The sequence below is a fragment of the Glycine soja genome, chromosome 8, assembly GCF_004193775.1.
Source record: "Glycine soja cultivar W05 chromosome 8, ASM419377v2, whole genome shotgun sequence".
In the NCBI taxonomy this organism is placed as follows: domain Eukaryota; kingdom Viridiplantae; phylum Streptophyta; class Magnoliopsida; order Fabales; family Fabaceae; genus Glycine; species Glycine soja.
In genome coordinates this window covers 45,166,555-45,310,733 of record NC_041009.1, presented here as the reverse complement: position 1 = coordinate 45,310,733, position 144,179 = coordinate 45,166,555, and the positions used below count along the sequence as shown (strand labels likewise).

General features: G+C 31.2%; 12 protein-coding genes, 1 long non-coding RNA gene and 2 pseudogenes across 24 annotated transcripts in view; 4 read left to right on the top strand and 11 right to left on the bottom strand.

Annotated features, from left to right (window-relative positions):
* LOC114423563 overlaps positions 1-1,523 on the top strand; it is a 3,651-nt gene extending 2,128 nt beyond the window's left edge. Inside the window, exon 3 of the mRNA XM_028390375.1 lies at positions 1,018-1,523. Within this exon, the coding sequence (XP_028246176.1) occupies positions 1,018-1,267 (250 nt within the window). The 3' untranslated portion in view covers positions 1,268-1,523. The remainder of the gene's footprint in view (positions 1-1,017) is intronic.
* A 25,065-nt stretch (positions 1,524-26,588) lies between these two features.
* On the bottom strand, positions 26,589-34,015 carry LOC114423560 (uridine kinase-like protein 3). 4 transcript variants are annotated; one of them, XM_028390369.1, is made up of 15 exons: positions 33,860-34,010; positions 33,061-33,221; positions 32,509-32,600; positions 31,901-31,970; positions 31,472-31,587; positions 31,110-31,206; positions 29,754-29,833; positions 29,020-29,214; positions 28,834-28,917; positions 28,676-28,736; positions 27,905-27,965; positions 27,525-27,618; positions 27,368-27,440; positions 27,126-27,208; positions 26,589-26,994 (listed from the first exon to the last, which is right to left on the bottom strand). In XM_028390369.1, exons 2-15 carry the CDS (start codon positions 33,209-33,211, stop codon positions 26,818-26,820), a joined length of 1,434 nt encoding a protein of 477 aa, XP_028246170.1. In that variant the 5' UTR covers positions 33,212-33,221; positions 33,860-34,010; the 3' UTR covers positions 26,589-26,817. The 4 variants fall into 4 exon arrangements, with proteins under 4 accessions (XP_028246170.1, XP_028246168.1, XP_028246167.1 ...); XM_028390367.1 differs by having other exon boundaries at positions 27,368-27,618; positions 33,893-34,015; XM_028390366.1 differs by having other exon boundaries at positions 27,368-27,618.
* Positions 34,016-47,776: 13,761 nt separating this feature from the next.
* Positions 47,777-58,107, top strand: LOC114423559 (kinesin-like protein KIN-14F). The gene is made up of 18 exons (XM_028390365.1): positions 47,777-47,996; positions 48,273-48,445; positions 50,832-50,995; positions 51,377-51,520; positions 52,290-52,649; positions 52,963-53,031; positions 53,163-53,387; positions 53,495-53,576; positions 53,682-53,777; positions 53,860-54,039; positions 54,447-54,553; positions 54,746-54,924; positions 55,051-55,215; positions 55,293-55,546; positions 55,814-55,977; positions 56,055-56,246; positions 56,371-57,095; positions 57,647-58,107. The coding sequence occupies exons 2-18, from the start codon at positions 48,289-48,291 to the stop codon at positions 57,804-57,806; spliced, it is 3,423 nt and encodes a 1,140-aa protein (XP_028246166.1). The 5' UTR covers positions 47,777-47,996; positions 48,273-48,288; the 3' UTR covers positions 57,807-58,107.
* Positions 58,108-63,045: 4,938 nt separating this feature from the next.
* Positions 63,046-67,073, bottom strand: LOC114423558 (LRR receptor-like serine/threonine-protein kinase). Its single transcript, XM_028390364.1, has 2 exons — positions 64,104-67,073; positions 63,046-63,737 (listed from the first exon to the last, which is right to left on the bottom strand). Exons 1-2 carry the CDS (start codon positions 66,922-66,924, stop codon positions 63,280-63,282), a joined length of 3,279 nt encoding a protein of 1,092 aa, XP_028246165.1. The 5' UTR covers positions 66,925-67,073; the 3' UTR covers positions 63,046-63,279.
* Positions 67,074-78,433: 11,360 nt separating this feature from the next.
* LOC114423554 (protein transport protein SFT2-like) lies at positions 78,434-84,539 on the bottom strand. Its single transcript, XM_028390357.1, has 5 exons — positions 84,411-84,539; positions 84,087-84,319; positions 79,475-79,742; positions 79,194-79,298; positions 78,434-78,817 (listed from the first exon to the last, which is right to left on the bottom strand). The coding sequence occupies exons 2-5, from the start codon at positions 84,263-84,265 to the stop codon at positions 78,707-78,709; spliced, it is 663 nt and encodes a 220-aa protein (XP_028246158.1). The 5' UTR covers positions 84,266-84,319; positions 84,411-84,539; the 3' UTR covers positions 78,434-78,706.
* A 1,138-nt stretch (positions 84,540-85,677) lies between these two features.
* On the bottom strand, positions 85,678-89,202 carry LOC114423555 (peptidyl-prolyl cis-trans isomerase FKBP16-1, chloroplastic-like). 5 transcript variants are annotated; one of them, XM_028390358.1, is made up of 7 exons: positions 89,008-89,199; positions 88,453-88,637; positions 88,099-88,278; positions 87,686-87,742; positions 86,731-86,780; positions 86,056-86,126; positions 85,678-85,963 (listed from the first exon to the last, which is right to left on the bottom strand). In XM_028390358.1, the coding sequence occupies exons 3-7, from the start codon at positions 88,272-88,274 to the stop codon at positions 85,856-85,858; spliced, it is 462 nt and encodes a 153-aa protein (XP_028246159.1). In that variant the 5' UTR covers positions 88,275-88,278; positions 88,453-88,637; positions 89,008-89,199; the 3' UTR covers positions 85,678-85,855. The 5 variants fall into 5 exon arrangements, with proteins under 5 accessions (XP_028246159.1, XP_028246160.1, XP_028246161.1 ...); XM_028390359.1 differs by having other exon boundaries at positions 88,453-88,631; XM_028390360.1 differs by lacking the exon at positions 88,453-88,637 and having other exon boundaries at positions 89,008-89,202.
* A 1,151-nt stretch (positions 89,203-90,353) lies between these two features.
* LOC114423553 (heat shock cognate protein 80-like) lies at positions 90,354-93,453 on the top strand. The gene is made up of 3 exons (XM_028390356.1): positions 90,354-90,681; positions 91,176-91,317; positions 91,405-93,453. Exons 1-3 carry the CDS (start codon positions 90,559-90,561, stop codon positions 93,237-93,239), a joined length of 2,100 nt encoding a protein of 699 aa, XP_028246157.1. The 5' UTR covers positions 90,354-90,558; the 3' UTR covers positions 93,240-93,453.
* Positions 93,454-94,108: 655 nt separating this feature from the next.
* Positions 94,109-98,505, bottom strand: LOC114423552 (calcineurin B-like protein 3). 2 transcript variants are annotated; one of them, XM_028390354.1, is made up of 10 exons: positions 98,306-98,505; positions 97,353-97,399; positions 97,115-97,269; positions 96,708-96,790; positions 96,423-96,482; positions 95,642-95,750; positions 95,435-95,487; positions 95,271-95,351; positions 95,031-95,143; positions 94,109-94,475 (listed from the first exon to the last, which is right to left on the bottom strand). In XM_028390354.1, exons 3-10 carry the CDS (start codon positions 97,236-97,238, stop codon positions 94,418-94,420), a joined length of 681 nt encoding a protein of 226 aa, XP_028246155.1. In that variant the 5' UTR covers positions 97,239-97,269; positions 97,353-97,399; positions 98,306-98,505; the 3' UTR covers positions 94,109-94,417. The 2 variants fall into 2 exon arrangements, with proteins under 2 accessions (XP_028246155.1, XP_028246156.1); XM_028390355.1 differs by having other exon boundaries at positions 97,115-97,399.
* A 5,149-nt stretch (positions 98,506-103,654) lies between these two features.
* Positions 103,655-110,894, top strand: LOC114423551. 3 transcript variants are annotated; one of them, XM_028390351.1, is made up of 11 exons: positions 103,655-103,851; positions 104,742-104,834; positions 105,373-105,491; positions 106,482-107,233; positions 107,357-108,420; positions 108,546-108,758; positions 109,222-109,301; positions 109,416-109,508; positions 109,585-109,658; positions 109,740-109,872; positions 110,332-110,894. In XM_028390351.1, the coding sequence occupies exons 1-11, from the start codon at positions 103,764-103,766 to the stop codon at positions 110,413-110,415; spliced, it is 2,793 nt and encodes a 930-aa protein (XP_028246152.1). In that variant the 5' UTR covers positions 103,655-103,763; the 3' UTR covers positions 110,416-110,894. The 3 variants fall into 3 exon arrangements, with proteins under 3 accessions (XP_028246152.1, XP_028246154.1, XP_028246153.1); XM_028390353.1 differs by having other exon boundaries at positions 103,798-103,851; positions 104,742-105,085; XM_028390352.1 differs by having other exon boundaries at positions 103,798-103,851; positions 104,742-105,110.
* A 1,417-nt stretch (positions 110,895-112,311) lies between these two features.
* Positions 112,312-116,061, bottom strand: LOC114423550 (protein FERTILITY RESTORER RF2, mitochondrial-like). Its single transcript, XM_028390349.1, has 5 exons — positions 115,871-116,061; positions 114,504-114,571; positions 113,829-113,995; positions 113,222-113,291; positions 112,312-112,893 (listed from the first exon to the last, which is right to left on the bottom strand). Exons 2-5 carry the CDS (start codon positions 114,547-114,549, stop codon positions 112,697-112,699), a joined length of 480 nt encoding a protein of 159 aa, XP_028246150.1. The 5' UTR covers positions 114,550-114,571; positions 115,871-116,061; the 3' UTR covers positions 112,312-112,696.
* Positions 116,062-117,244: 1,183 nt separating this feature from the next.
* LOC114424487 (anthocyanidin 3-O-glucoside 2''-O-glucosyltransferase-like) lies at positions 117,245-118,645 on the bottom strand. The gene has a single exon (XM_028391343.1). It carries the CDS (start codon positions 118,643-118,645, stop codon positions 117,245-117,247), a length of 1,401 nt encoding a protein of 466 aa, XP_028247144.1.
* A 1,091-nt stretch (positions 118,646-119,736) lies between these two features.
* Positions 119,737-121,593, bottom strand: LOC114422131. The gene is made up of 2 exons (XR_003668629.1): positions 121,466-121,593; positions 119,737-120,346 (listed from the first exon to the last, which is right to left on the bottom strand). It is a non-coding gene; the product is annotated as an uncharacterized LOC114422131 (long non-coding RNA).
* Positions 121,594-122,954: 1,361 nt separating this feature from the next.
* On the bottom strand, positions 122,955-126,882 carry LOC114423549 (annotated as a pseudogene). Its single transcript, XR_003668857.1, has 3 exons — positions 125,568-126,882; positions 123,990-124,380; positions 122,955-123,420 (listed from the first exon to the last, which is right to left on the bottom strand). The product of XR_003668857.1 is annotated as an E3 ubiquitin-protein ligase At4g11680-like (transcript).
* Positions 126,883-132,686: 5,804 nt separating this feature from the next.
* On the bottom strand, positions 132,687-136,066 carry LOC114423545. The gene is made up of 2 exons (XM_028390347.1): positions 133,995-136,066; positions 132,687-133,350 (listed from the first exon to the last, which is right to left on the bottom strand). The coding sequence occupies exons 1-2, from the start codon at positions 135,849-135,851 to the stop codon at positions 133,240-133,242; spliced, it is 1,968 nt and encodes a 655-aa protein (XP_028246148.1). The 5' UTR covers positions 135,852-136,066; the 3' UTR covers positions 132,687-133,239.
* Positions 136,067-139,260: 3,194 nt separating this feature from the next.
* LOC114424228 lies at positions 139,261-142,984 on the bottom strand (annotated as a pseudogene).
* Between the last annotated feature and the right edge of the window lie 1,195 nt (positions 142,985-144,179).

Here is a 144,179-nt window from a genome sequence, read left to right as displayed (position 1 = left end):
GTTGAATTGCCTCACGAAAAATAGATGTTTTCTATAGAAAAAAATCACTTTTAACTTAGCTTTTGATCACTTTTTTGTATACAGATTGTTATTTCATGACTATTCAAATGATTTCTTCATATACTTACCTAACAAAATGATTTATTGATTAACAGAGTATCATTAATACATTTTTAACACTTATTATATTATTGCTTGAAATTATTAAAAATGAAAATTTAGTGTAAAATTAAGAGAGAATAAAAAAATAAGAAGTGAGATCTAAAAGATTTTTAATCAGTGATTTTCAATAAATTAAATTTCTAAATAAAAATATAAATAGTGTCTTAAAAATAACGTGTAACTAATATTTCTCGTTATAAAGTGACTAATGTAAATTTAGTCGTAATTCGTAATTATTTGGTTAAAATATACTACTACCGTAGTATTTTACTTCCTGTTCCTTGTGGTTAAAATGAATGTTAATTACTGAGATGAGAAAAAAAAAATGTGTTTTTAACTTTTGTTGTGCGTCTAATAAGATGTATTGGAATTGTGTTTGGTAACTTTTTCGAAGATATCACTCTGGATTGCGCGAGCATATTCTTCTGGGAAGATGGATTTCTGGGAAGATGGATTTTATTTTAATTTTATTTTTGGCTTGGATGATATTACCATAAATCCATAATGAAGAAAAAGATAAAAAAAGATATCGCTTTTTTGTCCAATTGAATATTGATAGTTGAGTCTGTGGTGTAGTTTAACTACACCACTGGTTCATGAGCAAGATCTATCGTCTCCAGCACGTGATATCCACGTGCATGACGAGGATGATCCAACACGTAACCTAGTTGACTTTGACTTTTCCGCATATACGTACCAGGAGGAAAGTTACTAAGTAAGGCACATAAAAAAGAGATCTTTTTTAACTAATTGAATCTTGTAGTTGTAGCTTGCGATTTCAAGTTAATGAACATGTGATAGTTAGTTGGTTGTGTAATTGACAATTTGGTTTGTGGTTTGAACTTTTGAACACAGAGCGGAAGAGTTGTTCAAGAGAGCGATAGAGGTGGAGCCACCAGACGCAGAGGCATATAATAAATACGCCAAGTTTCTATGGAAAGTGAAGAACGATTTGTGGGCTGCAGAAGAAACCTATTTGGAGGCTATTTCAGCTGATCCTGATAACGCATTCTATGCTGCTGACTATGCTCATTTTTTATGGAACACTGGTGGTGAAGACACATGCTTCCCTTTATCCTCCCCAGACAACTCCAAAGAAGTTTAATCAACAAAAACAAAATCAAATTGTAGAAAAAATATAGAGAAGAAAAGAAAAGAAAAGAAGAAAATTTTGTAGCTTATATTTTTTTTTTCATGTTACATTTTTTCATTGGGGTGGATGAGATGAAGAGCCACGAAGGGGGATTGGGAATGTAATCAATATGATTATTGTATCACTTTTGTAATTATAAGTGTACATATAAGTCTTAAAATGGCTTCTTCTTAGTTTAATGGGCACATGCATGTTCATCTTAGAGTGAGTCTTGAATTAGCTATGATTAGTTACAATAATTATAATAAAACTATATGTGAGTCATGAATGAATAGTATTATTGGGAGTTGAGGTGAGAAGCGAAGAAAGAATGCGCATTGCTTGGCAAGTTGGCAATAAACGGGAGTGTGAATGTGGAAATGGACCAAAGACTTTTGGTCATGAGTCAATATGACGACGGGTTAAGGAAGCAGGATCAGGATTTGCTTTTGCACATATTATTAGTTTTATTACCATCCTTATTTTCTTCTTCTTTCTTTCTTTCCATATTAGAATCACATGGTAATATGTAATTTTATCTTTATTGTGAATATCATGCCTTCTTATGCTTTATGAAAAATTTAAAATGCTTTATGAATTGGCGACTTGGGGGCTAGTGGCTTATTATTCACGTGGGATTTAAATAATTTATTCTGTAGTTCTGTTTCCTATATTTATTGAAATGATCTCATTTGCTTATGTAAGCAGTTTTGTTGGATTCTCGACACTGGTCAGTGGTTACGGTCTTTTCCTGCCCCAGAGAATCACTAATGATGAAGAGAAAGAAAGCATATGGCTGGAAAACAAAGGAAAGCATATTTTTGAGGTTCAGAAAATAATTGTTATTGTTTAATTATTTTCATTTTGTTGTGATTTCCTTTTCCTTCTTCCAATTCAAGTTTCAGAAAGGAGTATATGGTAATATGGTATCAATAGTGGAATCGATTTATTCCTTTTCTACTTTTCTATTATTAGAAAAAACAATAAAGAAGGCTAATGCAGAAAAAATGGCAAGACAGCTTAAAAGAAGAAAAGATGATAACATAATCGAACAATATTATTCATTGCTGATTTATGTTCTTTTACAAATTTTTGTTTTCTAATAGACTCAATAAATATATTATGGTTTGCAAGCTATAGGATAATACTGAAATAGGGTCGTAACTCGTAAGTCTTAATTATAATCAATGGTGCAAAGAAAAGTGGACTGTACCTTATAAATGCAATCATATATCTATAATGGAATCTAAGAAAAATGTTTTGATAGAAATTCACTCAGAAAAATGTTTAGACACTACTGAAGAATCTTAGATACGTACAAATATACAGTAATGTACAATATATATATATATATATATATATATATATATATATATTTACAGAATGTACAATGTTCAATTAAGAAAATGAATATTCTCACATAAATAATTCATATAATAAGGTTATATATGTAAAAAAAATACTTGCCTATTTGTAAATAAATATTGAGTAAATGATTTTTTTTAATATTTGCAAGAATGAGAAATAACACTCAGGCCTGGAAAGAAGGAGAAAAGGTTTGTGCCAGGGATACGTGCACGATGCACTCAAGTCAGGAAGCATGGAGAAAAGACCATAGGTTTGAAATAGATGAGTAATCATATATAACAAAATTAATATTTAAGTGGTATGGAATTAAGAATGAGAAATTCTCAAGTCACTTTTATTTTTGAAAAGCTATTTTACAAAAATTGTAAATTTTCTCTTTGAGCACACTTTAAGTTGTCAAGGTAGTTTATTGTTTTTTTGTGCATTAGGCGACTTTGCTTTCAACCATATTGAAAGAAAAAAGGGGATGAAACAAAAGAACACTAAAAGTAGATGAATAATTGATGGATCTAGCATTCATATGATGCACATTAAATTGTAGGGATGAGTTTTCTACTATTAGGTGTTATTAGGTTCAGACTAGTGTTCACCACCCATATGTCTCCATCCACTGCCCCATCACTCTTGCATCTAAATTCGCCACTTGTCCATATGTCATACCTTCTTCTTCTTCTTCTCGTTAAAATCAAAGAAGAGCAAACCAATGAATTTGTTTTTAATTCTTAGTATTATTCACTCATTTATTCTGCTTGTGTACATAAAAATAGATCCAGTATATGAATAGAAATGGAAAAGAGAAAGACCAATTAAAGTGCAGGATAAATATATAAATACATGGCAAGATGGGGTCAAGAACAGGTAGAAAAAAAATCATGGATTTGATCTTCTTATTAAAAAAAAACTAACAATTAGTATTGTAGATAAAATAAACACGACTACAAGAGAAAATTGAAAATTCAAGTCAGGACAGAATATTTGTGAATTAATCCCAAGTTAATACCAACCATCAGTGCCAGATCAACCCTTGACCTTACTGCCGGATTGCACCAGTAGTTTTAAAATATTACATGTAGATGTAATGAATGTCATATTTTACTCCCTCTAATATATTTGAACGCTTCGTTCCTAATTTGACTTTTTTGAAATAATAATTATCAATTTTATTTCTTAAATTTTGATTGTTCCCTCTAACCTAGGTCGTAATTTCACCACTGCCATTCATATATTCTCATTTATTTCAAACTACCATATATATATATATATATATATATATATATATATTACATGATAAATTAAACTTTTTTTTAATAATAGCTACCGTAAATGTTAGATTATTTAATTTATTATAATTTTTTATTGATTAATTTTATATTACACTAAAAGTTCATAGATATTAACCTTTTGAGTAATATAACATCTTAAAAATTTATTTTCCTTACTTATGAAGAAAATATTAAATAAAATAGCAGATTTATTTAATGTCTTGAGAATATAAATCCTACTAAATATTTACCAAATAAAGAAAGTAGGAGAATTAGTAGAAATGAATTATCAAGGAGGATTTATAATTATTCTAAACAGTTCAACTAAAACTAATCTCACAGAGCAGTTTGGATTTTAATGTTATTGAAGACAAAAATACATTTTTTTCCTAAGCTAGTGGTTTTCTTATAAGTATAATATATTTTCCAATCAAACTAGTTATAAGTAATTACTTAAGCTATTTAAATTAATTTATAGATTGCTTTCTTATTTATTTATTCAATTTTTGATTGAGTAATGGGATGATTCATTTTGATTCGGAGTAATAGTTACGCCAAATCCCATCTTAAATGACAATATCACATTAATTATTGAATTGCAAGTAATGTTTTTTTAAAGATCATTCTTTATTATTATCATGATATACTTGACCAGCGAAATCTGAATTGTAGATATTCTTGAAAGGTGAAAAAAGATAGCCACACAAGATTAAACCAATAGGATCCCCCACTTTTAGGAGATAGCCGATGAAGATGAGAGTATATCTGTATGTCATATATAATGTACTAGAATTAAATATAAAAAAAACAAGTTAGTTTAAATAAGTAATTTTTATGATTTTTTTTCTTTTATTTAACCATCTTAACATTAATGTGTTGTCAATTTAATATTTGAAATGAATGTTGCATGTGTTTATATTTTATTTTAATTTTACACAGTTATGAATAATTTGAACATAATCTTAACATATGATAAAATTTATTATTTTAGTTATTGATTTTAATAATTGACTATCATACCATTATTATTCAATTAAAGATATAAAAGATTTAAATAAACAGATGAAAGAGTAAGTGGAAGCACAAATACATATTATTTGCTAACACAAGGTTACAAGATGGAGTCTTAAAGATGACAAACTTTTAATTAGACCGTCTAATACTACTCATGAATGTGTAAAAAGTAAGGTATATATATAGCAAGGCACTGGTGAAACAAACGATCATGAAAAAAACAAAACTATTATTCATCACTTGTGTATCAACGCAGAGTGTTCGAGGATTTCAATGAATGGGAGATATAGATTGATGGTGATATAAATAATAAAGATTAAGAGTGAGGGAGAGTAGATAAAAAGATACTTTTTTTGCAATTTAGAAGAATTAGTGACTAAATAAATGTATAACTTAACTCTCAAATTTGATCAACACACTCATGATGGCTGCATTATGGCAAAAAAAAAAAGGATACATTGTTCAAAAAATTATAATGTCACAAACTTCTTATGGATACAGATTACTGAACAATTGTCACAAACGTTTGCTTACATATTTGTGCATGAAAATTTTGTGATTACAATAGCTAATGTGCCTAGCATTCATGAGTTATGTTTGCAACTAACAGCATTTCTGTTGTCATTTTTTCATACTTAACTAACAACAAGATGTATTTTGTCCTTCAAAATTGCATATGCAATGCTGCTTGCCCATGAAACTTCAATATCTATACATGTGCTCTTTACACTACTCTTATGGTAGACTTCATAACGAAGATCAAGAAAAAAGACTAGCTTTTATATATTAAGTTAGCAATACCATCCCTAAAAATGAAGTTAGCAATACCATAAGAAGGAATTGTAAAACAAGTGAGTGCACAAAAATAATTCTGATTACATGTCAATTCTATGTTTTATCATTAGTTATATTGTTGTAAATGAAAACTATCAATTACTAACTCTATCCCTACTTCAATTACATTCATGTACCACAACATTAGTCCAACTAGAAAAGCACTATATATTTCATCCACCAACAACTACTGTAGCCCCACTTCACTCTTCCTTACATTTTATCACACAACCTCTAACCAAAATAAATAGTTATCATAAGAAAGTTCAAACATGAACAAACAAACACACTTTTTAGTTAATTTCAGGATAAGAAGGGCAAGTGACGACTACATGGAGACAGATACACAAGCTTTTAATTCTGCATGACACATTAGAAACCTCTTGAGGAGGATTCTGGGGAAGTTAAAACTGTGTTGACCAGCATGATAATGCAGACAAGAGAGCAAAATTGGTGGAATTTTAACAAACATACAAACTGCATGTCATACAATTTCCTACGCACTACAAAAAGAACAATTTAAGCCATAATTCACATGATAACATAGTAACTTACCTATATTTGTTCAAGATAGATAGAAATAAAATAACATGAAAGCAAAGCTAAGAGAAACATTATACCTCCCTCATGTTACTGCCGAATTTTTAAGAAGTGGTAATTCATATTTCTAATACACAGACTCCTACCATTTACTACCTTTGTTGCAAGGTAGATGATAGAATTTACTGACAAATGTATCATCATCACACTTATCATATACTTGGGAAATCAACAACGCATGAACACACTACCTGTTAGTATCTAGTAAAATATGAGAATTAAGTTTTATAATAGGAGTACGAGATAGTGGTGTGAGATTTATTAAACTCGGATTCTTCAATTGGAATGCCTAACTTTTATAGTCTGATTCTTCCAAGATTTTAATAAATTGACATCAAACCTTTTGGTCATGTCTCTTGTCTTCAAATCATAAGCAGCACGGGGCACTAACATGATTGTTAAAGTAATATACGTCTGAATGCAACAACATAATCGTATTCTGCGGCTTAAACAATTCTTAAGCTATAACCGGACACAATCTTTATTTATAGAAAGAAGAAAATAAAGTAAAATCCATAAATGCATAATCTAAGAATATTCTAAAACAATAGAACACAACCTATAAATATCCGGACAAAGCTTCTAGCAAGCTTCTAAAACAAAACTCAATAATCGATATTAAAATAACATCTACCTACTTGATCCCTCATTGTTTTTGTGGTTGAACTTGTTCTTCTTATATTCAAGGATCTGTTGTGCAATAAGATCCAACTCATTCTGGGGATGGAAACTATTAAAATTTCTATATTCATCCATTTGAGGAGATGAATCATGTAAGTTGAACTGCTGCATATGTTGTGCTCGTTGCATTTGGTGTGGCTGCACTGCAAAATTTGGAGGAGGTGGAACCAAATTATGTTGATCAATATGGGGAGTATGTGACTGCACTGCAAAATCTGGAGGAGTTGGAACCCAGTTATCTTGATCAACAAGAGGAGTATGTGGTGCAAAATTTGGAGGTGGTGAAACCCAGTTAAGTTGATCAATATGAGCACTACGTGGTTGCCCCGCAAAATTTGGAGGAGCAGGAGGAACCCAAGTATGTTGATCAATACGGGGAGTATGTGACTGCGCTATAAAATTTGGAGTTGGTGGAACCCAATTATGTTGATGAATACTGGGAGTATGTGGCTGCACTATAAAATTTGGAGTTGGTGGAACCCAATTAGGTTGATCAATGTGGGGAGTATGTGGCTGCACCGCAAAATTTGTAGGAAGTGGAACCCAGTTATGTTTATCAATATGGGAAGTATCAGTCATATGAATGTCTTCTAAAGTTATGTCATGGATGCTTCTTCTCTTCCTCTCTTTCATTGGGGTATTCTTGCGTTTGAAGTATTTTTGGGCATGACTGGCAACTTGTTTTAGAGTTTTTGATGGAACGTATTTCTCTGAAATCTGTTTCCATCCTTTCTCTTTCATTATCTCAAGCCCAAAGAGGAATGACTTATGTTCTTCTATTGTCCAATGTTCGTATTTCTTGTGATGGGATGAGTCACCGGACAACATGACATGATTGGACTCCATATTCTGCGGCAGCAAGGGGTGCGGGTGGCTGCTCGGCAATGTCTCCTCAGATGGAACCAGGTGAGGAGCAGGATCCGGAGCAGTGGCAGAAGAATGAACCATATGAGAAGTAGGAAGAGGAGGAGGATCAAGAACCTCATCGGCGGGAAGAATCTCATCCGCTGGAGGGGACGAATCTTGAGCGGCAAAATCGTTAAAGAAGTCATCAAAGACTGGCGCATCATTCTCCTTCAGCAACTCTTGCATCTCCTCCTCATTAAAGTAATAATCAGACATTCTTTTCTTCCTTTTTTCTCTCTGATTTCTATTAGTGATCACTGAATACTCAGTGAGTTAGGGCTGTTTCCCTTGTATAGAGGGTAAAAGATAGCATCAAATTTTTCAAAATTACCGCCAAATGTTAGTTAGTTAGTTACTTAAAGATTGATTCATTGTAATCCTTATGATAGATTTTGTCTTTGATCAGACTTAACAAATTGGAATTCGAATGTATATATTAAACTATCTATAAGGATATCTTATTAACTAATTTTGCAATTCTTTTTTATCTTTTTAAATATATTTTTTCAACTTGTTAATAGTGTACCAAAATATAATTTTTGTTTAAATTCATTAAGTTAAATAATTTTGGGACGGAACTAGGATAGAGAAATTAAAAAAAAAGAAGTAAAATTAGTAGGTTAATGAAAAAAATTTAAAATGTTACCATAATCATATTGATTGTATTCCCAATCCCCATTCGTGGCTCTTCATCTCATCCACCCCAATGAAAAAATGTAACATGAAAAAAAAAAATATAAGCTACAAAATTTTATTGTTTTCTTTTCTTCTCTATATTTTTCCTACAATTTGATTTTGTTTTTGTTGATTAAACTTCTTTGGAGTTGTCTGGGGAGGATAAAGGGAAGCATGTGTCTTCACCACCAGTGTTCCATAAAGAGTGAGCATGGTATCGTCGTGGTAAGATAAAAGTGATACAATATATAATATGAATTACAAAAGTGATACAATAATCATACTAAGACTTATATGTACACTTATATATGCCCATTATATATTGTAATACAGACCCAAATTGACAACCTTTTCAATTTATAATTTTATTTCAAAAATTCCTTAAAAATTTGAGAAAAAAATGTCCGTGTGAATTTTTGTGATAAAAAATATTTAGATAATAAAGTCTTAATAAATGTTCATTTTTAAAATAAATGAAAATTTAAATTTTATCTTTATATATTTTGTCTAAGGTAAATTTTTAGTAAAAAAAATAAAATTATGACAGTGGAAGTTGACTTTGATTCGGCATGCAAATATGCAAATATGTTAAATTTGTGTGTCATTGTATGAATCTATTTACTGCTAAAATTACTACTCCCTTATAATTTACAGTAATGTTGAAGGCTAACACTCAGCACCACATTTACATTGTTACAAACAAAACAAATAAATTTTGTATAGGATTATTGATCAAGTTCAATTATTAAAGTGTAAATATTTTATCTTAGGATTTACTTAAACTCACATTATAGTTAACTTATTTTAGGATTTACACAAAGAGAAATAGATAACACCCATTTTTACAAAATTGCCGGCAAATTGACAGTTAATAGTTACGTAAAGATATGAAGAAATTTTAATTTATAAATACTTACTAAAAGAGTTTGAGTGAGTTAGAATAGCCGGAATAAAAAAAATTGGGATGTATATGTACGTACTAAGCTATCAAGAATAAAATCAATACGGATATATTATTAACTAAATTTGCATTTCGTTTTATTTATTTTTTATCTTTTTAAATTGAAATGAACTGAATTTTATTTACCATTATAAATAGGTATTTTCAATTTTTTGATAGTGTGCCAAAATTTAAATTTAATAAGGTTACTAGGTTTTTGGACAAATTGGAATATTGAAAAATAAATAAAGTAAAATTAGTAGTTTAATTAATGATAAAAACCCAAAATGTTATTGTTCAATATGATAGTATCAAATTTATAATATAACACTGACTTAAGGAGTTTTTTTTTTTTAATAAATAGACCCAAAGAATTAACATGGTATGGTGATTTTTTAAATTTATAATTTTTTTGAGGTTTAAATATGTTTGAAATATCTAATAAATGATCAAAATTTGTTTTGTATTCTTAAAAAACAAAAAAAAAATTGCATTGGATTCTTGGGTTATTAAATTTTTTTTGTTATGAGTGTTTATCATCCTTGGACTCACTTTTTTCTTTTGAATGAAAAGAGCAAGATACAACCCGAAAAAATTTAAAAAATCTATAAAAAAATAAAAATAAAATCACAAACAAATTTCTATCTTTTAAATCATCTACAACCAACCAGCTAACAACAAAAAAATCAGTGGGAGGCCGAAGAATCATCCTATCCAATAAAAATAGGAAGGCACAGAGTGTCCTTGCAAAAAGTTAACATTCTTTTCTAACCAAATTTGAAAACCTTTCCATCAAACCTAACCAGCAAACTCCTTACCAAACCAAAGCAGTGGGGGCCAAAAGCCTTGAATGATACTTGCATGATCAGAACTAGAGTCCTAATATTTTCAGAATTTTACTAATAAGGTTATGATCCTTTCTTATGATTGTTAATGAATATTCTTAATCAATGCTTACAAGATTAGATACAATTTATGGTGTTTATATATATATATATATATATATATATATATATATTAATGGGGATGTAACACCTTCTTCCACTTGTTATATTAATAGGGCAATTGATTGCTAATGAAGATGTTCAAAACACAGATCTTTAATACATTCCTAACTGAGAGTTCAGCATAATTGTAGAAACATAGCCGAACCCGTTTTGTGCATCCAAAGATGCAATCTGCCAAATAAACCTATACGCTAATTTTATGCATAATAGGTTTGCACTATGTTCATAGGCAAGTATCCAGAAAAGAAATCAACACAGGTTTAAAGAAAAAATATGTATTGCAGTAAAAGGTAATATAAAATTTTCATAAACAAAAGGATAGCGTAATGGTATAATTTAACTCTCATATTAGATCAACGCACTCATGATGGCTGCATTATCGCACAAAAAAAAACAGGATACATTGTTCAAAAAATTATAAAGTCACAAACTTCTTATGAATACAGATTACTGAACAAATGTCACAAACGTTTGCTTCCATATTTGTGCATGAAAATTTTGTGATTACAACAGCGAATGTGCCTAGCATTCATGAGTTATGTTTGCACCTAACAGCATTTCCGTTGTCATTTCTTCATACTTAACCAACAAGAAGATGTATTTTTCCTTCAAAATTGCATATGCAATGTTGTTGGCCCATGAAACTTCAATATCTATGCCTGTGTTCTTTACACTGTAAAAAGAATTACGAGCGTACCTCCAGCCATTGCAAATTGAACGGGAAGCGGCGCACACACGAACCTGAAAGACAATTTTGTTCTTCCAGACCCTTACTCACTCTGAATAGATGATGTATTTTTTCTGAATAGAGAAGTGAGTTTGGTGATACAAAACTGAGAGCACCCCATCCTATTTATAGAGTCTGTCCATCACAGAGCTCTCAACTTGTTATCAGAACGTGAGATAGGAAGTTATCAGACGTGAGATAAGAAGTTATCAGTATGTGAGATAAATGATGGGTACGTGATTTGTTACTGAAGGTGGTTGCAAATATATTTGCAAAGATATGAGATGAATGTGGATGGAAAATGGACCAGATTCAAAATAACTAAATGTTTCAAAATAATAAAATAAAAAAAGGAACGTGGGACGTGAATGCAACGTGGGATTCCAACATTCTCCCACTTGGTCCATTTAACTCAACATCAACCATAACAAGAAACATAATATATGAGTCATGACGATAGGTCCTCTGATGATGAGTAGTATCTTCCATGTATCACAATATATCGAGTCTCTCAACACTAGCTCTCAACTTAATGAATAAACCATATGTTTATTCTATATCTAAACCGAATGATTTTTCTCGAAATAAATAAATATGTGCAAAAAATGATATGAGAAAATATCTAACTGAATAAGAGTTTCATTGAAAATAACAAATGTACGTACAATGAAATTACATAATGGAACCAAGTCCCATTCGTACTACATGATCCTTAAAATTCTTTGGTGGCATGCCTTTAGTTAAAGGATCAATAATCATTAACTCAGTGTTGACGTGTTCAATGACCACTTTCTTTTCTTTAACACGTTCTCTTATGGCTAAGTACTTGATGTCAATGTGTTTACTTCGACTTCCACTTTTGTTGTTTTTAGCCATAAACACTGCAGCAAAGTTGTCACAATACAACTTTAATGGCCTAGAAATAGAGTCCACAACTCTAAGGCCAGATATGAAACTTTTCAACCATACACCATGCGAGGTAGCCTCAAAACAAGAAACAAACTCAGCCTCCATAGTGGAAGTAGCAGTCAAGGTTTGTTTGGCACTTCTCCAAGATACAACTCCACTGGCTAACATAAAAATATAACCAGATGTTGATCTTCATGAATCAACGCAACCAGCAAAGTCTGAGTCGGAGTAGCCAATCACTTCTAGACAATCAGTTTGTCTGTACATGAGCATGTAATCCTTTGTTCCTTGAAGATATCTCATCACTTTCTTTGCAGCTTTCCAGTGGTCAATACCTGGATTACTTTGATATCTTCCCAAAACTCCAACAGCGAATGCAATATCAGGTCTAGTGCAAACCTGAGCATACATAAGGCTTCCAACTGCTGAAGCATATGGAATATTTTTCATGTGTTCCCGCTCAAAATCATTTTTGGGACATTGACTCAAAGCAAGTTTGTCACCCTTCACAATGGGAGCTACACTTGGTGAACAATCTTTCATATTAAATCTCTCTAAAACTTTGTTGATATAGGTTTCTTGAGACAAACCTAAAATGCCTCGAGATCTTTCTCTATGGATCTTTATGCCTATGACATAAGATGCCTCTCCCATATCCTTCATATCAAAGTTCTTTGAGAGAAATTGTTTCACCTCATATAGCATACCCTTATCATTAGTCGCAAGCAGAATGTCATCTACGTATAATACAAGGAAACAAATCTTACTCCCACTGACCTTCTGGTATATACAGTGATCCATGACATTCTCTTCAAAGCTAAATGAAGAAATGACCTCATGAAATTTTAAATACCATTGGTGGGAGACTTGTTTCAATCCATAGATGGACTTATTAAGCTTGCAGACTAAGTGCTCACCAACACTAGATAAGAATCCCTCAGGTTGTTTCATGTAAACCTCTTCTTCTAGATCACCATTCAGGAACGCTGTTTTTACATCCATTTGATGCAACTCAAGATCAAAATGAGCTACTAATGCCAAAATTACTCGAAGAAAGTCTTTCTTAGATACAGGGGAAAAGGTCTCTCTGTAATCGATTCCTTCTCTTTGAGTGAATCCTTTAGCAACAAGTCTTGCCTTATGTCTCTCAATGTTGCCTTCTGAGTCTTTCTTTGTTTTGAAGACCCATCTACATCCGATGGCTTTTACACCAACAGGCAACTCAACGAGATCCCAAACTTGGTTAGATGCCATAGAATTCATCTCATCCCTCATAGCATTATACCACAAATTTAATTCCTTAGAACTCATGGCTTGTGAAAACGTCTCAGGATCATTTTCGGCTCCAATGTTGTAGTCTGATTCTTGTAGGTACACTACATAATCACTAGGAATTGTTGTCTTTTTTACTCTAGTAGATCTTCTTAATGTTGTTTGGTCATCTTGCTGAGGAACTTGTTCAACTGGTTCTTCACCAGTTTGTTCAATATCATCATGTTGTTCCTCACAAACAACTTGATCTACATGATCACTTTCAACAGCTTGTGAAACTTCAATCACTGGTTGTCTAACACCCATTTTAACTTGAGGGGTGAGAATGACTACCAACCTATTACTTGTCCCAGAAGGTTCAGCTTCATAGTGATCCCTTTCAGAAGAAATATTCTGAAATTGATCACTCCCATTGATAAAGTCATTTTCAAGAAACTTTGCATTCCTTGATTCCACAATCCTAGTGTTGTGGGATGGACAATAGAACATATACCCTTTAGACCTTTCAGCATATCCAATGAAATACCCAGTAATAGTCTTAGGGTCTAGTTTCTTCTCTTGTGGATTATAAATTCTTACTTCAGACGGGCATCCCCAAACTCGTATATGTCGCAAACTTGGTTGAAACTCGGTTTAATATATACGCAGTCGTCTTAAGAGCATCAATCCACAAAAATTGAGGAAGCTTTACATTACTCCTCATGCTTCTCACCATGTCTAATAAGGTTCGATTTCTTCGTTCTGCCACACCATTCTGATCCGGAGAACTAGGCATAGTGTATTGGGCAACAATCTCATGTTCTTGAAGAAATTTCGCAAAAGAACCTGGTGCTTGTCCATCCTCTGTGTATCTACCATAGTACTCCCCACCTCTATCTGATCTCACGATCTTAATTTGTTTTCCACATTGTTTCTTAACTTCAGCCTTAAAAACTTTAAAGGCATCTAAAGCTTCATTCTTAGAATGAAGTAAGTAGAGATACATATATCGTGAATAATCATCTATAAAGGTTATGAAGTATTTCGGACTATTTGCATCCATGTCTGGACAACATATGTCTGTATGTATGATTTCTAATAAATTAGAACTCCTCTTTGCACCCTTTTTAGACTTGTTAGTTTGCTTACCCTTAATGCAATCTACACAAGTCTCAAAATCAGCGAAATCCAAAGTACTAAGTACTCCTTCATTTACTAATCGCTTGATTCTTTCAATAGAGATATGTCATAATCTCCGGTGCCACAACATAGAGGATTCTTCATTCACAATACATCGTTTTAACCCAACAGAAACGTGCATAGAAGTAGCGTCATTTTGCAATTCAATCGAATAAAGACTATCAACCAATTGACCACAACCAATAATTTCATATTTATTTAGTAAATTAAAACCAAAGTCTGTAAAATTAAAATAAAATCTCAAAGGTGCAAGTTTAGAAACAGAAATTAAGTTTTTACAGAAACTAGGAACATAAAAAACTTTCTCTAAATGTAATTTAAAGCCACTACTTAAAACTAAGACGCACGTTCCAATGGCCTCTACATGCGAGCTCATCCTACTCCCTGAGTAGATGCACTGCTCACTTCCCACTGGCTTCCTTAGGCTTTCCATACCCTGCAAGGTATTAGAAACATTGATTGTAGAACCAGAGTCAATCCACCATGTATTATGATTCACATTAATCATATTAAATTCATAACAAACGAAAGTCAATGGTGTACCTTTCTTCTCAAACCAACTTTTAAATTTGGGGCAGTCCTTCTTCATGTGTCTTTTCTTTTTACAGAAGAAACACTTTGACTCCTTTTTAATTGTTGGTTGAGTCGGAATCTTTCCTTTATTGGTGCCTATAGACTTCTTCCTATCCTTTCTAGAAGTAGAAGTAGTCAAATTTACCTTCTCACCCTCTTCCATTATCAATCTCTCCTCTTCTTGAACACACATGGTCATCAATTCATTAATAGACCATTTATCCTTATGTGTGTTGTAGGAGATTTAGAAGGGTGTATATTGTTGAGGTAGGGTGCACAAAATGAAATGTACCAGGAAGGACTCAGACATGGTAACTTCCAGGGTTTTCAACTGAGCCACTATGTCCCTTAAGCGCATGATATGTTCACGCACACCTCTCGTTCTAGTAAGCTTAATGGAAGAGAATTGCATAATGAGTGTGCTAGCAAGCGACTTCTCAGAGGTCGTAAACTGTTCATCAATGGCTTTCAACAGATCGTTGACCTTATCATGCTGGTCAACTGAACCCCGGATACTAGCGGATATGTTGGTTTTTATGAACATAACGAAGAGACGATTAGATCTCTCCCACTTTTCATAAAGATCAACAGCATCAGGTTCGCTAGTTTCAGTAATAGCCGGTGGCTCATCCTTCCTTATAGCATAGTCAATATCCATCCAGCCCAAATGAAGGAGAACTCTTTCCTTCCAAACCTTATAATTATCACCTTTCAAAATGGGAAGGTCACAAGAAATATTCATAGATTGTGAAACTGCAAACAAACACACATGCTCATTAAGAAAATTTGAGACTAAACAAATGTCATGTTTTGCCAATGCAAATCATGTCTCAATATATGAATCTAGTGACACAAAACTTGCCTGTGGGCTAAAGTCCTACTCAATTAGATTCATCATGCAACTTTATGATAAAACTATTAAATCATGTTCTTTTCCTTAATTCCTGTGGGTAAATTAAGAAATATAATTTAATATTTTATCCTAATTAATCATACAAATATAACAAAATTCCTGTGGGTAGATTTCATCACATTACATATGATTAATCACAATTAATATTTCTAATGTGATTATAAATTTAGCATATAATTTTACTCAATTAAAGATGTTGTGGTTATTCTCTAATTTAATAAAATTATATTAATCACTTAACATTCAAAAATAATCATTGCATAAACATACTTAATAATGCAAATGTGCTCAATATTGAATCATAAAAATTACATGTATACCAATAACATTGCACGTATATTCATTCAACATGTAATAAACTTTAAAGGATTAAATCCAATGCATACTAGTATTTAACATAATATTACATGTTCAACATAACTTAAGAGACACACAATTTTAAGCAGTTTGTGGTTCGAAACCAGCCCAAAATGTTTTCGCGTTCCTTTTAATTAATTAAAAAACGAAAACAAGGAAGAAAAAGCTTTCACTAAGATTCAAACCCATAACAGAGAGGTAATATACATCACATCTACCACTGGACCAGCTCGTGCTTTGTGTAATATTGTTAATTTAAAATGTACATTAACAATTCCAAGACAGTAAACAAAACCCGCAAGACTTCGTCTTCAACCTCCAGCGGGGGTAAAAAAAAATTATTACCTCAATTTCGAAAAACCCACATCATTATATGCATTTTAGACACCCAAAAATACGTTTTAAATCATAGAAAAATTAGAAAACTCATATCATTCCTAATTTTGATGTTATTTTGAATTAAGGAGGCTTAAAACATAACACCCATATACTCAAAAAATAAACTCCGCATAGGAACGACCGAATAAGCAAGACAGAGGTACATATAGGCTCTGATACCAAATGTAAAAATATACATATACTGATCTAAACATGCAAATAAATTTAAATAGCATATTTAGATCAAACAACGGAAATTAAAAAGAATTACGAGCGTACCTCCAGCCATTGCAAATTGAACGGGAAGCGGCGCACACATGAACCTGAAAGACAGTTTTGTTCTTCCAGACCCTTACTCACTCTGAATAGATGGTGTATTTTTTCTGAATAGAGAAGTGAGTTTGGTGATACAAAACTGAGAGCACCCCATCCTATTTATAGAGTCTGTCCATCACAGAGCTCTCAACTTGTTATCAGAACGTGAGAGATAGGAAGTTATCAGACGTGAGATAAGAAGTTATCAGTACGTGAGATAAATGATGGGTACGTGATGATTTGTTACTCAAGGTGGTTGCAAATATATTTGCAAAGATATGGGATGAATGTAGATGAAAAATGGATCAGATTCAAAATAAGTAAATGTTCCAAAATAATAAAATAAAAAAAGGAACGTGGGACGTGAATGCAATGTGGGATTCCAACATACACTACTTTCATGGTAGACTTCATAACGAAAATCAAGAACTCTCTTTATGGTTTCACCATCAACACACAAAATCGAAAACCCCTAAGCCACATATGTATAAGGGTCATGGGTTATGCAGACTTCACAAATAAAACTCCAAAATAAAACTCCAAAGTGAAATTTTGTAAATTTTAGATTTTAAAATATTTAAATAGTATCACAGCTCTTGTCTTCACTTCAAGGGTGTTGTGAGCTACATTTTCATTTTTGACGAATTTTGCAGCTCCTTTTAAGATATGAAGGATGACATATGATCCTCCAAGAAATCTCCATCAACCACACTTTGCATTCCTCTTTTCGATTTCCCTTCCCCATGTTCCAAATATAGTTCTTTGAATTTATTAGAATTTACATTCGAAAAAAAAAACATATTTTAATTTTATGAAAATGAAAAAATTACTCATAATTTTACAAAGACCTAATCCAAATATTTCTATGAAAATAAAAAACATTTCAACCTAGAAAAAAAGACTAGCTTCTATATATTAAGTTAGCATACCATCCCTAAAGATGAAGTTAGCAATACCATAAAAAAGGAATTGCAAAAATAATTCTGATTACATGTCAATATTATATTATGTGTTATCATTAGTCATCTCGTTGTACACATCCAGCTAAAAGTGCACCAAAAACTGCTATTAGGGTCGTTAGTGAATGAAAACTAGCAATAACTAACTCTAGCCCTACTTCAATTACATTCATGTACCACATAGTCCGGTTAGAAAAACATTAAGTGTAACCTTTTTTTCCAGCAACATCAACTCATTCTCAATTCTAATTGTCATATCAAAACAACCAATCAAACAACATTCTCGATCAGATGCACCAGATTATGTTACAACAAAGTCAATTAGGCCACCACCAGGCAACCTCCATTTCAAAGGACTAATCCAATCATATGATTTGCTGCAGTGCTGCCTCATATTCAGTCTTGTGCTCATCTTCTTTGGAGTTGCACCCTCGTCATTTTCCTAGGAATAAAGCCAAGAAACCCCTCCTTTGACATCCCAAGTACAAACAAATGCGGTGTAACTTCACCCACCTTGTAAACATCACCAACCCCAACAGGTAAGATTTTATGTGAGATATGAGTTTTTTGACATCTAGCTTTATTCTCATGATCATATCATAACAGTCCATTCAGCCCTTTACCCAGAGGAGAAGGGAGGGCAGGTTGGAGTCCTTCACTTCATATCCATCCAGCTTGTTGTTTTTTTGACTGAGGATCTTGGTGTGAGCCTTGAAGGAACAGGTTTAAGTACAATAGTACAATGTAAGAGGAGGAACCTTTAAAGTGAGAGTGAGTGTGGGATTCTTCCACTTGCCTGGTTGCATAGCAGATGCCAGGAGATGACTGCTCCACCAAGTGTCTTAGTAGATAGGAAGTGCATCACAAAGAGATGGAAAGTGAAGGGGTAGAATGTTTTACTTGTTTAATGTTTTTTTATGTTTTGAATTCTTATACAGCTATACCAGTGTGTAGAAGAAATTCTGAAAACTAGCTGATACACCAAAGTCAGTATGGTAAAAGAGGAAAAAATAGTAAGTTAGTCTAAAGTAATTATTATAAAACTCAGCAATCTAATTGTACATGTAACTTATTTATTATTGGACTACAGTGTAATTAAGTTTTAGTCAGTGAAATTGTAGATGAAGATAGAGAACATGTTTTGTTTTACTGGATTACTGTCTAACGTGGTATTGTGACATATTTCCACTTGAGCATTTTGCATTTTTTCCGCTTTTCCAGTTCAAACACGAACAAACAAACACACTTTTTAGTTAATATCAGAATAAGAATGGCAAGTGACGACTACAACATGATACACAAGCTTTTTAATTCAGCATGGCACATTAGAAACCTCTTGAGCATTCTGGGAAAGTTAAAACTGCCTTGATCAGCATGAGAGTGCAGACAATACAGGAGAGCAAAATTGGTGGAGTTTTAACAAACATACAAGCTGCATATCATACAATTCTCATGACATTTATATTCTGAACGAAAACTTTTGGTCATGTCTCTTGGCTTCAAATAATAAGCAGCACGGCGCACTAACATGATTGTTAAAATAATAGACCTCTGAATGCAACAATGAAACCGTATTCTGCAGCTTAAACAATTCTTAAGCTATAACCTGACACAATCTTTATATAAAGAAAGAGTAAAGTAAAGTAAAATCCATAAATGCATAATCTAAGAATATTCTAAAACAATAGAACACAACCTATAGATATCTGGACAAAGCTTCTAGCAAGCTTCTAAAACAAAACTCAATAATCGATATTAAAATAACATCTATCTACTTGGTCCCTCATTGTTTTTGTGGTTGAACTTGTTCTTCTTATATTCAAGGATCTGTTGTGCAATAAGATCCAACTCATTCTGGGGATGGCCACTATTAAAATTTCTATATTCATCCATTTGAGGAGATGAACTATGTAAGTTGAACTGCTGCATATGTTGTGCTCGTTGCATTTCATGTGGCTGCACTGCAAAATCTGGAGGAGTTGGAACCCAGTTATCTTGATCAATAAGGGAAGTATGTGGTGCAAAATTTGGAGGTGATGGAACCCAGTTATGTTGATCAATATGAGGAGTAGGTGGCTGCACTGCAAAATTTGGAGGTGATGGAACCAAGTTATGTTGATCAATATGAGGAGTAGGAGGCTGCACTGCAAAATTTGGAGGTGATGGAACCCAGTTATGTTGATCAATATGAGGAGTAGGTGGCTGCACTGCAAGATTTGAAGGAGGTGAAACCCAATTATCTTGATCAACATGAGGAGTACGTGGTTGCACTGCAAAATTTGGAGGAGGAGGAGGAACCCAATTATGTTGATGAGTGCTGAGAGTATGTGGCTGCACCATAAAATTTGGAGTTGATGGAACCCAATTATGTTGATCAATGCGGATTATATCCATGTCATCTAAAGTTGTGTCATGGATGCTTCTTCTCTTCCTCTCTTTCGATGGGGTATTCTTGCGTTTGATGTATTTTTGAGCATGGCTGGCAACTTGACTTGCAGTTTTTGATGGAACATATTTCTCTGAAATCTGTTTCCATCCTTTCTCTTTCATTATCTCAAGCCCAAAGAGGAATGACTTATGTTCTTCTATTGTCCAATGTTCGTATTTCTTGTGATGGGATGAGTCACCGGACAACATGACATGATTGGACTCCATATTCTGCGGCAGCAAGTGGTGCGGGTGGCTGCTCGGCAATGTCTCCTCAGATGGAACCAAGTGAGGAGCAGGATCCGGAGCAGTGGCAGAAGAATGAACCATATGAGAAGTAGGAACAAGAAGAGGATCAAGAACCTCATCGGCGGGAAGAATCTCATCCGCTGGAGGGGACGAATCTTGAGCGGCAAAATCGTTAAAGAAGTCATCAGAGACTGGCGCATCATTCTCCTTCAGCAACTCTTGTATCTCCTCCTCATCAAAGTAATAATCAGACATTCTTTTCTTTCTTTTTCCTCTCTGATTTCTATCGGTGATCACTGAATGCTGAGTGAGTTAGGGCTGTTTCCCTTGTATAGAGGGTAAAAGATAGCATCAAATTTTTCAAAATTACCGCCAAATGTTAGTTAGTTAGTTACTTAAAGATTGATTCATTGTAATCCTTATGATAGATTTTGTCTTTGTAAACTTGCGCGCCCAAATCATATCATTATTAAAACAGTTTTAGAGACTTATCATCAAATATAAAAGAGAGATATATTATAGCTGTATTATAGTTAGTTACTTAAGGATTATTTGCATTTGGTTTCTATCTTTTTAAATATATCTTTGTGTACCAAAATATAATTTTTGTTAGTTAAATCATTTTGGGACGGAACTAGGATAGAGAAATAAAAAAAAGTAAAATTAGTAGGTTAATGAAAAAAATTTAAAATGTTACAATAATCATATTGATTATATTCCGAATATATTCCCAATCCCCCTTTTGCCTCTTCATCTCATCCACCCCAATGAAAAAATGTAACATGAAAAAAAAAAATATAAGCTACAAAATTTTATTCTTTTCTTTTCTTCTCTATATTTTTTCTATAATTTGATTTTGTTTTTTGTTGATTAAACTTCTTTGGAGTTGTCTGGGGAGGATAAAGGGAAGCATGTGTCTTCACCACCAGTGTTCCATAAAGAGTGAGCATGGTATCGTCGTGGTAAGATAAAAGTGATACAATATATAATATGAATTACAAAAGTGATACAATAATCATACTAAGACTTATATGTACACTTATATATGCCCATTATATATTGTAATACAGACCCAAAATGACAACCTTTTCAATTTATAATTTTATTTCAAAAATTCCTTAAAAATTTGAGAAAAAAATGTCCGTGTGAATTTTTGTGATAAAAAATATTTAGATAATAAAGTCTTAATAAATGTTCATTTTTAAAATAAATGAATATTTAAATTTTATCTTTATATATTTTGTCTAAGGTAAATTTTTAGTAAAAAAAATAAAATTATGACAGTGGAAGTTGACTTTGATTCAGCATGCAAATATGCAAATATGTTAAATTTGTGTGTCATTGTATGAATCTATTTACTGCTAAAATTACTACTCCCTTATAATTTACAGTAATGTTGAAGGCTAACACTCAGCACCACATTTACATTGTTACAAACAAAACAAATAAATTTTGTATAGGATTATTGATCAAGTTCAATTATTAAAGTGTAAATATTTTATCTTAGGATTTACTTAAACTCACATTATAGTTAACTTATTTTAGGATTTACACAAAGAGAAATAGATAACACCCATTTTTACAAAATTGCCGGCAAATTGACAGTTAATAGTTACGTAAAGATATGAAGAAATTTTAATTTATAAATACTTACTAAAAGAGTTTGAGTGAGTTAGAATAGCCGGAATAAAAAAAATTGGGATGTATATGTACGTACTAAGCTATCAAGAATAAAATCAATACGGATATATTATTAACTAAATTTGCATTTCGTTTTCTTTATTTTTTATCTTTTTAAATTGAAATGAACTGAATTTTATTTACCATTATAAATAGGTATTTTCAATTTTTTGATAGTGTGCCAAAATTTAAATTTAATAAGGTTACTAGGTTTTTGGACAAATTGGAATATTGAAAAATAAATAAAGTAAAATTAGTAGTTTAATTAATGGGAAAAACTCAAAATGTTATTGTTCAATAGGATAGAATCAAATTTATAATATAACACTGACTTAAGGAGTTTTTTTTTAATAAATAGACCCAAAGAATTAACATGGTATCATGATTTTTTAACTTTATAATTTTTTTTTAGGTTTAAATATGTTTGAAACATCTAATAAATGATCAAAATTTGTTTTGTATTCTTAAAAAACAAAAAGAAATTGCATTGGATTCTTGGAATATTAATTTTTTTTGTTATGAGTGTTTATCATCCTTGGACTCACTTTTTTCTTTTGAATGAAAAGAGCAAAATACAACCAGAAAAAATTAAAAAAATCTATAAAAAATAAAAATAAAATCACAACCAAATTTCTATCTTTTAAACCATCTACAAACAATCAGCTAACAACAAAAAATCATTGGGAGGCCGAAGAACCATCCTATCCAATAGGAATAGGAAGGCACATAGTGCCCAAGTTAACATCCTTTTCTAACCAAAATTTGAAAACCTTTCCATTAAACCTAACCAGCAAACTCCTTACCAAAGCAGTGGGAGCCAAAAGCCTTGAATGATACTTGCATGATCAGAACTAGAGTCCTAATATTTTCAGAATTTTACTAATAAGGTTATGATCCTTTCTTATGATTGTTAATGAATATTCTTAATCAATGCTTACAAGATTAGATACAATTTATGGTGTTTATATATATATTAATGGGGATGTAACACCTTCTTCCACTTGTTATATTAATAGGGCAATTGATTGCTAATGAAGATGTTCAAAACACAGATCTTTAATACATTCCTAACTGAGAGTTCAGCATAATTGTAGAAACATAGCCGAACCAGTTTTGTGCATCCAAAGATGCAATCTGCCAAATAAACCTATACGCTAATTTTATGCATAATAGGTTTGCACTATGTTCATAGGCAAGTATCCAGAAAAGAAATCAACACAGGTTTAAAGAAAAAATATGTATTGCAGTAAAAGGTAATATAAAATTTTCATAAACAAAAGGATAGCGTAATGGTATAATTTAACTCTCATATTAGATCAACGCACTCATGATGGCTGCATTATCGCACAAAAAAAAACAGGATACATTGTTCAAAAAATTATAATGTCACAAACTTCTTATGAATACAGATTACTGAACAAATGTCACAAACGTTTGCTTCCATATTTGTGCATGAAAATTTTGTGATTACAACAGCTAATGTGCCTAGCATTCATGAGTTATGTTTGCACCTAACAGCATTTCCGTTGTCATTTCTTCATACTTAACCAACAACAAGATGTATTTTTCCTTCAAAATTGCATATGCAATGCTGCTGGCCCATGAAACTTCAATATCTATGCCTGTGTTCTTTACACTGTAAATACGAGCGTACCTCCAGCCATTGCAAATTGAACGGGAGGCGCACACACGAACCTGAAAGACAGTTTTGTTCTTCCAGACCCTTACTCACTCTGAATAGATGATGTATTTTTTCTGAATAGAGAAGTGGGTTTGGTGATACAAAACTGACAGCACCCCGTCCTACGTGAGATAAATGATGGGTACGTGATTTGTTACTGAAGGTGGTTGCAAATATATTTGTAAAGATATGGGATGAATGTGGATGGAAAATGGACCAGATTCAAAATAACTAAATGTTGCAAAATAATAAAATAAAAAAAGAACGTGGGACGTGAATGCAACGTGGGATTCCAACATTCTCCCACTTGTTCCATTTAACTCAACATCAACCATAACAAGAAAATAATATATGAATCATGGCGATAGGTCCACTGATGATGAGTAGTATCTTCCATGTATCACAATATATCGAGTCTCTCAACACTAGCTCTCAACTTAATGAATAAACCATATGTTTATTCTATATCTAAACCGAATGATTTTTCTCGAAATAAATAAATATTTGAGAGACTTATCATCAAATATAAAAGAGAGATATAGTATAGCTGTATTATAGTTAGTTACTTAAGGATTATTTGCATTTGGTTTCTATCTTTTTAAATATATCTTTGTGTACCAAAATATAATTTTTGTTAGTTAAATAATTTTGGGAGGGAACTAGGATAGAGAAATAAAAAAAAGTAAAATTAGTAGGTTAATGAAAAAAATTTAAAATGTTGCAATAATCATATTGATTATATTCCCAACCCCCTTCGTGGCTCTTCATCTCATCCACCCCAATGAAAAAATGTAACATGAAAAAAAAATATAAGTTACAAATTTTCATCTTTATATATTTTGTCGAAGGTAAATTTTTGGTAAAAAAATTATGGCAGTGGAAGTTGACTTTGGTAAAAATAAATTTTGGTAAAATTACTCCTCCCTTATAATTTACACAGTAATGTTGAAGGCAACACTCAGCACCACATTTACATTGTTACAAACAAAACAAATAAAGTTAATATAGGATTATTCATCAAGTTCAATTATTAAAGTGTAGATATTTTATCTTAGAATTTACTTAAACACGCATTATAGTTAACTTATTTTAGGATTTAGATAAAGAGAAATAGATAGCACCCATTTTTACAAAATTGCGGGCAAATTGACAGTTAGTAGTTAGTAAAGACATAAAGAAATTTTAATTTATAAATACTTATTAAAAGAGTTTGAGTGAGTTAGAATAGCCGGAATAAAAAAAATTAGGATGTATATGTATTAAGCTATCAAGAGTAAAATCAATACGGATTAATTAAATTTGCATTTCGTTTTATTTATTTTTTATCTTTTTAAATTGAAATGAATTGAATTTTATTTACCGTTATAAATAGGTATTTTCAATTTTTTGATAGTGTACCAAAATTTAAATTTAAATAAATTTAATAAGGTTACTAGGTTTTTGGACAAATTAGAATATTAAAAAATAAATAAAGTAAAATTAGTAGCTTAATTAATGATAAAAACCTAAAATGTTATTGTTCAATACTATAGACTCAAATTTATAATATAACACTAATTCAAGGAGTTTTTTTTTTAATAAATAGACCCAAAGAGTTAATATGGTATCGTAATTTTTTAAATTTATAATTTTTTTCAGGCTTAAATATGTTTAAAACATCTAATAAATGATCAAAGTTTACTTTGTACTCTTATAAAATAAAATAAAAATTGCATTAGATTCTTGGAATATTAAATTTTTTTGTTACTAGTGTTTATCATTCTTGGACTCACTTTTTTTTTTCAAATGAAAAGAGCAAAATACAACCAGAAAAAAATATTATCTATCAAAAAATTAAAAAAATCTATAAAAAAATAAAAATAACCATCTATCAGCAACCAACTAGCAACTAAATCATTGGGAGGCCAAAGAATCATCCTATCCAATAAAAACAGGAAGGCAGGGAGTGCCCTTGAAAAAATTAACATCCTTTTCTAACCAAATCTCAAAACCTTTTAATTAAACCTAACCAGCAAAATCTTTGCCAAAGTAGTGGGAGCCAAAAGCCTTGAATGATACTTGCATGGAAATGTTTTTAGAATTTTACTAATAAGGTTATCCTTTCTTATAATTATTAATGAATATTCTTAATCATGCTTACAAGATTAGATACAGTTCCTAGTGTTTATATATATATACACTATTGTGGATGATACGACTTTTCCACTTGTTATATTAATAGGGCAATTGATTGATTGCTGATGAAGATGTTCAAAACAGATATTTAGAGAGTTCAGCATAATTGTAGAAACATAGCCAAACCAGATTTGTACATCCAAAGATGCAACATGCATAGTAGGTTTGCACTATGTTCATAGACAAGTATATCAGAAAAGAAATCAACACAAGTTTAAAGAAAAAATATGTACTATAGTAAAAGGTAATATAAAATTTTCATAAACAAAAGGATAACGTAATGGTATTTCAAGGTCCAATAGAATCAAAATTGATTTAGAACTAAAATTCAGACCCCAACACGAAGTGATAAAACAAATTTAAACCTATTTTCGAGAGGAAGTCTCACTGGTAACGATGAACAACTGAAATTATTGTGGATTCTGCTTCTGCCCTACAATAACTACTGGGAAGAAACTACCACTTGCTCATCATCATCATCTGTTCCAAAGTACCGATCTCCAAACTCGCCCATGCCAGGTATGACACGGAAATCTTCATTCAAACCAATCTCAATCTCCGATGTCACTATCTTTATTCTTGGAAAACTTTTGCATACCACATGCACACCTTTAGGTGCCTGAAAAGGAGCAGCGATCAAATGAAAACCATTTAAACGACACAATAAAAAGAAAGAAGCAAGAGAGAATTAATCACAGTAAAAAGAAAATTAGCAAGAGATACAGAGGAACTAAGACATTAGTCACTTACAGATATGAGATTAAGGAATATAATGTTGGACTCAGGTACACCCTTTTTTATGAGTAAAGAAATTGCTTGAACAGCCGAATTCCCTAAGGATGAAAATGTTCCAAGGTTATTTCAAATGAAAACCAGCAAAACCAAGAATCAATTTCTTTCAAATCCAATCTTATTATTATTATGTGAGCTACTCAGTAACGGCAATTAGGTTGCACACACTTGCAACATCAATACAAAAGAGAATGACAAACCTGTGCCAAGTATAGGGTCCAACAGTAACACATGCCTATCTGAGATATCATTTGGCAACTTTTCATATATTAGCTGATCATTGATCAAAGCATAAGATATCAGTATCACCAAGTGAAACAGAGATTTGTACCAAACCATAGATGCAGATGAACTAACCTGCTGACCATTGTCACCTTCTCTGTGAATTAAAATTTTCCCAATCTTTATACCTTTACAGCATGCTCTCAAAGCATTCTCCATACTCTCCCCACTGAAATGAGCATATATTAAATTATTAATTATGATAACAGAAAATGAATTTCTTAACAATAAATTATAAACTGCAGAGAGACACACAAGGTTTCTTAGGGCATGCCACCAAATGCAATCTAATGCATTTGATATTTCTAAAACTCAAATCAACAAAAGATTTGTTTCTATATTTATTGAATTATTCGTGATTGATTAAGAAAAACATTTTAGTCAATTCTTTGAGGCAAGGATGAAAATATTCCATCAAATGCCCAACCAACTCCAGCTTTGGACTAGACTAATACCTTCTGATAACAGAGACACCACACAACCTTTTACAAAAATCAACACCAGTGTATACAGAACCTGCATTTGAGGACAAGAATCAATAGTTATCATAAGAAGGTTCAAACATAAACAAACTTTTTTTAGTAAATACAAGAAGATGACAACCACAAGGTAACATACACCAAAGCTTTTAATTCAGCATGACAATTGTTGCAATTAACATCATGGAAAACAGAATACACCTCTCAAGTACTACAAAATGACAAACATTTGCTTCACAGAAAGATTCCTTCACATGGAAGCCTCCTTTCAATATGAATTTGTATACTAGAATATCATGCCATGATTTCATATCACGTGAAGGCATGAAAAAGTGAAATCAATGGAGGATATATAAGAATGCTGACATTATTGGATCAACTTCAATAGCTATTAGTAGAACCTATACCAAGACTACAGTGTTTAACACCAAAAAAATAAGAAAAGAAAACCAAAACTATAGCCATAGATATTTGTAGAATACAGTTGAGAACTTGTAGTTTATGTTCTCCTCATTTGTGACAATATGGCAGCACATCAGAAACTAGGCATCCAATGTACATATTAACCACAATACTATCCGGTGAAAGGAGAAGAATTGAGCATCTGCAATGGTAGATACAATGCAAGCTAAGGTAGTAAACATATTCAGCTAAATCCTTTAGCTGCAAGGATCAAAAACGTAAAAAATAGCACATAAAACTAGTACATCACAATAATCTTACAAGAAAAGTATTGAAAAATGTTACCAGTGGGAGTGATTACTTGCTTTTCTGTAAATGGCAGATGCCCCAAACCATGTTCCACAACCTGGTCAAGTGCAGCAATTATGATCAGTAATAATTAAAAGAAACTTGCATGCTGGCACCAAGTTTAGAAACAAAAAAAAATAAACCTGTTTACTTACCAATCGAATCAAACGATCAGAGTAAAATATAAAATCATGCTTTGTTGTCTTGGCATCACGTATCAGGGTATGCATACCCCGTATCTGCATAGTAGCAACTATCAAGATGGTTTAACTGTAATGACAAAATCAAAAGTTTGGAGTTCTAAGTGAGATAATTGAAAAGGCCCATAAATTGCAGGGTACCTGAAAAGTTGACTGAATGACATACAAATTAGGATATATTTTACACAGGTCATGCTGACCAAGCTTTGTGCGGATATGCTGTACAATCAAATCAATGGCCACATGATTATCTCCTCCACGGGGTATAATTATATCAGCATACTTCTTTGTTGGAAGAATAAAGTCATCAAAAGCTGGCTTCACAAATTTTGAATACTGCAACAAGTATTACATAAGAATCAGCAACACAAATCCATTAAATGGTAGATATTAACCATCAAAATCTGATAAAGAAAATGATAGCTTGATTAAAATTACTATAAAAACAAAAAACAATCCTTAATGAATTAATTCCATAAAAAAATGAATGACCATACGTTTCAATATTAAGGACGGTGGTGGATCCGAGACCCTGAATCAGTGGAGGCAAGTTATAAAAAATAAGATCAGTGGGTTCAAATATATAAATATAGATGGAATAAAATACAAAAATATAAGATTTTATTTATAACTTTGCTGTTTTAAAAAAATTTTATTGGTGAATTTTAAAAAATGAGGGGCTACAGGTGCACCCCTAGCCACAATGTAGGTCTGCCAGTGATTAAGGAATTTGCATAGTAGCCAACCAATAACATGAAACTAAAATAACATTTCCCAAGTCTTGCAATGAAGTAAATATAACCAAGGTGAAAAAGAAGCATGAATAGTCAAAATATGCTAACAGTAGCACAAATGGTGTAGCAGAAATTTACTACCTGATCAAGAACTGCTCCAATATCCCGACCCTTCTCAGTAGTGTCCCGCCTAATTCTTCTTGCCAAACGAACATCAGCATCTGCACTGAACATTTTAAAATGTAAAGACAGCTTAACTTAACAATGACATATAGGTAACAAGTTGGCAAGTAGAAGTACAAATAATAACAATCTAAAATCAATTGAACAACAATTTAATAACAATATGAAACGAAAAGTTTATATACAGGCTTATAAAATAACTAAAAGATACTCATAGGTAACAACTTAAGAAAATAATCAAGAACCAACAAAAAAAGAAAAAAACAACAAATACAAAGATGGATCAAAGTGTAATAGACTTGTAGTCAAGGTTGTTAAACTCAAGTGTTGACTTGCAAAATCGTATGAGTTTACGAGCTCACACCTGCAAATTGAGTTGAATCGGTTGTGGAACCATTTCTGGGTGAACTCAATAAAACACAGGAGAGATCACTCAAAATTGTGAGTTTGTAGCTGAATCTACAAGTCTAACTCCACTCACAAATTTAGAGCAAAACAACATTGATTTGTGCAGGTCACTCACATGATTAGGGCTCACTTTTAGAGCTCATCTCTCTCATGTCCCCTCTTGCACATTCCCTGCCACTCGGTGGAGAAATCAGGGTCCAACAGTTTCTGTTCTTAGCTCTCTTGCCTCACATGATATAAAGCTTATTGCGGCCCATTCAACTCATCCATTCAGCATGTATGTTACTCCATTAAGCTTCCTTGTTTTCACTTTTCTGTGCGTAAAATATAATTTGGTTTTAAAATCCAGAAACGCACATAAGATATAATCTGCATTGTGTTATGTGAGTACTGAGTTGTAAATTATGATTAATCTTCTTTTTTTTAGGAAAAGAATTATGATATTATTTCTGTCTAATATTAATTATGATATAAATTATAAAATATGATGTGTTATGTGCATATGAAATCATATAATTATGATAGAATCTTTGTATGATATAATTTCTATAATTAATAGATTTTTAATATTAGTTTGTATAATTATATTAGGTAAAATCTTTCAAGTTTACAAGTCAACTCTACAAGTCAAGTTTACGGAGGCTCCACAATTTTATATAAACTCTCGAGTTTAACAACCTTGCTCATAGTATCCCATGCCCTACCCCTAACCCTCAAAAAATTCTTAAATGATATGGAACAATATGAAAAAACATGAATTTTCCTATATCATGCTGTGGATTATTGAGTATCAATTCCATGAGACGAAAGATGAACCATATCCCTTACAAACTAACAAATACAACTGAAAATTTACAATAAATAAATAAATTCTGAATTAAAGATGGAAAAACAATAATAAAGGACCTGTGTCAACAAATATCTTCATATTCATCAACTCCCGAACACGTGGGTCATGGAAAACAAGGATGCCTTCCAAAATTATAACATCTGAAGGGTTCACCTGAAAACACGATAAGGCAACACAAAATGAAATGAGAATGACAACAACTTTGTAAAACTAAAAATTATGCATTTGGACTATCATGTAAAATGTATTTTATGCTTGATTGCGCTATTGTATACTTGTTATTTACACTAAAGGAAGAAAGATTTTCTTTTGCAAGATATGTGCGACTTCAGAAGCAGTATGTCAATCTTAAGCTGTTTAGCATTTTAAGAAAGAGGGCTAAAACTGCTAATAAAATATGGAAGTTCCAGATATATACCCTTCTTAAAACATCATCACTCTTGTAACTCTTAAAATCATACTTTGGAATATCTACTGCTTCGCCATGCTTCAACTTGTCCATAACACGTAGTAATTGCTTAGTATCAAAAGCATCTGATTAAACATCACAACATAAGTACAAGAACGGCCACATATTTTCATTAAGAAAATTAAAATGTCATATATTTTTCCTTATCTTGCTACCCAATGAATTTTCAGAATTCCTTTAATTTACTTAAATGTAGCTTTAGATAATGAGCTCATAATTAGTTTACTAGTTTACTAGAATGACTAAAACATGAGAATGGATTAAGGTTTTGGAACCTCATTCTCAAAGTGCATTTTAATAAACACAGACAAGGCCATAGAATATTCCATCTTCTAATTCAATAATATTGACAGACAAAAGAAGTATAATAGTACTGACCAGGATGGTCAAAGTTGTAATCTTGTACTCTTGTAAGTTCCTCCTCCGTCAAGTTATTGTAAAAAGAATCCTGTCACAAATAGTTTATATATTAATCTTGATCTATCAATATAAGTACAATAAGAAACATTTAGCTAATTTTGAAACATGTCACTGAAAAAGAGAAAAACAAGACAAAAGGAAGAAAGGGACAATTAATAGAATAAGTAAATAAATAGAGATAATCAATGACATATCCAGAGTATATTTTGACTGTACTACCCAAATAATCACGTTTAATAATATCTTCATATTATTACATGTTGCAGTGAAGTTTAAGAAAAAAGAGGCATGTGATCTTAATACAAGAGAAGTTCAGGAAGAAGCTTAGAAGACTAAAACTAATAAAATAAACAGAGGGTAATGTATCATGTTGTTATAAATAAATTTACAATAATGATAACAAAAGCTTTCCTTAAAATTCTCTGAATATCCTGAGGAAAATAGAACCCAACGGGATTTAGGTAATCGAGAGAATAGGATGCATATGGGCCCCAAATCACAAATAGTAAATCTTAATGTAATTTTAACTTGATCATTGAGAAGTATACAAAGAAAGAATTGAATACCTGATTAACAAGTACAACTCGTTGATCATGAAGCTGCTGAATAATCATATCACAAACTGTTGTCTTGCCAGATGCTGCACCCCCAGCAACACCTGCATCATATGACAAAAAATAAGTGTTAGAATCATTAAGATAAAAGAAAAGTTGTAAGAATTGAAAACAAGGTATCCAAATTTAGGACCTCATCAAGTATGAAGTAAGCACTACTTTATTAATATAACATGCTATTTTAATTGGCATAATTTGCAAAGCGTGTAAAATTGAGATTAGGTGAAATGATATTTTGATGCTAGAACTCATATCCATACATAAGACATTATGTAATTTAATTTCATGTTAATTTTTAATAACTCAAGCAAGATGAATTTTTTATTTCTTTTCACATCAGACATGAATTTTGACCTGACACATATGTAGCACCCATGTGAAATTCTATTACTTCAACTAACACAAAATTGTGCTTTAACAGTAGTGATTTTATTCATGTACTCTGTAACACAACTTGAAGGTCTCATGTGAACTTATTTGGCAGTTTGTCATAAGAAAGCACACCTATGACAAAAGGTTGTTTATACATGTCAGTTTCTGAGGTTGTTGGTTGTTCTATGCTAGCCTTTCTTTGCTCAAAACCATCCATGTGAAATCCAGAAAAATGAACCTCTGAGGAAGACTCCATTAATTCTACAGCCGACTTAGCATCCATTGGCAAAGACCTGGAAAAGATAATAGTTAAAAATTACAGATAGAGAAATGAAAAGGTTTCTTTCTCAGACTTCCCTGGGAGCATTTTCTTAAATCTACCCAAAACCCTACAAATAGACGAAGCATCCCCAATTCCTCAAGTATAACACAGAATTATGCATCCCACTTTCATTTTGCCCTTGTCTATAATGGACAGATAAAAGTAAACAGTAAACAACAAAACGCATCATATCATATAAAACTCCCAGCATATGCATCTAACACACATTATGCTAATCCACTCAAGACAACCCTTTCAACAAAGTAGCCAACAGTGATTCAAGTTTCACTTACCAAGTTAACAAAACATTCAATACACAGAAATCAAACAAGGAAAAGCACCCTCCAATGCAAACTAGCCAGCCACCCACGAAAATAAAATAAAATAATGAATAAAATTAAAAAGGCTAACTTTATGCTCACCCACTTCACCACAGTGCAAAAAACACACACCCCAGTCAGTAACCACAGCCCAAATTCTCAACTGGGTTTTCCACAACCAAATCCAGATCCAAGAAAAATACTTAAATACAGGGCAAAGATTTCAGTGGCAGAGTTCATCAAAATTGAACCCCAAAAATAGAAACCAAGGAAGGAAGAAAAGTTGTACCAAATAGCCAAATGCTGATTCCAAAGCACACACCTGTTGAACAGAAGAATTTGACAAAAGGAGAAAGAGGTGCAGAGCAATGGTAGAAAGGTGAGAGTTATTTATTGCAAACAGACACAGCTGAGTACGCACCAAATGTTTTTGTGAAATCCCTTTGTTTTTGGTTTGGTTTGGTTTATACATAGTCGTTGTTGGTAAATGGACCCCATTTTTTCTACAAAATTACCACCTTCACCAACCATTTTTTTTTTATTGTTATTCTCATTCTGATTCCAATTCCCCAAGAAATTCAAAATTTTTAGAATTAAATATTCACTTTTTAATTCATCTTCGTCTTACCAAAATTAATTTGTCATTGTTGAGTGTTCACTTTTTTCAAAAGACAGAGTATATACGCACATTGGTGAAAAGTTTTTTTTTTCCTACGGATATGTGCTGAAACTTATCTAATCATCCTTTCCTGTTTTATCTTGGTCTATTTATTATAAATAAATGTTAAATATTTTTTATTTTCGGTATAACAAAACATTTTTTCAAGTTTCTGAAATATTTCTTTTATTATTATTATTATTATTATTATTGACATGCACTGAATGCTGAAACGTCATTGTACTGATTACTGACAGTGTGTGCCCCAAAGCTGATCAGATCTTTTAGCATCCACGTTGGCATTGAATCGGATGTGGGCTCCACTTGCATTATTATCAATTTTTCAAAGAGAAGTTATATTGAATATTTCATACTTTGTATATTTAGATTAAGAGAAGTTTTAAATCTAAGTTTAGATTAAACTTAATTTTGTAAATCGAATTTGAAAAACAATTTAATTTTTTTAATAAAATTGGGCTTTTAGACAAAACTTTAATATACAAACGTACTTTAAAATTTATTAAACATATCATTGAATTGAATTTACTCTCCAAAAATACATTCAGTGTCTAAAAATACTTTTTACATGATTAATCAAACATGTCCATAACAAATAATACAAATAAAAAACTATATATAAAAAAATAACATAACAAAGAAAATGAAAGTTAATACCCCTCTTTCCCTAAATATAATGCTTTTTAATTGATTTACACTCTTTTATAAATTAGTTTAATATAATTAATAATATTAAATATAAATAATATAATTATATAAATAAAATATCTCTTTTTTTTTTCAAACGCCACAATCAAGTCATTTTAGAAAGTTTTGTCTCACTATCCTTTAAAAGGATTCAACTGGGTCCACCTTTACCGACTACCATATTTTTTCAATGAGTAAGAAATAATAATAAAATGTCAAATCATCCTTGGGAATTATTAGAGAACAGATTATGATTTCCATTTTTACATCTATGTTTAAAAATATTCATTTCGAAAATATATTTATGTTAATAATATTTTCATGCTGATTCTCTTATCTCACACTTAAATAAATAAAATAATTATATTTAAACTTAGACTTAATAATTTTAATTACTTTTTGCATTAGTTGTTAAATAATCATTGTAGAATGTTTGATGTAAAAAAAAATAAAAATTGTAGTAGTGACCATTGCTATAGTATAATAGTAGTACACACATTTAAATGGAACCAAAGTTGCATACTAATAAATTAATTATAAATATAAATATATTATAAGAAGTTTAGTTGAAAATAAATGATATAATTTGCATACTTTAGTCTAATTCTATATTTGTATAATATATATTTTTAAACTCTATATAATATATTTCTAATTTAGCTTTTTCTAATATATTTTATTATATAGTATATAATATAAAATATAAAATATTTATATTTCTGTAAAGTCATACTAATATATACTATTTTTAATTTATTAAATTATTAATTTATTTATGGGAACAAAGTTATTGGAGGGCTTTCTAATTCTTTATGGAGCTGGATGATAAAACCAAGGCTTGCATTGACATTATTTAATAAGCTTAATTACAAATTTTATTACCCAACTATCATTATTTTGGAAACCTTATCATTTAAGTTTTTTAAAGCATTTTCTCATAATGTTTTCAATTTTATGTATTTTATCATCATAGTTTTGAATTTTTACATATTTTATGACACACACCTTATGAAGACAATTTATTTAACAAAAAATCTCATGTTGAATCTCGTTGTGTGTGGAAAGTGAAAACTCTTCATGTTAACAGCAATCACAATATCACAAGCAAGATTTATCTTTTTGACCCAATGAACTAAGAAATACTCATAGCATGACAAAAAAAAAATCACACTTGTGATTCTCACATTCTTCCCAAGTTTAACTCCCTTTTAGGGTTACTTACTCAAATTTACACGTAGGTTGAGACAATAAAATATTACAAAGGTCAATTTTATTTAAAAAAAATAGAAATGTATATGAACTAAAAAAAAAAAAACTTACATAAACTAATATTGAAAAATATAAATTTATTAAAAAAAAATTAAGTCTAAATTTTTTTTATCATTTTTTTCAATATTATACTCTCATTATAATGTATACAACTTCTAACTCATTGGAATCGTCCTAGAGAATTTGAATAATTTGCACAATGTGTTAAATTCAAATTTCATTACCAACGTTGTACACTTAAAAAGTTTATGACTTTTCGTCGGTTTCTTCGCAAAAAGAAAATTATATCTTTGTTTTTTCGTTTTCGAATCTAGAAAAAATTACAGTTGCAGTAATTATTGTTATAACAATAATTCAATTTAAAATGGTTGTACAATGTTTATTTTAATTAAAAAACTCATCATAAAAAATATAAAGCCAATGATTCTTTTTTCCTATATTTTTTCTATCACATCTGTGTTGTATATATACAAATAATAACATTATTAAAACCGATATTAAACTTTCTCTTATCTGCAACGTAGCAAAATTCGAAAGGTTTGTGTGGTCACGAAATTAGCATAATTTTGTATTTATCAAATAGAATATAAGAAAGTTTAGAGAGATATCAGATATGTTAGGATTTTTGTTGTGTTTGTGCAGAAAAATAATGGTGTACAGTGTGTGTCGTTTATTGATTTGGTCTCTCAATCTCAATGTACAGGTGAAGTCGTGAAGCAGATGATAAAAACTGTTTGTTTCGATAAACCAAATTCAGTTCAGAACTGAATTTCTTTGATTTGACCATCGATCACTTCAATAAATGAAGAAAGATTTATAACATTATTTTCTTACAAAATATTAAAATTATGAAGACAAATTATCGATGAATGTGGTAGGAAAGTAAATAAACAAAATAATAGATAAAAAATAATGACCATAGATATCAAAGATGTCAAAAATTTTATAAGGCCCGAAGAGTGTCAGTATTCAGCAAAAAAGCTACTTCTAGCAATTTTTAATATATTTAATGTTATTAAATATTACATGTAAAATAATTAAGTTTATAAGTTACATGTAATTTATTAAATTAAATTCGCTTATAATTTATTTAATACTACTACTTTGTTTAAAAATATTAACAAGAATATTTTTTTTTGTTAATTAAAAGAATACGTTTTTGATGTTCCTATTCAGAGCATTGGTCAAAAAAATAAAGCAAATAACTAATTGGACCAATGCAATCATCAATGTTCCCAAGCAGCTTATTTATTGGGTGAGCAAAAACGAAAATGTCCACCACCCACCTCCCAAGCAGAAAAGAAACGTAGACTAGAGATGTTGTTCAAATTTAGGATAAAATTAAAGATGAATACTATCATATTTATTTGAATTGTTTTTGTTTCTAAGTTTTTTTTTAAAAAAAAAATAACAAATCCAAAATAAACTGACTGAAATCATATTGATTTAGTCTCGTTTACCAAGTTAACAAAAAAACAAAATAAATTTCAATTGCACTTTCTATTTTTTTTTCAAATTTTATATCATATTATCCTTTTTTTCTGTTTTTAGTTTCAAATTAGAATGACACTCATTTGACCAAAAAAAAAAATTACAATTGCACTTTGAATTGTCGAATTTTTTGGGTTTAATCAATATTATAAAATGAGTCTAGTTGAATTGGTTGAAAAAATAAATTATTATAAATTCTTAACAATGTCTTTGATTCTTAACAATAAAAAAATACACAAAAAAATACTATTAGTACAATAATTTATACAACAGTTGTTAAAGCGATATATTTTTTGTGTCTATTAACAAAATTGTATTGTTTTTAATAAATTTTAACTGATAAAATAAAATGTATTTAAAAGAGTATTTTATAGGATGTGCTTCTAGCAATTCCTTATCATATAATTTATCGGATTATATGTCTTGTGAAATATGGGAAAAATAAAAAGTAGCGCTGTTTCATTTGTGAGTTTACAACTGTGTCCGTTGGGCCTAAAACCATGCAAGCCCATGACAAAACATGGGGTTGTTCCTTTCTTGGGTTGCCCCAAAGCAAAAATATATATATATATATATATTATCCAAATTGGTATAGTGCCTCAGTCTAAATAGGTAAAAATTGATATACAATTATTCACCCACGTATAACAATTAGCAAAATTACCTACCAATTTTGGACCACTAGCAGAAATTGAATTGAATTCAAAACATTTTCTGGGTCTTGCTTATTAGTGTTATAATAATATTGATAAAAGAATCAATAAATAGATAATTTTTTTTGAAGGATTGCATTGAAAATATGGGAGAGTATACTAGTACACTTTTTAATATTTTTTTTCTTAAATAGTATCTTTAGGAGACTATGTACTATTTTCCTAATTCTATTGGAGCAATTTGATTTTATTAATTGAATTAGCTCTCATTTTTTTAAAGAAAAAAATATGTTTACACCATTGATGAATTTTAATAAAATTTCTAATCATAACATACTAAAATCTAAATGTGTGTACTTAATATTTTTTCTCTCTCTCTTAATATATATATATATATATATGTGTGTGTTTTTTTATAAAAATCAAGGACTATTTGTTTTGAAAAACAAATAACAAAAAAGTTAAAATATGTTTTTCTTCTTCTAAATATCAAAGTGTTTGAAATTCATCCTTATAAAATTTGAATATTTTTTTCCTTACGAAATCAAAAGATCATACATAAATTCAAACAAATCTAAACCTAAGATTTTTAATTTAAAATTTAAAATATAATTTTCAGAAATTAAAAGTCGCTATAAAATAAAATAAAAATCGTCACAAATATTTGAACCCCTCTTCCCCAACAACCAACTGCGGAAGCTAATCATTTTATTACTCCTACTCTTAGAACATGTGCTAAATATTATCTTCAAGAGAGAGGTAAGACTTTAAGTTTCCAAAAAGTTAATATGAATGTTATTGTTAATGGAGAACCGGAGAAGATACAATCGTGAGTTCCTGAAGATTAGGGATGTAAAAAAAAAACTAGTTTCAAAAAAATAATTATAACTATGACTAATTTTGAAAAAATAAATATAAAACTATAATTAATTTTATAGTTATAGGTGTTTCAAATAATTTATTTTTATTTAAAAATTAGTTATGATTATAAAACTATAACTAGTTTTATAAAAAATGGGTAGGTATTTCAAATAACTTATTTTTGTTTACCCATAATTAGTTATATAATTGGTTTTAGACATAATTTGTTATAAAATTGGTTATATAATTAGTCTATTCATAATTAGTTATTTATTTATATTTTAAAAACTTGTTATAGTAATAATACTCACTTATAATCTAATTATTTATTAGGTATGGTTATAATTATGGAAATATTCAAAATATGAGCAACCCTACTAAAAGTTAATGTTTTATGGCCAAACAAAAGAAAAAAAAAAAAGGAAACCAAGGCATATCTTGATGTAAACAATGAGCTGTGTTGTCATTGCATGTAAATCTTTTATATCTTCTTTAGGCTAATCTTTGTTTGTATCTTTTGGCAGCTATATTGCACGGTGAGTGAGGTATGGATCTGATTCCGCCGGTATGAGCAAGTTAGTTTCACTGTATTCTATATAAATAGAATTTCAGAATAATAAAATAAAAATAATGACATGTTTAAAATTAAAATTAAAAAAATATTTTCTAAAAGTAAACAAAATAATATTTCCTTCTAACAAATCAAGAGCGTGTCTCTTATACTAATTTTATACATTAAAAAAAACTCGATCTGTTGAATATCAGCCCAAAGTTTATCAAACCCAATAATTCAAGGCAATAATCTGGATCATTTTGTTATGATATATTTTCTTCCTTCACCCATGACATTGTAAGAAGCAACTTTCTCAATGAGATGGAATGGAAAAGTGGGTAACAAAGTGATGAGCATGCATAGGTTGAGAAATATGAAAAGAGGCACGCAGATACCAAATGTTTAGCAATAAAATAGCACATTGACTTTATCATTATTTTTTTTAAAATCTAATGGTTAAAATTAATTATTTATTATAATTATTAAATCTTAAAAAAACAAAAAAAAACTCTAAAAGAGTTATTTATTCCCTCCATGTATATATGAATGCATCCCAGTGTGGAATTGCAATGGTAATGGACCCCAATCAATCATGAGCGACAACAATTTCTATTTCACTCATGCGTATCAAAGGAAATAAAGAATGTCATACTTTTTTATTTTCTCTCAACAAATGATTTGGGGTTGTTTATTTGCAACTACAGAACTCTTTGGCAGTTTGGCATTACATGAGACTGTGTGCTTTATTTCAGTCCACCTTTTCTCCACTCATCAAGCTCAATGCATAAACGCACTTCAACTAATATAATTGATCCTTTTTTTTTTACTTGGCACAACTAATTCTATAAATACCATACCTAATTTACCCTCTCGTTGACTCTTAATATATAACCCCCTTTCATGTTGTTTGAAGGTTCCATATATGTCTTCTAAATATCTAGGTATAGGTATAACTTATAAACATTTATGATAAGCTAAATTAATGATGGGGGAATATTTTTATTGACTTAATTATTGTTTTAGTTTTTGAATTTAAATGATGTTTTGTTTGTGCTTAAAATTTAAAAATGTATTTTGTAGTCTCTAAATTTTGATAAATTACTTTTTTAATCCCTAATATAATAAATTGATATTTTATATCGATTTTGAACACTTTGTGAAGAATTTTTTTAATACTTTGTAACAGTTTTAAAATGAATTACTATTATGATTTAATTTTAAAAAATTAATTCATTTTCTTACCAAATTGATTTCAACTACTTCTAAAATAAGCATAAAAATTTATCTTTCGTATCAAAATTAGTTTTAAGCAAGATTTAATTGTAGCTTTAGTCTCTGAATTTTTTGTGTGTATTTTTTTTAGTTCTTAAAATTTAAAATATTTTGTAGCAGTTTCTAATTGACATAATTTATTTTTTATTTTTTAGGCGTTTGAATTTTCTTTTTAAAATCGTCACAAAGTGTTAAAAACTGTTATAAAATGTCAATTTATTATATTAAAAACTAAAAAAAAAGAATGTCAAAATTCAAGAACTAAAAAAATTATTATTAAATTTTAGTGGCTAAAAAAAGTATATTTCTCAATTTTAAGGAGTAAAACAGTAAGCCTATTTTTTCTTATGTTTGATAAAAGAGAATAAAAACATTTCTTACATTATAAGAGGTCCATAAGAATGTTAACGAATATATGAAAATAAAACTTTTTCACTTTCGTAAAAAAGGAGGATAAAACTTTTACATGACGATTAAAAGTAAAGCTACTAAAATTTTCTAGCTGCAGTAATTGTTTCTATAATTCTTAAGAAAATTGAGTAATAACCAATTGCAAGAAACTCATTTTTCACAAATAATATATAGAGAGAGAGAGAGAGCACCTAAATTAGTACAGTATTTAGATTGTAGATATATTTACCATAGCGAATTGTAGTTCCTTTCCAATTTAATCAATTAGACTTTTTTAGGATATTCGATTAAGATTTTAAAAAATTATTTGACGATAAATAAAATCTTATGGATTTTAAATATTATATAAGGATATTATGAGTTATTAGATTTATTTACAAAACTTTTATTATAGTTTGGATTTTAATGAATTTATATCATAAGAATCTAAAAGATTTAATTTTTTTTTACAGATTTGTGAGATTTTAAATGGTTATGTGAATTTTTAAAAATATATTTAAAATTACAAGAGTTAGTGAAAAGATAATAAAAAATGATGAGATTTGGATAAAAAAGTAAAATTAATATATTTTTTTAATCTTTTAATAATTATATTAATTCTAATTTCATATCCTCTTATAATAATATTTCTTGCAATAGAATCATCTATTTTTCACCTTTGTATTTGAACAATAGATTTAATTGTTATAATTATTTCATAATAACTCTAATTACATGTTTAAATGGAATGCAATAATAAACATATACTAAAATGAAGTAATGAGGGTAAAAAATTGATATAGTCATTATAAGAAAAAGATGATCAGTCTTAATATATAAGATAAACATTAATTTAATTTAAAAAACAAAGGTAAAAGTGTAGAGGAAAGGAAAACATTTGTCTTTTTTTTTCAAAAAAAAAGAGAAATATATGTAAATATTAAAGAGAAAAAAGAATATACGTCATAAGAGAAAAGAAAAGTATGTTAATCAATACAAAAAATATAGTAAAATCTCAAGGATTTGAGTAAGATGACTTAATAAATATTTTATACTAAAAAGTCCAATAACATTCTTCATAAAATAATAATCTATCGAAATTTATATATTTTTGAATACCAAATTTTTTTATAAGTTATAAAAAAATTTAATTAAATACCACCAAATTTTGTTATTTTTTCTTAAAAAATCTTAAAAGTCTTAATTGAATATCACAAAATTTATAAAAAAAAATATTTTCAAATCATAATTTAATACACCCTTAATTAAGAGAAAAACAAAGTGTCATATTTAATAGAGAAAGTTTTCTACCATAATTAATGAACACACGCATTCACACACATACATAAGTGCACTTGTGTTAATAATAATAACATTTGTTTCCTTGTACCCTAGTAATGAACAAAACAAAAATATGTATGCAATTGGACAAGTCAAAGACACGAGAGAATGAGAAACCATATACAGAGATATATAATATACGAGGCTTCGCATAGCTGGGGATGAAGCAATATTATCTAGTGGAAAATCTTTTTATGATTAGCAATGATTCATTTTGTAATTCCCCTCTTTTGACAAAGAACAAAGTCTAATCTAATACTAATACTAAAACATGCATGCTTGTCGGTGAAGTTTCTTCCATCTTTAACCAACCAACCTTAAAGAAAACCAATCAACAAAATAATGAGAGAAGTTCCTCTTTATGTGGTCCATTAAATGGGGTGCAAAATGTAAAACCAGGAAAAGCACAAAGCTAACCCCCGCAATGATTTAAATTTTAGGGATCCAACGTTCGGAAACACCATTCCACCTTTTGCCTCTTGTTCTGTTCAAGCAAAATTCGAGGTATTTGGTTGGACATCTCCAATTAATTAGTGATATAATTAAAAATATAAAAAGCAATTCTCATTTTATGAATTAGTTTTTGAAATGGAATTATATTTAATTTAAATTTTAAAATACCAGAGTCTATCTTAATGGTTATTGGTTAGTATTAAATCTATCAAATCATCAGTTATCAAATCACTCAAAAAAAAAAAAAAAACTTCACTCTGCCAGAATACTTAATTCTCGACGTGAAAATATATGTTAAAAATCTCACATTAATTAATCATATAAAAAATGTATTATAAAATAGAAGAATTCTCATCAAATAAGTTATCATTTAACTAAAATTCTCGTGTTTTTTTTTATAAAAGAAAACTAAAATTCTAAAACTGGATTTGTGGAGTTGTGGACCATCATAACAGGTTTCAGCATAATAGTAGCATTCATCTTCCCCACTTGCCAGTCCTCAAATGTAGGGTTATTTATGTATTTTCCTGACAATAGCTAATGTAATCTTATTATAATTGTAATTCATATAATCATATGTGATTTATATTGCGTGGATTTCTCGCCTACCTTCTTTTTATCTTTCCTTTTCTCTCCCAAACATTAAAACAAATCACATCGCATCAGTCTCAACTCTCAACCAAAGAAAAAGAAACAATTAAATATGAGGAATGAAAGAGGTAATTTCTTCACTGATATTTTTTGTTCTTAAGTAACAATCTATCGATTGATCGAAATCAGTGCTACCAAGCATGTTGATTAATCAGTCAAAAGATCGTAAATTTTATTCCTTTGTTAGTTCTTTTTGCTGTTTAACCATCAAACTTTTTTTATTTTATTAATATGCCGTCCTTTATAAGACGACACTGTAATTTATAGTTCTTGATTTTTTTTAAGTCTATAGATTATAATGTAATCGCTGCACTGATTAATTAACGGAGTAGTCACTAGTCAATATACTGTTTCCTGTTTTTATTTGGAGAATAAATTTTGCCACAATTAATTGCTAACATTTATCTTGTAAATTGACGCCTTTAACATTTGATGGCGACTAAAAGGATAAAGATAAATTCTTGATTAAATTTGAATGATCATTATTTATCACTCAAATTAAAAACTACTTTAGATATAACTTTTAACGCAACCATTATAAAAATTCAACGATCTTTATCATATTTAATTAATATATGATTAAATATCAATATAAAAAACTTTTACACTTTTAGATCATTTTAATTAACTTCCAACAAAATAACAAGTTGCTCAAAAAGTGAGTCATTAAATCTAATTCACTTTTTTTGTGAACCAAAAAACATACTACTCGGTTGATAGTTTTTTTTTAAGTAAGAGATGACGGATGTTTATCAAATTTATTGGGATATAGATTAATTGTACTTATAATGCGTATGATTGAGTTCATTTAAAATAATTTTATACAAGGTAAGAATCAAATATAAATTCTTTCACTAAATTGTGTCTCACTCATATAAATACAACGAGGCTTTATACTACTGTGACAATCCTTTGTGATTGATAGTTTGATAGGTTAAGTGAATTATTAATTCACCTTTTTTTTAAAAGAAAATACAAATACAAAAAGTATAACAAAATATTCCCGCATTCCAAAGTTATAGTTTTTTTAAGATTATGACATATTGATTAAGAAACACTCAATATATTGATATAAATTTAGATAAGAATATCCCCAATTTTAAACTATTTTTGGCCTAAATTATCCTACTATTAACCAATAACAAATATATTCTACTATACATCAATTTATTTTTATGGTCGATGCCTGTTTTCAATAAGAATATTAATTTGTCCTCTTAATTATATCCAGGGGTATTGTTAGAAAAATTGTTTAACAAAGTTAAAATAATTATTATTATGAAATAAAAAAATAAAAACTAAGAGTCTATTTGAGGTGGTTTTTAGTTCTTAAATTTTAAAAAAAAAACTACAACCACTTTTTAGTTTTAATTTAAAAATTATAAAAACCAATTTTTAAGAATTGGTTAGTTTTAAGATAAACTCATTTAAAAAGTTTTTAATTCTTTTAAAATGAGTTCTAAGGTGTGTTTTTGTAGTGATGCCAACAATTTGATAGTAATGGTGATGGTAGGAGTGGTACTAATGATGTGATTGTGACAATGACAATGTGAGCCTGGATATGAATATATCAATAACATTAGTGATGATAACAATAATAATAACAATGATATTGGTAGTTGTAACAATGAAAAAAATCATTATTTGGTGAAGAGAGTATTTTTTTCAATAGAAAATCAAATTCACAAATTCTTTTTAGTTGGTTTTGAAAATAAGGATAGAAGTATTTTAAAATTAAATTTAAAATTATTTCAACTCTATTTTTGGTCAAACATTTTTTTTCAGAAAATATATTTATTTAAAAACAATAAAAACTTACGATCACCCTAAACGGGCTCTAAAAAACTATTAATTTAGAGTGCAGCTAATACTATTTTATAATAATAAATTCAAACTAAGAATAAGAAAGTAAAAAAAATCAAGTAAATTTATAACAAAAAAGGAAAATAAATTAAAGTTTAAAAAATAAAAAATGAGTTGATATGAATTAATCCAATCCCTTCGAGTTGGCCATTTCAATTGCAAGTTAAATAAATTGAGTTAGATTAATTAAGAATAATAACAAAAAGTCAACATTTATACATTTTATTTCACATGTTAAAACTTACCTCATAGTTCTAGCATGAATGAGCCATAAATGTAAAAATAGATACATATTTATATAAAATATTTTTCATGATCAAGTAATTAAACTAATTATAAAAAACTAATGAAAAATAAAATTTTGTATGACTTTTAGAGTTATTATTATCAAAAAATTATTAAATTTTTCATACGTGACGATTTATAATTAAATAACACTATAAAAATTATATTAATTATTTTTTTCCTCTAAATGTAAAATCAAACTTGTGTCTAAGTGTCTTTATTTAACTAAGTGATAGATGTTGGCTACTAATAGTATCAAATTGTTTGACCACTTAGATATATAACAACCCAATGACTGTTAGTAGTTAATGTGATGTGAATAATAGTCGTTGACAATAGCCATTCGCATATGATAGTTACCAAGTTAATATTATTGACTATTAGAAAATGAGTAGTCCATGGCATTTTCAATATTTGAGATATAAAATAAGCATTTACTGAAAAAATCAATTTCGAAAACTTAGCCTGACTAATGATTAGATAAAAAAAAAGGCATGTCGCAGTCGAAAGGTAAAAAAAAGTATCTAAAAAAAATTGAATTTACATTATGATTTTTTTTATCAATACTAACATGTATTAATCATCACATTTTTATTAAGAGTCATTTTAATTATAAACGATCAAGTTATAAATTAATACTAATATTTAATATACCAATGCTAACAAGCAAAAATAGCAATCTACCTTCCCAGATTAACTCTCCAAAAAAGAACTTTAGTCTGTATTTTCAATAATCTCGAGTAACTACATTTAGTACACCATGGTACTGGTAGGAAGTGCTTGCCATGTCATTTATATATGCCATTATTGTCTTTAAATGATTATTTATTAATAATAAGTAATCTTGTCGGTATAGTTAATAATAAATAATACTAAATGTTTGGCAACTTCAATCTTATACTACTTTATTTTGTATAGTTCCATTTTGATTTTTTTTTAATTTTCAGTATAAATATTTGTACACTTTCTATTAATTAAAAATTACATAATATATATATATATATATATATATATATAAATTTTCCAGTAACTACTATTATAAAAATCAACAATTTCATTGTATATGTTGATATATCATTAAATGATAATATATATTTTTAATTAAATTCTTCTATTTTGCACTTTATTTTTCTTAAAGAAAAGAAAAAAAGTACGTTTCTTTTTTCCCTATTTTGTTATAAAAATTGTAAAACAATATTGCAAAACATCAAGCTTAAAATAAAATTTTCATAAAATAAAAAGTATACGAATTTAATTATAACTTAATACCATTTAATTATAGATTATTATAAACTAGGCGTGGAACCGTGTAAAACAGGAGGAAAAAAATTGAAAAAATAAAAAAAATATGGCTGGACAGATTTTAAATATATATAAATGATAAGATTATTAACTTTATGATCATTAATTAATTACTTTGAAAATAATATATAAAATTATTTCTATGCAACTGATAAGGGTGAATTTTTTTATAATTAGAATGCATGAAAATTATACCCTATATATATATATATTATACATATTTAATTTAAATATATTGATAGTAACATAGTAATATTATTTAATTTTATAATAATTATTTTAAAAATCATATTTATTTATTTTTAATTAATTTATCAATAAATCATATTTAAGAATGTTAAAAGGATATGAATTTATATGATCGCATGACAGGACGCATCTCCGTCAAACGACGCCGTCTTCTTGTGCTATATTAGGATCCGACAATGCAAAAATAACAACGTTAAAATTCAAGCCCTTCAAAGTTTTCTCGTGTCTCTTTCTCGCTCGCACTTCTCTTTTTCTCTCCATTTCTACTCACACAAACATTGAAGTCAATTAAGCATTAACATAACCCTCTTCGTGCTTTTGAATGCTATCTCATTCATTCATTCACAAAAGCCACTACAACCCTTCTTCCACTTCCATAACCTCATTCACAAAACTTCACTTTCTTGCTCTCAACTTTTCACTTCCCCAGGTAATTTAACTTTTTTTTCTTCAAATATGTCTTTTTATTTTTAAATGTTTATCATGGCAAGTTTAGTCTTTGTACATATCAAGCTACCCCAATTTATTGTTTTTTTTCCTCTAGGCTTTGTCATTGGATATCATACATAAGAATTATGTTGTGTATGCAACTTTTTTTTATGCAATTTTTTAGGGTGAGAAATTTTTTTAAAAGCCCAATGTGAGAAAATATTAATAAGCATACTACTTACTATATTGTTGTCTAATATCCTTGGTTTATTATCAGAAAAATTAAGAATAAGATGCCACAAGAGAGCTCCCAAAACTCATTTTTTACATCTCCTTCAAAGAGAGGATTGAAGAGTTTGGTCTCCATCAACAAGGAGGCTTCATGCACTGCTGCCACAGAAGAGAGTTTCAATGATAATGAATTGGCTCAGAGGAAGGCAGAGGAAGCAGGTATGGTTTTTAATGTGGGCATTATTTGTCTCCTATTAACTACACCATAATGTCTACTTAGATATAAATACAGGTATATATATAATGAGTGCAGTTAAATACCAGATACATAAATAGGATAGTTTAATCTTCAAATTATTAGTATAATTTTTTTACAATAAAAACCATTAAAATAACTTTATGTATAACTTTCTGAAATAATTATTATAAATATTAATAATTTTTCATGATATGATGATTCAGGATTGATTGGTAATATAGAAAAACTTGTACACTCACAATTTATCCTGATTAAATTCTAAATAATATATATTCTTCTTTTCATCTCTAAAAATACTACTGATCTATAAAATTATCAGAAAATTCAAGACATGGCTATGAGTTTATAACTGCATAAAATCAAGTGCATCAAGTCTAACGAGTAGTATATTGATCTTATATACTTTTCGTTCAAAATTAGGTTGATGCTTTGGTATTAAAAAAATCATATTGATTGATGTTTTCAGTTTTTAATAAAACATTAAAACATTTATTCCAATTTTATCTCTTCATATTATTGTCTTATAGAAATCATTTTTCTTAATCCGTGGATAAAAACTATAGACATTAATCAATTTGAAATCGAGGTTCACTTCCTTTCCTTTTTTTCTTCTCAAAAGAGAGTTCATATCCTAAATTTGGAACCCATATTTTCTTCTCTTGGAAAAGCTTATTGGAAGTAGCAAAAGGGTACAGCCTCAGCCTGCAAATTTATGAAAGTAGAAATAACTTTCTTAAACAAAAATCGTTGCACATCTGTGGTGTATAGTTCCTCTTCCAGAAAAATAAAAAAAAGAATATAATAGTTCTTTGTCAAAAAGTAGATAATTGACAAAAGATGCTTGAGTTGAGGCACGTTTCTAGGTGTGATGTTTGTTTCTTATGACCAGAAGAAAAGAAAAGAAACAACATATCATTTGGTTCTTTTAACGTAATTTATTTGTTTCCAACTTGTGCTTTTTTCTTTTTGGTTCATCCAAATTATTACTTGGACCCCTTTTACTTAACAAAAGCAGAAAAAAGCAATGGTTAGGTTTTATATATTAAACATATAATGGCTTGCTAGAAAAAGAAAAAGAATGAGATGTAGCAACAGACTGATAATGAAGAGTAGTCAGTGGGGGAAAGTGTGTGTGCACTAAAATGAGTTAGCACCCCACCACTCAATAACGGTGTAGGACTGTGGCCTTGTCTCTAAGGATTGGGTCCAAATTTTGTGACATCAAGTACTACTATAATTAAGAAAAAAAAGCACCCATCTAACTCAATTGATAAATAATTAAATTTCTTAAATGTGATATCAAAGATTAGTCTATAAGTAAAAGAAAGACTTTATCTAAAGAATATTTTTTTTTATAATAATTTTTGTCTCAGAAGAAATTAGTCTTATCAGTTTAAAAATATGCTTAGTGCAAATAAAAAAGTATCATAGCCGAAAGAGTTTTGTAACTATAATTTTAGAACATAATGTTTGGCATTATCGATTAAGACCGTACATTCAAGCAACAAGCAGCATAATTTTGTAACATCTCAAATACCACTTTGCTGCTATCAATCATTGCTAGTTTCCTTTAACTTTGACATTTTTTTTTCTTTTTAATTCATTGTCACATTGGTTACCACATCCTTTACAATTTTTCTTTGCTTTTATGACATGTTTTAATGTAAAATTTATAATCAAATTAAATTATTCTAGACACATATTTTAATTTATTTAAAAACATAAATTAATTTTATCAAATTTAATTCCACCTAACTTCTAAATAACCATCCCTTAACTTTTTTTGTGTGTGAATGATTTTGACATAACACGACCATTGCCCTCCCTTTTCCTGCCTTCCTACCACATCTTTCACTTACCTCAGGGTGGAAAAAAAATTAGAATAGAGACATGAAATGTGTTTTTATTTTGCAAAAGAAAAAGAAAAAGAAAGTTATCATTTAAAAAAAAACTTTTAAATTGCTTTATCTTTCGTCCCTGAAATGTAAGCCCGTGAATTTAATTTATTCCCAATAAAATTTGTCATTTTTACCAATAAAGTTAAGATTGTAACCTAAAAAACTAAATACAGTTAAGATATGTGAACAAGGCACTAATTACAAAAAAAGTCTCAATTAATAAAATATTTTTTAAAATTAAAAAAAAATATAGTTTCGTCAAATTTATAGTTTAGGAGGCCAAATAGAAGAGAAAAACAACTGTTTACTGTTGAATTAATCTTGAATAGTCCTTAGAACTATAGTAAGCACACGGAACTAAATTGATTTATTATAGCATTAATTGTTGTTTATTATCTGCAATGAGGAGGATGATCTTAGTTGTTTGTTGAATGGTGAATGGTGGAAGCTTTGAGAAGATACAAAGCAACAGAATGGCTACGTGAAATGGACCATGTGGCATCATCATCACTCTCTCCAACACCCTCCCAACAAGACTTTTGCCTTTCACTCCGCAATGGCCTCATTCTATGCAATGTCCTCAACAAAGTCAACCCCGGTGCTGTCCTTAAGGTCCCACCTCCTAATTCTTCCCAATTTTTTAGATAGTCTTCAATTATAGGTGTTACATCTTATTTAATTTTATTATTTTTATTAAATTTTAACCAATAAAAAAACATATTAAAAAATGTGTTAGTATTAGTAGCCCTCCTCGTTATCATATAGTCAGTTTTTTTTTTTTAACTTTATTGTATAACATAGTTAAAATTTTCAATTTAGAAAAAAGAATAAATAATAATCAAGTAGATATTAGTTGAGAGTTGAGACTATATAGTCCCATCAATGCAATAATTTCTCCTCATTTCTAGTTGCATTTTCTGTTTTTCTTTTCTTTTCCTAATAAAATGTTTTTTTTCTTCTACATTTGGTTGTTTTGTGTATTGGGCTGCATAGGTGGTGGACAATCCTGGGCTTGCTGTTCAGTCTGCAGAGGGCGCGGCCCACTCTGCAATTCAGTATTTTGAGAACATGAGGAACTTTTTGGAGGCTGTTAAGGATATGCAACTTCTCACATTTGAAGCATCTGATTTGGAGAAGGTTTGGAATTAGAGGGACAATATATTACTGTATCTTCTTATAATATTTCGTATTAATCTTTTAATATTTCATAAAAAAGTATTAGATGAAAAAGAAATATATTTAGTTTTTAAAACCATAAAAAATATTCAACATATTTTTATTTAGTAAGTAAAATGTTAAATATTTAAAATTATTCTATATTAAATATTAAGTTTCTAAGTTTAATTATATTAAGGAATTATTTCTAAATTTTAAATAAAAATTCTTTCGAATTTTTTTTGGTCTTAAAATTCTTTTGAATTAATTATACATATCTTCTTTATATTTTTTTATTGTGATATTCTTTATAATTTTAAATATGTATCTATATCTATATTCTAATATATAATTTTAAAATTATACATGAATTGACAATGCACATTGCTTTTAAATTTAAATTATATTTTTTTATATATATTCTTAATTTATTTTTATATTTTTCTTAAATTTAAAATTATCAGTGAAATGTATATAATACTTTGGTAGTCACTCTTATTTGAAATATGTAAGATGACTAAACGAGTACAGGCTAAATAATTAAAACTAAAATAGGAACAAGTAATTTTTGTAAACAAGTTCAGCTGCAAAAAAATAAAATAAAAATTGTTCCAAACACATTTTGCCATCTTGCTATTGAAGATAATACCTTGTCCCACACTCAGTTATAGATTTGATTTGTTTCTTTAATTATTTTGGCAATATTTTTGAGATTACTGTTGAAGGGGGTTTATGTAACTTGGAAATGCAGGGAGGTTCATCAAATAAAGTTGTGGACTGCATTCTATGTTTGAAAGGGTTTTATGAATGGAAGTTATCTGGTGGGGTTGGTGTATGGAGATATGGTGGAACTGTGAGGATCACTTCCTTTCCAAAGAAGTCTCCTTCCTCCATAGTTGGCAGTGAAAGTGCTGATGAATCATTGGATGAGCCAGAATCATCACAGTATGAACAACTGCTAGAATTTCTTCAACTATCTGAAGACTTCTTGATTGAAGAAACCAGAACTGCCAATGCTCTTGCTTTCCTTTATGATCACTTTGGACTCAGACTTCTTCAGGCTTACCTTAGAGAGGCCAATGGGATTGAAGATCTGCCTTTGAATGCAATGGTCGGTAAGATCCTTTCCAGATTGTTGTACTGTTGTAGCTTATATTCTAAATTGTATAAAACTTGTTTCTTAACTTGTCTGATTAGTAGATGGGTATTATAAAAAAGAGTGTGTTACTCACTAAGCTAAGCATGAAAAGCTCTCACTTCATAAGAAAGATCGACAAATATAATGTCAATTGAAATTGCACTGCTATTGAGTATATAAGACTAGAAAATAAGATTATTGTTTTAGTTTTTTTTAATAGAAATTTGCATAAAGTTTTCCTAGCTTCATGTAGTCTTATTAGTGTGATATGGGTGACAATTTATAGGTAATTGATACCTTACTCAGCAAGGTAGTCAAAGATTTCTCATCTTTGCTTGTTTCTCAAGGCAATCAGGTACTTCATTGATTAATGTTATGTATTGCGGCTTACATTTGTTTCCTAACTTCACAATTTCTATTCTTGTAGCATTTTCCTTTTCCTTCAAAAGGTTTCCTAAAGTACACCTTTTTAACATTTTTTTGCAGCTTGGACTTTTCCTGAAGAAAATACTAAAAGTTGATATTGGTTGTCTCTCAAAGAGAGAGTTCATAGAAGCCATCTCACTATATCTTAACCAAAGAAGTAGTTTGGCATCAAATGATTTCTCCAAATTCTGCAATTGTGGTGGAAAACGTGATAGTATTCGACAGAATGCCAATTATTCTGCAAAATATGTTGAAGTGATCAATACTCAACAGAAACAACTTGAGGTACAAATTGGATAGTAGGCCTTACTTCTCTTTTTAGTTGTCACTTTTACATATTAGTTTAGATTATCTTTTTAGCATCATGTGCTAAGGGTTTTCTCTGGCTTCAGGGTATGAAGTACTTTTTTGAAGAGACAAAATTGGAGGTCAGACAAATTCAATCAGAATGGGAAGAAGAATTGAGTAGGCTAGGTAGCCATCTAAGAATTGGTTTTCATTAAAAAGATATCTTCCTTGTTTGTAGAAGTTTTTAATATGATATTCTTTAGATTGACTTGAGTTCTATGTCATACTTAGAGCATCATATCAAAAGCCTTGAAGTGGCCTCCTCTTCCTACCACAAACTTTTGGAGGAGAACCGCCTTCTTTACAATCAAGTACAAGACCTCAAAGGTGAACAAGAATCCAGGTTCCTTACAATCAATTTAATAGATATACTTATTATATTTTGATTAAAAAAAATTATGCTTTACAGGAGCCATTAGGGTCTATTGTAGAGTAAGGCCATTCTTACCAGGACAATCAAATGGACCCTCTACAGTAGACTATATTGGAGAAAATGGAGATATGATGATTGTAAATCCCCTTAAACATGGAAAAGATGCTAGAAGGGTTTTTTCATTCAATAAGGTGTTTGGAACAAGTGTAACACAAGGTATTTTTAATTTTTCAACATATTATTGCAAAAATATATTGGGTCAATATATACTTTGTTGATTTGCTTTAAAGGTTAAAATTTTGTTCTGTACCATTTGTAAATTGAGCATGGTCTCTGTGAAAGGAAAAATCCTTTGTGAAGGGGGAATTCACAAAATACTTGGAGTATTCTTTCTCCTGTTTATTGTTCAATCAATAAAACCTTTCCTTGGTTCATAACAATTTGAATACATCATATTTGTGTACAGAGTCTTTATATGCCAATAATGGTCATGCACTCATAGTATCATATCATGATAACAAATTTATGGTTTTCTTACCAATAAATAAATATTATGTTGTTTAGAGTTTATATCTTGTTGGTTCTTATATGAAGCTTTTCATGATGTTTTTTGTCATTCGCAGAACAAATTTATGCTGACACTCAATCATTGATCAGATCTGTTTTAGATGGTTATAATGTATGCATCTTTGCATACGGACAAACTGGCTCAGGGAAAACATACACAATGGTATGATACATGCATAAGTTCTTTGTCAACATACAACCATAAAATGTTCATTTTATAGACCTTGAAACCTTAGATACATCAGAATTAGGAAAACAACTAGGTTTATAATAAGTTCATTTATGAAACATTTTGTCATTTCACCGTTTTTTTTTCTGGTTCATGTATATTAATGTTATTAACTTGCTTGTGCAGAGTGGCCCTGATCTGACAACTGAAGAGACATGGGGTGTAAACTATAGGGCTTTGCGTGACTTATTTCATATATCAAAGGAAAGGGCAGGTTCCATAAAATATGAAGTTTTTGTTCAGATGATTGAAATCTACAATGAACAAGTGAGAGATTTATTAGTCAGTGATGGCTCTAACAGAAGATATCCTTTAAGCAATGCTTATATCTTGGTTCTTTATTCAACAAGGCAACTCAAATTTTTAATTTTATATGGAAATTAGCAATGGCATTTATTTTGTATCCTTTTCAGTTCCTTAACAAGATATACATTAGACATACGAAACACTTCTCAATTGAATGGCATCAATGTGCCTGATGCATTTTTAGTTCCGGTTACTTGTACTCAAGATGTTCTAGACTTGATGAGAATTGGTCAGAAGAATCGTGCCGTGGGTGCTACAGCTCTAAACGAGAGAAGCAGCCGTTCTCATAGGTAAAATGTCAACTTTATGAATATAGATGTGATGCGACAAATGGATAGATAACCAAGTTCTTGCTTTTCTGTTGCAGTGTTTTGACTGTTCATGTTAGAGGAAGGGAGTTAGTTTCCAACTCCATTCTTAGAGGCTGTCTTCATCTTGTGGATTTGGCTGGAAGTGAGAGGGTTGACAAATCTGAGGCTGTTGGTGAGAGACTAAAGGAGGCTCAACATATAAATAGATCACTTTCTGCACTAGGGGATGTTATCTCTGCCTTGGCACAGAAGAGTCCACATATCCCTTATAGAAATAGCAAGCTCACACAAGTGTTACAAGATTCTTTAGGTAAAAGTTTTCCATTTTATTTTTTCCCTTTTGGTGCAAATTACTTATTATAATAGGTTATAGAAGCATTAAGATTTTTGACAACCTTATCGTTACTACAAATACAATATTTCTTCAGGGACCAGGGTGTTAGATTAAATAGATAAAAGATTGGAAATTTGAATACATATATTAGTGCATTTGGTTATTTCCATAGTTGTTTTCTTGTTTGAATTTATGTAAAATTAACTTTAGATATTTGTCATTCTTTTGTTGTTTGATCAATAGGAGGGCATGCTAAAACTTTGATGTTTGTTCATATAAATCCTGAACTTAATGCTATTGGGGAGACACTTAGCACACTCAAGTTTGCTGAGAGGGTTTCGTCCATTGAACTTGGAGCTGCTCAATCTAACAAAGAAACCGGTGAAATCCGAGATCTAAAGGAAGAGGTTTGGATTTTAGTTATAAGTAGTGCAATTTTGAATGTAACATGCATGACATATATAAATAGTTCTTTCTTTTTTAGATATCAAGTCTCAGATTAGCATTGGAGAAGAAGGAAGCTGAATTGGAGCAATGGAAGGCAGGGAATGCTCGAAACGCCCTTGATTCTCAAAAACCAAGAGCTGTTTCACCTTTTCAATTACCAAAATATGGCACTAGTGGCAATATGAAGCATGAAACTGGTCAAAGACTCATGGATGATAGAAGCTTTGAGGTTGTTAAATAAAAGATATACCTACTTAAAGAAATATATGTGAATATACATTTGGAAATAGTGCCATACTGATGATTAATTCACATATATTTTCTCTAACTTGTTCTGAAATTCTATTTTTCAGTCTAGAAGTTGCTCTTCTGGTAAGCAAAGAAGGTCAAGGTTTCCCTCATCATTTATAGACAAGGACTCTATGCCAAAAATGACTCTTCTGAGTGAAGAAAAGTTAGTGAGCTCAGGGAAAGGAAGATCACCATCTCCTCCAGTGAGAAGATCATTATCAAATGATAGAGGGACAGTCATTAAAAGCAAGGCTAAAACTGAAACAACAGACAACCAACCAATATTAAAGCATCCATTTCCTGCTAGAGTACCAGCTAACAAATCCATTTCCACAATGCCAGTGGCTTCATCCACTGACAACAACACAAGAATGTATGTGAATTCACAAGAGCCGGTAAAGCAGGAAAACATTTCTGAAACACTCTTCAACCTCCAGAAGGTAAACTATAAGAAAGTACATCAAGAACATGAAGAGGAACAATTCAAGCAAGCACTCAGTGCAGTAAGACAAGGTGGTATTAGAAAAAGCAAGTTTGAGAGTAAGGCTAAAGCCAAGCATCCTCCTCAACTATTATCACCCTTTAAGATTCAAAAGCCTGATTTGATCGCAACATTTATTCCTGACATGGATTTTGCTGGTGAAATGACTTTGGAGCCAACTCCAAAGAACGATTACTCTGAGGCTGAAAATGATCTTAGATTTATGGAGTCTGCTGTCCATGGTGCTTTGAGTCTCAAAAAAATACGCCAGAACTTTGCAAGGAATTTTCAGAACCTTGAATCAAGGTATGGCTAACACTAGCATAGAGAAGCTTTGCTTGTTTCGTTCACTAGTTTATTTCTTTTCAAGGTTGTGTTTAGGGTGTGTTTGGATCCATGTTTTGCATACTTCAATTTGAGTAAATGATGAGTCAAACATAATTTTCTCATTGACATTGATATTTGGAATTGCGTTGAAAACATGATTCCAAGTTTTAGACTCAATTCAAATGTAAATGAAATTATTAGAAGTAAGTTTTGCATCAATACTAACTCGAGACATGTTGTTTGTTCCATATATATACCCTTAGTTAGACTGAAGTCATTTTGGTAATTACACACTCATGTTCAACTTTGATTGCAAGTTTCCAAGCATCACTGTGGACCCAAATTAATTTTCTGATATATGTTACTCAAACAAAAATAATGTTACTACAAATTCACCTTTACTTAACATCAATTCTATAAAATTGCCATAAAAACCAATTTTACAAAAGCATATCCAAACAAACACAAACACGAACTCAATAACATCATTATATTGTTAATGATAATAGAAACTTTTTGTCCACATGCAGAGGAATAGTGCAAACAGGAGAGCCTTTATTGGTTAGCAAAGTTGAAAACAAAGTCGTGAATGGTTCGGGTAGCAATCTTAAAGAAGGAAGCAATGCATCCACGCCTGAATTTAGAAGAAGCCGATCTACCCCACGTGGAAAGTTTTTTGGTTTATCTTGAGGATTTCATGTTGAACAGTGAGTATTTTTTATAGTATTTTTTTTTTGTACAGGAACTACAGTCAATGTTTGAGTTCCAGCACACACACTTTTATACAAACTTTTGAGGTTAATATGTGCAATCCATCTCTTGTAATTTGAGCATGTTTTGTAATTTGAAACTTCATATATTTATACATATTTCTGAGTCATTGGGTTTTCTTGTGTACACATTTTTATTCATAATTAATGTATTTACAATATTTTCCAAAGATGTTATCAGTAGATATATATTTAGTACTATTTTATTCTCTTTGTAAAAAGTGTGTAACATATGTCTGATCGTATGGTAAAAAATGAATTTAAAAAGCTATTTACAAATGATTGCAATTGATGATAGTTATGATACTTTACTTGGCTGTTTCCTTAATAAATATAAGCATGCTAGTAAGGTGATTCGTAATTTCAAGTTGATTTGATATGGCTCAAACAATTGTTGATATTTAGCTTATTCTAGATCGTTGGTGTCGTTTTATCTAATAAGTGGAGCCGTGGAGGCAAAATATTAAAGTAATTAATCTTTTTTTTTTCCAAATTGATTTGCTAAGGGAGCTTTTTGGGCCAATTTATCAATTGTGGGTAATTTTTTTTTTCGAAATGACCAATTGGGGATAGCTTTGAATTATTACCTATTTTTGGATAAGTCGTATAAGGTTTTTTTTATGACTTCAAATTCATTTTTTTATTTTTATTTTTGTTTTTCGTATTATTTTTTAAAATTATAAATAATTTTTTAATTTAATTATTTAATAAATATTTTTTTCTTTTTTTGTTTTATTTAATATCTTGTATATATTTTAATATGGTTTTATTTAATATTTAATATATTTTTTAAATATTACTTTATTTAATATATTTTGCATATATTTTTTTAAAATTCTACATAATTTTTTAATTTAATTATTTAATGAATAATTTTTTTTAGTTTTATTTAATATTCTGTATATATTATTTATATGGTTTTATTTAATATTTTATATATTTTTTATTTAATATATTTTCTATGTTTAATCTTTTTAATTTTTTTACTAATGTTAATGATTTTTATTTTTTTTGTAAAATAAAAAAAATAATGCAAAAAATTAAATTTAAATGCTTAATCTTATTTGACAACTTACGAAATTATTAATTTACTTAATAATAATTGTAAAAAATAATTAAATTTTTTAAAAAAAGACTTACATGTGATCATATTCCTCAACAACAACAAATAATTATACATGATGATACCACTATTAATATTTTCGTCTTTTGCATTATATTTTTAATTTATAAAAAAAAGAAAATTCTTTAACATTATTAAAAATATATATAAAATATTAAATAAAAAATATTAAAAAAATATATCAAATATTAAATAAAACCATATAAAAATATATACAAAATATTAAATAAAACCTAAAAAAGAAAAAACATTTATTTATTAAATAATTAAATTAAAAATATTATTTACCATTAATAAAAATATACAAAATATATCAAAAAATATATATAAAATATTAAATAAAACCATATAAAAATATATACAAAATAATAAAAAAATTAAAAAAAAATAATTTATTTATTAAATAATTAAATTTAAAAATTCTCTACAATTTTTTAAAAAACACACAAAATATACTAAATAAAAAATATTTTAAAATTATTAAATATTAAATAAAACCATATAAAAAATATTAAATAAAAAAACAAAAAAAACATTTATTTATCAAATAATTAAATTAAAAAATTATTGACAATTTATAAAATAATACGAAAAAAAGAAAAAGCGACTTTGAAGTTGTAAAAAAAATCTTTTAGGAGTTCAAAGTCATAAAAAAAACTTATATGACTTTGATGTCATAAAAAAAAACAAAAAACCTTATACAACATTGAATTCGTAACTAAAAAAAATAATCAAAGTCGAGACTTCAATTAAAAAAAAAGATAAAAATCATAACTGATATTAAGACTTTTTTAACTCAAAAGTCGGCTGTTATGACTTACCTAGAATGGGTAATAATTTAAAATGACCACCCATTGATAATTTCCAAAAAAATTACCACACTTGATTAATTGACCATCTTTTTGGCAATAAAACAAAACCAAAAACTCTTGATTTTGAACATGAAAATGCAAACAATTATATATTTTGTTTTTGGTGTAATAATAATATTTATCAAGTTCAAAAAGAGTTTTATAATGGGAAATGCATTATTTCACCTGAATATGCATATAATTATTTCCAAAAGGCAAAAAATCACATTACATCAGTCTTATTTAGCTATAAATCTTTAATGGAAGAATAAGAGATTTTCTTTATATATAATATCTATGTGTGCCCATGGGCAAACATGTGATTTCCATCCTTGAATTTTTTAAATGCTTCTAGAGTTTTGTTAGCATACAACTAAGGAAAATCAAATTCAATATAATATAGCAACATGAATTAAGTCATAAGTGTTTCATTCTTACGATAAAAATCTATAACACATCTTACTCCAAAGGAAAGGGATAGAAATAGAGCATAGAGAAGTCTGAGATAAGATGAATGACGTGATAAGAAACATTTAATGAATTTGTCTCCTTAGGCTAAGTTAAATGTACTTCTGAATACAAATAACTTTGACTTTGAAGTCTTTTCCTACACTGTCTCCTCATCTAAAAAATTAAAAAAAAATATCTTGATGATAAACATTTCCATTATTTAATGATATAGCGAATTCATGCTCTAATTTTCTTGTCATTCTGCTAGTATAGGTAACTTTCATTTTAATGGACTAAACATAAAACCATTCTTTCTTGTATTCGATATTCTCTCATATTTCTTGATTTTTCTAACATTATCCTCTCTACAATTCTGTCTTTCTTCTACTCTTCTATAATAAAGCCAAAAATTGCATTTTCAAAGATACTATCAAATATCGTTTATGCTTTTTGGTTAATTAGTACAGAGAGCTTTCGTCAAACCTTACAAAATGTAAATGATGGAAAACTCCCTTGTTAGCAATGTGCCTGCAAGATTCAGCAATCGTTCGTACGTGGATGGCAACCAAAGTGAATGTATTTCTCAAGCAACACACAAATCCACCATAATTAATGCTTAAGTTTCATTAAAATGAAAAACATTAGAAAGGTCAACATAAAAATACTTGGAAGTTGGAACACATAAAATGACTAGAAATTAAGAAAGTATTAATCATTTTTTCAATAATATTCTCATGTATTAGTATCTTTTGGATAGAGACCACACATGTATATATATCTTTTACAAGAGATAATGATGTTTAAAATCGTAAACCTATTATAATTTACAAACTTTTTCTTTATCTAGGTAATTAATTACATACTCATGACTTAAATTCAATATTACTAATTAAATTAAAATAATTTCATGTGAGTTAATTTATGTGTTTGATTTATTGGTATCTTACTTAAATACTAAATGAGTTCACAATTATCTTTGAATTATTTTAATAAGAATATATTCTGTTAAAGATAATTATCTTATTATTATAATTTATGTAATTAATATATTTTTTTAAAAAGCGTTCATCAATTTTGTTTAGAAACAAATAACACGCAATAGAGGCATGCACAGTTTTCAACTTATAGGAAGTTTACTATATACAGTCAAAAGCCTTCAAACAGTGACATTATGACTATAATCATGGCCAGAAACTTTCACTTACAAAGCTGTTTCATTCAAACAGTTGTTGGCTTGGGGCAGTTATTAGTAGCTATTGTTATTCAATGTCATCATTCACTGTTCCATTTATAATGGTCCAGCACATTGCACAAGCATGTGTGTCTGATTGCGATATATACAACCTTTCAGTGTCAGAAACCTGAGTTAACTTGAAGTTGCATAACTTTTCTACTTTAACTTTCACTATATATTCTTCTTTTTTGCTTTCAAATAAAAATAGTCCTCTATACTTGTATTATATGCGCACATACTATTTAATCTTGTTTAAATGGTGAAAATTGCATATGTGTTCAACTAATGTAAACATCAATGTAAAATTAAGTAGCTAATATAGTAATATTAGTTTAGTGATGTCACTAAATATGCATCCAATGGTTATATATATATGAGAGTTACCAATAGTTGGAAACTGGAAAGTCCCTCTCCGACAGCACATGGACATGTGGTATTGAACGTGGGGCCATGTGAGTACTGTTATGAAAGGCTGGCTTGGATGTGTCAGTGTTGTGGGTATGTAAGGAGAGAGAGAGAGAGAGAGAGAGAGAGAGAGAGAATGAGTCAAGGAATATTGTTCTCCATCAATAAATTCTAAATACATGTATCCAAAAAAGCCAATCATTGTTTAGCTTCCACAAGCTTTGAGGTCGCTCTCTTAATATACAGTTAAGCCTTCACTGTTCCCAGTTGGCAATATCACCAAGCAAGTTTAAACACTAGCACCTAAGCTAAGAAAAATGTCATCAATTTCTTATAATTCATTCAATTACAACTAAAATAGAATGTTAAAGTCTAGCTGCACTGAATAATGACCCATGTTTTTTAGGCTTGGTGTTTGAGGGACTGTGGATTGTCTGATCAAGAATTAGAACATATATGGTTGGCCAAGTAACAAATTTTTTGCCATATCCAACGTCTCTAGTGAGTCAACCTACACATGTAGAATCCGTCTAATACCACAATTCATATTGATAGGATTGACCTAATGCCATGACCGACTTATAAGATTAACCTAATGTCATGTCCGATCTATACCCTAACACATTAATGATTGGGAGAGGTCCTAGACTGCGAAGAGTCTATGGGCTAATATTGGGCATTCTACACTCTTAAAAAGCGAGAACAATTAAAATGAGGACACACACATCAAGGGTGTATTTGGATTTCTGATGGGAGAGGATTCAAATTGATGTGGGAAACCTTCAACAGGTCGCCTGAGAATGAAGAACATGCTTTGAATCTCTGGTTGAAGTAAACAGAGAATAGAGATAGAGAAATGGTTAAATGAGAGGAAAATGAGTTTGACATCATATTTAATTTCTTCCCAAAAATATATTTAAAACTAATATTTAGCTTCAAAATTCAGTTTGGAGAAATAACTATTGGGATACTTTTACAAACTACAATCCAAACATGCAATAAATCGAGGAGACTAGCCTTGATCACACATGATTGAAGAGCTTTAGGAGTGTCTAGGGAGTGTATTCTCTAGCATAAATACTTGCAACTAAAGTTCTTAAGTAAATGCTTAAGAAATTATATTTATTTATATATTTCAAATGAATATATGGATTCTTGAAACCTGCATCGTCTATATGACATTACATTAAAAGGAAAAAAAATTATACACTAGATTACTAGAATATCATTAACTAATAATAATTCAGGCCACCTCTGATTGGCATTGCATTAGACTATGTACAATTGGAGTGATAGCTTCTCCATGAGATGCAAACTTATTCATACATGCTCAATTGATTGAGTTATCCGAGAAATTGTAGGAACATGTCGAAGATCCATGTGAGACCACATTCTTAGGAGGTGGTGGTGAACTATGTGCTGTTAAACCTCCCTTCAATACATCAGGGTCTGCCCTTGAGGTCTCAAGGGGTCTAATTTCCTTGAGCATTGCAACAACATCCTTCATTGTTGGCCTCTCATCAGCTCTAGTGCTTACACATAGAAAGGACACTGCTAGAGTTTGTAGCATTTCATGCATGGTGGGATCAGCCCTCCCTCTAAGCTTTGTGTCAAGAATGTCAGAAGGATCTCCTTTGCTAGACAAGTGGTTCCTAACCCACTGAACCAAGTGTGCACCCCCTGGTAGAGTTGGGTCTAATGGGTGCCTTCCTGTGAGAACCTCAAGTAGAACCATGCCAAAACTGTACACATCACTCTTTTCAGTTATAGGCTGCAGTGATGCATGCTCTGTGCATAAACCAAAAGCAACAGAAAATTAGTACTATTCAAAGGGTTAATCAATCTAGTACAGAAAAGATAAAATGTGTTTTAAGTTTCTTAAAATTTTTGGTGAAAATTGGTTTTAGTTCCTATAATTTAAAAACAGTGGTTTTGGTTTTTATATTTTTTGAAATGTGATAGATTTGATCCCTCGTCACATCAAAACGAAGTACAAGGTTAAAGACAAAATCCTTCACATTTCAAACATATGAGAACTGAAACCAATGTTTCTAAAATGTAGGAACTAAAATCAATTTTGACCAAATCTTAAGTGGCCTAAAACATATTTTATCCTCCAGAAAATCACAATTTTAGATGAATAAAATAAAATACCAGGAGCCATGTATCCATATGAACCAGCAAGGTAATGTCTTTGAAGTGGCTTGGAATCAGTATTGCAACCATTTTCAGTTGCAGTTCTTGCCAGGCCAAAGTCAGCAAGGTAAGGTTGGTGTCCAGGGCCTAGTAACACATTCATGGCTTTGACATCTCCATGAATAATAGCAGGCAAACAATCATGGTGCAAATATGCAAGTGCATGTGCCACACCTAATATAGCATCATATCTTGTCTCCCATTCAGCTTTTCCCTTTCCTGAACCATGAAGTAATGAGCTCAGGCTTCCATTAGGGAGGTAGTCATAAAACAACAACTTCAGGCTCTTGTTTGATCCCCATCCAAGAAGCCTGATGATGTTCTTGTGCCTTATTGACCCCAATGTTTGAATTTCAGAATTGAATGCTCCTGACTCTTCTGATAACCACATCTTCTTAACAGCCAATGTTTCACCATTTGGAATTGTAACTTTGTACACAACTCCGGAGCTTCCAGTGCCAATCACATTGGCTGATGTCAAATTCATGACAATGTCATCAATGGAGAAATCTAGCTTCTGATACAAAGTCATCTCCCAAGTTTCATTTTCCATAAGCACCTTGTTGGCCATATGAGTTCTGACTAAGACATAGACTGTGAGAAGCACTAGTACTGCACTGGTGCTTAAGAGAATGGACATAATGAACTTCATGGCTGATCTAACATGACCTTTGTCACCAGGAGTTGCAACACCTCCAGCAATGTAGAGACCTTGATTTTCAGCAAGATCACTAAGAGGAAGCTTGTGGAAGAATAAGGTGTTAGGCAACTCACCAGAGAGGCCATTGAAGGAAACATTTAAGGAAACAAGATTCTCAAGGTCGGAAAGAGCATCTAAATTCCCCGAGAGCTTGTTATGTGAGAGATCAAGAACTCCTAGTTTGGTAAGACTCGAGAACTGGGAAGGAATTCTACCAGAAAACTGGTTGCAGCTAAGATTGAGAGATATTGCCAGAGAAGGAATTAGACCAACTTCATTGGGAATTTCTCCATTGAAGCTATTGCTTCCCAAGTCCAGAAGTTGTAGCTTCGTGCAAGACAAGATCTCTGACGGGATTCTTCCACTTAGCTGATTGTTCCCAAGGTTGAGTTTGGTTAACTCAACCAATGAACCAATTGTGTGACTCAATGCACCTGTTAGTCTGTTGTCGGACAAGTCAATCAACTGAAGGCTTTTGGGAAGAGAATCTGGAACAGAACCAGTGATACTGTTGGAATGAAGGTCTAGAAACTCAAGATTCTGGCATCCATATAGCGTTGGAGGAATCTCCCCTGAAAGATGATTGCTGCTCATGTCCATAAAGTTCAAACTCTTCAAGTTGCCAATTTCTGGTGGAATGCTACCTGCTAGTCTATTGTGATTCAACCTCAGCCTGTAGAGGCTAGTGCAGTTTCCTATATCAGGTGGTATAAAGCCTGATAAATCATTAAAAAGAAGCAGAAGCTTGGTGAGGTTCCTCAACCCAAATAGTTGTTTGGGAATTGGACCAATCAAGTTGTTGTAAGAGAGATCAATTGCCTCAAGTTCTTGGCACTCAGAAAGACTATCTGGGATGTTTCCTGTTAATTTGTTCTTCCATGCAAAGAAAAGAGTCAAGTCTTTCAAGTTGCCAATAAGATCAGGAATCTCACCAGAGAGAGCATTGTTGTCAAGTTCCAGTTGATTCAGAGAAGTACAATTTGAAATCTCAGGAGGGATTATACCTGAGAGCTGATTGACACTTAGTTGAAGCTCTTGGAGATTTGAAAGGTTGCCAAAGCTCCTTGGTATGCTACCTGTGAGAAGATTTTCTGACAAATCTATGACTTCGATCTCTGTGCAGCTTCCAAGCTCTTCTGGGATTGTTCCTACGATATTGTTCTGCCACAAAAGTAGACTCTTAAGCTTGCCGAGTTCTCCAATTTGGCTTGGTATTGAGCCTGAGATAGAGTTCTGATGCAAGTACAGGTTCTCCAACTCACTGCAGTTGCCAATCTCTTCTGGAATGGGACCTGACAATAGAGTTGTGTATATGGCTATGGTATTGATTCTTTTCAGCATTTTGATTGAAGAAGGAAGGCTTCCTGAAATGCTGGTTTCTGCAAGGCCTAGCGTGACCAAGTTGGTGCAGCTTCCAATCTCCCATGGAATCTCACCCTTGAGATTCTTGTTTCCACCTGCTCTGAAGACTTGGAGCTTTCTCAAGGAGCCAATGCTCTTTGGAATTTCACCACTGAGGTGGTTGTCATAGAGTGTCAAGTTAACAAGGCTTGTTAGATTGCCAATGTTGGATGGAATGTTTCCTTGGAGGAAGTTCATATGGAGAGACAAACTCAGCAGTTTCCTTAGGCTGCAAATTTCTTCTGGGATTTCACCAAAGAGAGAATTTCCACTGAGATCAACAAAGATGAGCTCTACATAGTCTCTAATCTCTTTTGGTACACTTCCTGTGAGGTTGGTTGATGAGAGGACAAGAATCTTCAAGGACCCTTTTAAAGGTTGAAAATTTGAAGGCAATGAGCCTTGCAAGTTCACTGACTTCAAGTTTAACTCTACGACTTCTCCTTGTGAGTTGCAATACACCCCAAACCAGTTGCATGGGCTTGAGGCTGAAGGGTTCCATGATGCTAACACATCTGAAGTGATGTTTAAGGTGTTTTTCCAGGCTATAAGAGCTTGGCCTTGCTCATCAAGAGAGTAACAGCATGGGAAAAAGAGAAGGGAGTTTAATAAGATGAGAAGCAAGGTGAAGGAGAAGATTTTGGGAAAAAGTGACAGATTCCTTAAGCTTCCAGGCATCGCTGAGAGAAGAGAACGGTTGATATGTTTTGGGATTGTAGAGGGGGAAAACCCATGTTTTGTTTATAGAGGAAGAAGAGAAGAAGATCTGGGTCCAAGAGCTACTAGCTTCTTTTATTCTTTTATTATTTGTAATGGAAGTTGTTTAATAATGAAAAAAGATGGTCATAGTGTCATACTCATACGCATTCCCATGTTGTTTAGTTTTTTCATTCAGGTAAATTTTTACTACTTTATATTGGTTCTTCACATTTAACCTCTCAAGTAAGAATTCTGTAATCCGAATGGTTCCAACTTGTTACTCTTTGTTAGCTAGAATAGTGCTTCAAAAATAGTAGTGAACTGTCAGAGAGGTGAAAATGGTGGAGCTGAAAATCATGTAAACAGATTTTCGTAAGTTTTTTATCCCCACGTGGACACTAGCACTATTATCCTGCTTTCTTTTCTTCATTATTTGGTCATTATTTTTTTCATCCTGTTATATTTAGTTGCCACGGTTGGCAGGAAACAAGGTAAATCTAGGTAGCACTAGACTAGGAAAATATGTAGATAGGAAAATGGCTTTTGAACTAATGGGACATTAAGGTTATTACCTCAATGATAGTGATAGCCTGATCATCCAACACATCAGACAATATGATATTTCATTATTTTTTGAATGTTTTATAGCTCTTGATTTGTTTAGAGAAGAATATAACTTCTCCTTTTACTTATCTAGGTCCAATTTTTGTGGTCCACCTATTTTATGTGGTTCAAGTTAATGAGGCATTCATGTTGTTAGTTGTTATGTTTCCCAAGTGTAACTAGGTTTTTCCAATATCAAAATGTGAAACTTAATATCAATTTTTTTGGTACATACCAGATGTATCCTCCAAAGAAATCAATCCTATTTGAGTTAGATAAACTTAATGTGAATAATAAAATTTTCATCCGAACATTTAATGCCGCTCTCAGAATTTGAATTTGAATTTGAAATCAATTAAGCTAAAACAATATCAATTGATGTCCACATGAGCAAGTATATCAATTTGTCAAAATAATATTAAACTGTAATACTGAGTATCAAATTTATAAAGACTTTAATTGTTTGTATATAACGAATTTTAAGTACACAAACTAAGTATGTATAACAATTATCACCCCACTAGTAACTTAGCATACATTTTTTAAAAATTATTTTTAGTTCATTATAAAGGGACTAACAGGGATTTGTTTATATATAGGTGGAAGAAGTGCCTGAGGAATCTGTTGGAGAAGAGAAGTGCACATGGAAGAGAGGAATATGTTTAATTAAAAAGAGATTTAATAATATGCAAGATCTGGTCACATTGTCTGGTGGTCTTTACTTTAAAGAATGAATTGAAAACAATGAAAGGTATGCTGGCCTTGAATGGAAGGGACAACAATGCAACCCTCTTCAATATTCAATTGATAAATTCACTAATCAATACTAGATGACTTGCAGCAAATCAAAGATCTACTATCTCTTTGAATATTCTGTAGTTTGTCAGCCTCTTTGTAGCTTAATGACCATAATGAATTCACGGGCTAAAACTAGGAAAATAATGAGATTAGAAAAGTTTCATGTTCTTGTTTTATATTGAGCTCGCATAATTTTATTCATAAAGCTATAGTAAGGTGTAATTGTTGTTGATTTTCTTTTATGATATTAAGGTTGTGTTTGAATAAATTTTACAATAAGTTTATTTATAGAAGTCTTCTTATTGAATTTCTCTAAGAAAATATTTTAACTTACTCATAAGTTAATTTTAATTTATGAGTAAAATTTAATTCATTTTTTTCTTATTTTCTTTTTTATGAATACATATTGACAAGTTTTTTTTTTAAAAAAACAAAATAATTAAGTTAGCAAGAAGACTTGTGAAGGCAATTTTTTCCCTAGGGAATATGTGTGGTGTACGCTTCCTTTTGATTCATAATAGCCAAATTCGATCACGCTTTTTCAGATCAACAAAAGATGCCTTCCAAAGTAAAAGGTAAATTTGCGATCTATGGTTAGATTTCAAAAGCACTTGGAAGAGTGTAAAAGCTATTTCTCCCTTTCAGAGTGAAGTATGTAAATAACCTCTGACAATATGTGTAAAAATTGTAGAATAAACACTTCAGAACCAAAAGAAAAAAGGAAGATAAAGTCGGATTTAGGTTCTCTAACATGATAATATTTAACTTATGAAAAGATCTTAATTCAATGAAGTCAATACAACATAACATGTGCATAACAAACCTCAAACCTTTCAATTATATATAGGATGAGGAAACATCAACTTATTTCCAAAATAATTGATTACATTTACTCTTCTTGATTATTTTTTTTATAATATTTGAAATTTACAAATCAATCACAATATCACATTATATTATCTTGATGATCATGTATGCAAAATTTTAGATAAATTGAATATATATATATATATATATATATATATATATATATATTATGTTAAAATAAAATTGATTGATATGTGCAATATCAAATAAGTTTTAATTATATATATGAATTTTTGTACACTTAACATATTTAATGTGAACTCTTAAACCAACCGTTGGATTAATGAAATTCAATGTCTATAAAAATTGACAATTTCAAGTTTAAGTCCCGAGTATCTAGCGGGATATTCATAGGAAGAACTTTTAGATAATAGAAAAATAAAAAATATTTTGAGTAGTAAAAAGATCAAAATATTTTTATTTTTAGATTTTTTTTGTATTATGAATATTTATGTCACTTCTTTATATATATTATTACTTTCTATGAACATAAAAAAGAGAAAATATTTTTTATCTTTTTTATTTTCTTTTCTTATTAGACTACTCACAAAATCATCTCATTTATTTATTTATTTTTTCCATTTCTCTTTATTTCCTTTCCCTTTTTTCTCTGAAGTAATACTATCATAAAAAGACTTCACTCGCCTGACAGAGCCCTATGGATATAGATAGAGAAAGTGTGTGTGTTTGTTTAAATTGATTCAACATCACAAAATACACAGAAAATCCAATAACTGAATGTTGAAAAATTGCATAAAATGATACAAACATCAATTGTCATTTCTTCTTCAGGGGTAGTGTATGCCTGAAAATTTAAAAATCAGATATGGTTTAGTACGAAAAAAAGAATCTATTTATTAGATTTTTTTTTTAAAAAAAAGAATCTATTTATTGTAGTACCATTCCCAGGTCATTCATGCAATGAAGGCGGAATAATATTAAGAAAGGTTTTAAATGTGATAATATTTCACACCTATAATATAGGTTTAGGGTAGCTAATACTTTTCTTAGCCAATCATTTAGTTACTGTTACTCCAAAAAGTTTCAATAATCTTTTGGGTAGCCATGATTATGCTAACCATAATGTAGTTTTGTCTCTGGCAATTGTAATTATTTGGAGAAGAAAATAAATTAAGAAAATGGAGTGTCTTTCTGTCTTAATATCATTTCTCAAAATAATTTATTACTTTTCATCTGAATTTAGTGTTGCTATAACACATTATGTACTTTTCATCTGATTATCCTAACCAGTTTTTGGATTTGTACGTGTTCTTATAGTATCAAATCGAATTTTGACAAACCCATTCCGATCTAATTGAAAAATACCTATGATTTTTTATGTAAGATAAAAATAAATAATCAAATTTTGACAATACAAATTTACGGATTTACATGCAATTCAATGTTCTTAATATTTATTGAATTATATCAGATTAATATACGGTTGGTGTAAAAACAAATTACACGTTTAACATAATTTTTAAAATAATATATTATAAAAGTCAATAAATTTATTATATATATTAATTTTTAATTAAATAACAATGTAAAAATTCTTATTATCGGTTTTTTACAACCACTATAATCGGTCCAGTGTACGTGGAAAGTTTGGGTAATATGTACGAGATTTTAAGTTTTAATTTTAATTAAATCATTGTAAAAAAATGAATACATATTTTTTTATATATATAAAAGTTTAAGTGATCGAGTTAGGTTTTGAAGACTTAATCAAGTTTAGGATAAACTGACTCAATGTGTATCCGTAGAGAAACTAACATACAGATCAATCCTAATAAGATCATCACTTTAGCATCTAGAATTAAACTAAACTTATTGTAAAATACTTTATTTGTCTAATTATGATATCATTTTTAAAAATTTGTTTTTATTTTTTTTAATTTCAAGATAAATTATTTATTTTTTTCCTTTTACATATTTTTATTTAATTATTTTTTCTTTAAATATTAATAAAAAATAATTAAGTAGATAAAAAATAAAAAAAATAAAAATTTTAAAATAATAATATAAATAATTAATTTAATACAATTAATTAAATTATTTTTTAAAAATATAAATTAATTAAAAGAGTCCTATAATATATATAACTAATATTTTACCGATTACATCATCCTTTTGTTGACCATACAAATGTTATTTACTAATCATAATATTATGCCTAAACATGTATATATGTATACTCATACATATATGTAGCAACCGTTCCCATGGGACACAACATAGGGTGGTAAGTACTGCCATAAATGAATTTATTTGAAGATTCTGACATCAAACTTGGTTTAGCAATCATTATTCACATTGAATTGAATCATCAAATTTGTAAACTTGGATAACTTTCATGATGATTTTGTTGAATTTAATGAATTTGACTCTATCGGTTCTGAAACAGCAGCAAGTGCACCATCAACCGCTTTGACTCATATACCTTCCTCGTTACAAAATACAAATATATGCTTTTTTATGTAATTTTAATTTCTAAAATGAATTGAATTTTTTTTGTTGTTAATGCAAAAAAAATCACTCGCAAATTGATATGATTTTTATAATAGAAAACATTTTTTTCTTGATAAAAAATTATTAATGTATCTCAACCCACTAAGTTAAAGATTAATCTCATGATGTGTGCGACTATTATTAATTTAAATAATTTTTTATATAATAAAAATTAAATATAAATTTTTATATTAAATAAATTATTTTCATTTATGTGAACACATTAAATCTTATACTAGTGAGCTAATCATTTGAGTTATAATTTGAAATATGATTAAAATTAAAATAATTATTATAAACATTAATAATAAATCTATAATATATATAAAGATAATTATTGAATGATGGTATAAAAACTCTTTATAATGTTAGTACATACACTATCTATTCTTAAATATGGATAAATTTAGTTATAATTTTTTTAAAAAATATTTATTTCAACCTTTATAAATTTATTTTTGTAAATCATTTTTAATGGTGTGAAAGTGAGTTGGTTTATATATTTGGGAAAATAAGAAGTGAGTCAATCATATTCTGCTTTCCAATAAGTCATATAAATATAATTACCCAGTTCGGCTTTCTGTTTAAATTTAAATATTAATTATTTGACTATTTTTTAATAAAATTATAATAATAAAATAAAATAATTTGAATAAGTATAACATCATGAGCCAACTTTTTTTATGCACCCAAAATATTTTATATCATAAAATACAATTATTTTTCAATCATAAATCATTATATTTGATAAGTGTATTTAATTTTATAATAATTTTCTTAAAAAATATATCAACAAGATGTATTTATTTTTTGTTAGTCTATTACTTAAGAACTTCAAAATTAAACGTGTTTGATATAAAACAGTTATGAGATGAGTGACCTTTTCAGAAATTTTTTGAAAAGTGTACAAGTGAGGAAAAAACAGATGAAAAAATATTGTGTTGATTTGTGAAGAAAGTTATTGTTCTTGAAAGTGATCCAAATTGATTGTCAAGGTCTCAAAAATAAATACCTACTAAGAGTTTTGATCCATGGATTCCGACCAACAAAAAAATTATATAAAATATTATCGTGAGTCGTCGAGAAATCGAGCAAGGAACCAAAATGAAATTTGCCCCGTAAGTAAATATGAATTTAGCATTCTCACTTAAAATTTTCTAATTCCAATTGCTGTTTTGTTTAAATTTTTCAAAGAACAACATGGACTGATATGAACATATTTTCCTAGCAAATATTTAATGATATATAAAGGAGAAGATGAATGGTCCAAAAATAGGCTACACAAACTCAGACACCAATAACATTTAAAAAAACATTTAAAAATATAAACGAGAAAGAAAGACATTAAGATAGAGACAAAAGACAACCTATTTATGGATGGGAAATATTGTATAGTTTGAAATGGTCCCTGCTCCAACCCCACCATTTTATTCTAAAGTCTAAAAATCTTTGTAAAGGAAGTAACTCATAAAAGCCACCCCTAGAGGCATGTTATTAACACATCAATGATCAAACTATATTCCTGCACACGAAGGGCATGGTGTCATTCTTCACCTGGTGACAATTAAAAACAGCAAGACCCTTTTGCATTATGACTTGGTAATTCCGAGGCAAAACCATTACTATAAATAAAGTAAGGAAATTTTGAGCAGAACAAGAAGAAATTAAAGGTATGAAGGTGATTCCCCATCCACTATAATTTCTTCATCTCTAACCAAACATCTTGAATAAACAGAATTATTAGCTCCACTGAAACTATAATTAATCAAAAAAATTCAAAACACTTGGGCACTTAGCACTCCCATCCACAAAGACAAAATCATGCTAACTCCTTTCAATTTTTTATCACACATTTTCCAAGTCTTTTTTCTTTTCCTTTTCTACTTACCTCTTAAATTCAAGAACTATATATATTTTTTTAACAGAAAATTGTTACTTTCCTCTTTTTTTTTTCTTTTAATTTTACTTTTTTATTTCATTTTTTTTCCATTATGCTTTCCTTACTCACGAGTGTTTGCATTTCCATTATTTACAAATATATTTTGAATCACATTACTAAGGGTTATGACAAACATATGTAGAAACTAATTCTGATTGGTATGATTAATTGGATCTAAGTCACATTCCTTATTTTGTTTCCCCGTGTGCTTCTCTAACTCACAAGTATTTGAATTTCTATGATTTAGAAATAAACTATGAATCATGCACATTGTGAAGGTTTAGGACAAACATGTATGGAAATTAATTCTGATCGATTTGTATGATTGGATCGAAGTCACATTCCTGATGTTGAACAGTAAGTATATCTTGTCACTCTTCTATACAGAAACTTGGAATATAAAAACATGAGAGAACAAGCATGAACCAGTGACTGCCAAAGGTGAAAACATAGATGGTGCTGGGCACATGAAACGAAAATTGTTGGGTAGATAAAAGGAAATTTCAGATTTGCCCGACATGATGTATAGATTGATGCTAACTAGGAGTGGCCAAACACCAAAGAAGGACATTAATCTTGCACATGAACACACTACCATTTGATAACAATAATGAGTCTCAAATTCATGTTCCTTGTGTTGTGTCGGTAAGCCTTTATCAATTAGGTAGGTACTGGTACTAATTCTGGGCGTGTGGATGATGGGCCACTCTATACAATATTAGTTGAACATAATCTTAAACTACTCCTTGTACCCCATTGACATTATAGATAAAAAAAAAAAGAAAGAGAGAGAAAGAGGGAAAAAATGGTAATGATAAAAAAAAATTTAAAAAATATGAGAAACTTTTCGTACACAAGTAACGTTACTATGCAATTTGCCAATGTATATGCTTTTTCTTAAAAGAATATATTAACAAATTATTACTTTTGTTTAAATATTCTTAAAATGTAACGTTACTAACTAATTGTTTCTTCTAAAAAGAAAGGTTAAGGGTATGTTAATAATTATGGGACCTAAGATATTCCTTCTTGTTTTGTTAGGCGTGCTTTAATAAGTTGGAATTTGAATTTATTCACATTATCTTTCTAAAAAATAAGTGAAAATATATGAACAAACACCCTTACGTGAAAGAAGCTGTCCCTATGAAATTGAGTAACTGTACTCATTACTTCTTGGATTTCGTCAAATTAATGATTTGCACAAACAATAATGCTGTTTATTTATTTCAATTGTGAGAGTACTTTGACTCCAAGGACTGGATTTGATTTTCAAAAGATTAATTACTTTAAAGAGTGAGGCACAGTTACAAGAATAAAGTCCAAAACAATAATAAATGAGGTAATAAAAAAATACACATCCGTTCATAACAATTATAAAATGAAGTTAACGATGATTCAATATTAAATCATTTTATATTATCATTTTATCATAAATTATTATTAATATCACTTTTAAATTAATTATTATAAAAATCAATAAATTTATCATATATGATAATTTATTATTAGATATCAGTGTAAAACTAATTTACATGATTAGTTTATAATTTTTTTTTAAATTATTACTATTATGACATATATAACTGATAACCTTCTTCCTTAAACATGTAGCAACAATTTGATCCTCAAGTATGTTTGTTATGTGTATGGAAAATATATTTGTTGAAAAAGAGATCCTCTAAGTTTACCAAAACAATAATTTTTCACGCCCCTTAAATAGATCTTGAGAGATTTTTTTTTTCTTGACTGAGGGATGCTCTAATTTCACCCCAAAAGATAATTATAAAATTGTTAAAATGTATGCAATTTTTTAATTAATAACTACTACTATAACTTAAAACTTCACCTCTATTTTCTCTATAAAAAAAAAAAAGACACTTCACCTCTATAGTATATTTCGCATTTTAGAGAAGCTAAATGTAATGAAGCAAGGAAATTGAATGGCTTCCCCATACTCAACTTACATAATCATAATCGGGAAACAGAAACCAAAATGGTGAGAGTTTTATGATTTGCATTGAGGGTGGACCCTTTTGGCATGGTCTACTATGGCAGCATCATATGAGAACTTTTGTCCTTGATGCATGGCACACGTGCAGTGGAATCACCAATTGGGAGATTGGATGTACATCAAGTGGACTTTTGAGTACCAAAAAGTTGTCCAAATCGATGAATCCAAAACAGCATTTGTCATTGCACAACGAAATCACATTAAAATGCAATTATACGGTCCGTAGCTTTCCAAAACCATATGTGAGAGGAGGAAGGAACTGCACCAATTTAATCACACCAGTGGAGGGGCTTAATTCTGATCAATTATCAATATGACAAATCCTTATCCAATAGAACCAATCGAAATCTTTGTTCATTTCTAATTATTTGCCCAATTGTATCTAAAAATTATAGAGATAAGACTAAGTCAGTGTACAATTTTTCTAAAGAACAAACTAATTTTGATCGTGGGAAATTGTGCTTTGTCATTTATCTCTAATTGGGACCTTGAGAATTGAGATTAGCAAATTGTTTGAGAATGATTCAGAATATCGCAGCCCTAAATCTAATAATGAACAAATGCTTACACCGCTTGAATCCAGCATACCTGTTTTATCACTTTTTTTTTTTTTTTAGAAAGAGTAAGCAGCATTTTTTCGAACGGATTGGATTTTTGGTTTTTATGATATCATTGACAATCATAAAAACACAATTCTCTCTTAATATAGCTATTTGTGCAACTATTTTACATGTTTTTATTTCACAAATTTGACTCAAGTTTGGTTTTCTCCTTAACTTCATTTTTGTTTATTAAACGTTTCAAAGTGCTCCACTGACTTCAGCTTTGTTTTCTGTCGATGAATGCCTTTCAATAATTCCATCATTAAAAAGATTATGCCGAATAGAAACATCTCTTGGTCACACATAATCTTCATATTAAAATGTCAAATCGCAGTCTCACCCATTATTGTGTCCAAATATCTCCTTAAATTCGGGGTTTATGCTCCCTAGTAACTTTCTAAAGGCTATAAATTATTAAAGAGAAAGGTAATGGATACAAATAGAGTTTATATAAATCCTTCCTTTCACCAGTACCACACCTCGTTGCACTTGTCCAATCAACTCCACGAGTCAACATTGGCACACCAAGTATTTTTGCTTCTTTGCACTTTGGAAATTAAAAAAGTACATTGGTTTGGGGCTTGAGGAGGAGGGTGATGTTGCTCTCTTTTCCTTATTATAATTATAGTACCATTTATGTCAAACTCACAAAGGTAACTCCTTGACTATTGACTAGAAATAGTTCTTCAAGCCCATTCTTTAATATTACTGCATTATGTAATCTGCTACATTAATATAATGGATGGTTTTTTTTTCTCATGCACAGAAACAGTGATAATTTTTTGTTTGAAATTGTGAATGAACATAAGATGATGAGTATTCTTCTTTCAACACAATTTATTTCATATTCAAGAATTAATTAGGATTCGCATCTTGAACCACTTAGTTACGAAACATAAACCGTTTTCATTTTTGTCTATCGTTATTGATTAACATAATGAATGATGTGATAAGAAAATCCCCCAAAGCAAAAGTCATCCCTTCTAACATGTATTAGCCAGGTCAAAAGTTTCATGAGAACATACTTTGGACCTTTAAACCCGGGAAAGGTTATGTCTCTTTATAGTATTCAATTCAACCATGTCTAAAAGAGGGGGGGCCGGATGGTCTCAGTTTAAAGCAAATTTCGACATATTGTTTTGACAGGATCTGCATATGTTATGTGCAATTTTGTGAGATTTCATCTGATGATTCCACTTTAACCACTGACGGTACCAGCCAACCAATATCCATCAGAGTCCAATAAGGACCAAGTGACAAAATTATCCTGTCTTTGATAGGAGCATGATGGTCTGCATAGTATTAGAAGTTTATTAGCATTATCATACGATGAGAGGATGTGATAGTTCCACTAGTTATACAATCTTTTACTTTCATCTCCAGCCTCTGGTTAAAATAAAAACTAGCTCTCTTCCTGCTCTGTCAATCATTGCAAACTGCCAAGTATCCATTCTCGTTCCTCACCAACATTGCTACATATTGAATATATATCAGACAAGTCCATAAACGATGTGCACTCCACATCTGTAACGCACTATGTTTGTTTACCTCCATCTGCTCTGGCAATTTGATAATTAGCCATGAAATTTATAGAGTAACGCACCTCTAGCCCTTGTTTGTTTTCACTCATCGGATTTTGTTTGGCATTAATATGAAATGAGGCATTGCAGATTACGATCCAAGACCATGCAATGCATAGCCATTGAAGTTAATAATGAAAGAAAAACTTGAATATTTTTTTCATACATTTTTCTGTTTACTATGTAAAAATATATTTTTATTTTATTACTTAAAATTTCCAAATCTTTACTTATGGTACATGAAGTAGTCTCAATTCATTGAATAATCATATGACAAATCAACAAAATGTCACGTCATTACTTAATAAACTTAAATCAACGGTATATATCAAAAGTAAAAGTTTAAAAGTATCAAGTAGTAAAATAAAATAAAATAAAATATTTTTTAGGTAATAAACTAAAAAAAGAGTATATTATAAGTATGAAAAACATTTAAACCAAAAAAATAATATGCTAAGGAGCTCGCAGTTCAATTGACACCAGTCCAAGTTTGAGTGGGGTATTGATAGTTTAATCTTCCATGCCAAAAAGGTGCTAAATTCCAATAAAAGAAAAAAAAATCTCAAACAAAAATATATTTCAAATTGCAACACAAAGGTAGCAACAATCAACTTCAATCAGATAATGTTAATTTGCTTTTACAAACACGAGGCAAAACAATTTTTTTCATTTAGATGTGGCAAGTAACAACAAACGGTGAACCCTAAGAAACTGTTAGAGATGCTTCAACGCAGTAATATTCTTAGGTCACTTTGAAGCTTCAGCTGATAGATCTTAGGAGACAAATTTACAAGTCAACTACTATATGGACACAGGTCTGAACTCAACTCAACTATCAACAAAAAATAGGTCACCGCCCAAAACATTTCATTATTGAAGAGGTAAAAGCAGAAGTCAGAAATTTCATTCCAGCAGATCCACCAGGAAAGTACGATATAGAATAGTAGCCAAGTGAGAGAACCTGCAAGCAAAGTCAAAATTTCAATTTCAATGCAAGACGGATAGTTATAAAGAAACATAACAGAAGAAAGTATGTAAGACACATCTCCACATGCCCCAGCTGCTGGAAGCTTGGAACCATGTTAAACATACAATACACACACATCACATCACATAAAGTGCACCACAGAGTGTGGAAATAGCAGTTCTTAAATTTATATTGGTTTTGCTACATTGAAGGAGTTGTTCCTAATTGCTAAAATAAATTCAAAACCATGCTCAAGAGTCAAAAAAAATTGAGCATGCCTTAAATCAACAGCAAGTGAAAACAATAACACATGGGAGTTGGAGAATGGCTAAGCTACAAAGAGGCATTTTGAGGAACGAGAAACTGATACCTGCACTACAGAGAATACCACAGAGAGAATGTAGCTGTGAAGCACCATTGATACATATATGGTACCAATCATACTGCCTAAAAAAGCCAATGTGAAAGGGAGCCTCTGAAAAATAATTACAAAGAGAGACAGTTAGGAAGAAGCAGCAAACATGTGCAATCAAATAAGAGACTATTTTCCCCCAAAAAGCCCAAACAAATTCAATTTGAAGCAACGTATAGTCACTGGACAAGCTTTATATTACCATGCAAGCAATAGGAAATGAAATTCTAGCAAGTTACCTCCTTTGACAACATGTGAGCAAGCTGACTCTTTGGACCCTTGAGAGCAAAGAATGATCCAATAATAAATCCACACCCAAGTGTAAAGCATAGGGCAAACTTTTGGGGCATAACTACCATGACGGGCAGAAATAATGTAAATGCTATGAAAACAAAGAAGACTCCACTTGCCAGAAACAAACCAAAATACACAAGCGCTTTGCCAGAAGGCACATTACTAGTGGCAGACTGGAAGTTGCCAGGTAGATCTCTCACACCTTTAGAAACCCTAAACAATAAGAAACAAACTGCATAACTACTTGAGGACATAAGTTCAGGTAAAATTATTAGTATTTGTTATAAAAGGCTTTCTGGCCAAGTGCCAGCATGTTCTTTCATAAGGATATAGAAAATCCATTTAAAAAAAAAGGGCAAATTGAAACACACGGTCTGTTTTTCCTACTGCATTTTATACCATCAACAAAAGAAACCAAAGATAAAAAAACAACTCATCTCGATAGGAGTGGAAATAAAGTCACTCATCGGAGACCTATACTCTAAACCACATCATGCCTAAGCCAATTAAGCTTACTTATCAAACAAATCTTTTTGGCTAAGACTATTTTAATAGTCTATTTAGTTAAAAAGCATTTCAGGCCTAACATGCTGACACACAATTATTAAAATCTTATTCATGATTTGAATCCTATGATTCGGCTACATTGGTTTGTATCATAAAACAAATCTCAAATGACTTTGAATCTTACAATACATGAATGAATAGGTACAATTTCATATCATTGATACAAATCACATGATTCAACACTTCATTATTTTTTCATTTTTTTTTACTTTTCTTTCACCAATTAATTCTAATGAAAGAAATTGAAAAGTCATATGAGCTTAAACCATCAAATTAAAAGGAATTGAAGGAGCAATTCTGACCTTATCCTTTGATTATTCCACTACTACACTAATTCAATGCATGCACTCTTTGGTTATTTCATTGTTTAGTTTCCATTCTTCTAAAATAGAGGATTCACAAACTCATATATAACTAATAATATTGTTTTTTTCTTTTTTGTACATGTATGGGGCCTAAGCCCATAACTAACAATTTTGTTTTATGAGATTTATGGTTAAGTTGTTTTATCCATTTCCAGTTCAAAATTATTACATTGAACACTATATACCATTTGTGATATATTTGAGGTTATTTTTCGTGTTTTTGAATCTTATGAATAAATACAAATGATTCACAATTAAAAAATTAGCTAAGCTATTCAAGATTTCAATCTCACTTTGATAAACTTGGGCTGGCATCCTTAAACAAATAATGTGTTATCAAATTTTTACTGTAATATTGAGATTATACACTTATTGATATATGTAAAGGCCAAAGTCAGCTGGCCTACTTATAAATTTAGGTCCATTAACCTATTTAAAACTTAAAAAGAATTTTTTTTACCCATACAAGAGTCTTGCAACAAAGTACATTTATATGTAAGCTTTCAGGCTAAGCTAAGCTTCTAAGTTCTAAAAAGGCTAGAAGGCTTAGGCCCTACAAAGCATAGTCGGCTAGTCTAGCTAAACCTACTTCCAACCCAGCCCCATTGTTACATGCAGATAAGGGAGACAAAACAGACAATTTTCCCATATACAATTGCATCAGAAACTTGTTATCAGTCTTTACATTAATTCACATAATGACAGCAAAAAGTTACTGACACCAAGACTCAACCTTGTAAATTAACATGATCTCAGAGTGAAGTTCATGACATGAGAGAGAAAAGTCAAAAAGATCACGCATATGTAAATGTATATAATTACATTGATGACCACGTCTACCGTGGACCACCTTTATAGGTGATTTACGGTGGCCCACTTTTTCAATCCCTTGGATTCATCTTAGGTTCACGGTAATATACTACATCTTACATACCAGATCTCTTTCCCGACTTCTCCACAGTCCGTCTCCGCCGTACGCTGCTGTCGGAGGTGATTTCCGGTGGCGGTGTCACTTTTTTTTCTCCCTTTCCATTCTTTCACCGCCGTTCTTTCATTTTTGAACCCTACTTTTCTCGCTACTCTTCACCATAGTTGCAAGGTGCGTTTTCCTTTTCCTTTCATTGCAGATTCTATGAGTCGCTGTCAGATTCACTTACGATTCCCCAGAATCTCGCACTTTGTTTTCCACTGGTGCAGAATTTGGGCGAATCAATCTTTTTCTTAGATTTCCCTTTCAATTCCGCAGTTCTGTGATTTGATCGCGGCATCGCTTGCACTCCAACTAGCGAAAGGAAAAAGCTGACGGCAAGGGATGACAAGAACGCGTACAGCGAGGTGGAAGTGCGAAATCAAAGAAGGCGGTGGTTATCGACAATGACAAGTACATCATTGGAACAAAGCTCTTCCGAGGAACCGACGCCAGAAAAGAGGGAATGGGATGTAGAGGCATTCAGATTTGCTATCATTTGTATTTTTTTTAATGAACTTCTCTTTTTTTAGTCATTCTTTCTGAAAATGTGGTATGATTTAGTGGTTCTTTATGTGGCTTTTTTTGTTTGTGATGTTTGAAACAACGTGTTTCTTAATTTTTGTTTGTAATGCTGAAAACACCATGATGTTAATGTTGTTGATGATGAGACAATGTGGCTGAAGTTGTCTTTGTTGGGAACAGTAGGTGCACCCATCGGAGAACAAGAGGTAAGGGAGACAGAAAAAGGAGAAGAAAATATATGGTGCTGATGGTGCACTGGATTACTGTGTGCATGAGATAAATCCAACAATGTCTAAAAGTGGTCCACAGAAGATCATTTGTAAAACTAGTCCACCATAGCCTTCGTCTACATTGATATCTGGAAAACAAAAGGACGCATTTGTTTCAAGTTATCTACTTTCTTTCCGTGAATATAATGATAGGAATGACGTTCTTGCGTACTTTAAAAGTTATGTTTGGTTAACAACTAATATTTTTTGTAAATCCTGTTGTGAAAACTTTGAAAGTAGAGTGTAAAGTAAGTTAAAAGAATAAAATTGGACATTTTACATATAAAATGCTATTGATAGGAACTTGGGTATAATGGGGTGCCTAAGTTCCACATCAAGTAACATGAGTGTCATCTAGCTGACCTCTCCAAATCTAATTCCAAGAAGTAATTGATTGAGCCAAATGAATTCACAAGTAGTTGATGTTATGACTTGATATATCTACTCCAAAACTTTCCATTGTGAAGGCATTATGTTTTTTAATTTTCCAAGATATTAAATTATCTCCAAGGAATACACAATATCCAACAATGTATATCCTAAATTCCTAATCACCAAGAGAACCAACACAATCAGCATTTGAGTATCCAATGATCTGAGTATGACCATCATCCTCATAGATAATTAACTATCTTGAAGCTCATTTAACGTACTTCAAGGTACAAACTAATGCATTCTAAGGAGACACTAGGTGTTGTTGGCTTAAAGAACCTTGGCATGCTTCCAACGACTCACATGAGTGTGAAAAATATGCTCAAAGGATAGATTAATGGTGGATTTGATAATGCTACATATATGGGTATCGATTTTAGGTCATGTAGAGTGCTTGCTAATAGCCATAGAGCCAGCATTGGTCAATAAGCCAAGGTTTGATATGCAAAAGCCTATGTATCGTAGTTGCTCCCATCCAACTTGCCAGTGGAGAGTACAATGACATAGACTGAGAATAGGGGGCTTAGTCTCAGAATGTCTTTGGAAGCAGCTGACGTTGCATATCCAGCCAAGGGCCACAATGGGTAGTGGGGAAGACAATGTAACAAAAAACCAAAAAGCACCTTTCAAAGGGACACATCCAAGTAGAGGTCAAATGGAAGAGAGGACCAGAGATCCAAATAGAGGATAATGAGTAATGAGGAGAATACATGTAGAGCGATATGTCACCAACTTGTGGTAGTGCATAACATTTCCACTGGAGGTGGGTCCAGTGTGAAAACAACTTGTGGTTGAAATAAAGATGTTGGCTGCCTATACATTGAAGGGGGGGGGGGGGGGGGGGGGATCAAATGACAATAGTGGAGCATTGGTAGCGGCTGGAAACAGGGTATGAACATCAGAATGAGGACACAGCACTGGGGGAGGGGGGAAGAAACCGGAAATGAGACATTTTCCTGAAAAAAAGAATCACCAACGGGCAGCCAGTTGATCCAGCAGGTATACATGGAATAGGCCTGCATCTCAGCAAGCTCTGAATACATTTGATAAGTTGTGTGACAAAGCTATACAGCAAAGCTAAATTATACTATTAGACTAAAAATAATAACTAAAGGAATTACTTACTTTACCCTTTAAATTGATTGGTTTAATTTACTAATCTACTTTACCTTCTTATTTCCTTCTCTTATAAGTATTTCCAGAGAAGTTAATCTAAACAGGCCTAACATGTGACCAATATTTCCTGCCCGAAGCTTCACAGGCACGGATCTGGGGTTTCACTCGACAGAACCAAACAAACAGGATGTCATTTTCTCTACATAACAAATTAATAGCTACTAAAAAATCATGATAAATAGAACCATCGATGCTTTTCACATCACTCCAATATTGCACACATATGAAGCAAATGGCAGGTAGAGGGGTTACTTACACGCTGAAAGTGCCGGAAACGGTGTCGTTGGCAGACCTAACGGCGGATTCGATATCGAAGGGGAAAGTGGATGAATCTTCAGAGGTTTGGGCGGATGCGTAGGAGTTCCAATCGGCGAGCAACGACGACGCCGGCTTCGCCTCCTCCTCGCTACTCTGCCCCGAGAACCAACCCTGCATTTTCTCGCCGCCGATTCCCACAAAATGCAATTGCGATCCTTGCTGCTTGCGTGACTGCAAGAGAGAAAAGGGAGGAAATGGAATGAGGGTTTGTGATTCTCTCTCTCTCTCTCTCTCTTTGTTGCGTTCTGAGTGTTACTGTTACCTGTTAAGCAATGGATTGGGTAGCTGTTGGGTACTGCTCCTGCTATGTCTGATGAAATGGAATCACTAGTGGATTGCTATGACAATTTTCTGCATTTTTTTTTATTAATCTAACTATACTTTTTTTTTTAATTTTTAATTTTTTTTTTGCCGATTTAAAGTTTAGGTAAGTTCCGAGAAACTCAGCAGGATTAAGATATAAAGGTCTTGCATATTATAAATTTTAATTATTAATTATTGCTTACTAATTTTTTTTATAACACTCACAAGGTCAGATAATTGAGTTAGATCACTTTTTTTTACTAATTAAAACATTGAATTGTTCCTTAAAATTACCCGCGTGAATTTATTTCATTTTTAATGTCACTAGAAACAGATTGTTTTAGTTCTAACGTTAATAATTTTGAAAAGAAAAAAGAAAAGACTATGGTTCAGTGTACTATTCCTAGATTGTAACTATTTTTTTTATCAAATTGCATTTATTTTAGTAAAAAAAAACAAATTGCATTTAGTTAGCTAATCAATTAGTCTGATTCTGTAGATTAAATAGTATGCGTATGTTTTGAAGAATTTGGTGCCTCAACAACTATGGATAAAAGAGAAGAAAAAAAAATGTGCTTAGCTTATAAAGTGACTATAGTTAGGTTTAGAAAAGTGACTATAGTTTGTTGTATTATTTCTAAATCGAGGCAGGCTTACTCAATCGGTATAATTAATGACCTTTGGATTAAAGTTACAAAATAGGCCCATCAACCTAAATTTGTCTGATAAAATATAAGATATAAATTTTAGATTTTGAGTATTAATAAAATTTTAATTTTTTAACCAAATTTAATCATAGTTTAATCTTGATTTTTACCAAACTTGAACTTTTAGATTTCATTTTTAGAAGCTCAAATTTGACCATGCCATAAGTTTTCTTCTACAAAACTGTCAAATTCTCTTTTTTTTTTACTCAATTTTTACAAAGTGGGTCTATTAGATTGTCTTCTACTCAAAACTCACCATCAAAACATCCAATTTCATCCAAAATATATTCTCGAGGTTTCCCCTCTTCAAACTCTATTTTGCATCTTATAAATTATTCAAGACTTTCAAATTTCGTCACGTTTAAAATTTTTAAATTACTTCATTTCTCAAATTCACCCTAAAATTTTAAATATTTATATATAAAGGACAATCGATTAACTAAATTTGCCTAATTTTAAAAATAGACTTAAGTAATTAAAAAAAAAACTCGAGGGTCAAAATCATTTTGCAATTTAAAGTAAAGGGATAAAAACAAGACTAAATGAAAAATAAAAGATAAGCATTCTCTTACATTTATAACTCTTCTTCTCCTTGCTTTTATGAAACATTCATTTTTCTGCCACTAAGGAAGCTTAACAGAAAACAATGAAAATTGAGGGTAACACAATCGTCAATAGATAAAAATAATAATAATAATTAGTTAAATGCTGCAGGTGGTGGTGGAGGGCTCAAAATTTTCAAGAGTTGAACTTCGAAAACCAAAGGCTCCTGTGCATGAGGAAAAAGGCTGCGACGAGGGCCAAACTGCAATTAACAAAAATACAGTTTACAATCTACTTTAAACAAATATCATTGTTGATAATTTACATTAATTAGCAGTTAATAGAATATCAAACCTCTTCAGGCATTGGTTGCAAATTCTCATTTACATATCCTACTGAAGGTGGGATCAGTGCTCTTCTCTTTCCTAAAAGTAGAAGAAAAAGTAAATGCCACAAAAGAATAACCACAATGATAATATTGATGTTAATATCATGTTATTGTTATGCTTACACAAAATAGTGGTACTGTGCTCTCTTACCTGATCAAGAGCTTCATTAATTTTTTTATGTAATGTCCATTCTTATGTTTAAATATCGTTTGACATTGAAAGCATATAAAAATAAGCGTGTTAAAAGTATTGAATTTAGAGAGAGAGAGAGAGAAAAAAAATGCAAAATAGAATGATGGAAATGAATTTACATATTATTATTATTATCACTTTTAAGAATATATATATATATATATATATATATATATATATATATAATTTTTCTAGAGTTAAATGGAAAAAAAATGCTGACTATTACAAGTGATAGTAGTAAGATTGAAGGAGGAAGATGTCACATAAGCAAAAATGTCATGACACAACAATGCCAACTAAATCACTGAAATGGAAGAGTAATAATCTGCTTTCCAAATATTATGTATTATAAATAGATAGGTTGTATGCAAAAGTTTGGATTAAAATGTATGTAACAAATTTGTGATGCAATACTAGTCAGGAAAATAATGACTATACAGGAACATACCTCCAACTCTCATGCCAGTCAAGACCTCCTTTAAGCCCACTATCATCTGTCTGAATATGCAATCAGCATAATGAGACTTCGTAATTTTTAAATGTTCACGGAAAAAAAAAATAGTTGAAAATGAATGGATCAATATATTATAATAGGTGAAGTTGTTAAAGTCTAAATGCAGAAAAATAACGAGGCAGAATGAAAAAGGGGATAACTATAGAATATCAGAAGTCAAGTCAAGCCGAATTTTGTGGTTAATGGAATCCTCAACTTTGAAGAATGTTAGGGGGGAAGAAATCAGAAAATATCAACAATGATTCGAGTTAGATAGCAACAAAACTCCTCCGCACTCAACTGAATTGTCTTGTGCACTTTACATATTTCTTTTTCTTTTGTTTCACAAGCAACAAACATAGTTCTTTTTCTTTTTCACTAGAATCAACATGCTTGTTTCACAAGCATCCATCAACACATTTCTTTTTCGACTTTGAAGAATGTTAGGAAAAAATCAGTAATGATTCAAGTTAGATAGCAACAAAACGCTTCCACACTCAACTAAGTTGTCTTGTTGTGCCTCTTAACATATTTCTTTTTCTTTTGTTTCCCCAGTATCACCATGCTTTGAAATCAAAACTGTAACCACAACTATGGAAGTTATTGAGCAAAGTAGAAAGAATATGGCAAGGTCTAAGAAGGATCTTTATCTATGATTAGACACATTAAGAGCCTCATTGACATATATAGTTAGCACTAATGAGGCAAGTGACCTACAATTTATAGATCCTTGTAAAATACTACATTACCACAGACAATATAATTCAAAGAAGAAAAAAAGAAAAGGATTTCATTAAGTCTTCTTCTAACCCTCTTACTTTTTTTTTCATTTGTTACTTTTCCATTGGCAATACAAGGATCTTTATCCAAGAGTTCACTGGACCCTACAAGTTGAATGAAAGAAACTGACCTGGTTCTCATCCAAAGTATAACAGGATTACTTTCTCCACTGAACTGGTCCACTGTGCTATCATGAATTAGAGTATGAAACCATCCAACAGTAGGACAGTTTTAGGTCAGATAAACTGGCTTAAGGACAATTAAGGAGGGGAAATATGAAACAGGAAGTCAAATGATTGTTGGTCTTACAATCCCATAATGATTTGGGTTGCCAATCAGTGCAATACCATGTAAATGAAAAATTCACATTATGCAATTGAATTTAACCAAATCTCCATCATGTGCTTCTGGTCCTTCCCCTTCAACAATATCTGATTTGAAAACTTGATACGCTAACACTTTCCATTTCACAATACACTAACACTTTCCATTTCACAAAAATAAGATTAGGTAATTATAAAAATGGATAAAAGACAGACAAACCGTATGACTTCAGGTTCCTTAATGTCTGGCATAATAGGTGCAGCCAAAGCAGGAGAAGCATAACATATCACTTGATTAAATCCCAGAAACTGAAGAACCATCCTTCTTGAAAATTTGTCCACTGTTAATATGGAGACTCTGTTGGACTCAGCATAGTTGAGATTTGCATCCTCCATGCACCTGGATATATCCAAGGTTTGAAGCACATGGTCAAGAGAAATGCTTCTAAAGAAGCATCATAACTTTATGCATTAAAAGAATCCATTTTGAATTGAAATATAACTACTTAGTGTTCAGAAAACTGTAGCATATAATAAAACAATAGAAATTCAGAATTCCCTGAAGCCACTTTACCCTCTTGATAGGTAATCCTCCCCATGGAAATCCCTTGACGACTATGAGCTAGTTGAGTAGCTATAATTGAGTGCAACTACTTGCAATCCGAGTCTGTGCAGTAATTTTTTAAATGCGCCTCAGTGGCCACTCCAACATGTCATTGGCGCACTACCTAGTACTGGGTTGCCTCCCACATTCTGCCACTTTTTGCCATAACAAAACCATAGAAATTCTTTACATATATTTATGCTGTCGATATTAGCTAATTTTTCAAAGAGAATATAGCTGAATTTTCACAGCAATATAAAGAGGGGTAAAAATTAATTAAAGTACTAAAAAAAAGCAGGGCAAAAGCATATTGAATAGAGAATACAGGTTGGTATTTATACAACCAACAATTAACTGATCGCACTACCGAGGGATTATGATAATTTTACTGATACCATTTGTGGAAAATAAATTTGTATAAGAGAACAATACATGAATATAGCGAGCATTTGAAGGGTGCAGAGAAAGATGACACAATTGGACATAGTTAAGAAAAATGAAATTATTAGAGGGGAAAATTTATACCTTGGAGATGCAGATACTGAAGCAGCACATGGAGGTGGAAGCAAGAGAAATGGTAGAACTCACATACGCAATTTGGTATCTGAGAATTCAGGCACTGAATTACCAGCCAAGCTCAAAACCGAACAAAGCATTTTCTCTATCTATGACTCTATCCAGAAGTAAGATACTTTTTGTTCATGAGTGTGGACCCATGTGACGAGTTTTTCATCCAAAAATACTAAAAAAAGTAAAGAATTACACAAATAGTATAAGTTCCAAATTATTTACCGAAGTGATTTAAAATTTGGTGCCCCTATCCGATTTCTCATTGTCCACCTTTAATTCTTTTGCTGCACAACATTGGGAAATTGGTACAGAATGTGCCATTTTTTTAATGGTATATTTATTTATTTTATTTTTAAAATATGTGTTTTCTTTTTTTGAGTGTTTTTTTTTATTTCCTTTTAATTTCCAGATTTATGGTTTAACTTTTTCTTAAAAAATAATAGTCATAGGAATTAGTTAATTTCTTTAAACTTTTTATGGAGGTGACTTTTTGTGTCATGCTGTTAATGATTATGATATTTTATCTGTCAAATAATAGTTTAGTTCCATAAATTTCATATTAATTTAATCTCTTTTTTAGTTTAGTTAAAATTTTGGATTAACTATAAATTTTATAAACAACATGTTAATTTTATTTTTTTATAGAAAAATTAAAATATTTTTTAAATAAATGGAAATCCACTCTAAAAAATAATGAAGAAATGAAAACAAAAAATATTGAATTAAAAAAAACTAAATTAAATAAAGGCAGGTTGAAAACGAATGTAGAAAAATAAATAAATAATGGCAGGTTGAGAAATCAGGACATGGAAAATCGATTTCTCAATATTAAAAGCAAAAATAATCTTGATTGCATATTAAAAAATCGGTTTGGAGATGACTGATTTATCTTAGGAATGGTATGATTTGTATTACTTTGGTAAATATTTTGACACACATTATTTGTGTAATTTTTTTTATGTTTGAGTTAAAAAAACTCCCCATATAGTTGGGTTCCTAGTCAATCATTTGTGGTTGGTTTTGGTAAATATTACTGATGAATTATTTATTTTTTAAAAAATAAAGACGAGGATTTGAAATTTAGAATAAGATTAGATCTACAAAATTTATTATAATAAAGACAGAGATAAAGATTTATTACTGATAAAAAAAATAAAAATAAAGAAGAGGATTTGAAATTTAGAACAAGATTAGATTGGTGTAACGTGAACCACGCGATGTTGATTACTACTATTTTACATTAGAATGTTAATTTTTAGGCGAAGCCGGCTTAACGTAACAATTACGAGTGACGAGTCGGTCAGATAGAAGGATCTAGAAAAGCAAGTCGTCGCTATATAACTAAGGGATCCGTCACGGAAGGATCTAGAAACCCTAGTAGTGAACCCTCTCTATAAAACCTCTTCCTTCTTTCATTCGGTGCCTATTCCCATTTTCTTCCTCTAAACCCTAAACAACTCTTTCTCTTCTTCCTTCGCTCGTTGTTCTCCCTCGCGTAGATCGACAATGGCGGAGACAGAGACGTTTGCTTTCCAGGCTGAGATCAACCAGCTCCTCAGTCTCATCATCAACACCTTCTACTCCAACAAGGAGATTTTCCTTCGTGAACTCATCAGCAACGCCTCCGATGTACGTTTCTTCGTTTTTCGCTCCTTGACTTGTTGTTTCTGCTTGTTTCGTGATGTGTTTATGTTCTTCATCCGATTTTATTCAACTAACATGCTTTATTTTGCCTTTCCTAATTTTGTTTAGTTATAGCGTTAATTTAAGCGCTGAATACATTTACTGTTTGTATGTTGATATTGTTTTTTTTTTTTCAAGTCTTTTGCTCTGAGATGGTGGATTACGTTTAAGTTCGCTTGCGGTTAAGTTATTGTTTAGGCTTTGTTATGTAATGGGTGTGCGACTGCTGGTGCTCTTTAACGGTGTGTTGCTCTTATTCTAATAGTGAATAGTGAATTAGTTTTATCTAATTGTTTTGAAAGAGTGAAATTGTATACGTTGAGACAGATTATGATGGGAATGTTGTACCGTGACGCAGAAATTTTTGACTGTGATGTGTGGCTGTGTTAATAATGGTTTCTTTATGTGGATTAATTATGTTACTGTATGTAACATTGTAGGCTTTGGACAAGATTCGATTTGAGAGTTTGACAGACAAGAGCAAGCTCGATGCTCAGCCAGAGTTGTTCATTCATATTATACCAGACAAGACTAACAATACACTGACCATTGTTGACAGTGGTATTGGCATGACCAAAGCTGGTAAGTTTGAGATGTTCTTTTATTGATAAATTGTGTAACTATTTTTTTATTTGTTTATAGTCTCTAATTGATTTGATGTTTTTTCAGATTTGGTGAACAACTTGGGTACAATTGCTAGATCTGGTACCAAGGAATTCATGGAAGCCTTGGCTGCTGGTGCTGATGTTAGTATGATTGGACAGTTTGGTGTGGGGTTCTACTCTGCATATCTTGTTGCTGAGAAGGTCATTGTTACAACCAAACACAATGATGATGAACAGTATGTTTGGGAGTCTCAAGCTGGAGGTTCTTTCACTGTCACCAGGGATAACACTGGTGAGGTTCTTGGCAGGGGTACTAAGATCACTCTCTACCTCAAGGAAGATCAGCTTGAGTACCTTGAGGAGCGTCGCTTGAAGGATCTGATCAAGAAGCATTCTGAGTTCATTAGCTACCCAATTTCTCTTTGGATTGAGAAAACTACTGAGAAGGAGATCTCTGATGATGAGGATGAGGAAGAGAAGAAGGATGAGGAGGGTAAGGTGGAGGATGTTGATGAAGAGAAGGAGAAGGAAGAAAAAAAGAAAAAGAAGATTAAGGAAGTGTCACATGAATGGTCCTTGGTGAACAAGCAGAAGCCCATTTGGATGAGAAAGCCTGAGGAGATCACAAAGGAGGAGTATTCTGCTTTCTACAAGAGTCTCACCAATGACTGGGAAGAGCATTTGGCTGTCAAGCACTTCTCAGTTGAGGGACAGTTGGAGTTTAAGGCTATCCTCTTTGTTCCCAAGAGGGCACCTTTTGACCTCTTTGACACAAGGAAGAAGCCTAACAATATTAAGCTTTATGTCCGCCGTGTCTTTATCATGGACAACTGTGAGGAGTTGATTCCTGAGTATTTGGGCTTTGTCAAGGGTATTGTGGATTCCGAAGATCTACCACTCAACATTTCAAGAGAAATGTTGCAACAGAACAAGATCTTGAAGGTCATCAGAAAGAACTTGGTTAAGAAGTGCCTTGAGCTCTTCTTTGAAATTGCAGAGAACAAGGAGGATTACAACAAGTTCTATGAGGCTTTCTCCAAGAACTTGAAGCTAGGTATCCATGAGGATTCACAGAACAAGGGAAAGATTGCTGAATTGCTCAGGTACCACTCCACCAAGAGTGGTGATGAAATGACAAGCCTCAAGGATTATGTGACCAGGATGAAGGAAGGTCAGAGTGACATCTACTACATCACAGGTGAAAGCAAGAAGGCTGTTGAGAACTCTCCATTCTTAGAGAAGTTGAAGAAGAAGGGATACGAGGTTCTTTATATGGTTGATGCCATTGATGAATATGCTGTTGGTCAGCTCAAGGAATTTGAGGGCAAGAAGCTTGTCTCTGCCACCAAGGAAGGGCTCAAGCTTGACGAGAGTGAAGATGAGAAGAAGAAGCAAGAAGAGTTGAAGGAGAAGTTTGACAACCTATGCAAGGTGATCAAGGATGTTTTGGGTGACAAGGTTGAGAAGGTTGTGGTCTCTGACCGCGTTGTAGATTCACCATGCTGTCTTGTGACTGGCGAATACGGTTGGACCGCAAACATGGAAAGGATAATGAAGGCCCAAGCTCTAAGGGACAACAGCATGGCAGGGTACATGTCAAGCAAGAAGACCATGGAGATCAACCCTGAGAACCCAATCATGGAGGAGCTCAGGAAGCGTGCTGATGCAGACAAGAATGACAAATCCGTGAAGGACCTTGTTCTGTTGCTGTTTGAGACTGCTCTTCTCACTTCTGGTTTCAGCCTTGACGAGCCCAACACTTTTGGAAACAGGATCCACAGAATGTTGAAGCTTGGACTGAGCATTGACGAGGATGCAGGTGAAGCTGATGCTGAAATGCCCCCACTGGAGGAGGCCGAGGCTGATGCTGAGGGCAGCAAGATGGAGGAGGTTGATTAAAATTAAATATGATGCGTTTCTTGTTAGTAGCGTCTCTAATGCCTTTTTTGTCTATGTTTTTTTCTCCTTTTTTTATTTTGGATTGATGACAGTGTTCAATGGATATTTAGCTAATTAGCTATAATTTCGCGGGTCTATTTTTGAGTTGTTGGTTGTAGTAGCTTTTTTGGTAGTTGGATTTATGGCGTTTTGTGGAATTCATGATAATTTTCAATCTGCAGTGTTGACAACAATTGCACTCAGGGGATGCCTTGCTAACTTGGACATGATCATCTTTTATCGTGTCAATCAACACAGTTAATTCTCTTAAACAACACGTTCAACATTGAATTTTTTGTTGTTAGAGTTGCTATTGGAAAATATAAATTTCATGAGAAAAACAGTATATCTATCATACCCGTAAGATAATACTTTTTCACTTGTTAGAGTTTGAAAGCCGATATTTCAGTTTCTTGTTCTTCCGTCCGCTAGCCTTTTTTATCTCAAAAACTAAAATTAATTTACAAAGAGGCTCTTTTTAAGGAATTTTAATTTAGTTGTTATAAATTTAAGTCATTGTTAATTTTGTGACAATTCAAAAAACACAAAAATTTAATCTTTTAAAATTGACCCATTGAAGATGATTAGTGCTCATTATATTGAAAAGGAAAAGCCAAAGTTACCTAAGAACAAGAAAATGTTCACTTTTAAACTATAAAATATAAAAAAGATAGTTTATTACATTTTAAAAGTAATTAGATTACCAAAAACATTTATTGTTTAAAAGGAAATCTTTTACTTTTAAAAATTAAAAGTGAACTTTCCCTATTTTTAGTACTACAGTCATATTCAAACAAAGGCAAAAAACAAAAAAACATTTACATGCGGTAGACAAGTTGACTAAAAATAAATTAAAAATAATGATAGTCATGGCCTCAGAACTCATGATATAAAACAAACTCTGCACAACCTTCCAATCTTGCTTTTGAAATCCTAGTTTTGAAAAATGGGAACCATATGTGTCTGGAAGTTTGAAGAAAAAATGAGAAAGTTAAACCCCAGCAAAAGAATCCACAAACCAAACTACATTATTCAAAGATATAACAAATGTAAGGTAAAAGCAAGGCTATCTGCCATGCCCTTTTTACTACACACGTGGCCATGCAGCCCAAAGGAAGAAGCCATAGGAGAAATTATCTTCAAGTATCGTCTACTTGTGAATGGAATACAAAGCTCGGGAATGTTGTGGTGATGTCCCTGCTCGTACACATTAAAAAGGATATCAGAAAAGACCAGAGAAATACAGGAAAAAAAGATGTTAGTTCATATAATGTTCTATGATCTACACATCTCACTGACCAGAACTCGGTTTAGCATATATGCATCTTTTTTTGGTGAACCTAGGGTATTTTCTAACCGAGTGATAGAGACTTAAGGGGCATGATTATTTGTCAACCATACCACACCATGAGTAACATATATGAATCTAGATATTTAAGTTGATCTCTTTCTGAATTCAAAGTTAGTATTCATCTGCCACTCTTTTCAAAATTTAAATTACTAAAAAGCAAAGTAGTTGTCCTTCAATATGAAGAGATTTTTCTAATTTAGACCTTTTTATCTTTCTTTGTAGCTTAATTTATAGTATACTAATACCAAATAAGCTGCGGTTGGTTTTAGACTTTCCGATGAAGTAGAGACCACATCACATCTCATCCATTTTTTTTTTAAAATAAAGAACAGTTATTTGGTTATCTCCACTTGGGAGAGTACCGCAGAAATTGACTAGAAAAATATTAATTAAAGAATTACTTGAGATATTGAAGGGTCATGTTCTTCAAAAGTGACGGATGGCGCAAAACAAGGTTTCTCCACTCTTCCTTGTCAATCTTGCCATCATGCTTTGTATCTGCTTCCTCGAAGGTCTAAAGAAATCCAAAATTTAATGTTGAAACTATCCATGTGAGTTTTCAAAAAGAGAAAATGAGACTCTTAAGACTCATGTGCACTATTAGAACTTAGAAATGTAAGTTATAGAAAATGGGGTAAAACCTTGTCAATTATACTTTCTATAACATCATCTGATAGGTTCATGCCAGATTCAGCAAGTGTAGCAACTACCATTTGCTTCACCTATTTAGAAAGTCATACAAAAATCAGGCTTGTCTCAAATGAGGAGCAAAAAATTTAGAATTAAATCAAAGATGACTAAGTACCTCTTGCCTTTCAATAAAACCCTGCTGCTTGAGATCATATAGTTGAAAGGAAACTGAAACATGATATCACATGGGTTCAATTTTTGTTTATTTAAAAAGGTTATCAAAGAAAATTAAAGACTTGATTTCAATTGTGCATTGTTATTAAATTTACAGAAAATCTGTATGCTAAAATAATAATTGTAGAAAAAATATTGTACAACATACATTCGATCTTATCATCAATGGGGGCATTAGGATGGAAAACGGAGAGAGCACGAGCAAACTCTTCAAAACCCAGTATCCCATTGTGTTTTGTGTCAAATAAATCAAATACCTAAGTTAGAGAGAAGTTCATATGAGATACCAACCACAAGGAGTAATGTGAATCAATTTTTGAACAAAATATAATATTGAAAAATACGTAAACAGATATAGAACTTGAATATTGCTGAAAATAGAAGGGAATAATATGTGAAAAAAATAAAGAAGAATAATGCTTGCATCTTAAGCTAATGGCTGTAATACCATAGCATGCATTGTGTGCATACACAACTTAGGCAGATAAATTAACTAACTATTTCATATTGTATTAAATCTGTCATCTTTTTAGTTGTACAAACATGCACACACACTCACACTTACTGCTTTTTAAAATTATAATCCACTCAAGATACAAAGTTTAACATATTTTTTGCAATTCTCATGTTCAATGAACTATTCAAGCTAGTATATATAAACAAATATGATACTCTAGTAGACAGCATATGAAATTATACATGAACCAATGTGGTTAATGCCCACAAAGGCACAAAATAGCCACATGGCTCAATTTCAATTCAAGACTTGAATAGAAAATAAAGGTAATAATAGATAGTATCTTCAGATGTATAAATCACAACCTGATCAGCAAACAGACTTTCTTTTTTATGACCAATGAAAGAGATTTTCATGCTTCAAGGTAAAGATATTTGCATAAAAAAACAATAAAAAGAAACAAAAGCAATACCCGATCAGCAAACAGACTTTCTTTTTTATTTGTCTTGAACAAAGCCAACTGAAACTCTTCCTGCAAATGATATCTAAAATTGAATGTAACATCTGATAGATTTTTGAAAACTAAACCCTTCAAGAGAAAGTAGATGGCAAAATAGAACAATAGAATTTACAGTACAAAAAATGATAAATAAAACTTAATGAGATATGTATTTTCTTTTCATTGATGAAAAAGGCTCAACTAGTGAAATACAATATGCCCAAAACACAATGTTTTCCAATGACAAAACAGACAAACCTTGTTAATCAACCCATCGTCAATTACAGCACTGCTAATCTTTTTGAAGAGCTCGTAGAGTGCTTCTATTTCACTTACACTGACTGCATATACAAGCAAAATAAATAGCTATCTTTAGCACAAATATTACATATTTATTTCCTAACAACCGTATTAGAGGCAACATAATCCAGCAAAACAAACAAGATAATTGCATTTTCTATGTTGTTGCTTTTCTTTTCTTGTTCATCAACACTAATAAAGTTAACTCAAATACGATGGAATAACACAAGATCTAGGACTTCAAAAGTGCACATTCTCAACCAAAGCACATAGGTTGAAAATCAAAATTAATTTGTGATCGAATTATGTAAGAACAAATGTGAAAATCAATGAATCATAAGCATAAATTAAGGTTAAGTGCATACACACTGTCTCTCTAGCAAGAAGTTCAGGATCTTCAAGGCCTCTTGGCTGGTTATATATATCCAGGTCACAACATCGCAATATGGACGCAAATAAAGGCTTAAGTCCTTCTAAGCACTGCAACATGATATCTTTCGCAAATCAGAACACTCCATAACTGTTCCAAGAACAAATCAGTTAGACATTCCATTTAGTTCATCCCTCATAAAGTCATCATAAGCGGGCACAAGGCAACTGAACCTTTTAACCATTTCCAACTCCAGGTGATCAATCCCAAATACCAAGATCTGCAAAATTTGAAAGGCAACAATGGGAAAAAGAAACCTGGCTTCAGAATTGAAGCATAATATCCATGCCATTCTGATATTAGAAGGTACTCAAATTGAAAACCAAGCAGCATTACTGGTTCCATATTTCAATCACAAGCAGAATTAATTTGAAACTGGAAGTTACTTATCACTACATAATAAAAGTATCAACAATCAAAGGCAATTGTGCATTGCTTTCTTCCTTTCACTTTGAATGACATGAAATTGTGCATATAAATTCACATTTCAATGATATATGAATGTACACCTATCGAACACTCCTTAAACTCGTTCCAAAATGTTTGGATGTCGAAGTAATTTGCCACATAATTTGAGAAATTAACAAGGATTAAGGAACTCAAGATAGAACCATATATAAAACAACAGCAACAACAACAAAAATAGAAACAACAAACGAGCCTTATTCCACAAGATGGGGTGATGCTACATTGCCCATATCAAAAACCAAATTTTCAATAAATCCATAATCTTTAAATAAATAAATAAAAACACTCACACCACAATTACTGATAATTGATAAACTCGGATCCATGATCCCACATCCATCCTCACATACAAAACCTATCAAAATCGCCTCAGAACAACACCAGATTCAAATTTCAACATCCCCACATCAAAAGAACACGGCTTTTCAAATTTGGTAAGTGATCAGATTCTGAATTCAGGACAATTCACTATTCACATGCACGAAAAAAAACCATCGATCTGCGAACCAGCAACAAAATCAACACATACAAAACAAAAGGAACAAAATTTACAGAAAACTCAAGAACCCCACATAAAAATACACCATAAAATACGTACTGCAGGCTCATCTAAGATTAAAAAGCAATAAACCGAAGAGGGTAGGGAGGAAAATCAAACCTAGGAGGCAGAAGATCGGACAACAGAAAAAGGGAAAAGAAGGAGGGAAAAAAAAGAGAGAAGTTGTGGGATTTGGAGTAGTGAATGGTTTGGTTAGAATTTGTAGGAATTTGTGGAAGTTAAATGGATGAATGCGACGAATGTATCTGAAGGTGACCAAAGTGATATGGTCGATGACAGATAGAGTACAACCCACAAGAAACTCTGAGAACATTATATATATATATATATATATATATATATATATATATATACAAATTATAAAGCTGACAATTGCGCCCTGAAAGATAAAAATATAAAATTTAGTCCAGTGCGACAAACATAGGTTTTCCTTCTGTCACCGGTGATAAAATTGACTATGTCAGAAGGATAAATTTGTCACAGAAATGATTCCGAACTTGGATTGTGAGTATAGGAACATATTTATTATAATATCTTTTTTTTTTTACTTTTTGTCTTTGACTTCACTTACAAATATGTCCTTTAAAACTGAAAATACAAAATCTATGAAAGTATAAAGACAAATATATCTAGACTTTAATGATAAATTGTAACTTATTATTATTATTATTATTATGTGTTTCTAATTTATTACTATCCATTTAGTAGGTATGCAATATATTTTTGAATTGTCTTTTAATATATATATATATATATATATATATATATATATATATATATATTATTTTGATTTTCTCGTCTAACCTTAATCTTTAATGTTAAAAAAATTTTCTTATATTTTATAATTTTATCAAATTTCTCACTTTTAATTTTTAAAATTATTTTATATCCTAATTTCAACTTAAGTACTCTAATATTTTAGATTGAAATTAATATGTCAACTATTTCGAGTAAAAGAAATACAACGAGCCGCATGATCAAATTTATTTATTTATTCAACTATTTTTTTAAAAAAAGTCTCAAAAAATTTAAACTAGATAAAACTAAAGTGAAATTATAAGTCTTTTTCTTATAATAAATATATGAAAGAATCCTGTAGATAAACTTTATGTGTTTCCACTCGAGACAACACTTATTATACATAATGAAATGAAAAACAGTTACAAACAAATAAAAAATCCAAATAAATTTAAATAAAAAATATAATATTGTTCAAACGAATACAGAGGTTAACTTAAAAAATAATACGAAGGTTTATCACTTGCACAAAACATAGGGTTGTATTTTTTATTGATTTAGATTGGAGCGGTCTTGCAATCCATTTGACATATTATGGAAGAACACATAATAAAGATTAATAATTAATTGAAGAAACAAAAAATTTTAAGAAATAAAAGACTTTTATTTTTTTAAACATAACTCAATTGATTAAATTTTGTGAGACTTTTTTTAAAAAAAAATAATTGATTAATTTTTTTTTCTAAAATAAATAAATTTGGTCTCGCAGCTGATTGTGTTTTTTTTACTCAAAACTCTCGACATATTATTTTTAATCAAGACATAAGGTTACTTAAGTTGAAATTGAGATATTGAATAAGTTTAAAGATTAAAAATGAGAAATTTAGTAGAAATTTGATAAAATTATAAGATATAAGATAAAGTTTTTTTAACTATAAAGAAATCAAAAATATATATATTAAAAGGCAATTTAAAAAATATATTACATGAGTACTAAACAAATATGACCACTAAATTATAAACGCATAATAATAATAATAATATTAATAATAATAATAATAATTAGTTACAATCTATTATTAACATTCAGATATATTTGTCGCACTTTTATACGTTCGGAGACTAAATTTTGTATTGTCATCTTTCAGGATACATCTGTCAGCGGAGTAAAAAAACGAAAGGTCAAAAAAATATTATGACAAATATGTCCCTATGCTAGCGATTCACGTTGGTCATCATTTCAGTGACAAATTTGTCCTTCTGTATCACGTAGGCGACTTTATTAACGTGACGGACGAAAGTTAACGGTATGATATATTTGTCGCACTTTTTACACTTTCAGAGATTAAATTTTGCATTTTCATCTTTTAGGGACGCATTTGTCAGCGAATTACATATTGAGGGGTAAAAGTGACTATTTACCCTAATAAATATGATGGAAGTTGTTAAAATTTTGAAAAAATAAATTTCATATTATTTTCTAGTTGTTTGTTAAATTATTTTTTCATGTGATTTTATTATGTTTATGACCTCTTTTATTTTAAATATTAGTTTGATCTATAATTTTTATGTGAGTGAATCTAATTATGTTAGATCAAAGCTTGAAACTCTTAATTTTTAGTTTTAATAATTTTGTAGTGCCTAACATGTTTAATAGATGAGACATTTGTATTAAATGTTTTAGACTAGGCATTCTGTGATATAGTTTTAGTTTCTTTTTCATGCTTAGTGACTAATCAAACATGAAGTATTCTTTTTATCTAAGTTTCTTAAGAATTTACTTTTACTTGAAATTTGGCTAGTAACATCGAATTAATCGATTGCCTCATTTGGTGATTGAATGCCCAAATTAGTTTCAAAATAATGAAGGATCTATAGCTTAGAATAATCGATTATCTCATTTGATAATCGATTATCTAACTACTGGAAACAAAAAGAAACTCACTATGTAATTCTAAAATTGATTATCACACTTGATAATTGATTATACAATCAACACAGAAGAAACAAAATTTCACAAGCTGATACAATATTTTTAAAAATAAAATTACAATCTCCGATGTGATTATAATTAAAATAAGTCAAAAACATTTTTGAAGAGGATGAAAAATGAGAAAAGGGAAAAGGAAGTCAGCAACCTAAAGTCACATTTTAAGAGAGAAAAAATATTAATGGGTTTGAATATTAAAATTTAATTAAAATATCTCGATAATATAATTTTTTTATACTTTCGATCAATTACTTTCAATCAATCCTATTTTTTATATTATGTCATTATATGATACTTACTTGAAAAGATATACTTAAAATGGTATCTAGTTAATTGATAATATATAAAGAAATGTTTGACCATCAATATATGTTAAAATTAAACTTTTAATGTTACTATTTAACAAAATTAAAGAAGTATAAAGTATCATAAAATACAATTTATTTTTTGAAAAATCAATGTTAATTAACTCATGTTAATATCAGTTATACAAAAAATTAATATTAACCAATTCATTTTATTCATGAATATGTCTTCACATTTTTATTAGTATTAATTTTATTAAAAGTTGATATTAACTCAGCGAGATTAAATCTATATTTTATAATAGTAAACTACTAGTCTACATCTAACACTAGTACTGAATATGATCGACAACCATAAAGTTTGGTAAACTCTGTCTAAGTTTTTGGCTCCCACAAGTTAACAAAAGAGGGAAGGTCGACCCAACAATCGGGATTTTTAGCAGCAAAGTTAAACCTAAAATTTATAAGTGGAATGCTTTGATTCTTATAAAATTTAAACAATCCCGTTAATTATTGTAGCCAAATCAATCATAAACATAACTATTTAAAACATATTTGAATTTCAATTGAGAGCATTAAAATCATAATTAGCAAAACGTTACATGAGACAAAAATGTTCCCAAATTATGTTTTGGATAACCCAAGGACACACAACCTTATAAAGAGAGCAGTTTGTTCCTAAATATAGGTCTAATCATATATCATATATGTTGCCACAACAATAACCCTCAAATCAAGTTAAATTCATCGTGACTTTGCTAAGAAGGACAATTAATTAATTGCCATGATCAAACAAAGAATCATGTTATATATAGTTGCTCTTGATCGAAATCTATAAAAACACAACATGTCTCATAAGCAGATCCATCATTAGTCGAAGCCCATGCTATGCAATCATTTATGCTAGTGCTTTAAGGGAAGGGGGGGGGGGGGGGGATATTGTTAACATTATGATGAGTTGGAAGGATAGAATCAATGCTGGTAAGGTCCCAATGGCCAAATATATCAATAAATATGCTAACTTAACACCATGAAGTTGAAGGATAGTATATAATATCCATCAGTCTTTGGAAGTTGGAACCCAATCTTCTTCCATTTCCCACTTTCCATGGAAGAGGTTCCAAAGTCAGACAAATTCCTCTCGAATAATTTGAAGACGGTTTGCACTTTTTTACAAATTAAACTCACTGCCACATCCACATCTATGTTTTCGAACGAACTACCATGCATCCAAGGAGCTTCTCTATTAAATCCCAAAGCTCCTTTCAACATAAAATCCTTGTTCATATCTCTTGATAGGATAAATGCAATTTGAAATAAAGTAAAAAATATGTCTACAAGCATAAGATTTGGATATCCTTCTTAGGCAATGGAGACACAATTGACTTGACGGCCAACAAACTTTACAATATTTTTTTTGAAGACACTAATATTGACTATGCAACTCCTTAGAATGCTGCGAAATTCATTATTCATTAAATTCTTTGAGAGGAGAATGCCCACAACTTGCTTACAATCTGACTCTAAGGTAATATTATCCAACCAAACAATAGCTGAATGTAAAGCTATTGCTTATGCTTCTTGTGAAGGAGATAGCTCCTCTAAACACAAGTTATTCTATTCTAATACATGCAAATTAACAAAATTACTTACTTTATCTTCTAAAAACGAATTGTTCAATTTAAATACGATTAATCCTAATTACTTTACCTTCTAAAGTGAATTACTCACTTTAAAGAAGTTAAATTAAATTTTCACACTCACTTATAGTTTTTTCAACTTTAAATTATTATTATTATTATTATAATGATAATTTCATTATTTTTAAATATAAATTAAATCATACTTTATTTTTATTTATCACAATTACTATTATTTTTAAATTTAAATGAAAATGTACTAATAATTATTAATATACTTTATTATCATCATCTTTGAATTCAAATTAAATCCTAGTTTTTTTTTTAAATTCTAATGAATTATCATTTTATAAAATATTAATTATTGTTAAAATAATAAAACTGTACTATTTTTTGTATTTAAATCAAACTAAATGTTATTTTCTGTATTTTATTTTATTTTGATTTTTGGAAATATATTAAAATAATTTTGTTTTATATAAATAATAAATAGTTTAATATAAAAAGATTGACTAATTAAATTAAAATACTAGGATGTAATCATAATTTCAATTTCTAACATGGAACAATATCTATTCAACCCGTTAAATGATAAATGAATCTCTGCGAAATCCTAAACTATCCAACCAACTACAATGAAATTTATACTCTTTAGTCTTTCCACGTGGCCTTCACTTATCAAGACACGTAACTGCAGAGAAACCCGTATCCGAATCCTGCGACCCGTAACCCGTATCCCGACCCGTCTTCATCTTCTTTGTTGGTTTTGGTTTTTCAGAGACTCAAATGCAAAAAACCACTGCAAACCCTAAAAACCAAAGCTCCGTTTTCCACGCAGCGCGCCACAAACCGTTTGTTGAATCGAAATTCGAAGAGCTAAACGAATGGGGAAAAGAAAAGAGCGTCGTCGCCTCGCCGCTATCAGCAACGCCGGTCGCAGAGTCAAACTCGATCTTTTCGCGGAACCCTCTGGTAATCACTACCTTTGCTTGCTTTAACTCTTTTTTTTTTTTTGTTTTTGTTTCCTTAACTTATTTTGTTTTGTGATTAGTTTTTCCTATTGCTTGGAATTTGGAAACCTTGATTCTGGCACATATATCTTTGCTGCTTATGGATTTTTTTTGGTGTTGTGAAATTTGTATTATTTTGTTGAAGTTTTGGTTGAGAACGAAAGTAATATGATTTGTATGTGAATTTTTTAATTTGGTAATACGAGATTTTTATCGAATAAATTTCAATGACTCTTATGATCTTATATCCCATATTCTTTTTTCTTTTTTTTTGCTTTCTAGGTTTTTTGTTTTTATAGTTTGTTGAAAATTTTATTGGAAGTCATAGTAATATGATTTGTACGTGAATTTGTTAATTTAGTATTATGGTACTTATCGAATAAAATAATATATTCGTATTGTAATGACTATTATCTCATCGTATTTTTTTTGCTTCCCGGGTCTTTTTCCGCATGTGTTTTTCACATTGTTGTTGAAATTGACGGTGTGTTGTTACATATTATTTTTCTTTTGATGCTTTTGTCTTGGGCAAATAAAAGTTTTGAGTTTTCTCATTTGGGCAGAGTTACTTTTCATTGGGGTAGTTTATGCTTTATAGTTTATATCCAAGTATTATGTATGTGTCTTTAAAATAATCGGTGTGTGCAATGCTATGGAATGTGCTAATGACTTGTGGAGCCTGTGCCTAAGACATGTTTTTGGATTGGTGTTTTGAAACTCTATGCTTTTGAGTGTTTGGTGTACTGCACCAGTCATAAAGGATGCTTGGGAATTCTTAGTGAAACAAATTACGGAAGTGGTTTTTAATCCATTTTGGTTAATTGTCATGTTTTTAATTTTACACATTTCCAGGAGAGTTGGGTGGCTCCACTCTACAAGGTGATGCTGGAGGAGATACTGATTCTCAACATCGTGATGGGTTACCCAATTCACCCTCTTCTTCAGGTGGGTTCTGTCAGTTTTCTCAAAAGGACTATATTTAGAGGACTTGAGTGCTCAACATTAAATTGGTGGAAATATGGAACTATATATGCAAGACATGTTTTGTTGTATGCCCCAAGAAACTGTTCTCAGACTGTAGGGCTGCTGTGGTCTTGGGAACATTCATTTCAGATGAGGTCGGCCCTGCCACATTGAAATATGAATGACTCCTAATCGTTTTCCTCCCCTTTTGGCTGCATCAAGGGATTACTGAGGTTCAGACGGTAGAAAGTTTTATCGGTTCGTATGTTTCTGGCTTTATTTGCTTAATGGCTTACTGACATTTCCCATCTGTAACAGGTGACTCAGATGATGCAAGCTAAAGTGCTTGTGAATCTATTTTTCATCCTTAAGTTGCTTTTTGTCTTTCATGTCAATTGTAGCTCTCTTTTAATTAATAGTTTTTGAATCTTCTTGGCATTCTTTTTTAATATTCTTGATATTGCATGGACAATAATCCAACATTTCTGTAGTTTCTAACATGCTGGCTTCTTGTCTTCAGGTCAACAACCACAGAATCCCCTGCTGTTACTTGGGCAATATAGTGATGATGAAGGGGATGATGGATCAAGCAAAGGGCTTAATGATGCAAATGTGCAAAGCCCCATGCTTAATGAAGAGGTATTCTACTACCTACATTTGTATTCTGTCAAAACTTTGATTTTGTCATGCCAGATATGTATCTGAGCTTCATATTTGTGGTTGGTCTTGTGTGGTGTGTATATTGATATTCTTGATCTTAATAATTTTCCTAGTTGATTCTCTTATGGTGAGGAGGGTATGCCAATACTGGGCCTGGTTCAATGTTAGTATATTGTTTGAATTCCCCTCAGTGTATATTTGATGGATTAAGCATAATATACTTGGGTTATTTGAGAGAGTGAGTCCCTGTCTTCCTGATGACTATAAATTACGAATTTTCGGTCTCTATCATTTGTTAGCAAATTTATAAAGTTTTCTATCGTTGTTCTATTTTATTTTTTAGTTTCCTTTGCTTGATGTCCCTTTTTTTTATGCTGTAATATACTCCCTCCGGTCTTGAATATATGCAACCAAAGCCCCTTATTTTTTGTCTCAAATATAAGCAAATCCCAATTACTTTGCATTATTTAATGTGACTCTCCAAAATACCAAAGACTATTTTTATGCTTGATATCAAGTTCCAATGAAGGATAGTTTAGGAAGTGCGTTTATTTTTAAGTTGGATATGACACAATTTAATGAAGTTAACTAATTTTCTTAATAGGTGTGAAGTGTGCCATTTTTTGCTTATAATCAAGACCGGAGGGAGTAACTATTTTTTTTTTATTAAGGGATTATGATTTGCAACAATTTATGAATACTTCTTTAGATTAGAATTCTGTTTACCATAACTTGTTCCTAATATCATATGATATTCATATTTATCTAGCACTATCTAGAAGTATGAGCTATGTGTACTCATTTTTTGCATTTCATTGCATTATTTGATATATAGGGTATATTCCTGTGCCACTCATGACAATTTTAGGAAATATTGTCTGTGAAATATGTGTATGGTACTTCATTCTACAGAGAATAAGCTACGTTTTTATGTACTATTTATACTTTTTGCTGTTTTATTTTTGTCAGGCTAAGGGTATATTTGATGAAGGATCCAAAGATTTGGACATCAGTGTCCCAGTAGATCTTGTTGCTCAGAATAATGGACAGCAAAATACAATACAAAATTCTACTTCACTTGATGTTGGGTACAGTGAAAGAAATGAAAGTGATGGTGCTGCTGGTAATTTGCAAAATGAAATCGTTTCCAAAGATCAAATATATGTTTCTGAAAGTTTTGATGAACAAGTTCTCACTGATGTTGGTTTGGGATGGAAGATGGTGATGCACGAGGAAAGTCAACGCTATTATTACTGGAACATTGAAACTGGGGAAACTTCATGGGAAGTGCCTCAGGTCCTGGCTCATGAAGATCAGTTGGCTAATGACTCAATACCTCATGCTTCTGTCAATGATAAAACAGAGAGTGCTGCTGTTGGTGATAATTCCAATGTGCACTCGGCTGTGTTGCAGGACACTTCTGCTGCTTTCATAATCGATGGTTCATTGGAAACCACAGTGACTTCTCATAAAGAATTGTATGGTCACAGGTCCCAAATTAATGGAGATAGTGTTGAATGTACAAATCAAAATCAGATTTCTGATGTTAATGGAAATGAATTGACAAGAAATGATGGTCATATGAGTTTATCTGATGAGGGACACCATTCATCTGTTTCCAAGTTTGGTGATGAAGAACAACAGCAATTGGACATTGATTTTCCTTCTCGTCTTGTCAAACAAAGTGAGAGTTTGTTAGAGAGGCTGAAATCACTGAAAAAGTAAGTATCTAACTTTAGCTTCTCTGCATCATTTATTTGCAGTATTTTGTTTGATTATTTGTTTCATAGTTTGAAAAATTTATTTCTTCCCGTTCCAGATTTAACTAACAGAATACTACACAGGTCAAAGGAGAATTTGCTAGGCCAGGACTTCTTGTCAAAGTATATGCTAGAGATTGAGATTAGGCTCTCTGATATTAGGTCTCTTGCATCATATGGATCATCTTTGCTTCCATTCTGGGAGCATTCTGACAGAAAGATAAAATTGCTTGAAAGTTTAATCACCGATGATTTGATGCAAATTGGTAATTCTTCACATGATGAAGTTGAGGATAAACATGTCCCTGTCTCTGAAGAATTGGCTGACCAACTGAATGGCATGGGACATGAGTCAGAGGTAGATAATAATAAGAACGAAGGGAGCCCTCTTACTTCTAATGTTTCTAATGAATCTCAGGATGATGCTTCGGCTGCAGTTCTAAAAGATATCAACAATAAAATTTCTGCCAATGGTCAGCATGTTGCATTGTCTAATTCTCCTGGTAGTCACATGGAAACAGATGTAGAAATTAATTCAAAAGTTGAAGCAATTATTAATCCTCAGGAACCAATTCATAAACATGGGTATAACGTTGGGGAAGATGTTGATATGGATGTGGACATGGAAGTTGAAGATATGAATTCCTCAGGCAATACTACTGTCATCGATGTACCTGTTGCAAAGGATTCCATGCACATAGATCAACTGGTTCAGTTGAATCCACCCGTTGACTACCTTTCTGTGTTGCCTGAGGAGGGTGAATTTGTTCCTCCTCCACCAGATGATGAATGGATTCCTCCTCCACCGCCTGATAATGAGCATGTGCCTCCACCACCACCGCCAGACAATGATCAGGTGCCCCCTCCACCTGGTGATCCACTAGCACCTTCTTATAGTGTTCTCCCATCTTACACAGAGACAGGGCAACCCCTTTCTTATGCTCAATATAGTCTATCTTATCCTGGTGTTGCTCCTGAGTATTATGGGCAGGCAGCTGCTGAAGTCCCAAGCAGTAATATATATGGACAAATTGCTATGCCACCTGCTCATATCTACTATAATAGTGCAATTCCTAACATGTATAGTGAAAATCCTCAAGTTATGATCGATCCAGCTGGCACTGTTGCTTATTATGAGGTTCAAGATGGTACGTTTGTATTGGTAGTTAGTGAATTATTTTCTATTTTTTATTACTGTAAATATTCTTATCTGACTATTAGTTCTTTCAGCATTTTTTTTTTACAAATCAATCTGGTTTTTTAAATTTACCAGGAGCTGTTTCAAAGTCCATTCCCACTATCAATTTTAATGATTCTGGTGTTGGTGGGGCTGACTGGGCATCTAGTGATGGTCCATCTACCTCATCTAGCATCCATGCACCTGCAACTGTTTCAGTTGACGAAGGTGTCTCATTGCCTCCTGCTACTGCCGAATCTGCTGCAGAAAACAATGCATCGTCATTAGTTCCTAAAGCCCAAACAAAAGGTACAGATGCTGAGCAAGTCTAGTGTTACTGATTGGGTGATCCTGTTTCAAACTTAGCTGGTAAAGTTGAGGTTTTTGGCAACCTAGGGGTTCTTAAACTCATTCTTAGGTTGTTAGGTATTATGTTTCCAGGATTGATCATTTTTACTTACAATTTTGACCTTCTATTTCACCCCCCCAAGAAAAAACCTTTCCCCCGCCTTGTCACAGGCTTATCCTGTCATATTAGTGGTTTATTTGTCAGCATGCCTTTCCATACACTTTCTTTTTAAATTGATTATAATTAGGTTTATTTTATTTTTCAAGTATTTGCATACACTTGCTACTTGCTTTTATTTGTTCATCCATGAAAATTTGAGATGTAATTGTTGACTGCTGTTCATGTCCCTTGTGAGCTACTTAGCTACATGATATAGCTATCCTGTCATTCATGATTACTTACCTTTCCTCTCCTTGTTCTCAGTTGTACGCAATAGGAAGCGAGCAGTTGCAGTTGGATCCTCATTAAAATCTAATAAGAAGGTTTCAAGTTTAGTAGATAAGGCAAGCTTTTTTAAAACAAAAAGTATTTATGTTTTCTTAGTATTTTTTGAATTTCTTACCCTGGATTACTTCCTCTTCAACATGAAATTGATCTTAGATGTTTATTATTATTAGTGGAAGGCAGCTAAAGAGGAGTTGCTCGAAGAGGAGGAAGAACCTGATAGTGTGTATGAGGTCTTAGAAAGAAAGCGTCAAAGGGAAATAGAGGTTTGCATGTGGAACTTACCTTCATATAACATTGCAGTCTTCCAAATTTTTGTTTCTCAAATTCCTTTGATTTTAGGAGTGGCATGCCAAGCAAATTGCAAGTGGAGAGGCCAAAGATAATGCTAATTTTCAGCCTCTAGGTGGTGATTGGTATGGGACTCAAGAAACCTATAATTTCACATCCACCCGTTGTCCTGCTTACACACAATAATGTGATTTTGTTTTATTCAGGCGAGAGAAGGTCAAACGCAGGAGAGCACAAGCAGCAAAAGAATCTGTTAGTACACCGCAGGATGCAATTGAGCATAACCAGCAGCAACCTGATCCGAGTGAACACTCAAAGGGTCTCCCAACTAATTGGCAGGTGTGTTTTCAGGGTTCTTTCCTTCCTTTTTATAATTTTTTTAAAACAAGGAAATCTAATGTAGTGTATTAGTTTGTGAAATGCTGCTACGTCTGCTGTTGATAATTTTAAGCAAAAAATTTATTAGGGTAAAAATTGATTCCAGGAGGATGGGTTGAAAGCATTTTTGAATGCAAAATTTATATTTCTTCTTTAACAGAGTTAACTTGGTGTTATCACTTTTTTTAATGTTCCTTTGGTAAACCTGTAACCATTTTTGCTTGTACCCTTCAGAGTATCTTTTTATTTTCTCAATACTAGTCAAATTAAACAGTGCTGTGTTGTATGCAACAAGGTGGTAGGTGTTGAATGTTTAGTTTACAGCAGTTCGAGAGTACTCAGATTCGATATATGCTCGTACGTGTTCTGAAACTATGAAATTGGTTCATAAATTAATTTCAATTTTTACTTGGCTTTCAGGCTTACTGGGACGATAGCACAAAGCAGATTTATTATGGTAACACTGTAACGTCGGAGACAACATGGACTAAGCCAACAAGATGAGCAGTGATCATGCACGGACAGCTACACGGGCTAACAATAAAGGGTTTTGATGTTATGGAGTTTTAATTAGTCTCCTGAGGGCTTACTAGAAAACCATGATGCTTTTGTTTGATTTCTTCCTGCCTTTTTGGTTTTATTGCGACCACGCATTTTTTCTGTTTGGAGGGGGGAAGAGGGGTCAGGATAGCACCATGGTAATTAGTTATTCTGGACAAATTTTTGTGTATAATAATCCGAAGGAAAGGATTTTAATAACAGAAGAATGCATATAAGACCTAGTCACTAATGAGATTGAGTAGTATTGAAATCTCATGTAAGAACTGGTCCGGATGACCCTTGGAATAGGACATCATAAAAACCAGTGAACTGGTCAGAACTGGTGGTTCACCGTTTGCAGCAGTTCCTAAAAAAAAAATCTTTGCAAATTTCTAAAACAATGTCCTCCACCCACTTAATCGTGCCCTTTTATTACTTATGGTTATGAACATCTACAATGTGATATAATGAGTTGTTTAAAGTTGAGTTTGCTTAACAAATTTTTAATTTTTTTTCATTGGAATAGATAACCTAACAATGCGTTTGTAAGTGAGTTTCTTACATATGCAACGTTGATTAACAATTTCTTACCAATAAAAAATATTTTTCCAGCTTAGAATCAACATAAAAGGGAGGGAAATTAATATTACTGCCTATAAACCATTCTTCAGAGCTTAGAATGAAAAGGAAAAAAAGAAGTCAAACATTCCTTATCAAAATAGAACTCTGAATCAGAAGTTTTTGGTGTCCAAAATTAAAGCTAGATTAAACTTGGAACCCTAAAAAAATTACTCTGTTCTATTATGCATAATGAACTTCGTGACAACATTCACTGAAGTCTCAAATAAATACATCAAATATAGGTTGGAGAGACGAACCAGATTTTGTGTCAGAGAGCTTGGGAAGACTCGATCTGTGCCAAAGAGAGACTGAAAAGACTTGGACATGAAGGATGAACTTAGTGACCATTTGTATTGTATTGTAGTCTTGAATGTGTAGATGTGATGAGGAGAGAAGAAATGTGAAATGTAATAGGTAATGTGATGTTAAATTAATGAAAAATAAAAAGAAAAAAAGAAATGAAAGTTATAAGAAATAAAATTCTATAAAATCATTATTGAAAAATATTATATATATATATATATTTTGTGTATATTTTTAATTTATGAAATGACCTTAATTCGTTAACATTGAATAGCAGATATAGAAAAATATATAATAAAAGATGTTATATATATATGTTATTTGTTTATTGTAATAATATCAATATGTAAAATCATGCCTAACTTTTTATATAATAATTAATAATGTTTACATTTTCTAATACTTAAATATAAAAAAAAACATTATCTATTATTTTTTCCCTAACTCATAAGGGTCAGAGTAAAAGGGCACTTGATCAATCTTCTATATTCAGTCATGAATAATAGACTTGAGAGTTCCGGAAAATTTTAAAATGAAGAGTGAAAACAACAAACTCTTTTCAATATAATGCATATTTATTTTAATTTATTTTGACAAATAATTACTTATTTTCTATCATCATGAATTTGTTATAATAATAAGCAACATTCCAAAATGGACTAATTATTCGATAACTAGAACTTATTAAAAACCATGAAATAAAAGTGATACCTAAATTTCACGAGTCTCGATAAGTTTAAGTCAATAATAAAAGGCACATTTGAAAAAACTATATTAAAGATCATATTAACATTTGTTTCTTAGAATTATAATCAACGTTAAGCAAACCAGTTAAAGAGCAAGCTTTAAGCAATTAAGCCCACCTCACTCGTGACAATTGTTTTGTTCGTTCAAACATTTTTTACGTGTATCCTAAATCAAATGAGCTTCATACAATTGTCACGAAATAATATTCAACTAAGATTAACCAGGTAAAGAGTATTTCCTAGTGTATGCTATCACAGTGCTCCTCTCAAGAAAAGGTAACAGATGAAAACTCCATCTAAGTATCATGCTAATTTGTACCATCCAAGTCAAAAAGCATAACTACTATACCGATGTAATTTGATACTAATTATCACGGTATTTCCTTCCATACTAAAGTTTCAAGTGGGATTTAATTTGTAACATACAAAATTCTGCGCATTACATGATCATAAGCAAGCACAGAACCTCAGTTGACCAATGTAATCTACGGTATGCATATATGAGAGAGGAAATCAACAAATAAAGCAGAAAAAATACTCCAAGCAAAAGCATGCATCTGTGGTGGCCAATGCTTTCACCTTCTTCGGTCATCCCTGTATGTGTCATCAGTTTCCTTATCCTTTAAGAAGCCAAGAAAAGCAAGAAACCCAAAAAAGAAGAATCCACCAGACCAGTTGCCTCCGCCTCCACCTCCTCCACCACCGCCATCATCATCATCACGAGGTGGAAATCCAGTTCCACCATCGTCAAGTTGTGGCGACTTCTCCTTGCCTGACAATTGAATTAAACCATGATGGACAATCTAGAACATGCTTTGGAAGAGTAAGAGTCTATTAGTAACAAATAACATTTGCTTGTTTCATGATATTTTCCTGTGAGTAACACAAAGCAAAACGGAGTTAACTTTATTTTGTAGGACTACTGTTCGGTTTTCCATGTTTGGGAGCAGGCTACTTCTTTTAGAAGGGACAATAGGACCTTGATTATTTGTTAAAAATACACAAATCATTCTGACAAATGGAACACAGGAAAATTGCAACAAGGAGAGAAATGCCCTGACTAAATTAACAAAGCAATAATGTTGGTCATCAGCAATTACCAGGAACATGAGTAATTGTAGGAGCCTGGCGAGTAACGGTTTGGGTTTGCTCTGCACCACATCTTGCATTCTGCGTATTTCAGAGGAGATTAGTAAAGGGAAAATCAACAAAGTATTTTCTTTCTTTATTATTATTATTTAGAACATGTGTGTGTTCAAATACAAAATTTCAACACAATAGGTAAAAAATTTCAAATACATGGTATAAATATGGGGAAAATAATAGCATGAAAAATGTCTGCAAGGTAAATGACCACAATAGGAGAAATTAAGTTAAGCTTAGAAAGTTTTAGACAGAAAACACAGATAACACATCAAAACATATAAATCTTGGATGCACATTAATGTTTTATATTTAATGTCTTAAAGTAGCATACCACAAGTCAAAATCAATATACAATGTGAATTTTTCTAGTCATTTATTTCATGTCCTAAATAGCCATTGAAAACAATTTTCCTCTAATGAAGTTTTCCCTAAGTGGTTAGACTATATGTGGCTTTAGGTGAGAACAAAATAAACAAGATCTATGTGAAAAATATATTCAAAGTTAGGGAGCTGATAGACTACTGGAAGGTGACGAAAGCAACTGAGAGTAAAGAATATTACCAAAGCTGCAGCACATATTATAGTTGCTGTGTGAGTAGAATGAGCTCTTCTGCCAAATGGAAACTGTGTACCACTCAGAGGTATTGAATTATTAGTTGTCAGTAATCGTCTTGGAAAGCTCAATGTGGAAACAACATTCTGTTCAATGTGGTGGCCACCTCTTCTCACTGTTTACAAAAATACAATCACTTTACTATCATCACGAAATTTAGAAAATTGAATTATCTTTTCAAGCATTTAGGAGAGTGCAAGGACTTTGGATCAATCCCACCTTTAGCAGGAAGAAATGGAACAGAATTGGGGAATGGAGAGGGTTACATTACTTACTGCAACCCATACCAATAGAGAAGAAAATGTATATCAAAGCATTTTTCATCTAGAACTGTGTATAAAAGCAGTTGTTTTGCACAGATGTGCACAATGAGACAACCTAAACCTTCACTTCAAACTGAATCCCATCCATTGTGCAATCAACGAATTAGATACAATTTTTACACATAAGTGGATGTGTTAAAAACATGAGTTTTCAAAAGTGGATATGTTGATGCTTGGAACATAAAGCAAATCAACAATGCATCCATTTTGTTTCCAGACAACTGTAATTTCCCCAACTGTTTATCCTATATCTAAGTATAAATTGAAATGCAACATACAAAAGTCAGAAATTATCATTACCTGGTGGTAATACGGGCAAAGATGCAACTGCACTAGTAGCCAACATTGATAACCAGAGAGGAAGAAAACTGACATGAAAACGAAATCTCACTTCAGAAAAAAAAAAGTTGGAAGTATAACTGAAGAAAATAAAAAATAATATCATCAACCAATATCAAAAGGCGGCAAAAATTGTACAACAGAGGGTATAGAGAAAAAACAACTCCCAATCAAGGATTGTTACACCTAAGAGTCCAACAAACTTCCAAGATTGTAAAAGACCAAAAAACAGCGAAACAAAAAAGAGCCAAGACTAGACTCTCAGCATATATTATATATAGTTTTATATTTGCAATGAAAATAAAGTTTAAACATTCCATGGTCAGAGTTCAGACTACTGAGTACTGATTGCTTATCAATGGGGGAATCCAGTCATGCAGTTATCATGAGCAGAAGATCGAAGGTAAGCCCCATTGTAACCCATTGATATAATTTTATAGTTAAGTGATGATTAGATTGCCAACAGACTCTATTGTGCAATGCAAATAAGAAATTAATTTGTCATCTACTTCTACTTTTCACAGTTCATCTTTGATCATATAAAAAACATTCTCCAGCACTCTCTACCCACGTTGTTTAACATGTGAATTTTCATAGGAGGGCAGACACAATCGACAAAGAGCCCTAACAAGAGAAAATCAGAAATTTCTTAAGAAGAATACATTCCTTGTCTAATTCATTGGAACAAAAATTGCTTTACATTAGTCTCAACTTCTAATTCAGTATGCCATGCATCACACAAACGTGATGTGAATGCTCCGTCTAGCATACAAACACCTTACACCGCCATTCAAAAATATGTACCTTTGCCAAATAATTAAATGAATTTGACATATCCAAGTGTTGTCAACTTGTCATTCATCAAACTCATTAAAAGACAAAGCAACACATCATTGGAAAATAATGAAAAATTTCTTTAGCTTCGTAGTGCATCAAAATAAAAACCTTATATCACACTACAAGCTCTAATAATGTATCCACACAGAATTGGCTTCAGCATATTTGAAATTCTTATCCTATGGCACAAGTGCCAAACTCCTTACACCTATTTCTACAATCTCTCTAAAATTCAAATTTTCTGCATACACAACATCTTCCAACAAAAGTAAAGAAAAAAATCATGCATCTAAAGACAAATACAAAACCAAAAACTGCACCTTTTTCAATTTGTTAACGAGAAAAAAAAAAAAAAAACAGCTTCTACTTAAACTGAACCAGGTATTCTTTACGACGCAACAAACCAAGCACTCAGCAACAAAGGGTGGCCAGAAAGACTATTAAAATTGAACCTCTACGGTGATATAGCAGAAAGGAACAAAACATGGTACCGTATCACGTGGAGCCGTCGATGTCTTTCGAATTCGCGAGCTTTCCGAACGAGAAAGTGTGGAGGTATTGAGGAATTGGATTTCAATTGGAAGCTCCGAGGGAGAAAAGGAAACCCTAATGGAACAGAGGAAGAAGACGATAGAGAGAAGAAAAGAACCAAATTGGTTCGAATTCACAAGAAACCTTCCAAATTTCAACCACATCTTTATTTAATATTTTATAATTATTATTAAATTTTTTTTATTGGATTATCATTATCATGCGTACTCACCCCTTTAAGCCCTAAACCATAATACTAAACTTTGTATATAATTTTTTTTATCTAAATATATTTATAGTCCAGGTCATGTATTTGTTTTATGATTTTGGTATATATAAAATTTTATTTTACAATCTATTACAATTCACTGGTAGCATGACACTCATCTATTGAAGAATTTATCTATTTATAATTTTATTTTGTTTTAAATTAGTAATTGAGTATAGGAATATTAATAAACAAATTATATCAATATATTTAGTTTTATATTTAGTATGCATAAAAAATAGAATATCTTATAATTAACCCTCATGAAAGAATTTATTATTATTATTATTATTGGGATCTGAATTTATAAAAATAATATACGTATATATATAATGATAAAAAAAACACATGTATGTATGTAAAGGAGGGGATCTCTTTAATTAAAAATACAATTAATTACTTAATTAATTTTCTCAATTTAATATAATTATATTGAATATGCTACTAAATTTTTTAAAAATGAATTCTATTAATATGCATATATTTTCTTATATATAAATATTAAATAAAAATTAATAATTTAATTAAACGCGTGGATCGTACGAATTTAAAATCTAATTTGAATTGAATAATTTCATTGCATGATTGTTTGGTCCATCGTATGCCCTTTTTAACTAGTTCATACATTTTTATTTGTGACTCGTTCTTTGTTACATGAAGTTATCTGCATTATTTTTGTTTATTCATAGGTTTTAAGAAGATCAAAAACATAATTATTTTACAACACTTTACACCTGCTTGTTTTACTTGGAAACACTAATACTGCCATCATTGAGAGATAGGAGGAAATATAACTCGTGCCATTTATATAGCACAGATATGTTTTCCAGCAGCATAACTAATCTGATTTCAGGATACTATCAAGTTAAAGTCAGCTTAATTAAGCCAAAATAATTATCAATAGTAGTTTCTCTCTCGTAATACTTATTGTTTTCTATGTAGCTAATTACTTTCAAAACTTTTAATTAACCAATCAATATGAATATATTAATAAAACATAGTTGATGATGACTGAGATCGACTATAGCACACATGTGAGGCTTTGTCACTATACTACTACTCTAAATCAAGATCTGAGCAGACTATGCAGGTTCTGATTGAAATGGTCCACATAAGAGTTTTCTAGCCCTTTACTGAACAAGAACTTCCTCCATTTAGCATGATTGGTTCTCACCATTTGACCCACTTCACTATCACTGTCCATCACAGCTCTCAATACCTTGCACACAGCTTCCCTAGTAAACAGTCCATCTTCACTTTTCTCAACCTCCACTCCCACTTTCAAGTCTCCACTCATTATTCTTGCATTGATAAATTGATCTCCTGCATGGGGCAACAGTACCAATTGACACTCATTTACCATAGCCTCTGTTAATGACCCAGACCCACAATGAGTCACAAAGCAACCCACAGATGGGTGACTCAAGATCAATAGCTGCTGAACCCAATCCCCATGTACCACCCCTCTTCCCTTTGTTCTCTCATTAAACCCTTCAGGCAAAGCTGATTCTATTGCTTCAGCTCCAATAGGGGGTTTTAATGCAGCCAGGAAAGGCATTCCTGTGAGTTCAAAACCCAACAAAAGTTCCTTAAATTGATCACTCTTCAAAAAGCATTCACTTCCAAAGGCACAGAAAATCACTGTTTTGGGCTTGAAACTTCCCAGCCAAGTCACCCATTTTTCTTCCAGCTTCGACCTTAACGGTGTGTCCGGCAAAACCGGTCCTGCCAAAAACACTTGCTTTCTCATTTGTCTTTCAAGATAATCACAATAGGGCCCTTCCATTTCTCTGCAGGTTTTGAAAACCACGGCGTGGCAGCTGGCAAAAGAGATCAATTGGCGCTCCACAAATGAAATGCCCCCATTGCCGTAGTTCTTTACAGCAGCAGTGGCTAACTCTCTTGCTTCGTGAGGGTGTAGCCTTATGGTTGATGAAGGTGGAAAGCTTGGTGGAGGGTTTATGAGATCAGCTTCTGTTAATGAATTCTTCTCAAGGAGAAGTTTTCTTTCAGGGCTTATAAGATACCCTACAGTGGCAGGGCTTATTGTGCAGTAATGCAAAGCCTTGATGCCTAACTTGCATGCCAATGCAGGTAACCAATGTGTGAAGTCAAAAAAGACCATGTGGGGTTTAAGATGTTTCAGACAAGTTTCAATAACAGGCTCAGTGAGGTCCATTGCGGTCATGAGAAGGGAGTGCTTTGAGTAATTGGGGAGGTCTGAAGTAGTCTCGGAGCCGAGAGGGAGGCCGTCGACGTGCGGAACGGTGATCGGAACAAAGAAGATGAGATGTGGGTGGAGATTGAAATGGCTCAATCTGGGGATGGTGTTTTTGGGCATGAGGAATGAAATCTTGTGGCCACGTTCGGCAAGTTTGTTGGAGATGTGAAGGAATGATGTAAGATGGCCTAGGGCAAACCATGGATACATTGCAACATGAAATAAGCTGGTGTTGCTACTCATCATCATGCTTGATCAAAATGGAACTGAACTAAGGCTATGCAAATTAGTTAAACGACCTCATATGGAATTTACCATAGTGTGATTATACTCCTGCTAAGTTATGCCAAAAAAAAGGAGCTCATATGGTGTGGATTGAATTATTAATTCTTTGGAAATTGAGATGAGAATGATCTAATTAACTTCACGCCCTTTGTCATTCTAGACAAATCCAATGGTTTGGAAAGTCATGAAATACATGAGTTCTTCTCTCTCTCGGGCTTTTTTTTTTCCATTCCCAAAAAGGAGTTGTTTTGATATTTGTTCTTTCTGATATTCTTACTTTTGTTCTTAAATATAAGATGAAAAAAATATTTTTTTTAAAATATTAAGAAAATTTCAATTAATTATGTCTGTTATTATTTCTAAAAATGCTTGGTAGTACGTGGTTATGTATTCTAAAAGATAGCTTTGACAGTGAAGAAGAGAAGTGATTATTTCTCTAAAAGTAATCTTTACTAATTGTGCTATTCCTTTTACTCAAAGTTAAAGTCTTACTATTAGTTAAGTATAAGGCAAATATTTTTTTTTGTATTATTATTATGAAGGCAGACAACCTTATCATCAATATAATATTGTGCTCATCTTTCCAAAAGTTTTTACATATAGATGTTTCTACAATTTGTCTAACTGATCATTGTCATTTTTGAATTGTGAGTAGCAGATGCTCCGTGCATGATTATTGTGAATGTGTAGTAGATCGAAATTTTAATATGCAAGATTCTTACATTTGTAATTTATTCAAAATTGTGTAAAATAATAAAATATTAAAAGGATTAAGTCATCTTCAATTCTAAAAAAAAAAAAAAAACCATAGTCGAATTTATTTTATTTATAAAAAATAATCCCAACTCTTTTATAATTATTTCTTGAAAAAAGAAGGCATATTTTTATAATCAATTAAAAAGATACAACCCTTAATTGCCACCTGCTTTCCCGATATGAAAATCAAATGAATTGTCAAAGTTTATTCTTACCGCCATGCAATAAATAAAGCTAGATAGACTAGAATTAATTCACATAGAAGATCTTTCATTTTGCAAGCTAGGAATCAACTATGAGTTTTTGAATCACCACAAAAATAAATTGAATATCTTGTTGAGTCTGTTCAAGAAAAGTAAATTGCCATGTCATTAGGGGTCATTAGCATGCCTATGTATATGTGCAACCTCATTCCTTGGGATCATTGTTTTAAATTGCTGTTACACTTGTGAGTCAGAAAACTTTTACATTATGATCACGACTTGTTGCGGTGAGGTAAAATACCTTGACATTATAGTCGCAGTTGTGATTGTGAACTGATATTTAAAATCATGCTTGCAATGCTATTGAGCATGGAGTGAGTCACTGATTGAGCCTGCTTTAGACCCCAATTCAGCAAGGTTAGAGCCAACAGATTTACCACGACGAAATCCAGAAGATCGATGGTGTCGACATCTAAAGGAACCAGCATGTGTGGTGGGTGAGCATAGACAATTCAACCTCCCATTTGAGTTATTTCGGGTTATGGTTTGAGAGGTTGGTGACATGAGAGAATTCTGAGATGTTGTTGGTGACACAAGCATATGTGAATTCTTCTTTATGGTTTCCACTTCCGACCCAGGGAGCTTACTAATTAACTTCATCCTTGGAGGCTTTTGCTCCATATTTGTCCTATCAAAGCTTCTCCTATTAACATAGTAACAACAAATTACGCCTTGCCTAAACTTGACTCCTAGACCAAGTTAATTGAAATATACATGTGTGCATGTTTGTTAAATCCCTATTCATCACTTTGTCAATTGATTAAGCTATTACAATCCAATGCCTTCAAAATAAAGACTTAGTACATGTTATAGGGAAGATGGAGTTCCTTCTTACTTTCTTTCTTTCTTTTTTTCTTCTTAAAGGCTGGAGTTACTTCTTACTGTGTAACATAAATCAATATACCAAAGAAATGTTAAAGAATACCTTTTTTTAACCTTTTTTTTTTATTGTGTTATAATTTTTTTAGGTTGTAATATATTTTAAATGTCATTTACTTGTCAAACAACAAACCACCTATGCATGTATAAGCAAAACCAAATAATGCTAATAACTTGGCCTTAAATCATTTTTCATGAAAAGATGTTTCATTAATATTAAGAGATGACTTATACATGCTTCATTAGTATTAAGAGATGCTAATAACAAACAATACATTGTATACTACATGCATAAGTATTTTAAATATAGATTACTTATACCAAAAACAAATTATAAAATGTTAAAGAGAAAATTTTCTAATTGATGATAGAAGACTTACTAATATTTCATAATGTTAATTAAAGAAAATTAATTTGAGTGTTGATTCAAAGAAATTCGAGAAAATAATCAAAGATACAAAAATATTAAAGTGATTTGATATAGAAGTTCATGTGTCAAAGCAAAATGAACATATGATTACACGAATATATATATATATATATATAATCATCTTATTTTTAAGAAAAAATAATCTAACTTGTTATACAAGAACAAACATGCTTGTGTAGTTGTGTGCATTATGGATGGAAGTCAAGGTAAGAGAATTCTATATAAAAAAGAATGTGATGGAGTCATGTGTATGTTATTTTTAATATATCAGCTAATGTTAATTTATTAGTTTGTTTAGAAATGTTAATTGAAAAATTCGAACGTGTGATATTTTTTTTCTTTTCTCCTTTACCATTTTTCATCCACAAGACCAACCTCATGTCTTCTGAATAAAAATGAAGGCAAGAAAAATTCACAAAGAAAATGTTGATGAGAGCCAAAAGTGACATTTACCTGTTTATAATGTGTGAAGGCATGCAAAAAGTAAAACAATTACTTCCTTGAATGATTAACCAGCTTCGAATTTTTAGCAGGAAGCGATAGAGCGAAGAACGTGATATTGCGTATCACTTGCTATGCTTCCCGCAAAAATGGACATAATGAAATTTCCATTAAAAAACCTAGCATAACGTTGAGTCAGCCTTAATCTTTGTGGACGTTAACTAACTTGATTTTGTTACTTCAAATATGTGGTATTTACAAGATCAACAGTTTGTGACCACAAGTTTTCACCTCCATCAACCGCAAAATGAGGGAGAAATTAAGAAAGACAATTAAAAGGAAAATTCTTTTATTGGGTACAATTTAACCATCTTGCTAACTTAATATTGAAAATAGCGTAGTTTATTTTATTTTACACTAGTTTAGATAGATAAATAGAACTACTTTTAAAAAATAAAATATTGAAAATAGGTTTTATTTTAATATTGAAAAAAAATAGTCAAAAGGCTATGGGATCCAACTTCTCAATCGCTTATACCTTTTATTAATAATTGTAAAACTCAGTTTTTTTTAGTAGTGTCAATTATTTTTTAAAATAGTATTTGAAATAATATTTTTTAAAACACTAGTTTTTAATTTTTTATATTTTCTTTCACTTGTATCATTGATATTTATTTATTTTTCTTTTTATTTTTTTAAATAAATCATGTTATTATTTTTTTTTGTTATTTTACACTTTTTAATTAATTCGACAATTAATTTATTAAATACTTCTTATTTAATAAGTTAATTTTTTAATTTTCAACTACTAATTAATTTTTTCAGTTGATTTTATCAAACATAACACCTTAATGTTTTATGCAAAAAGCTCAACTTTTACATGTAACTAGTTATCAACCTGTGCAAGGCATGGGTTTATTTTGGAAATCTTGTAGATGATTGTTTTTAAAAATTGAGTATTTTTTGTTTGAGAAAGGAGATTTATTGCTTTTCCATTTCTATATAATGATGAATACAAGGAGGAATACAATGGAAAAAAAAAAAAAAGTTTCAGGATTCTCTATCGACAATCTCGCTAAAGAATGGGCTACCATATTGGGCTTCTTATTAACGAAATTTACATGGAAATCTGGGTTCACCCTTAATGGATTGCTAATTTGCCGAATTATAACTCTGCACTCAATAATCTGATTATTAGGACCGTGTAACTAATCAAATATTGGGTACCATTTATGTACCAACCGTCCTAAATATGTTGTTAAATGAATCAAGATTTTACTTGTTCTAAACACGTGCATCCGAACCATTGAGCCCATTAAATTACAGAATTTATCTCAACCCAACTATAGAAAATGGAAATTTAGTTTTTTCTAGATTTTTCTTCTTCTACATATTAAGGTACATTTATCACAACTTAAACTTCTGATGCTTTATCTAATTTCACACGTGTTCCAATTACTCGAGTTAAGCCTAAATAACTGTTTTCAAATTAAACAGGAAGTGTAGTCCCAATAATTTTATTATATAAAATTTAAGGAGCAAATGTAAATATTTACTTCATTATTCAGTACAACTATATGCTCACCTTGCAATATTTAGATGGCAGGATAAGGGAGGAAAAACTTGTACAAACAAACTAATTTGAAAAATAAAGGGATTGATTCACTCCTAAGAACCAAGTATTCAATGTAGTTTTGGTTACTGGTGACCTCTTCTGTACATGTACAAACTCACTCGTGTAACCAAAGGAGATAAAACAAAATAATTGGGAATGTATAAGATTATGAATGTTCTTGTGTATTTTCTGCCTCGTCCTATTGCTACCTTTGTAATCCTTGTTTGCAAAGAGGGCAGCATGATATAATTCTTAGCCATTGATCCACACATTTTAGGTGGAACAAATGGGAACAGGGTAATTGCCTAACTTCTTCTTTGTCTTTGTATTTGGCCAAGCAAATGCAACATTCCTGTTAATTCACTCAACAGCACCAACGGATCAATTCAATATAAAATACTTATATATGAAAAAAAAAATGTGTATATATATATATGTGTGTGTGTGTGGGGGGGGGGGGGGGGTGAAAAGTGAAAATCAAATCTTGGTCATTTATATCTCAAGATTAGTTCCTTTAGTGAAAACATATTCTCACCTAACATATGAGAAATTATTACACAGTTGAAGATTATTACATGTTTATAATCTCAATCAATCTTTATGTAATATGTACTTGAATTTTATTAACTATTTCTCCTAAATTAATTTTTTTTACTACACATCACATGGAGATTAATTGTGATTCATAAACATGGTGGTTTTGGACTACAAGTAATTTCTTCTTTTAACATATTATTTACTGTTAGTTAAAATTCATTAAAAATTATAAAATTGTTTGTTTTTCTTCTTATATAATGTGACACACTCGTAATTTTATAGTTTTTAACAAATATTAAAATGTGTTAGAGAATATACACATTAATATAATATCAAAATAAAAAATGTTACTGATTTTGTGTATGATAGGTAGCTGTCACTTACTGGATCTTGGTTGATCAATCTTTCACTGCTTTGAGAGTCATTGGCAATGTCCAAGTTGGAATGAAGCCCTTTATATCTCCAACTTGGGAGTTGTGAGATTTGATCATCAGATGCCCCTCTAGCAGAGGACCCCATGCTCATGTTGTATCCAAGGAGGGTGCTCATTAGTGGCACACAACAACACAAAAGCAAAAACAATAGGAAAGGGAAAGAGTAGCATATTGCATTCCAAGAAAGCAAGATGATGCAGAGCACTTGGAGTTTTGGGGCTTGTGGGAAGGATCCAAAACGTGAGTCAAAGGCCCATACATTGCCCATCACGAACCATATGGCAAAGAAAAGCTCTAGTGAACTACGGCATTTGTCTATCAAATGTGAAGTCCTGTACACACTGCATGGGACTAAGTTAATTTTCAATATTCTTTTATATTTCATAATAAATCTTACATGAACTTTACTTAATAACAAAAGAAAATCACCAAATTCAAAACGTGTCATTACATTTCATCAGAGGGCAATGAAATTATATCGCTCATGTTCTTGCAAGGGAATCACAATTTTTTTCCTAGTCAACATGCTTTTATTCTATTCCTTCTTACTTGAAACTTCGATTATGAATAAAATGATATGAGTCTCTTTTATTAAAAAACAAAATTATATATGAACGGGGACAATATAAATATTTTTACATTATCATTCAATATCAATTTATTATATATAGTTTGTAATTTTAATAATAATTATCTTAAAAGTCATCATTTTCTATTTAGTCAATAGTATAATTTTTTTTTATATTGAGAAATGTATATTAAAATAGTGTATTAAAAATGTGCTAATATTTTCTTTGAATGAAAGGTATCAAACGTGAGGAGTGGTGCCTTACTATTGACCCCATAGAAGTTAGGTTTGGTCAGCCGAATTCAAATAATAATTGGTCTAATCAATAACCTATGATTTGTGTTGGCCTGGTCTAATTATCTTTTGTTTGTTTCCTGCTTCAACCAATTTTTTTTCAGGGAAAATATTTAGTTACTTTCTCATTCCCTTTCTTTTACTATGAAATTATTATGACTACTCTTAAAATGATATTTTTGTCTTCATGTCCTAACTTACGTGACGAAACTTGAGGGACATTATTAAAACTACAAGAGTTGAATCTTCCATCAATGCTCTGACCCCTTTCCAGATCTCATTCCTCTCTCGTTTCCTCATGTGCACCATGTGCACACTCATAGGCCCACTACAATGATAGGGCTCTCCCTCAGGAAAAAATAAAATAAAATTAAAAATTAAATATCCATCTTTAGCAATTCCATAATTTCTTGTTAAAATACTAAAATAACCAATTAAAGTTCAACACTATAATTATTAGAATTTTTTATGACAGAAGATTCTGTCTTGAAGTTGTTTGTATTCGGCCAAAAAACAATGGTGTCAACATTTTCTAATTTCTAATAGGCTCTAACCAATGTTTTCAGCACATTCACATAATAAGTACCCTATAAATTGTAACTTTTTGGTACTACCAATTGACAAAATGACTGATAGGAAGTTGTTGAAATGAATAGCATAGGGTACCTTGATTCTTCATTGTTTCTCTGCTGCTCCAATTCAGAGAGGCTAAGAGCATTATTCCCTTGAGTCACATGAAGTTGATGGTAGCGGCCACAAAGTAGCAGAAGATTAAGGACACAACCAATATCATAACCTGCTATCCACACTCTCATAGGCCAAATTGGCTTCTCACTCTTCGAAATGGCCAAAGTGAATGTTGTGCTTGCTATTTGGACCAACAAAGCAATCAACTCCAGCATCATCCAAGTGCTGGAATTGAAAGGGTTGGAGCCGAGATTGGATCTTGGTCCGTTTTGGTAATGGAATACTCTTCTCAAGAAAGTGAACCATCTTGATCTAGATATTCTCATGGCCACTCTAGTCATGAAAGAAGGTGAGGAAGCATGAGGGTTACTGTTTTGTTGTGCACTGGCCATGCTATGTTCCAATGCAGAATTTGAAGGAAATGAAGCCATGCTGATTCAACTAATAGGGGTACTGAAAGGAAATGTTGTTGTCTTTGGATATGTATGAATAGAGGATAATGAAAAAGAGGATACCCCTTTTGCCTCTATATAAGTATGCAAATCAGAACTAGTCCAAAATTGAAAAACCTGTTGTGCCTGAGACCAAGTCTTGTTTGATTCTCAATACTGAACATAATAGCATTTAAAAAATTGTAGGAGAGAGCCAACTTATTTGAAGTCTTGGAGATAATTCAAAAGGCAAGAAACAACAACATTCAAGAAATTGTCAACTATGCTTTCTATTTAAAAATACCATCTATTGAAGACACACGAATACGAAAGTCAGCAACCAAATTTGTCTACTAATTGAAACCAGCTCCAATATTTCAGCCTTATCTCATGTTGGACTTGGAGAACTTTTCAGGGTCAGCACCACCACAGCTCAAGAACTTGGCACCAAAATCAAAGCTAGTGCTACAATTAATACCAACCAAGGTTTTTCAAGGGCATGTCATGAACCGTTTAGCAATAACATGGTGAAAAGAAAGAGTTATGGAGTGAAGAAGAGGAGGTGGAGATGAAGTGTATATAGAAGGAAGGTAGGAAACAAAAAGGGAAGATTGGTGTGAAGGGTATGTCAGGAAGGTGAAGTTAGAGTCTCAGAAGGTGACCAAGAATCGACTACTGAACTTTGCTTTGATTACAAGAGACTCTCAAGGTTTGGAGGGAAGTTAACCGTTGGCCAACTTCCTCTATAGCTATATTTTCTATCAAGTAAGAGTTGCTGAGAAAACAATTGTTGGAATTCGATTTTTTCAGAACTTTCCTCCTTTATTTCACTCTCTCTCTCTCTCTCTCTCTGAGAAAATTAGAACCAACGCAAAGATTTTTTTTATTTTTTCTTCTCCCCCCCTCTCCTCTTATTATTTTATTTTATTTTTTGGAATTAAAGTAAAGTTTATTAGTTATTCCCTCTTTGAATTCAAGTGGATAAGACTTAAAGTGATTATATCTGATAAGTGATACATATGCATACGTAGGACTAGTATAAGGTGTAACGTTTGTTCATATCGTGTCCTCCATAAATGCATTCTTTATATCGTATAAATTAAAATAAACCAAAAATAAATAAATTGATTTGAATTCAGGCGGGGACAGGTGATTCTGAGATTGTGTGATGTGTGGTGTGGTAAAGGGTTGTGCACCTAATCCAACTATAGCAATTTGTGTCAATGTTGAAGAGGATTGTTGTGGCCCTACTTGGGTGTAAGAATGATTGCTACAATTTTGCATATTAGCCACACCATTTCCACTTGGGGAACCCTTTTTTTAACCTGTTCTGATATTTTTAGAGAGGTGAAGACAATATCTAGACACTGTTTTTGCTTACATGATTATTTTGATTAATGTTTGTGCTTAATGATGGAGATTGTTTCATGTGGCTTAACTTTGCACAGTGGGGCATTTGTAAGATTTTCACCTAATTGTGTTAATCATGAGTGGAGACAAATCATTCTTGTGTTCTCAACTTGGCATGAATATGCATGCAAGTGGTGTTGTTTAAGATTAAACGGCACCATCCATTTTTCATATTAAAGTCTGATAAATTATGTAATGTGGGGTACTATTGAATGTAAAGGTTGTAAGAATATCTACCTTCTTTACTAAAAATTGCAAACAACGAGACAATAATAACATTTTTTTCTTAAAATAAATGTTTGGCAAACTGAATATTAGCTAGGGTCTGTTTATTCTTATTTTTCATTTTATATTTTTCCCGTTTTTCAATTTTAATTACAAAACTACCATATTATTTTCAATTTGTTTCTTGATTTAAATATTTGCATAGGAAATAAAGAAAACAAAAAAGTTGTTTTCAGTGTTTTTCTGTACAAATATTAAAAAAAAAGCAGATGGAAAAGAAAATGAAAATTTTGGAAGTAAAATTCAAAAACAAAAAATGAAAATAGGAAATAAAAATAAAAGTAAAGAAACTGTAAGTTACCATTTTTTCACTATAATGAGTTTAACATAGACAAGGTTGAATCTTATTTGCCAAGAACTAGGAAATCTACTACTGGCAGCCAAAGTAAACTTCTAGGATCAACCAAGCTCAAAAAAGTCAACATCCTCTTATTAATGTGATAGAAAGAAAGCCTATCCGAAATGATAGCAAAGTTTGATCATATTTTTGAGCAATTATTGGAAATTGACATAGAAATAAAAGGGAAAATAAATATCAATGTTCGGCTAACTTTCGTTCATACATCTTTTTCTTTCTGTACTAAAATTATACATACTCTTATACATATTTTCTATACTAAAATCATACATATTTCTATTCTTGGCTACAAGAACTTCAAATTAGTCGAGGACAGTCTAAATCGAGGCCTTTGTCGATGGTTAGGAGTAGGAGTCATGTATACTCAAATATTGGTAATTGACGGTCAACAAATCATTGATATTGATATGAGTGATACTAAGTTTAATTTTTTTTTAAAAATCTCAAATTTAATTTTATGAATGAAAAAGCGTAATTAAAAGAAAAAATCTTATTAAAACTGAGGTTAATCAAATTCTCCAATAATATCACGGTGACTTTAAAAAAAATATTGTTAATTGACAAGTGATTTCTTAAACAACATATATTTTAAATTGGGTACATGACTTCACAATAAAGGGTATCAAAGGGAATTCAAACAGGTTGGGCCAAGGGTACGTATGTTACTTGAACAACTAGAATTCAACCTTCCACTGACCAATAAAAACTGCCAACATGTTGCTTATTAAATGGATGTATTGAAAGCAACACAGCCTATAGAATTAACAAATAAAAAGATATAGTTTTAGCTTCTTTCTAACGTATTTGACTATAATTTGACCCTATTTGGCGGGTGGGACATGCAACGTTAATAATTCACATTTCTTGCAAAGGAAAGCAGTTACTTTCAGAGAGGAAAATGGATACTATGGCGGCAATAAACAGTTAGTGTGTTCGAGAGAACTTGTTTTCTTTCAAGGAAAAGCTTTTTACATCAAAAATAAAATAAATGTTTAAGTACTATTAAAATTCTAACATTAGGTTCTTAAATAGCATTTCGGCTTTAAGTATTATGAATAGAAACAACATGGTTAAACCTTAAAAGAAGAGTTTCTACTATAAGAATAACAAAAGGAATTTTAACAATTAAGTTATGTGTTAATAGTATAAAATATATTTTTGTGCTATCAAGGAGAAATATATAGTACAATCTGGAAAAAAAACAAAAACCCCTCATGCGTTATCAGTTTATGTTTTTTTGGCTTTATTAAACATTGTGTCTCCTTATTAGTTTAGTGTGGGTGTAATTTTAGTTCCCATAGTTTTAATGACTTGATTTTTAGTCTACACATGTTGCACAATTTTAATCCCACTATTAAGTAACCATCCAATTTTTAACCGACATCATAATGTAACAATCTTGTATCACATTAGCATTCATGATTTATTTATTTAATTTTTAACAAATCAAATTATTTAACAGTCAAATGCTTACATGGTTCAATTGGTGCAGAGGTTCTTGTTGCAATTTTGCAGGAGGGATTGCATTCTTCTCCTTCTTCACCCTTTGTGGCTCAACATGGCTCCACAAACTGGCCTATAATGCAATTCCTCATCAAAATCACCATCTTGGCTAACCCAATCGTCCAATTTCTCATGCCATGGTGTACACATCTTGGTGCCTCTCCCAATTTTCATATCTGCATTTTCAAGCTTTCCCTTCCCAGTTTAACAATAATGTTTTTTTTAACTATTAAAAAAGGTCAATATCAAATTTCAGCAACAACCAAAAGCAATTAGTAATCCATTTTCATCCATCCTCATGCAGTCACCGTAAAACTTGCACACACCATTGCTTCCAAAAAACTTCATCCACTCAATCAGCTATTTGAAGCAAAACTTTCTCTTAAATACTCTTACTTACATTTAATTAAGTTAGTTTGAATTATTTTTTTTAATTTGAATATAGGTACTCTACATCAAATTGAAGAGACCTATTTTTCAAGGCAAATTGGATTTTAAAATTGTTTTAGCCTTAATGAATCTTAATTTAAATTAATTTTTAAATCTTAAATTTCAACGCATCATATAAAAAACAATAATTTTATCATATCTAATAATAATACTATTATATAGATTTACATTATTTTTACCCGCATTTTTAATTTTTACTTAAACTTGGAAATATTTATATATATTGGTGTAAATGATTTGACTCCTCTAACTTTAGAGGAGAAATTAAAATAATAGTAGTAACCATAAACTAAAACATGAAAGGTTGAGATTATTATATTTGATTTAATTTTATAAAAAAATTCAATAATTTTTTTAATCAATAATTTCCACTTTTCAGGGACTCCAGAGAACAAAAACCAGTTAATGAACTTATTTTCAAGCCCAATATGAAATGGCAATGATTCACCGCAGGCTTGGGCCGGCAAAATCACCTGTGGAGATTGATACTCCAGACGGAAAACAAAAGAGTGTTGCTAAGTGAACCCAGCACTAATCATGAAAAGACAAAAATACCCCTTATGAATCAAGTTGATCTGTAAGTTAATTTTTAAGACTTATGGATCAACTTGATCTTACGGATCAAGTTGATCCGTAAGTTTTTTATGGATCAACTTGATCCGTAAGTTTTTTACGGATCAACTTACAGATTAACTTGATCCGTAAAAAGAAAAATTAGCAGAAATAATTTTGTCATTTTCAAAGAATGCTGGGTGCACCAGCAATAATGCTAGGTGCACCTAGCAACACTCAAAACAAAAGAGGAAGAAAAAAAAACTCTACTCCATCTGAATCTTCTACGAGGACTAACAGTCCAAACTCCAAGCCCACGGTCGTTTACTTTATGTTTGGATAGAGGAAAAAAAATGGAATTTAAAATCTTTTATTAATTTTTTTAAGAAAAATAAAATAATTAAGAAGCCAAGACCTACTAAAGCCACGGAAATGGACTATCTGCAATCACTTTTGTGACTGCATGAAATTCCAACCATTAAAAATAAAATATATAAATTAAATAATTAAACAAACTATAAGTGAAGTCTATAAGTTTATATTGTGTCTGCAATCACTTTTTTATATTGTGTTACTTTTATAATATATTGAAATTGTATATTTATTTATCTCTTAAAATATTAGACATGTTGTTATACATAAAAAGTGAAGTCTATAAGTTTATTAAAGGATAAACTTATGCTCTATTTGGAATATATATTACAAAATACTCTTAAATAAGTTATCAAGAAAGTTGTATTGCACCTTAAAAATAAGTTTATGCCATATAAAAAAGTTAGACCTAAGTTTATTAAAATTTAAGCTACATATTTCCTTACCATCTTTTTTGTGTTGAGTAACAATAATTTTATTTTTCACATTTTATGGTTGTTTTAGGCTAAAATAAAATTTGAGCCCCTTAAGTTTAATTTTTTTAATTTGGTCTTTTAAAATTTTCTATCAGACCAAATTGATCTTTCTTTTAATTCATTATACTATTTTAACAAACTGTAAAAGATGTCACACTAAATAAAATTAACATCATTAGTATTACCAATTGATAGAAAAATCAATTTGATCTCACAAGAATATTACAAGTGATCAAAATGAAACTTTTCAAAATTAAGATTACAAAGTAAAACTTAAAATATATATAATGAACCAGAGTTCTATTTTGGCCTTTGTATAACATAGAATTTTTCCTCACTAGCCTATTAGTAAATCAGTTTATGTAGGAATACGTCATACTTATGCAAAAACTTTAATATTTATCCATGAAGTGTACAAAAGTAGGCTGCACAAAAGTAGAAACAACTCTGAACACGACAAAGGAAAAAAAAAAAATTTCATACCCCATTGCCCAGAGGCTCTTCGCTATGCGAAGGTATGGGGGATGGATGTTGTACGCAGCCTTACCCTTGACTCTGAACACAACAAAGGAGACATCTTTGAAAATTGAACATCAAAGTTTGGTGAGTGGATGAAATAGAACAAAACATTCTATCTTCTTCTATTTCTTTTTTGTTCTACCCTTTTTTAGTCGTATCAATGTGTATCACGTTTTGATCGTATGTTTTTATTGTAATATATTTTTAAAAGGCACCACAAATAAAATAGAACTAATGCTTTCTTTTGTTTTAACACCTTCACTAAACGCTACTTATATCACTCAAAGTAATATTTTTATAACTTATTAATTACTAACAAAATTATACATGTTAAAATATATTTAGTATTAACAAACTTATTATAAAACATACTTACTATATACCATTGTTCTATCAAAATCAAGAAAGTGAGTTGAAATATAAAGGTAATAATGTTTAGCATATAAACAATACAGATTGGAATGTTTCCTTATTTCCCTTTTTAGTGGAATCAAAATGCACCACTTCCAGTATTTATTTTGGTATGAAACTTTTGCCTACAAATGGCAAAGTATATGCAAAAATCTTGTTATATAAATGCACGAAAGTGAAACAAAATATATGGTGATCAGTGTACATATAAATGCACGCTCACTAAGTTGCCAATTAATGCATACAATTAATGCAAATACTGATGCTAGTAAAAACTCGTCTTGAAGGTCACTAAGTTGCCAATTAATGCATACATATAAATGCTAGTAAATCCACCAATAATGAAGGTCGCATCATATCTCTGAAAAGCTTGCATGAGTCTCTTCTCTTTTGGTACAAAGAATAAGAAAATTTGTTGGAGGAACAAAATACAAATTGTGTACAATTTTGACAAACACTGCCACCAAGTGAAAGTATTTGATGACCCCTAATAAAATGAATAAAATGACGTCAAAAAGTAGGCCCTATTTTTTTCAATTATAATAATCTAATGATACATATAAAATGAAGGCAAATGCTAACAAGTGTCCCGAGGACACGGGTTAAGGAACTAAGGTTTTTTATTGGAAGGCATAAAATTGCGTTCTTCATGATTTTTTTTTATACTTTCCTATGATTTACATATTAAAAACTTCTCCTTTTAGTTCCTTAACCAATAGTCTAGGAACACTAGTCAACAAGACCCTAAAATGAAATTGTATAACTATATGGGCAACTCAAAAATCTAAAGGCAAACTCCATCAACAATGGCAAAGAGCATGCAGTTACACCAAACTTCAACTGCAAATAAGTAGTTTTTATAGACACAGGTAGTAGAAGCTTAGCTAGCTGGCTTTCTGCTTGGACTTGTCCTTAGGTTCTTGCAAAACAAATTCAGCATACAAATCCTTCAGTGCAATCATAACTGTGGTAATTAATGGCCCCATAATTGCTCCCTGAAGAACAACACACCCTTCAATCAATGTAATAATGTAATTGGATGCAAGAGAAATGCATCTAATAACAAGGTACTGGATAGAGTGAACCAGAACATCAGAAAAATGAACCGTTACAACATTGAAATTAATGTCTCAACAGGAAATTTCAGGCCTGATCTGGATTCTTCCCACAGTTAGGCATTCGATCAATCAAAATCGTTGAATGAAGATCAATCGGCTAAAATTTTATCTTGGTAAATCAAACTTAGCCTCAAAAGAATCAGAACTACTTTATAAATCAATTGGAGTTATATTAGCAGTTCATTGGATTCCCAAGTGCACTGGCACATTATTTACAAAAGTAGCTAGCATAATTTCAGTTTAGAGAAAACCACATCAACCTAGTAGTCACATTTCTAAGCTTAGAACTAAGTTTTAAACAAGCTATGCAGGTAAACCAGTTTTCCAATTTAAAACAGGAATCTCCAAAAGAAGCAAGTTGACATAAAAAGCTAAAATTAAAGACTAGTTAATTTCTATATGCAGAGAAACAAGAAGGGTGGTGGAAACCTTACGATTCAGCTAAACATGAAGCACCAAGAGTGAGAGACTGATGCTTCTATAATGATCAGAAGACTAAATCAAGGAAGGTGAAAGTTTACCTCCAGAGCAGATGGGAACAATGTCATTCCCCCAATGATGCTCAACCCAGTGAGATATGCACTATTCCCCGGCACGTCTTCTAGAATCTCTGATGCACCGTAGTCCATGAGAAAAAGGTGAACAATAGACAACACAATGGCCATTATGTATCTGCCTTCCAACACTAGTTGCACCGCTGCTGGGATTGTTGCAAGCCAAGATGGAAATATTGGCAGGAGAGGACTTATGAATGCAAGCACGGTTGACATGTACAAGAAATGTATTTTGTTCAACCTAAACAAAAGCCAAGTAAGACACCCTTGAAAAAATGCAATCTCAGCAGTGGCCAAAAGGACTCCTGAAATAGCTTTATCCAAAACCTCAACACATCTGATCCTAGTGGAGTTTGAAATTGGAAGCATGTACATCACTTGTTCTGTCACTCCACCACTCTCTGATGTGATGAGGTAATACAAAACCCAAATAAATACCATCGACTGGGACACAAAATTGAAAACCTCTGCAGCTCCAGAGATTATGGAATTCGCGATGGAGAACATAAACTTAGTACTGCTTCCAAGCACAGTTCTACTACTGGCGAAAATCCGCTGAGACACATCCATTCCTTTGAAGGCAAACCCTTTTGCCTTCTCAACCAAATCCTCGCGAGTGATCACAAGCTCGCGCAAAATCGAGTCAGCCTCCGTATAAATCTGGCTCCACTCGCGGTTCCTAACCCGGGTTTTCAAGCTCAAGAATTTCTCAGCATACGGTGAGGGAGTCATCAACGCCTTCGAAGGCGCTGAAGAGTTAACCGGAGTAGATATCACAAAATGCTTAATGCCAGTCACAAATTCAGTCATGTTATACTGCACAGCCAACCCATCAATCTGATCAGACACAGTCTCATATATCTTTGTAGTGTAACTATCCACCACCCCAGCAACATCATTATCATCCATCCACTTCTTCACACCAATCCTCTCAGCATAATTGTTCTCCTCCACATGCAACTTCAATGAAATCACTGCATCTTTCCCTTCAACACCAATCTTATAAGAGAAGAAAATCACCCCACTCAAAAACCCCACAATCATGCAAACAATTAGCCCAATTGCCACAATAATCTTCAACTTCCTCAATATCCCTCTAGTGAAAAAGGCACTAATAGCACTACGCCTGAAACTAAGGCTCCTAAAAGAGGACAAAGCGTGCATAGTGGAATCCACATTCTTCGAACTAAACAAAAAACCCAACCCCAAAAGTGACAATGCCCCAAACCCACCAAGCCTCTCATAAGTAATGATGAAAATCCCAAAACTCACAAGCAAACGAAGCAACTTGTAAAACCCACTTCGCTTCCTCAAAGGGCGATTCTGCTGAGGCTTCGGTTTCCTCAAAATGACTCTAAAAGAAGCTTCGCGAATCTCAACGAGTGTGCCAGCAAAAGCCCTGAAAACAGCAACGGGAACAGCGAGAACGGTTTCTGTGAGACCCAGATGAAGGGGTTCGGACCAAAACGCAACGAGGGTTTGCTGAATACCCCTTAGGGGAATAGAACACAACACTGCCCATTGAAGGGGTCTCAAATACTGTTCTAGAAGCTTCGAGAAAGTGTAGAGAATGAAAATGGCGAAGGCGAGACCCGCATGGGCCATGGCGATATAGAGGGCCAGGCGCACCTGGGGATCGCCGGAAAATGTGTTTTTTCCATCTGGGTCGGCGTCGAATGGCGGATTCGGCGGCGCGGGGGGGGAGGGGGAGGGCGGCGCGTGGGATGGAGGGGCGGAGGTAGGGTGGCGGGAGGAGGCGGATCGGAACATATCCTGCCATGCTGGGGTGGCAGAGGATGGGTCGGAGTATGGAACAAGTTCCATGGTGGTGGGGTGATGATTCAGCAGAACATGAATGTAGGAGAGAGAGAGAGAGAGAGAGAGAGAGAGAGAAGAAGCTTGATTATTGTTGTGAGTGTTCCAATTATGAACTGAGAGAGAGAGAGAGGACGGCAGAGCAACTCGATGGTTTTGACTAACAACAAAGGGGTAGCATGATCAATGATGAATGAGTAGCTTCATCTTTTTGGTGTTTTTTCTTTTTTTCTTATTTAATTTTTAGCTCGTGGGAACCATAGGAACCTGCCAGGAATTTAACAAAACCCAAAAATAGATAGAACTATAGAAAAGGGTACACTTTATAATTGCTTATAAAAATAGAAAAAAATTATACATTATCATATTATTTTGCTAAATTTATTAACTTTTATATGTTTTTAACAATCACTTTATTATTAGAATCATTTGATGGCTATCTAATTTTTTATTTTGATAGGTATCACTTTCCATTTCATCAATTAACCCATGGTTTAGTTTAATCAATAAGTCTGTTAGAGTTCAAGTCTTAGATATTTAATGGTGTTAAATATTAACAGAAATACTTTTGTTGCTTTATATTCTTACTTTCCTTAAATACGATTGTATGTGCTTTTGTACCAATTTTTTTTTTTATGATTGGTAGTTTTTCTTTACTTTTTATATTCTAATTTAGTTATGAGAGTGATTTGAAAAAGATTATACAAAGCTTATTTAATTTGTGTTTATAAAAAGGATTTCTAACTTTTATGTTTTTAAAATCGTTTTAATAATTCCTTTTAATAATTTACTTTTAGTTTATTAAGTTTCATAATCAAACTTAAAATTAGAATCATATTTGATATAAAAAATGAATTATTAAATAGACACTAAATTTAGTTATGTATAAATATCGTATACACTTTGGACAATCACACTATCAGTGTAAAAATATTTATTAAGTTGATTAATGACTAATTTTTATTAAAAAAATATTGGTGGTCTAATCTAATTTCATTTACATCAATCACTTGCTAGTTGTTTCTTATATAGTTAGTTGTGTTTTTTTCTTCATATTTATGCAAAAAATGCTTTTTCTTCTTTTCTTGAAAGAACTGAGTTATGTCAGTTATATTTGTCTTTAGTTATGATTTAGTAATAACGCAAAAGCTTAAAACTAGTAATTTTCATTTGTTTGTGTTTATCTTAAGTTTTTTTTTATCAATTAATGTTAATTTTATTAAAAACATCAGTTTCTAATAATATCGTAAGTGTTTTATCCTTATAAGTATGAGACATATTTTTTAATATAAATATTATTTCTAGTTCAAATTATTCACTCATTATTAAGTAATAATATAAATGAGGAGTGTTAAAAATATAATATTTAGCACATTTTTTCAAACATTTTAAATAAATATTTTTTTAGTTTCTTAATAATATCGGAAAGATACCTGCGATTTTCTTTATTTTTTTAATATGAATGACTTGTGGAAAGTTCCGTTGCCCGTGAGTTGTCTTACTTAAAAAATGATGAAAGGTCCATTTTATGTATAGTAAATACGGTTGATAACACCTTCTGTTTATTTATTTATGACTTTAATCTTTTATGCTTGTTTATTTGTTCACTAACAACTCTGAGTTGTCTTTTATTTCCCCAACCAGAAGGTTGTTAAAAGTATTATTAATTTGTCTTGCAAAGAAAAACCATTGTACTATTGTATCTCATAATTAATGTGGGCATTATTTAATCAAAATAAATCAATAAACTTTCCAAACACTTTTATTTAAAAAAATGCAAGGAAAAAACTTAATTCACATTTGAAAACTACACCATAGAGAAGTTCACATAGGTCGGGTGAAATAATTATAGAAACCAAATCACAAGTTTGATGTAGAATACGTGTATGTTTAGATTAAAATTAGAAAACTTTAAAATTAATAGCACATTAGTGCTTCTACTTTGAAAACAACTGTTTTTTCTTCTTCGTTTGATGCACATTGAAATTCTTGTTATGCATTAAAATTTGTAAAACAAAAATTCAAGCATCAATCCAAACATAGTCAAAATATATATAATAAAAAAATACATGTATTCTTATTAAGTGCAATTATAGGTTCACACATTACCCTCAAATGATCCTAGTGTGGCAAATTACTAACATAATTGATCACAATTTACAAATTAGTTTCAGACATGAATTCTTCTACCGAGACATAAATAATGCAAGCCAACAACTAGAAGCATGCATGTGACGACCATGACTAGCAGAACCTATATACTTTATTTAAGCCACCTTTTAAGTTTACAATGTCAAATATGTGACATCAGTAGGGACCCTTGCTTGCACAATCACATAATTGGTCTCATGGATCCGTCACTTATAAAGGGTCTAAGATCATAGGACATGAATGACCAATATGTGCTTCAATCACATTACAAATTTTAGTATCTGCTACAACAAAAAACAAGCCTTCACTCATTGTTGGAGATCTTGGACACTGGAAATGAGCAAGATACTTCACAAATAAAGGAGATAAAGAACGATATAAATTCACTCTACAAACCGTGATTAATTAGTCCTCTAAATATAATTACTAGTCAATTTAGGCCATGATTGTTTTAATTTGTAATGACTTTTCATGAATGAAGATGAAGAATTATAGCTGTGAGGATGATCCTTGTCATATAATTTATGCATATCACTTAGTTGAACTGTTGATCTCTCAAAAAGGTGTTACATCGAGTAATTGAGAACCAGAACAAGAAAATATCAATTACAATATAATATAAAAAAACAAATAATTTAATGCACTTTTACAATTTCCGATCATTAATATATTTAATACTTGTTGGAAAATTTTAAATTTAAAAGTAAAAAGGTTTTATATTGAAAAATAATACTAATAAAATTCAGAGTAAATTATATTTCCTTCCCCTCAGATATACAAATATTACATTATCTTACCTTCTTACGTTAAAAAGTATACTTAGCCTCCCTGTTAGATTCAAATATATAATAATTTACTCTTTTTTTTTAATTTTCCGTTAAAGTTCCATTAAAAAAAATTGTAACTAAAACATCATTCATCACTCCGTCAAATATTATACATTGAATGAAGTTAAACTTTTTTGTCCGAGATTTAATGAATTTAATATATTGTGTATATTATACAAATCATAATTAGTCGACATTGTATGGTTAAATAAAACTAGTCAAACTTTCTATTAAAAAAAACTAGTCAAACTTTTGAACTCTAAACTTAATTTTTTTTAAAGAAAAACGAGGAATAGAGCTTAGCTATTTGAAAATTACATTTATTAGTGGAGAGGGTTACATTGTATGATGAAAACTACCAATGGCTATAATCAAGAAATCAAATCACATGTTTGACGAAACATAATACAACAGGGATAGATAATAAAATGAAAAAAAAAATCAGCGATTTGGTTGATAAAGAGTGAATTTAGTATTTGTTTCTCAATGCCTATTCTTCATCAACAAAACAATTGTTGAGTAACTCTCTATGGTTTTTATTTCTTCTCTCAAATCGTACGTATATAGTAAATTATTAGCATAGATCTCAAGCAATGAACTCCATCATAGATTAGTTGGAATGATCAATTCTTCTACGAAGGCACAAGTAAGCTAACAACCGAAAGACTAAGGCCATGGCCAGAAGAATCCACACTTGTTTTTTTCCACCTTTCAAGTTTACAATGCCAAATGTAAGTGAACTCTGCAGGGTCCTGCACCCTCCTTTGCTTTCACAATCATATAATTGGTCACCTGAATACTGCACTTTTAAAAGAAGCCTGAACCATAGTACATGAAGGACAAGTACTTCAACCACTTCATGAACTTTGGTATGTGCTGCAGAATGTAAATGAGTGAAAAAGAGACCACAACATTGATATTCAACTCATTCCTCAAACTAGTCACTTATGTTTGAATTATAAAGATCTAGATAAGGAATGAATATATCTGCAATGCATATGAAAAAATGTTAATAATGCTAACACATTTTTGTAATATATACTTTTTTTTAGGTTTAATTTCTTATAATTTTATTATTTATATTTTTTAGTTTTTATAGTTTGAAATTAATTTTTTTAGTCCTTATAATTTATATTTTAATTTTTTTTAGTCTTTATAGTTTGAAAGTGATATTTTTAGTCTCTATCATTTTGCATTTTAATTCTTTTTTAGTCTCTATAGTTTGAAAGTGATATTTTTAGTTCTTATTTTTTATATTTTAATTCTTTTTTAGTTTTTATCATCAAAATATGAGTAAACTTGTCAATTACAATTAACTACAAAAATATTAATTAATAATTCGTAACTAATTTATTGCAAGATAATTTACAATAAAAAAATAATTGATAACTTATAACTAATTTGTAATTAATTATTTTTATATTTTTTTTAGTAAGAACTAAAAGATAATTAAAATACAAATTATAAGGACTAAAAAAATCACTTTCAAACTATAAGAATTAAAAAAAAATTAAAATATAAATTATAAGAACTAAAAATAATACTTTTAAATTATAGAAACTAAAAAAATCAGTGTCAAACTATAAAAACAAAAAAAATATAAATGTTAAAATTATAGGAACTAAATAAATAATTTAACCTACTTACTATTATTATTAGTTAAAATTCTCTAAAAAGTTTGAAGGGAATAAATAATGTACGGAATCCATTAAATAAAAAAGTAGGACTCATGTTATTTAGTGAGTCTCCCATGAATTTCTATGTTATTAACATTTCTTAAAATACAATTAACTTTATGATACTCTAGAGTCTAAAGATTGTTTACGGAATAAAAAGTATAAATTATTCTTTTAATCCCTCGATTTTTTCTTTAATTTGAAACTTTTATTATTAAAATGTTAAATATGGTCCTCTAATACCAAAATATATATACTGTAGTATTTTGTGCTTATTTTGTCATTAACGACATTACCCTAGTCAGATGAAAAATGAAATAGCTAATTAGAGGACCTGTCATTGTTAGGCTAACGTCGTCGTCAATGAAAAAAAATAACCGATAGGACCACACGAAGTATATTTTGATAATAAGAGGACCATGCTTAACATTTTAATAATAGAGATATCAAGTTAAACAAATTATAAAAAAAAATAGAAGAGCAAATAAGGAGTAATTTAGCCACAGAAAAAATAATTAATAATATAAGAAATAGGGAAACATAATTAATTAAAATAAAAAGAAGTTATTTGTGCTAAATATTAAATTACATTAATTGCAGAACATACATACATTCTAGTTGTTGCTACATAAATATTTAATTACTAATAATATTCAATTGTATATACCTGGACATAGTAGCCTCCTGTGAGAAGGAATAACAGTAGTATCAAAGAAGGAGCCGTTGCTGCTCTTTGAACACTGATGATTGCAGCTCCTAATAGTTCTCCTGCTCCCTGGTAACAAAACTATAAATGTTAACAAATGAATAATTAATAAACCGCTAACTCATTCATTTTGAGTATTGACATGACTTACTTGACTTGTTATGACAATTAACAGAATAGTGAATAGTGTCAAGAAGAAGCTAGCAACAGTCCTCTTAAAGCCAGCCATGAAGTACAAGATGACCATGAAAAAAGTAGGATATAAAACATGTGCCACCATGTCACACAGAGTGCTACATGCATAGTATACACTTAGTCTATACATGTCAGCTTTTCCTTTCTTTTATCAAATAGTACTTCTCAAATGGAAAGACATAGACTGCTCCAAAAATACATGAAGATGTCCAGAATATACAGATGTAGAAAGCTAAACCAACCTGCAATAAAGATAGTGATTAGAAGATCAATCTTGTAACGTGAGAAAAGTAATAGCATGGCAATAACCTGATCTCTAAGCTGAGCTTCAGTGTTGGTTGAAGATTTCCACCAAAGGAGCCCTAACAAAAGTGCAATACCAAGTGCTTGAACTAGTCTTAGCTTATCAAAATAGTCCTTGCATCTTATTTTGAATGTTCTCCTGGAAAGAATCACAAATTGGTCCAACCAACTCAATGTCCACTCCTTCTTAACCTGAATGGCTAGTTGAAAATGTTTTGGTGTGTTTGCTCCTCTATGGTTCTCTTCTTTTTCTTTTGGCTCCAGTAGAGTTTTGTATTTGAGTTGTAGATACTAACATAATCATGAAACAATCAATAACAAGGTAAGAGATTGAACATGTACATTAATATATAAGTCTACGGAAAATCCTACTTCAATAACAACTTTTGAAGGGTCAGAAGATTCTTGATCTTGCAAGATATCTGTTGGAACACGTATGTCATTCACTTGTCCAGTTGCCAAGTCAAGCAAGAACTCTGCAGGATTCATTGGAATTTGTGGGGTGAATCTCAAGGATGAAAAGTACTCCATTGTGTCCTTAGCCTTTCCATAGCAAACAGGATAGCCTTCTGATATTAGAAGTTTGTCAAAAATGTGAAAGATTCTGCTGGATGGCTGATGTATTGTTGTAATTATAGTCCTTCTAGCCTACAAGTAAATCAAATGTAACTCTCAACATACATGTTTATGCATTTAGGTTCTAGACTTCTAGTGTTGTGCATTTGAGCAATTTATCACAATGGAACATTATCAAATTTAGTTATAGTTACCTCAGCAAGTCCTAGAAGTGTGAGAAGGAGTTTGTTTGCTGCGGTTGAATCAAGGCCAGAAGTTGGTTCATCCAGTAGCAACAGTGAATGATCAACTAGAATTTCATAGCCTATGCAGGTTCTCTTCCTTTCTCCTCCTGATATGCCTTTGAGATATCCTCCAACTAGTTTTGTGAGGCGACATCTATGGTTATGCAAGAGATTATTTAAGGAAACATTTTTTTATGCCTTTCATTCTAATTAACTTATGTTTAATTCTCACATGCACTGATGATGGTGCACATATTAAAATGTGGTTCAAAACGCACCTTTCAAGGTCTAGCTCCTTGATAGTGGTATCCACTTTTGCATATTTTTGCTGCTTGCTCATATGGGTTGGCAGCCTCAAGAGTGCGGAAAAGACTAAAGTTTCTTCAACAGTTAATTGTGGGTAAAGCACATCCTCTTGTGTCACAAATCCAATCCTAGCAGGTAGGGTAAAAAAGGAAAATGAAAAGTATTGGCACACATTCATGTTCTATAAAAGGATCAAGTACTTAAAGTAACATGGATTGAGATTCCCTATAGTTAAGGAGCTCCTGCATTCAAACTGCACATCAATGAGAAATGAAGTGTAAAAGATTTAAAACAATCAAAATAGTATAGTTAAGATTCTCGTTGGCTTACCCCAAAAAAATGTAATGGCAATTGTTAGTTGTTATTTGATTCTGATTTTGGTCCATATGCAACAAAGAAATGAACACATACAACTATAGAAGAGGAATGCAACTATCACACTCTCCTAAACACACTTTTTTTTTATCACTTTACTTGTTATTCGTTTATTCTCTAAAATATCAACACACTTTTTAAAAGAGACCTATTTAGATAATAAGCCAATGATACTGTATATAAAAATAGTTTATCATGTCAACTAATTAGAAAAAATGATAAGTATGATTTTTAAGGTAGTTATCATATATAATAATTTGTAATTAAATAACAACTTAAAAAAATTTTACACGATATATATACTATTCACGGATCAAAGTAAAGAATGAATTTGAAAGTATAATGTAACATTCTTCTCTCGTGCAACTTAAAGTCATTAGCCCCTAGTACCTTGAGAAATATGGGGAGGGGACAATTTTGTTCCAAATTGAAACCTTCAATTTCTATGTCAATCTCTGCGTACTTATGATCTGAAGATATGCATGAGACATGATCTCATTGTTGTGTCAAGAGTCATTGTTAGTGGAACCAACTAATGGGGGGTGACATTGACATGCCCACAATCTCATCCTCTCTCCCAATTTCCATGGTGAAGGAAGTAATAGTAAATATATAAGAGCTAGTTAATTTGAGGCAAAGTCTAGCCACGGAATTTTGATGTGTTGACTCAAGTAGTTAACTGTAACAAACCAATAATATTAAGCTTATATATAGAAGCAAAAGTTTGGTTGGTGTGACACACTTTTCATGACAACTTGTTGCTGTCGTGATTCATACCCTTTAACCATTATCAAAAAATTTCGGTGCATTTTTCAACCATTATGATACGCATAAAAACATGTCAAGAAAATGAATAAAATATGGTTTGACTGAGCATGTAAAAAATTCACTTCCATCAATATTTTCGCATTCCGTTAGATATATACCACTCATTGGTTTGCTTTTCGTAAAACAATTATTTCACAAAGAATGTGATTACAATCATTGAGCCTTTAACG

Excerpts from the sequence above, each read along its gene's own strand:
- LOC114423560 (XM_028390367.1), bottom strand. The coding sequence starts at position 33,211 with ATGGATGCTAAGTCGGCTGTAGAATTAATGGAGTCTTCCTCAGAGGTT. Across the intron at positions 31,207-31,471 it reads GTGATGATGTTTTAAGAAGG|GTGAACCCTTCAGATGTTAT; the intron begins GTATATATCTGG and ends TCGTGTTTTCAG. Across the intron at positions 28,737-28,833 it reads CTGATCGTTTGATTCGATTG|GTTGTGGAACATGGTTTGGG; the intron begins GTAAGTAAACAG and ends GCACTTGACCAG.
- LOC114423559 (XM_028390365.1), top strand. The coding sequence starts at position 48,289 with ATGCCACAAGAGAGCTCCCAAAACTCATTTTTTACATCTCCTTCAAAG. Across the intron at positions 48,446-50,831 it reads GAGGAAGGCAGAGGAAGCAG|CTTTGAGAAGATACAAAGCA; the intron begins GTATGGTTTTTA and ends GAATGGTGGAAG. Across the intron at positions 53,388-53,494 it reads CTCAACAGAAACAACTTGAG|GGTATGAAGTACTTTTTTGA; the intron begins GTACAAATTGGA and ends CTCTGGCTTCAG.
- LOC114423558 (XM_028390364.1), bottom strand. The coding sequence starts at position 66,924 with ATGCCTGGAAGCTTAAGGAATCTGTCACTTTTTCCCAAAATCTTCTCC. Across the intron at positions 63,738-64,103 it reads ATATGGATACATGGCTCCTG|AGCATGCATCACTGCAGCCT; the intron begins GTATTTTATTTT and ends GTTTATGCACAG.
- LOC114423554 (XM_028390357.1), bottom strand. The coding sequence starts at position 84,265 with ATGCAGGGTTGGTTCTCGGGGCAGAGTAGCGAGGAGGAGGCGAAGCCG. Across the intron at positions 79,299-79,474 it reads CTCACATGTTGTCAAAGGAG|AGGCTCCCTTTCACATTGGC; the intron begins GTAACTTGCTAG and ends ATTATTTTTCAG. Across the intron at positions 78,818-79,193 it reads TGGTATTCTCTGTAGTGCAG|GTTCTCTCACTTGGCTACTA; the intron begins GTATCAGTTTCT and ends CTTTGCTTGCAG.
- LOC114423555 (XM_028390360.1), bottom strand. The coding sequence starts at position 88,274 with ATGGAGGATGCAAATCTCAACTATGCTGAGTCCAACAGAGTCTCCATA. Across the intron at positions 87,743-88,098 it reads AAGGAACCTGAAGTCATACG|CACAGTGGACCAGTTCAGTG; the intron begins GTTTGTCTGTCT and ends AATTCATGATAG. Across the intron at positions 86,127-86,730 it reads GACTGGCATGAGAGTTGGAG|GAAAGAGAAGAGCACTGATC; the intron begins GTATGTTCCTGT and ends TTCTACTTTTAG.
- LOC114423553 (XM_028390356.1), top strand. The coding sequence starts at position 90,559 with ATGGCGGAGACAGAGACGTTTGCTTTCCAGGCTGAGATCAACCAGCTC. Across the intron at positions 90,682-91,175 it reads TCATCAGCAACGCCTCCGAT|GCTTTGGACAAGATTCGATT; the intron begins GTACGTTTCTTC and ends GTAACATTGTAG. Across the intron at positions 91,318-91,404 it reads TATTGGCATGACCAAAGCTG|ATTTGGTGAACAACTTGGGT; the intron begins GTAAGTTTGAGA and ends ATGTTTTTTCAG.
- LOC114423552 (XM_028390355.1), bottom strand. The coding sequence starts at position 97,238 with ATGTTGCAGTGCTTAGAAGGACTTAAGCCTTTATTTGCGTCCATATTG. Across the intron at positions 95,352-95,434 it reads GTTTTATTGAAAGGCAAGAG|GTGAAGCAAATGGTAGTTGC; the intron begins GTACTTAGTCAT and ends CTTTCTAAATAG. Across the intron at positions 94,476-95,030 it reads ATGACCCTTCAATATCTCAA|GGACATCACCACAACATTCC; the intron begins GTAATTCTTTAA and ends GTGTACGAGCAG.
- LOC114423551 (XM_028390351.1), top strand. The coding sequence starts at position 103,764 with ATGGGGAAAAGAAAAGAGCGTCGTCGCCTCGCCGCTATCAGCAACGCC. Across the intron at positions 108,421-108,545 it reads TTATTATGAGGTTCAAGATG|GAGCTGTTTCAAAGTCCATT; the intron begins GTACGTTTGTAT and ends TAAATTTACCAG. Across the intron at positions 109,509-109,584 it reads AGCGTCAAAGGGAAATAGAG|GAGTGGCATGCCAAGCAAAT; the intron begins GTTTGCATGTGG and ends CTTTGATTTTAG.
- LOC114423550 (XM_028390349.1), bottom strand. The coding sequence starts at position 114,549 with ATGTTGGCTACTAGTGCAGTTGCATCTTTGCCCGTATTACCACCAG. Across the intron at positions 113,996-114,503 it reads TTTGCCCGTATTACCACCAG|TGAGAAGAGGTGGCCACCAC; the intron begins GTAATGATAATT and ends TTTTGTAAACAG. Across the intron at positions 112,894-113,221 it reads TACAATTACTCATGTTCCTG|GCAAGGAGAAGTCGCCACAA; the intron begins GTAATTGCTGAT and ends TTCAATTGTCAG.
- LOC114424487 (XM_028391343.1), bottom strand. The coding sequence starts at position 118,645 with ATGATGAGTAGCAACACCAGCTTATTTCATGTTGCAATGTATCCATGG.
- LOC114423545 (XM_028390347.1), bottom strand. The coding sequence starts at position 135,851 with ATGGAACTTGTTCCATACTCCGACCCATCCTCTGCCACCCCAGCATGG. Across the intron at positions 133,351-133,994 it reads TGTTCCCATCTGCTCTGGAG|GGAGCAATTATGGGGCCATT; the intron begins GTAAACTTTCAC and ends GTTGTTCTTCAG.